The 142815-nt window shown below is 48.0% G+C and overlaps 2 protein-coding genes across 8 annotated transcripts; one reads left to right on the forward strand and one right to left on the reverse strand.

Moving 5' to 3' along the window:
* Positions 1 to 5571: 5571 nt before the first annotated feature.
* On the forward strand, positions 5572 to 56532 carry SMOX (spermine oxidase). 7 transcript variants are annotated; one of them, XR_007515461.1, is made up of 8 exons: positions 5572 to 5748; positions 36146 to 36379; positions 40585 to 40811; positions 45383 to 45556; positions 45721 to 46480; positions 47587 to 47747; positions 50515 to 51293; positions 52113 to 56530. XR_007515461.1 is itself a non-coding variant. In XM_049869910.1 (8 exons), the coding sequence occupies exons 2-8, from the start codon at positions 36172 to 36174 to the stop codon at positions 50650 to 50652; spliced, it is 1758 nt and encodes a 585-aa protein (XP_049725867.1). In that variant the 5' UTR covers positions 5572 to 5748; positions 36146 to 36171; the 3' UTR covers positions 50653 to 56532. The 7 variants fall into 7 exon arrangements, 6 of the variants coding, with proteins under 6 accessions (XP_049725867.1, XP_049725862.1, XP_049725864.1 ...); XM_049869910.1 differs by adding an exon at positions 49988 to 50077 and having other exon boundaries at positions 50515 to 56532; XM_049869907.1 differs by lacking the exon at positions 5572 to 5748 and adding exons at positions 6467 to 6885; positions 7334 to 7411 and having other exon boundaries at positions 50515 to 56531.
* A 23925-nt stretch (positions 56533 to 80457) lies between these two features.
* On the reverse strand, positions 80458 to 115927 carry ADRA1D (adrenoceptor alpha 1D). Its single transcript, XM_049869904.1, has 2 exons — positions 114246 to 115927; positions 80458 to 82937 (listed from the first exon to the last, which is right to left on the reverse strand). The coding sequence occupies exons 1-2, from the start codon at positions 115348 to 115350 to the stop codon at positions 82336 to 82338; spliced, it is 1707 nt and encodes a 568-aa protein (XP_049725861.1). The 5' UTR covers positions 115351 to 115927; the 3' UTR covers positions 80458 to 82335.
* Between the last annotated feature and the right edge of the window lie 26888 nt (positions 115928 to 142815).

Raw genomic sequence — 142815 nt, forward strand, 5'->3', positions numbered from 1 at the left:
ATCATATGTGAGTAGAAGTAACAAATGTAATTTTTCAGTCTAAAGTTTTCCTCTGCTGCTGGCTTTGGGCAACTGACTGTAAGACCATAAGGTTTGGTGGGGGTACAAGATGGAATGAGCCCAGATCCCTGAATCACTGTGTGGAGGAAAGCCATCTACGAAAAGGGATTACTCCTTTATTATATGAGTGAGATATAAATTGTTACGTTGAAACCATTACATTCTTGGGTCTCTTTGTTACAGCAGCCAGCATTATTTTAACTAACATACTTCTTAAAACCCATCTTTGTTACTCTACCCTCATAGCATTATTCCCTGTGATGGTGGGTGTGGAAGTGGTTTGTAAACTGTGAAGTATTCCACAGACTTGAAATCTGACTGTGATCAATGCTTTACTTACGTTTCAACACAAAACAGGGTCTATGTCAGCTGCACTGATGTGGCAGAGACAGTTGCTAATAATAACTGACATTTTGGAGCGAACCTGATGGCTTAGACATCACTTCATATCTTTTGTCCTAGTTATCTCGTGCTGCTGTAATAGAAATACCACAAGTGGATAGTTTAACAAACAGAAATTTATTCTCTCACTGTTTAGGAGGCTAGAAGTCTGAATTCAGGGTGCCAGCTCTAGAGGGAAGCTTCTCTCTCTGTTGGCTCTGGCGGAAGGTCCTTGTCTCCTTTCAATACCTGTGGGCCAGGCATTCCTTAGAGATCTCCATGTGTCTTGGCATCAATCTTCCTCTGGGTCTAGGAGGTTCTCAGTGCAGGGACCCTGGGTCCAAAGGACGTGCTCTGCTCCAGGCTCTTCTTTCCTGGTGGTAGTAGGTCCCTTGCTTTCTGCTAGCTTCTCTCTCCTTTTATCTCTTGTAGGATAAAAGGTGATGCAAGCCACACCCCAGGGAAACTCCCCTTACATTGGCTCAAGGCAGTGACCTGAGTGAATATGTTGCATCCTACCCTAATCCTCATTAACGACTTCATCCTGTCTCATTGACATAATGAACAGCTCACTCCCAAATGGGACCACAACCACAGGCATAGAGGCTAGGATTTATAACACATTATAAAATGGAGGGAACCATGATACTGGGAATCATGGCCTAGCCAAGTTGACACATATTTTGGAGGGACACAATTCAGTCCATGATGCCTCTATTCTTTTAAACTCTCACCACAAACTCGAGAGATTTTTTTTTTTTCCATTACCCCCATTTTATAGATGAAAAATTGAATCCCCTGGCTATGGATTGAATTGTGTCCCCCTAAAATATGTGTTGAATTCTTGGCCCTTGTATTTGTAGATGTAATCATGTTTGGGTTTCTTTCCTATGTTAATTAGATCATATTCGAGTGGGGTGATTCTAAATCACTTATGAGTTATAAAAAGAACAGATCAGATACAGACACACACACACACAGAGGGGAAGACAGATGCCTTGTGAGGATTGTCCATAAGCCAAGAAAATGGGAATGCCTGGGACTAGCCACAAGGAAGGAATCAACACAGCTAACACCGTGATTTGAACTTCTAGCCTCTAGAAATGTAAGAAAATAAAATTTCTGTTGTTTAAAGCCTCCCACTTGAAGTGTTTCTGTTACAGCAGCACTAGGTAACTAAGACACTCTTGAACTTGCTTGAGGTCTCACAGTTGTTGGTCAAATGCCCAAGTTCCTTCTCCTTAATATTCTGGAAACTTCTTAGCCCCCATCTGCTTTGCACCAATCAAGCTCCAAAGGCCCCCTTGGTGGAATAGAAAAAGAGGTTATACACACGGCTGCTGCTGGTATTGGTAGTGTGACTTGTAAAGAACATTTCAAGTTCCCAGGCCCTAGCTGAACCTGCTTGCTGCATGAGTCTGTTCTTGAAGAAAAGAGGGAAGCAATCTTGGGTGTTTCTGCTTTGTGGCAGATTTTCCATAAAGATGGTTGCCAATGATTCCTTCCATTCTTATATGCTCATGTGACTCCCATCAAGAGGTGGGGTCAATTGAATCTGGGCTGTCCTTATGACTTGCTTTAGCCAAAAGAATGGGGCAGAAGCAATAAATTGGCAGTTCTGGGCCTAGATCTTAAGCTGTCTGGCATTTTCTGTTCTCACCCTCTGGGAAGACAAGCAACCAAGTTGTAAGGAATTTGACACTCTTGCTAGAGAGGTCAACATGAAGAAAGAAGCCATTTTAGATGTTCCACCCTCAGCCAAGCCTCCAGCTGGTGTCCATAGTCAATATCACATTCAGCAGAAGAATTGCCAGCTGAGCCCAGCCAACTCCAAGAAATCATTGTTGTAAGCCAATAAGTTTTGGGAGTGGCTTGTTGTGCAGCAATGGACTTCATTTTTTTCCAACAAGTATTTCAGCACCTCTACTACTGTTGCCCCTAAAGCCAGATGGCTCTAGTGCCATCCTTGCCAATCCTTCCTCTCTCCCCATGGATTTTGGGTGTTGCCTGCTTCCTCATGTTGCTCATTTTCACATAAAAATCTTCAAGGTATGTCTGGTTGGCAGGACCTGGGTAATGTCAGCACCTCGGCTACAAAGGAGACTGAGAAAGAGTGTTTCTGGCTTTCGGGTAGGGGTTGCAGGATTCCCCAAACATAGAAGAATGTTTAAAATGTACTAGGCACCTCTGAAACAGAATGGAGGGCCAATTTTTTTTTTTTTTTTTTTTTGGAGGGTGGGGTAGGGATCATTGTATGCCTGGCACATAGCTCTGGGTCCACTCATCTTCTGATAGTAAACAGTATCCTGATTTCCTTCTGGAAATCACCTTTCTCACTCTTCACCCACGTGGCTTGGGTGGGATTAACTCCAGGGATGAGCATGTGACTCAGGCCCAACCAATCAGAATATCATAACCTCAGCTATCGGTTTGGGGATGATATGTGATCCACTGAGAGCCAACACATATCATCCCCTAACCAATCACTGAGGTTATGATGTTCTGATTGGTTGGGCCTGAGTCACATGCTCATCCCTGGAGTCAATCGCACCCAAGCCACGTGGGTGAAGAGTGAGGAAGGTGGTTTCCAGAAGGAAATCAGGATACTGTTTACTATCAGAAGATGAGTGGACCCAGAGCTATGTGCCAGGCACACAATAAGTTCTAAAAAAAACCAAAACAAACAAACAAACAAAAAAAACTGGCCCTCCATCTTGTTCCAGAGGTGCCTAGTACATTTTGAACTTCTTCTATGTTTGGGGAATCCTGCAACCCCCCACCCCAAAGCCAGAAATACTCTTTCTCAGTCTCCTTTGCAGCCGAGGTGCTGACATTATCCAAGTCCTGCCAACCAGATGCACCTTGAAGATTTTTAAGTAGAAATGAGCAACACAAGGAGGCAGGCAACAACCAAAATTCCTCGGGAGAGAGGAAGGATTGGCAAGGTTGGCGCTAGAGGCATCTGGCTTTAGGGGCAACAGTAGTGGAGGTGCTGGAATACTTGTCAAAAAAAAAAAAAAAAAAAGAAACTGTCTAGTGCTGCATAATAAACCACTCCCAAAACTTAGCAGCTTAAAACAACGATTTCTTTTTTCTCACAGTTCTTTGAGTTGGCTGGGCTCAGCCTGCAATTCTACTGTTGAATGTGATGTTGACTAGGGACATCAGCTGGAAGCTTGGCTGAGGCTGGAACACCCAGTATGAGACAACAGAGCCCTGGTGGTGCAGCGACTAAGAGCTATGGCTGCTAACCAAAGGTTGGTAGTTCAAATTCCATTAGCTGCTCCTTGAAAATCCTATGGTGCAGTTCTACTCTGTCCTATAGGGTTGCTATGAGTTGGAATCAACTTGATGGCAACCAGTTTTTTTTTTTTTTTTTAAGAGCCAGTTAGGTGTGACCTTGGGTTTTTGCTGGGATAGCTGAAAGAAAAGAGGGCTTGGGCTATGAGGATAGAGCTGCTGGCAGCCATCTTGCCACTGCAAATAACAGAGATGAGAGAGATGGGGAGAGGATGACCCAGCCTTGGTATTTTCTGAGCCTCTCCATACTTGAATCAGTCATACCAATGGAGCTTTCTGTTATGTGAGCATGTACATTTCGTGTTTGCTTTCGTGAATAGAGTTTCCCATTATTTGTAACCTGTCAAGTCCATATTATTTTCTTAATATTCACAAGAACTCTTTGGAGTAGGTACTGCCTATTAAGCCCATTTTACAGATGAAGAAAATGAAGCACTGAAGCACAGAGAGATTAAGTAACTTCCCCAAGGCTACATGGAGGCAGAATTCAAACCTAGGAAGTCTGCCCCTGAGAGCCAACTCAAAAACATTCTTTTCTTCTTGGTGGCAGGGAGGAATTCACAGAGGAGGGTGTAACATTTAACCTGACACTTAACTCCAGGGGGGCACAGGCATAAGGGGAGAGAGGAGGCTTCCAGAGAGAAAAGCTTGGGCAATGAGAAGAAACCTCGCCCGAAATTCACCGTGTCCCTGCCCTACAGCCCATACCCAAGTGCTGTACTCCTGCGAGGGAGCATCAGACTCCATTTCTGCAGGGACACCGCTGTCCTCCTGACCTCCGAACCCACGTAGACCTATGCTCTGCATTGGGGGCCTGTCCCAGGGTAGACCCTGTGGGGTCTAGGTTAAATCAGGCACCTTCTCCAGCCTGAGAGACAGTTCAGACGGGGCCGGCTCCCACTGAGATCCACACTCTTCGAACTGGGTCCCAGGAGAACCCGAAAATGCTCACAGAGTTACAGAGAATGAAGCTGTCAGAGACACCCCCCCTCCCCGTCCCATTAAAAAAAAACTAGAACAAATCTACACAGGGGAGCAGTGCTTGGAGAATCCCAAATGAAAAGATGAACAAACAAATAATTTCCAAATAATTCTGATTAATAAAAAGAAGTAACGCCTCGCTTGCATTTGCTTGGGTTTTCATTAAATCGAGGATGTAGCCCTGGTTACCAATAAACGACACTTTATTGAAAAAGCGCCGCGTTGAGGCGCAGAAGTGGGCCGTGAAAGGACAGGCTGGGTGCCCCTTGAGTGCCCCTCCAGGCTGTCCAGGGTTGGAGATGGATGCACTGAGGTCTCCCAGGCTTGGAGGTGGTGGTGGCGGGGTGCAGGATGGGTGTTGGGGAGAAAATGAGATTGGAGGATGCCCCTAGGGACGAGCCCCTTGCCCCGAACTGAGATACGGGGAAGGGCTTGGGGAAGTGAAGACGGCTCAGGGAGAGAGGGGGTGTCCCCTTCCCTTCTAAAAGACACTTCCGAGCCCCTTGGGTAAGCCGAGGCCCCGGTCCTGCTTCTTACCGCCGCCTTGCAGACAGCCTCGGCTGTACCTTACGCCCAGCACAGGGCACGCAGGACTGGGCTAGCTACTATTCTTTTGGGGAATAGGTGGGGAAGTTTGGGGCCCAGCGGGAGTGGCTAGCTTAAGGATGGTGAGCGGGGCCCAGGTGGGGAGTACATGGCCGGGTGTCAGCAGAGGGGACACCGCAGTCCCGGGCTTCTGCGGCTTCCAGCTTCCCCGCCCACAGCGGGGCGGGCCGGGGCGGAGCTTGGCGCGGCTCCGCCCAGAGGCGGAACAGGGGCGGGGCCCGAGCGGACCAGGCGGGGGTGGGCCGGGGACGCGAGGCGGAGCGGGGCCCCACACAGGCCGCGGCGGCTGGCTCGGGCCCCTACGGTCCCAGCGGCGGCTGGAGGAGGAAGCCAGGCGGCTGGAGGAGGAGGGGAGGCGGAGGAGACCGAGGCTGGAGCACCGCTCGCCGTAGACTCACTTCCCCGGCTCAGCAGGGAAAGGTACCGCGCGCCCCTCTCTTGTTCGCGGCCCACCAGCCGTCGCGCCGGCGCTGGCAGGGGCTGCGGCCCCCGCCGGAGTGGTGAGGGGCCCGGAGCGGCCCCTGAGGGCTCTGCTGGCCCCGGGCTCTGGCCGCCAGCGCGGCGCTCGGGCCGGACACTGGGGTGCGCGGCTTTCCCGGAGACTCGCCGAGAGCGGTGGCGCCAAGCCCCCCTCGCTCCCTTGGGGGAAAGCGATGGTCTGGCCCGGGGCAGCGGTGGTCCCGGGCTGGCCGGCGTGAGCGCCCCAGGGTGGAAGGCAGACCGGTCCCCGAGCGGTGCGTGCCGGAGGGGAGCGCCCGGTGCGCCCGGCGTGCGCGCTCCGTGGGCGCAGACAAAGCCGGGCGCGGGTGCCCAGCGACGACTCGGGCAGCCCGGAGGGTGCGCGCTGGGGGAAGAAGAGGAGACTCCGGGGCGAAAGCCGGGACGCGAGCAGAAGCTGCGTCGCCTGCGCTCGGGGCTCCAGGCGTCCGAGTGGTCTCCTTGGAGGCCCCGGCAGGGTGGGGAGCAGCTATCTTGGAAAGACCAGCCAGGGGCTCACGGGCTGCCCCGGGCTTGGCGGGAGTCAGACTGGGAAAAGGGTAGGGTGTGTTTGAGTACTGTTTTTGGGGGAGGGGCTGAGGAAAGCCACAGTTCTGGGGTGGGGGATGGGTCTCGCTTAGAGTGGGTGAGGGGCCCACGGACCCCCTTGGTGTTTGCAGCAGGAGGGGCACTGCCTGATGGGATGAGCGCGTGGCTGGCGTGTATGGTGAGACGTGGTTGTTTGCAGAACTTGCCATTGGTGTCACATCCCATGACAGTCCTTGGGGAGGGCAACTTGTCAGTGGTTGGAGCAAGCAGCAAGGCAGCAGGTGCCCCGGGGGTCATTGGGAGTGAGCATGAATGGAGGGGGCAATTGGGTGTGCATCTGAAAGGTATGCAGTGAAGGCCTCCACCTCTGCCCCCTTCTTATTTTGGGGGAAAGAAGCGCCCAGTTCCTGCCACAGGCGCGTACCTGCACTTGGACTCCAATGTGGGATTCACCGTTCCCCATTCCTCAGTTACCTCTCATCTCTCCAGTGTTACCAGTGGCTTCTTTTCCCCTGGATCATTCCAAACAGTGTAAGAACATCTGCTACCCCACACCTCTATTTTATAGCTCTACTTTTTGACCACTCAGCCCCCTCCAGCCATGGCCTCACTTCTCCACTTCTTTTCATAGCCAGACCGCTCCAGATCCCTCCAGCTCTTCAGCCCACTTGTCCTGGCTTTGGTCCCACACTTCCCTGAAACCAGAACCAATAGCCTCTTTTGGCTTCTCCTGGTTTCCTTCCTCCCTCCCTGGCTGCCCCTTCTTAATCTGCTTTGCCAACAAAGGCTTCACCCAACTAAATGTTGGAGGGCCCCAGGGCTCTGCCCTTGGTCCCCCCAACCCCCCACTTCCTTTCCCTCTACTTAGATAGCCCCCTCCAGCTCTCATTCATTTTTGTGATTTTCAAAATCAAGGATTAATTTACAAACACATTGATTTTAAATGTACATCATTTTCATTCTCATGATTTTTGAACAGGAAATTTTATCTCCAGCTCCAGCCTTTTTATTCCAACCACCCATCTGATGATTTGTGGTGTCCTTGGATGTCTCATAGGTATGAAAAATGTAATATGGAGGAAATAACTGTCTTAGTTTTATCTAGTGCTGCTATAACAGAAATATCACAGGTGGATGGCTTTAACAAATAGAAACTTATGTTCTTAGAGTTTAGGAGGTGAGAAGTCTGAATTCAGGGTGCCGGCTCTAGAGGAAGGTTTCTCTCTCTGTCCCTCTGGAGGAAGGTCCTTGTCTCTTTGAGCTTCTGCCCCTGGGTGATTTTCTATGGCTTGGCATCTCTCTTCCCTCGTCTCTGCTTCTGCCTTGCTTGTTTAATCTTTTTTTTTTTTTTTTAATATCTCAAAAGAGATTAACTCAAGATATACCCTACACTAATCCTGACAGGGAAGCTGGGGTGGCGTAGTTGTTAAGTGCTACAGCTAACTTAAAGGTTGGCAGTTCAAATCCGCCAGGTGCTCCTTGGAAACTCTATGGGGCAGTTCTCCTCTGCCCTATAGGGTTGCTATGAGTCGGAATCCACTGGATGGCAACAAGGTTTTAGTCCTGTCACATTAACATAACAAAGACAACCCATTCCCAAATGGGATTATAACCACAGATATAGAGGTTAGGATTTGCAACACCTATTTTGGGGGATACAGTTCAACCCTTGATGGCATTCTCCAACAAGATCCTTCCCAGGTGTTCCCCTCTCAGTAAATGACCCATAAACCCTCTACCTTTAATAATAGGACATCAGGTGACATCAGTTCCCTCCTTTCCTTCTCTCCCCATGTTCAGTCCAACAGCAAATCCTTTTGGTTCTTTCTGCAAAGTTCTTTATCTCAGGCCTGTTCTCTTATGCCTCTGACTCCAGGGCTGTCACCCCAGGCTAAACCACTTTTGTGTCTTGTCTGAACTGCTGCAGTAGCTGCTAACTCCTCTCCCCATGTCTGCACTTGCCCTCCTCTGATCCAAGTTAAAAGAGCAGCAAGAATGATTTAGAAAAATATACGTTAGATCATCTCACTCCTCTAAAAGCTGATGCCTTGGAATAAAATGAACTTGGAATAAAATCTCATCCCCTGGGTCATGAGACCGTCCATGATCTGTCTGCCGTAGACTTCCCCAGCCTCAGCCTGACCACTGTCCGCTTTGTGTTCTCCCTGACAGCCACACCAAATCACTTCTGCCTCTTAAACATGCTAAGGGTTTTCCTGTCCCAGGGCATATGCTACTGCTGTTCCCTCTGCCTGGGATACTCTTCCGGGCTCCTCATCTGGGTTGAGGCAGTGTCTTATCTTTATAGTTCTCAGCTTAAATATGTTGTTGTTAGATGCCCTGGAATTAGTTCCGACTCATAGCCACGCTATGAACAGAAACACTGCCCCATCTGCCACTGTGTCAATCTAATGCCTTGAGGGTCTTCCTCTTTTTCGATGACTCTTTACAAGCGTGTTGCCCTTCTCCAGGGACTGGTCCCTACTGATAACATGTCCAAAGTATGTGAGACAAAGTCTTGCCATCCTCACTTGTAAGAGAATTTCTCGCTATACTTCTTCCAGGACAGATTTGTTGTTCTTCTGGCAGTTCATGGTATATTCAGTATTCTTCACCAACACCATAATTCAAAGGCATCAATACTTCTTTGGTCTTCCTTATTCATTGTCTAGCTTTTGCATGCATATGAAAGAAAAAAAAATTTTTTTTTTATGCATATGAGGCGATTGAAAATACCATGGCTTGGGTCAGGCACACCTTAGTCCTCAAAGTGACATCTTTGCTTTTTAACAGTTGAAAGAAGTATTTTGCAGCAGATTTGCCCAGTGCAATATGTTGTTTGATTTCTTGACTGCTGCTTCCGTGGGCATCGATTGTGGATCCAAATAAAATGATATCCTTGACAACTTCAATCTTTTCTCTGTTTATGATGTTACTGCTTATTGGTCCAGTTGTGAGGATTTTCATTTTCTCTATGCTGATGTATAATCCATACTGAAGGCTGTAGTCTTTGATCGTTATCAGTAAATGGTTCAAGGTTGTTTCAGCAAGCAAGCTTGTGTTATGAGCATATCACAGGTTGTTAATGAATCTTCCTCCAATCCTGACACTGTTTTTAATATAGTCCAGCTTCTTGGATTATTTGCTCAGCATACAGATTGAGTAAGTATGGTGAAAGGATACAACTCTGATGCACACTTTTCCTGACTTTAAACCACACGGTATCCCCTTGCACTGTTCAAATGACTGCCTCTTGGTCTATGTACAGGTTCAGCATGAGCACAATGAAATGTTCTGGAATTCCCATTCTTCGCAATGTTATTCATAATTTGTTATGATCCATACAGTCAAATGCCTTTGCATAGTCAATGAAACACAGGTAAACATCTTTCTGGTATTCTCTGCTTTCAGCCAAGGTCCATCTGACATCAGCAATTATATCCCTCATTCCACTTCCTCTTTTGAATCTGGCCTGAGTTTCTGGCAGTTCCCTGTGGATGTACTGCTGCAACCGTTCCTGAATTACCTTCAGCATAAGTTTACTTGCATGTGATGGTAATGATATTATTTGATAATATCTGCATTCCACTGGACAACGTTTCTTTGGAATAAGCACGAATATGGATCTCTTCCGGTCAATGGCCAGGTAGCTATCTTCCAAATCTCTTGGCATGGACAAGTGAGTGCCTCCAGCGTTGCGTCCGTTTGGTGAAACATCTTAATTGGTATTCTGTCAGTTCCTGGGGGCTTGTTTTTCACCAATGCCTTCAGTGCAGCTTGGACTTCTTCCTTCAGTACCACTGGTTATCGATCATGTGCTACCTCCTGAAATGATTGAATGTTGACCAATTCTATTTGGTACAGTGACTCTATCTATTTATTCCTTCCATCTTCTTTTGATGCTTCCAGCATCTTTCAATTTTTTGCTTATAGAATCCTTTGATATTGCAGCTTGAGGCTTGAATTTTTTCTTCAATTCTTTTAGCTTGAGAAATGCTGAGTGTGTTCTACCCTTTTGTTTTCTAACTCCAAGTCTTTGCACATTTCATTGTATGTAATGCTTTATTTTGTCTTCTCGAAATGCCCTTTGAAATCTTCTGCTCACCTCTTTTACTTCATCATTTCTTCCTTTTGCTTTAGCTACTCTGCGTTCAAGAGGAAGTTTCAGAGCCTTTTCTGATGTCTACTTTGGTTTTTGTTTTTCTTTTCTGTCTCTTTAATGACCTTTTTGCTTTCTTCATGTGTGGTGTCCTTGATGTCATCCCACAACTTGTTTGGTCTTTGGTCATTAGTGTTCAGTGTGTCAAATACATTATTGAAATTGTCTCTAAGTGCAGGTGGGATATACTCAAGGTCAGACTTTGGATCTCGTGGACCTGTTTTAATTTTCTTCAGTTTCAACTTGAACTTGCATACGAGCAGTTGATGGTCTGTTCCGCAGTCAGTCCCTGGCCTTGTTCTGACTGATGATACTGAGCTTCTCCATCATCCATTTCCAGAGATGTAGTCAATTTGATTCCTGTGTATCTCATCTGGTGAGGTCCATGTGTATAGTCGCCGTTCACGTTGTTGAACAAAGGTATTTCCAATGAATAAGTCATTTGTCTTGCCAAATTCTATCAAATTGTATCTCCTGTGTCGTTTCTTTCACCAAGGCCGTATTTTCCAACTATCGATCTTCATTGTTTCCAACTTTCACATTCCAATCACCAGTAATTATCAATGCATCTTGATTGCATGTTTGATCAATTTCAGACTGCGAAAGTTGGTAGAAGTCTTCAATTTCTTCATCTTTGGCATTAGTGGTTGGTGTATAAATTTGAATAATAGTCATATTAACTGGTCTTGCTTGTAGCATGTGGATATTATCCTATCACTCACAGCATTGTACTTCAGGATAGACCTTGAAGTGTTCTTTTTGACAATGAATGTGATGCCACTGAAATGTCAGTAGCATAGTTTCTAGTGTCACGGCAACACACAAATAGTATGATGAACTGATAGACGAGTGGTGGAGCTTAAATATACCTTCCTCAAGTTCCTTCCCCAGCCATCCAGTCTTGGCAGAGGTCTCCACCTCGCCTTAATTTATCATAGCACCTGGCTTACTTTCTTCGTTAGATTATGCCAGTCCGTAACTCTTTCGTTTGTCTGTTTACTTGACTTTGTCCTGCCTCTTAAGGATGGAAACCTCTGCCCACTGCTCTATCTGGAGCGTCTAGCACAGTGCCTGGCTCAGGAACTCTTGAGCCAGGTGAGAAGGTTGGGGCTGGCTGGGCAGAAAGAGGTGGGTGTTGCAGTCAGCACAGGAGCCCTGAAAACCTGAATTGACCCTGAGGATTTTTATTTTCTTTCCACAAAAGCAGTTGTGCAAGCTGCCGCAAGAATCTGACGGGGCCAGTGGGATGTGAAAGAGGAAAGTGGAGAAGTTGTGGGTGGCTTGACGGCAGGGGAAGCTTGGGGGGCTTGGGGAATGTGGAGTCAGTGTGGGTCACAGTGGGTTGGGGGTAAATAATTCCCTTTGTTCTCTTTGGGGGAAATCTAGGCTGGGTGAATAGAAGGGTGTATATGTGTGTGTGTTGAGGGGTGGAGGATTCCCTAACTCAGGAGGTGGTGGTGGCCTGGGCAAGCCAGCCTGGCGAGGATTTATTTTAGCCCACTCCCTTGGGTGACTGCTGGGTGCCCAACCCTGGGGTTTGGGAGTTGAAGAGGAGGAGGAAACTGGAGCTGAGGGGTCTCATGGTAGACCCTTGCCCTTTCCACCACGGCTTTCCCTGTTTCCACAGAGGAGGCAGCCAAGAGAGGGAAGGGAGCCGGGCCCTCGGAAGGGGGACCAGCGATGGGCTGAGGTAACGCTATGAGGTGAGAGCTGGAAGGAAGGGCTGTGTGTCCAGACCTGGGGCTGACATGCCTAGGAAATGCTTTGGGCAGGGATGGGTGGGAGCCAGAAGGCCATTCCAGGTTGGGGAAATCAGGGGTTGGGGAAATAAGGCAGAGGGCTAGGGACAGACCCCCTAACCCGCTGCTGTTGAGTCAATTCCGACTCACAGTGACCTTAAAGGACAGAGTAGGACAGAAACCCATAAGGTTTCCAAGGAGCGGCTGGTGGATTCAAACTGCCGACCTTTTGGTTAGCAACCAAACTCTTAACCACTGCACCACCAGGGCCCTAGAGGCAGACCAGGGCCCTGGTATACTCACTCACTTTGTACCAAGTGTTGTTCTAAGGACTTAGCAAATATTTATTCCTTTAATCCTCTTAACAGCTCTATAAAGTAGGTCTGATTCCCATTTTACAGATGGTAAGACTGAGGCACCCAGAGGGTAAGAAATTGCTCAACGTCACACAGCTAAGTAGTGACTGAGCCAGGACTTGAGACCAGGCAGCCTGGCTCCAGAATCTATGCTCTAACCCACTGAATTCTACCGCTTCTCAGGCCTCTCAGATACACACCAGCTGAAGGCTTCTTAACAAACAGATGGCTTTTCCTGCCCCCCAGAGATGCCTGGCCTTGGGACTGGGGAGGTAGGAAAGAAGTCTGTCCTCCACAGGCTTGAAGGGGGAGCCTGGGTTTCTCTGCTTCATGCCCCATTTTTTTTTTTTTTTCTCTTTCAGGAGGGGTTCCAGGCCCCAGGCCAAGTAGTTGGGCGTTCTGCACACATGGGAAGTCTCCTGCTTCTAGTGTGAAAACAACTCCCTGTTTGCAATGTCATCAACCCATGTGAGATGGGTTTAGCCTTGCCCTCTTCACCTACTTCTTAAGACCCCAGCCTCCCTGGGAGAGGAGAGAGAGATCAGAGAGGGGCCGAGGCTTGTTTGGGATTCCATCTAGAATGTTGCCAGGTGGTGCTTCAGGCTTGGCCTGGGGAAACCTGGCTTCCCCGAGGGTCTGGGACCTAGATAGGGGTCAGAGTAGGGCTGGGGCCAACGTGGGAGCAGAGCCAGGGAGGGTGGTAAACAGAGAACTGGGATTTAAGAGCAGTGTAGTGCCCTTTGCTGTTGGCCCTGTCCTCACCTCTTTTTGTCTGTCCGTAAAATGTGATGGAGGTGGGGCTGGGACCTTTTCCTTTGCTCCCTAGAGGCTGTGGAGACCAGGGAACTCCTGAGGCTACAAGCTTGAGTGCTTTCTCCTTGCTGAGCCAGGGAAAAGGAGTGAGGATTCCCTGGGGGTGTTAGCCTGAGGAGGTGGGCCAGGAAGGGAGGAGGATGTGGCAGGCTGCCTAGGGAGGGGTTCCTGTTGGGGCCTGAGGATACCTCTGGGCAGCGGACATGGCCTCCCAGGGGCCTGGCCAGCTGGCCCAGGAAGGGTTTGCTGACCACACAGGGCTGGGTCTGTTTCTTCTAAATTCTGAGCCCCAGGTTTTAGGGGAATCTGCCCATCTATCCCAGCAGATCCTTCAGCCCCCAGGAGGAGAGTGAGGCAGGGTGGGTGAGCATTCTCTTCTGCATTTCAGGAAACTGAGGCACAGGAAAAGCACATTGCTGCTGGAAACTCACCAGACCCCATGGCGCTCCCTTCTCTGGCAGGGAAGCATAAAGCCTTAAGTCCTTATCTGCTGAATTGAGGTAGAAGGCTGTGGCAAAGCCGGAGGGCGGCAGCCTAGAGCTAAGGGTGGACTTCTTGACAAGTAGACGCTGGGCCTGGTTAGCTGCAGGTGGCACTTGGCATCTCCTTCCTACCCTGATACTAGGAGCCACTGAGAATATAGGGCCCAGTCCCCTTTTCCAGGAAATGAGAATTAGCCACACCAGGTATGCTATAACGAGGTGCAGTTCAGACCAGCTTCCTGGAGGAAGTGGTTCTTGGAGACAGTCCTGAAGTCCTGTGCCTTTGGCTGACAGAGGAGAGGATGGCATTTCTCAAGGTGGAAGGGGAGCCCCAGCCTGCATAAGTGAGTTGAAGCCAGGTTGGAGAGGGTCATAACTGCCAAGCTGCTGAGCCTGGACCTCAGAACTTCTGGACTTCATGAGGCCCCAGGGAGACATCCCAGGTTATAGGTCATGGGTGCAGTGACTTGATTAGAACAGTGCTTTGTAAAAGCACTTCTCAAACTCTTATGTACACACGAATCACCTGTGTAGCTTGTTGAAATGCGGGTTCTGATTCACAGCAGGTCTGGGGTGGGGCCTCCGTGTCTGCATTTCTAACAAGCTCCTGGGTTATGTGATGTTCCTGGTCCAGGGGCCACACTGTGTAGTGAAGATTTAGATCTGCCGTTGCGGGAGCCAGGCAGGTGCAGGAACAGGTGCAGTTCAGGTTGGACCCGGAACAGGTAAAGGGGGCCATCTCGGCTCCTGTGGACTACATTGGGGAAGGTGGTTGGGGGATACCTGTGTGAGGGCTGGGGTGGGGCACAGGTGAGGCTGGGGGCCAGGGCAGAGAGGCATAGAGGCAGATGGGTGTGTGAAGAGGACCAGAGATGCAGGGCTGCTCTGCTGGGAGGTGGCACTGGGTGAGGGGCCTCTGGATCTCAGGCCTCAGCCTCAGAACACGGGCCTGATTTCAAGAGCTTGTGACTGTGAGGCGCTTTCGAGACCATGGGGAGCTGATTTGGGCAACCGTGCCCCAGGGCAGGCTGACATGCAGACAGCATGCAGGGCACGTTATCTCTGCCCACAGCTGAGCTGGACGCTGTGGGGAGCCAATCTGGGGTCAGCACCCTTCCTGCAGCCAGGGCAGGGCCAAGAAGGGTGGGGAAGCAGCTGATTCCAGCCCCACCCATGGCGTCCTCTCTTAAAAGCCCTCAAAGTCTCCTGAGCTGCGGAGCTGTTGCCCCCAGTGTGTGTGGTGGTCCTCACCCCAGCTGGGTGAGCCCTCGTGGCTGCCGTGAATGGTTACTTGCGCCACCGTCAGGGGCTTACCCCACTCAGATCACCTTCTCACCTTCCTGGGAGAGGGGAGTCCTGGATGCCTCACTGTGCTGTGCCCCTGGCTGGGCCTCTACAGGCAAGTGTCTGCTTCCCTCTGAGGCATGAGTTTCCTCATCTGTAAAGTGAAGGGGTCAATCTCCTTTCTGGGGGGCTGGGTGTGGGTTACAGTGTTTGTTGGGTATGACACTACTATAGCTTCCCGAGTGGCATCTTAGACATTGTAGTTCTGGTTTAATGTGAAAGCTCGCATGCCGGGGATGGAGTAGAATGAACAGTCTGCATAGACAAAGGAAATGTCCAGCTTGCTTTGGGGGTCTCCTGAGGTTCCTGATGCAAGAGCCATTGCTCTCTGAACTGTGCATGGGCTCAGAGGAGATCTGAGGGTACCAGTCAGATGGAGGGGGTAGCAGTCGGCTCACCCAAAGGAGGATGGGAAGGGCATACACTGCCCCAGACAGCGCTAAGAGGGGCTGGCATGCTCTCAGACTGAGCTCCCCAAGTGCCTCACCAAAAACCAAACCCCTTGCCTTTGAGTCAATTCTGACTCATAGTGACCCTATAGGACAGAGTAGAGCAGCCCATAGGGTTTCCAAGGCTGTAATCTTTGGGGAAGCAGACTGCCACATCTTTCTACCATGGAGGGGCTGGCGAGTTCGAACTGTCAGCCTTTCAGATAGCAGGCAAGCGCCTAACCACTGGGCCACTAAGGCTTCTAAATACCTCACAGACTTCCTAAAAGACACGGCCAGGCTGAGCCAGTCACATCCTGCTTTGATCTTTGCCATTGGGCCAGGTTGTACTGAGGGGGACAGGAGGGGGTGGCATTTCTCAACGATGATGCTGAGAAACCTGATTCCCACCAGCAACTGTGGGTGGTTGAAGATTTCAGAGGACAAATAAGGGTAGAAACTGGAAATTCACTCCATCACCCTGTGGGAGATTCAGAGCGCATGTGAGAGAATTAAAGGCTCTGACAAGTCCTGTAGAAAAGGAACCGTTCAATGTTTCCCAAACAGTTTTGACCATGGAGATCTTTTTCGGAAGACTTCCTAATAATATCCCACTGACCAGGAAAACACACTTTGGGAAGGGCTGATGTGGAAGGGTGCAACTTAACAGGAGACCATAAACATGGGGGATGTGTGGGGCCAGAAGTGCAGGGAGGGATGGCAGGATGGATGGCTTCCTGGGGGAGGTGGATTGGTGGGACGGGCTGTATTCGAATAATCAGTGGAAGAAAAGGGCACTGTAGAGGGAGGAACGGTCTGGAGGGGATCTGGGCCCAGAGGCAGCCCTGGGTTTTTGAGTTCACTGGGTGGGCGAGAAAGGGACCTGAAGGGCTTGTCTGATGTTCAGGACCCAACAGTTGCTGGGCCTGGGTCTTTGGGATCCTGGGAGGGCCTCTGACCCTACACCTCCCTGCAATCGTCTTGCTCTAAAAGTTCTCACTCAGCCTTTCATCAAAGAGGCAGGGTTGTGATCTCTGGGCAAGAAGCTAAACCTCACTGTGCCTCAGTGTTCTCATGTATACAATGGGCAGAATATTACCTCCCTCTTAGGACCGCTGTGATGCTTGAATACCTGTTGGCTGCTCTTACTAGTGTGACAACATGGCTGGAGGTGGTGTCTCCAGGAGAAGCCTGGGTGAGGGAACAGTTATCCTGGGTGAGGGAAGCACAAAAGCCAGCAGAGAACAGCATGAGGCTTGGGGTGGGATCCTAATTAGACCAGAGCCATGCACAGAGGAGGAGCACTGAGGGCCAGGGTAACCAGGCTGGCTTCCTGGGGGAAGTTTGGACAGAAGGAAGAAATTACGGACGACTCTGGCCCTGTGGTCCTAGCCTGGGTGTGGGAGTCAGAGGATATGGTTGGCTGGGCATAGGTAGTGAGAAGGGGACAGGTAGCCTGAAGGTGGGGAGGAGGAGGCAGTCACCTGCCTTCATTCATTAGGCCATGGGGAGCCATGGAAGGCTTTTGAGTAAGGCAGTGATGTGATCAGAGCAGTGCTTTAGTGGAAAACGTGGCAGGGGTGTGCAGCAGCGGCAGACTGGGGGGGTCAGGACCCTCCCCCCATCATGCATTGGGCTTCCTCACAGAACAGCTGTGGCCCTTCATGGCTCACGACGTGGGGAGGGATCAGGTTGCTTACATGACCCTTATCCCCCAATTCTCAGATCTGAGTCATTTCCCCCAAACATGAAGAATCTCACCCATGTAGCCTTCCTGGAAGCAGTGCTGGTGTCGCAAGCAAGTGCAGGGGGTAGGAGGGGGCGAGCATCAGGGCCCCTGCTCCCTTTCCCTCCCCTTCCCTTCCTGTGGCTGGCAGGACAGTCACTGAGGCTACCCTGCCGTGCCCCTTTCCGCACCTCATTTCCTCTGAAGTGTGAGGACTCTTTGTTCTGACCAGGACCTTGGCTGGGGGCAGGGGGCGTGGCATTTCAAAGAGTGACCCAGGAGATGGGGCTGATGTGGGTGACACAGGCCTTCAGGGAGGCCCTGACAGATGAAGCTCAGTGAGTTTTCTTACCCAGCCCTAGCTAAACTCTTGTGTCCTCCTTTGCCTGTTTCTTCTTCAAACAGGAGGGAGCCCAGGCCTTTCCTTGCACTCTCTAAATCAGGGGCTGGGAAGATGGGGATAAAGAAAAGCATTTGGGTTCAGCCAGAGCAGGGCGGCCTGGCTGGGGGGGGGGGGCGGTGCAGCTATACAGCCTCCCCTCAGTCCAGATTCCTTTATCCTCTGACTCCTTGCAGGGAGGATGGTAAGGTGTGATGTAAGACCAGGGGAAAAAAACATTTGGAAATGCCTTGTAATTTATTATAAGACAGAACAAAGAACCTAAATGCCCTCTGCCAACTTCGTGCCAGGCTCTGGCAGACACATAGTTCCTTTCCTCCCCCCATGACCCCATGAAGCAGGAGCTGTGACCCCATTTCACAGATGGAGACACTGGCAAAGCCAGCAAATGGCATGACTGGGTCTCAGACCAGGAGCACCACGTCCAAAGCCCTTTCCTCTCCTCACGTTACCCCATTCCCCTCAGAGTTTGTCCCCAAACCTTCAGCCATGCTTGCCCACCTACAACCAGACCTCCCAAACCAGCTCAGCTCAGCTCCCCACACTCCCGATCCCAGGCAGGCTGACAAGAGGTGGACCCCAACTCAGCTCAACATTAGGATGACATGCAAGGAGGAGATACCCAGGACCCCAAATGAGCAAACCTTCTTAGAAATTCTGCAACGATGCCTTTAGATGTTAAACACACACATCTCTTTTATTCTCCTTTATTTTGAGATATTAATTTGAAAAGTCATACGCAATTAATGCGCAAGTTTTAAGTTACTCTGAAAAGGTTTGGGATTTAAAAAGTAACTCAAGGGAAGACAAGGAACTTGGCTCCTTTGTTGGATTTAAAAAAAGGTAAGCCACTAAGTCTTAGTATCTTACTAAGGGAATTTTTATAGCACGTGTGTGTCAGATGGCAGGTTATGGACCTTCTCTGAACCTCAGTTTCCTTCTCTGTATGATGGGAGTACTGGGATGAAGTGAAATACTGCACACAAAGCACTTGGCACTGCACTCTGCACCTAAAAAAAAAAACAGCTCAGCAAAAAAAAAAAAAAAAAAAAGCGATGGCAATGATAGAATTACAAGAAGGAACCTTTCTTGATTTCAAAAGCTGGTGAGTTATTAAGTCTCTTTTTGAACTCAACAATAAGGCTTGAAGAATATGTTTATTGTCCAAACTCAGTTTCTTAACTCCGTAGGTGTTTTATGGATTAAATCACTGGTTTCGAGCTCAGGGCCCACGTGCGTGTTTTGAAATGAACAAAGCTGGCTTTTCAGACCTAGTTCCAGTTCTTGCCTGGGGGGCGGGGGTCCTACCTCAAGGTTGAGCTTGATGGAGAGCTCTTGATTGGGTGACCCTGCGCATTTGTTAGGAGACCGTGGTTAAACCACCCTCAGTCCCAGGGGGAGAAAACCTCAGCCCAGTCAGTGACTGGAGGGAATTATGAGTTAGCTGCTCCTTGAATTCCCTTTTGTGCTGGCAGAAGCAATTAGACCACTGTCTCTGCCTCCATAAATAGTGGAGGAAACCAAGGGTGAAGGGCTGTGGCCTGGCATAGTGTAGTGCCCAGCAAGCCCACAGCTCACCCCACGAAGCACCTGGCCAGGAGGCAGGTGGCCTCCTGGGTGGCAGCCCCAGGTTTTGGCCGTGCAGCTGGGGTGAGCCACCAGGCTTTGGGACGACTCCTGCCAGCTCCAAGTGCCCGGCACAATGTGTGCAGTGTCCGTAAGTAGGGAGGGGCAAGACAGGAGCAGTGCCAGCAAGGGCAGTCTTCGGGCCTGCCGACCCGGGAGGCGGAGTGGGGCCTGAGAATTGGGGAAGAGGTAGACAAAGAGAGATGAGCTTAGTGTTGCTTGGTCCTGCTCAGCCCTTCACTCTGTCCGTGTGGCCTCCAAATATCTGTGAACCTCCTGAGCCTGTTTCCCAACCTGTAAATGGGCACCAGGTGTTTGTGAGAATTCAGTGATGCAATGATGCAAAGTAACCAGTGCAGGACCTGGCACAGGAAGGGCTCAATACATTTAGGTTTGTTATGGAGTTTATCTGATGGTTGTGGCGCAGTTTGCACCCAGCTACTGCCCTAAAGATTGGTGGTTTGAACCCACACAGTGGTGCCACAGAAGAAACGCCTGGCTATCTGCTTCTGTAAAGATCACAGCCAATAAAACCCTATACAGCAGTTCTACTCTGTCACACACGGGGCTGCCGTGAGTTGGAACTGACTCCAAGGCAATGGGTCTTAACTGGTGGCTTTTTTTTTTTGATGTTTTCCTTTTGTCATTTTGTGATCATGCAGGCCACCTTCACTCTGTAATAAACTGTGTTGTGTGGGGGCCATAGGACCGACAACTTTGCTGGGAAAGAGTTTAAAGTGGTGGAGACGCTGCTCCCACCCCAAAAGACGCTGCAGCCTGGACCCCTGCAAGCCCTGGATGGCTCTGGAGACTTCCCTGAGGGCCGTGGTGTCCCTTTGTGGGCAGGGAGCACAGGTTCCAGGCTGGGCTGAGTGGTGACCCAGAGGCTCAGGAGGCAGGATAAGGTGAGGGCTCCCAGGAGACCCCCTCCTCCCTGGGGCTGGAAGCACAGTCGGCTTTGTGCAGAGACACGAGGGGCCACCAAGGGGGAACTGTGCCCAGTGGAGCTTCTCACAAGCCTCAGTTCTTGAAAGTACTTTTGGAAGAGTCAGTGGAAAGTGCCGAGTGGGCCGTTCTCCTTCACCCCAGAACTGTGAGGCTGCGGCTCATAGCAGGGAGAAGGAGAAGCCCCTGGTGGTGGGGGGCACCCCCTCATCTGCCAGCTCACACCTTCCAGGCCTCTGCTGAATGGTGGGTCTCTGTGCATGGTGGTCAGGCCAGGCCATGCTAGCAGGTGGTGCCTGATGAGGTGAGGCAGGGTGGGGGCTGTGTGTGTGTGTGTATGTGTGTGTGTGTGTGTGTGTGTATAGCACCTTGCTGGGTCCCCCAGCAATGGCAGGTGGCCTAGGAAGGCTTTCCCAACTCTGGTGATAGCCCTGAGGAAAGAACTGGCCTCTGGAATCAGACCCTGCAGGGGCAGCTCCCACTGCTGGCCCTGGATCAAAATATTGGGCTTCTGTTTCTCCTCTTTCCTACCTCACAAGCTTGCGATGGAGGGCAGAGGGGCCAGCCAGTTGACACAGTTAGAACTTGTCAGGGTTTGTCCCAGCGATGTCATGATGGCCACCCAAGGCATCCTGACCCTGCCCTTGCCCTCACCCCCACATCAAGTCATTCAGCAAGTCCCAGGAGGTCACTACAGTTCTTCTCTGGTCCCTCCTGCCTCTGTCACTTCCTCTGTTCCAATGCCACCTCCCCAGAGAGCCCTTTAGGACCTCCCTATGTGGAAAGCCCCCTCACCCTGCTTTTCTTTGTGGCTCTTATCACCCCTGGGTGTTACGTCCTTGAGAGCAAGGCTTTTGGGGTAGTGTCAGTAAACATTTTTGAATGAACGAATGAAACACCCGTCCCTCCCTCCTCCCCCCCCAGGGTGACCTCTTGGCTCCACTTAGGCCTCATTTTCTCTGTTATATCTCCTCTGTGTTTATCTTCGGTTTCCTCACTACCTGCCGAACCCTAGGCTGGAATGCGCCCCCACTCCATGTTCTCTGCTTTACCATGCAGTTCGGATACCTCCTCCCACCCCCAAGATGCCCTGTGCCCCCGGCCTTCTCACGGCTCTGCATCTGGCAGGACATGCTGGGTCTGCAATGCCTGCACTGTTTGCAGAGTGACTGTGACTGTCCTGCCACCCCTCTGCCATTCTGCAGAGGGATGGGATGCCGACCGTGGGGTCTGTCTCTCTAGAGAGCCAGGTCATGCTGCCAGCTCTTCTGGGCGTCCCGCTGTGGGCGCTTAACGTGTGGGGCTGACTTGCCAGCTCTGGTGAAGCTTGGGCGCATCCTCCACGCCTGGAGGGTGTGCTCAGGTGGGGCTGGGGAAGGCCCTGTGTGGGCGCGGGAGGACGTGGCAGTGACTCCCAGGCTCGTCTGCTCCGTGGTGGCAGCCACAGCTGTAGAGGGAGGGCAGGTGAGCGAGGCCATGTGGGGCTGGGCTTCCTGGCCTTTCCAGGGGCTCGAATAGTGGGTTCAGAGAGAGCCAGCAAAGTGCTAGCATTTTTCCACGAGTCGAGGGTTAATCTTGTAAAAGGAGCCTCTGAGCCTTTGCACGTGCTGTTTCCTCTGCCAGGAGTTTTTTTTCCTGTCTCTAGTGGAAATCTTTGCCAGCTCTTCTCCCCACCCGCATTAGGTGTCCCTCCACTCTCCTCCCACCCCATGCACGATCACAACCCTTATCACTGCCTGTTTTACCCGTAGTTAACTGGCCATGAGTTTAATCCATTGCTGTGTCTCATGGGTCTAGTGCATTGCCAAGCAGGCCTGCATCTTAGGGAAGACAAATACAGGCTCCCAAGGATGTCTGACTAGGAGTTAGGGCCCATTAGGGAAGGAGCAGTGCCATGGGAATTCCCATTGTATAGATAAGGAAATAGGCTTGCCCAGGGGCACCCAGAGCTAGACCCCACCCCAAGCCCTGGGTCCTTTCTTCTAAGGGCTCAGTCTGGTGGCAGAGATTGGGCCCTGAGCAGGCCTTGGGGATGCAGATAGAAAGGGAGGGGACGTGGATGTGAGCACCGTGGTGCACCACTGAAGGCTGGCAAGGGGCATGTCAGTCTTAAGGGGTATGATAGGCATACAGGAATGTGGAGGGCTTTGGGTAGTGGGCAGTGGTGAGGGAAGGGGCATAGAGGGAGAACCCCTCCCTTCTAGCCTAAGCCCAGGGTGGGGGAACCTTGGGCACTGCCTGGCCTCAGTGCTCTCTCTGCCTCCTTCTTCCTGGCACAGACAGGTCTGGGTATCTCTGGGCTCTTCTGGAGCCTGCTTTAGAGCACTGGTTCTCAGCCTTGGCTATGCGTTAGCATCATGTTTTTAGCTGCCGTTGAGTCGGCCCCTGACTCATGGTGACCCCAGCACAATGGACCAAAATGCTGCCCATCCCCATGAGCAGTGGTGGATCAGACCGTTATAATCTATGGGGTTTTCACTGGCTGATTTCTCTAAAGCAGATTGCCCAGTCTTCTGAGGAACCTCTAGGTGGTCTTGAGCCACCAACCTTTTGGTTGACAGCCAAACGTGTAGACCGTTTGTACAACAGGGATTCTAAAACAACAATAAACATGTATTATCCTCACAGCTTCTGTGGATCAGGAATTTGGGAGCAGTTTGGATAATTCTGGGAAACCCTGGTGGTATAGTGGTTAAGAGCTATAGCTGCTAACCAAACAGGTTGGTGCTTCGAATCCATTAGGCGCTCCTCGGAAACTCTGGGCAGTTCTACTCTGTCCTGTAGGGTTACTATGAGTTGGAATTAACTCAATGGCAATGGGTTTTTTTTTTTTTGGATAATTCTGGCTTGGGGGTCTCTCATGAGATTGTAGTCAAGATGTTGCCTGGGGCTGCAGTCATCTGAAGGCTTGGTTGGGGCTGATGGATCCACTTCCAGGGTGGTACTCACATGCCGGGCAAGATGGTTTGGCTGTTAGTGGGGAGGCCTTAGTTCCTTGCCACGTGGGCCTCTCCACTGGGTTGCTTGAGTGTCTTCATGACATGGCGACTGGCTCTACCCAGAGTAAGCATTCCTAGAGAGCAGGACGGAAGCAACAGTGCCTATTATGACTTAGTCTTGGAAGTCACACTCTATTATTGCTACAATATCCTGTTGGTTGTATGGGCCAGCCCTATTCAGCTTGGGAGAGAACTATCCTAGGACATGAATGATAGAGGCAAGGATCATTGAGGGCCATCTTGGAGGCTGGTAACCACACAGACGGGCCTCTTCCTGCTCTTGTAGCATCACAGCCCTTGTCTGGTAGGTCTTCTGTTCTTCCCTTGTCACTAGACCCTAACAGTGTCACCACTGTGGGTTGGGATGGTTTTCCCTGAAGTCTGGGGGTCCTGCTCTGGGGTTGTCCTTCAGGAGGGTCTGTGACTTCTCTGTTGGCTGGGCTTTTCCCTTCCCCACTCATATCTGGTCTCCTGACCCACCCTCCCTGTGCTGGTCTCAACTAGTGTGCAGATTTGGGCCTGCAGGAAAATATAAGAACCACTTTCGCTACCTGGAGCCCTGGTGGCGCAGTAGTTAAGAGCTTGACTGCTAACCAAAAGGTCAGCAGTTTGAATCCATTAGCCGCTCCTTGGAAACCCTGTGGGGCAGATCTACTCTGTCTTATAGGGTCACTAGGAGTTGTTTGTTTTTTTAGTTTATTGTTGCTACATGCCTGGCTCTGGGCTAAGCATTCCACGTGTATTATCATACCCAACCCTGTGAGGCAGTACTCTTTTTATCTGCATTTTACTGATAAGGAAACTGATGCTTAGCTCGTTCATCTAGTAAGTGGTAAGGATTAAAACCACTGGTATTCAAAAACAAGTATCTGACCCCAGGGCTTGTGTGAAAACATGGTGCTATACACTGTCTCCAAAGGAGGGAACTGTTTATCAAGCTGGGTAATCAAGAGAAATGTAAGTGCATTTTTGTGATTGCGCATGCGTGTGTGTGTGTGTGTGTGTGTGTGAGTGTGAGAGAGAGAGAGAGAGAGAGGTCTCTCTGGGATTACCTGAGGGCCACGATGATTTGGGCACCTCAGAACAGGTTTGATACCTTGGTTTTAAGGCTGGTCTTCTCTCTATGGATCCATCTCAGTTAGGAGACTTTCCTCCCAGGGGTGTGGGTGGATGTGAACACCATCTCTTATTGGCCCTCTCCTGCCAGTGGCTTGGTCTGCTGTCACCAAGGGGAGTCTTGCAACAAGGTGGTCACCAGAGCAGTGACCAGCTCTGTGATTTATCTTACACCTCTCTTTTTTTTTTCTCTCTGGTTGATGATTTCCTAGAGGGGGATTCACAGTTGGGGTGTCAGGTCTTGCTCAGAGGGAGGGAATGCAGGCCATGGGGTATCACCTTGAGAGCTGCTAGAGGGAGCCACGGTGAAACTTGTGCCTTTAGGACTCTGCCTGGGTCTCTGGAGGCTGGCAAACAAGGTTGGGGGTCAGGTTCTATCACTGAAGCTAAGGGCTACTGTCCCCATTTTACAGATGAGGAGACTGAGGCTCAAGTGCTAATGGACTTTCCCAAGACTACACTGCTTAGGGACAGAGGATATTGTCTTGGCAATTTTGTCTTCTCCAGGAACACCCAGGAGTGGCATAGTCATCAGACCCCTGGACCTTTCTTTGGGCGGAGAGGGCATGGGGCACGCCTACCTCTGGAAGATCTTGGGGTCTGCCCAGCTTACAGAGAGGTGATGGCCTGTTTGACCAGAAAGGACGTCTGTGCGCACACACACACCAAGATGGGAAACCGTGGAGGAGCCTGGGGCTAGAGATAGAAGCTGATCTGGTGGGTCTGGCTCCAGTTTTGAAGGGTTTGTTAGAGATGTTCAGAAGCAGTCGTGGCCATCACCTGACCCACTGTTGGAGCGTGATCCACAAGCTCGTATTTCCTGAAGTTGGGATTTATAGGGTAGGGTTTGGATAAGGGTGTTGGGATGGGGTTGCAGTCAAGTCCCAAGCTCTGCCCTGTTTCTCCACCTGAATTTCTCTCTCTCTCTGCTCCTATCCCCATCTCAGCCCCTCCTGCTCAGCTATTGTGAAGGAGGCCCTTAGGGGAGGTGACATCAGGGGACACAGTCATCCAGGACCCCAGCAGAGCTTATGCTTATCAGAAAGACCCTACCCTTTCTCTGGCTTCTTTTCATGCTTTCTGCCCCTCCTCTACCTCCAGTTTGGCGTCTAGCCCGGGTCTGGGGCAGGTTGTCCCCTAGGTCTGTCCCTGCTATAATGGCTTTTCACATCCATGAGGGCTGGGGTCCTCAAGCAATCTGGGTGGTCTGTACATCTGTCCTGCCTTTTAGGACATCAGGGGAGGTAAGGGGCCCAGAGTGCTCACCTCTTCAGATATGCCTCCCTGTCCTGCCCACCAGTGCCTCTGGGGGCTGTGTCTGTGGCTCACCCCTCTTCCCCTCAATCTGCTGGGTCAAGGGCTGCCTCTTTCTTTGCAGTGCTGGCCCACCAAGGGCCTGGCTCTCCCCCTTTTTTTCTGAAATAGGCTTACGAAGCCTTTTAAAATTGTACTTTTAGGGACTTTACGTGTTGTGGGGAAGAGAGAGGGTAACGAAGACATTGTTGAAGTCTCCTAGGTACCAGGAAGGAAGGTGGGGCCCCTCAGAGCCTCTTCCGCACCTTGGCCCGTGAAGGCCAGAGAGTGTTTCTGGAGGGGAGGGTCTGCGAATGAGGCACCACACCTTTTCTCTTTCATGAGCTGAGGGTTAGCCGAGAGTCACCGCTCTGACACCCCCTAGGATGGACAGCTGAGTCAGGGTTGGGGGGCTCAGGCTGAGTCAGTATTGGGGGTCAGGCTGAGACAGGGTTGAGGGTCAGTCAAGCACAGGCTGTGGGGCAGTCTGATGTCCAGGTCAAGGTCCAGTGTGATAATAGGGTTGGGGTCAAGGCTGAGCTGTGGTCTGATTTTGGATCAAGACTGAGTCCTTCTCCAAGAGAAACCCAGCTCTGGGCCCAAGAGAAGCAGCTCTGAGTGCTGCACTGATCTCTGGGGATCTTCCTCCCTCCTCCTCCTCTCCTTCCCCTCCCAGGTGGCCCTTGCTGGTGGGCATACCTTTTACCTGTGCTGTCTCATTTAATCCTGCTAGCAATCCTGCCAAGTAGCTGTGCCTATCTCCATTTTGGAGATGAGAAAGCTTGAAGACCAAAGGGGGCATTTAAGTATCAGATGGGGCTTAGATGAGTGCACCCAGGAAGCTGGGTTCAGATGCTGTGTCCTTGGGGTGAGTTCAGATGGTGCGGGGCCAAGTCAGGCCAGAGGTGGGAAGACACGAGTCTAGGGTCACCTGGCAAGGGAGAGGCTGAGCTGGGTCCTGAACCCTTGTCTGGGCTCCTGGGCCGGTGTTCTCCCCTTCTCCTGTCTCCTGGGGCTCATTAGCTCCCCTGCCCTGTCCTGCACATTCACACCTCCTTGTACCCCCTCTGTGGCTGGCCTGGCCAGGCTCAGCAACCCTGCCTCCTTCGCTTCCTGGCTGGCCTGGGCGAGGAGGGCTGGGAGGGTCAGGCTGGGTGGAGTTTGGGCCCAGCCCCTCCCTGGGGTTGAAGGGTGGGAGGAGCCTCGCCTGCAGATACAGAGCCCCTTTGTCTGGTCGGCTGTGTGAAGCAGCTGGTCTGGGATTTCTGGGCATTTTTTACATTTGAAGAATAATTGCATTGTCTGGGGGTCTGCAAGAATCCAAATCCCTCTCCAGACCTGCCAGGCAGTCCAAAGAGGTTCCCCTGGACCAGCCCCAGCTTCCCTCCTCCTTGCTCCCCTCCATGGTAGAAGCCTGAGCCAGAGAGGGGCCCTTCCAGGGACACTGAGGGGTGGGGGGCACTAGGAGTATCCATCAAGAGGAGAGGTTTATAAATCCTCAAGGTTGCTTGAGGAGGGTACAGGGGTGAGCTGTCCCCTGGTAGCTGAGGGCACCCAGAGCCTGGGACAGGGCTCCTCCTTGTCCAGGAGGGGAGCAGCCTGGTGGTTGGAAGGATTGGGCCTATTTAGAGTGCTTCACCTGGTGGAGTCCCGGGCCCCAAGGGGTGGGGTGAGGTGAGCCAGGTTGGCTAATAGTCTTGGGGCCTTCTCTTCCCCTCTGGGAAATGGGGTCATTTATCTAGGGGTGACCTTGGGAAAACGATAGGGAGGCAGACACATTTGGGAGTAGCGAGTATTCAGAGAGGAGCCAGAGATGGGGGATTTTTGTCTTCTGTGAGGGCAGTCTTTAGTCTAGAAGAGTATGGGGTTCTGTGGAGCCTGGCTCGTTGCGGCATTGTTTGCATGTTTGGCTGCTAATCAGAAGGTTAGAGGTTCAAGTCCACGCAGAGGCATCTCAGAAGAAAGACCCAGTGGTCTACTTCTGAAAAGCCATCTACTGAAAACCCTCTGGAGCCCAGTTCTACTGTGACACACATGGCATCGCCATGAGTTGGAATTGACTTGAAGGCGAATGGAGCCACTATTGGGAAGGGAAAAAGCCTACTGATTGCTGGGTGAGGTTTACATGGACTCCTCTGCTGGGAGAAGGACTCCCACACTGAGCTGGGCTGTTGACCCTCCTTGTGGTTCACTCACTAGCCTTGGGGAGGCCCACTTTGTGGGGGTCACCAGTCTATCACTAGTCTAGCCTGGGACCTCGGCCCTGTGATAATAGGCAACAGGATTTCCTGGGTGAGATGCCCATGCTTGAGGGCAGGCTGGGGGGAGGGGAGAGAAGAGCAGTGCAAGGACTCACACTGCAAGGGTGTCTTGCTGCAGGAAACAATGGAGCAGGCCTTGCTGGTGGTCTGAGCTGTAGTCAGACAGCACAGGGCCAGGGTATACAGAACCCAGAACTAGGTGCACTCTGACGGGAGGAGAGACATTTCCTACAGGCCCTCAGACCCAAGAGTTGGGTGAAGTTGGGCTCTGTGTATGCTTGGGGAAGAGAGTAGTTATAAGAATTAAAGCCGGAGAAGTCAGCAGGGTCCAGAGGACTATCGTGCTGGGGACTTTCCCATGCCTGGCATATAGGCGCTCAATGTGTTGTTGGCTTTTATTCCCTGGTCCATGAGAGAACTGGTCATGCTTGTCTTTGAGAGGGTGGGAGCAGGGGATTGAGACTGGGGCAAGCCGAGCAGTACTCCAGGGTGAGTTCAGGTGGAGGGACAGGTGGGCTCCTGAGGAAGTAGGGGGTTGGAGGTGACAGTGATTCAGACTGTGGGGTTGACATGGCTTGATTGCATGCATAAAGAGAGGTCTTCCACGGAGGATACCTTTGAGCCTTGAGACTGCTTGGTGCTCAGTGGTTTTACTCACGATGAGGAAAGCACAGGAGCTATGTGGTGTCCCTGGTTCAGTTCTGGGCATGTCCAGGAGGGGGCCGGCAGGGTCAGATCTTGGAACACCAGGACTCAAACATGTCTCCAGTATTTGTTGTTTAGGAAGGTACTTGTTGGACGAGAAATTTCTGAGGACAAAGAAATGAAATTGGTGGTGGTGGGGCCGAGTGCTGAGGAGATGGCAGTCAACACCAAGCTTGGCTGTTAGTGCCCACCCCCAGCCCGCATCCACCCACCTTGGGTAGTGCCCTGTGGGACAAGGCCTGTCTTCCCTCTTCCTCTCTTCTTCCCCTGCTGTGCTTCTCTGCCCAGTTTGGGTTCTTGGGCAGGTTCAGTCAGGGGAACTTTGGCTCTAGGCAGCAGGGGGAGGTGGCGGCCTGCAGGCCAGAGAAGTGGGGGGCAGTGGCCAGTGGGGCATCTTGAATCTGGGGGTGGGGGGCACTCATGCTGCTGGCCTAATTTCTTGAAGCTATCAGGCGTGGCCTGCTTGGGGACATGGAGGGCGTGAACAAGTGGGCACTGGCACAGGCCCTGGGCAAGAGGCCCCAGACCCCCCCACTCCCATTTGCCGTGAAAGCAGGAGCAAGAAGGCAAGTGTGTCCACTGCCCTGCGCCGCCCTCCTGCCCTCCTCCTCCTCCTCCCTTGCCTGGCTGAGCCAGCACTTTTTTTCTCTCCTTTATCTGCTCGAAAAGTACAGGGTGTTCTGTCTCTCCCGTGCATACAGATCAAGGAGCGGATGTTATTTATTTATTTCTCTGCCGAATGCGTGAGAAGGACAGGCAGGCACTGAGGAGAGTCGAGCCATTTTTCTTCCTCGATAGGCATTTTCTCATAAAAAAATTTAAATAATCCAGAAGGTAAAGGAAAAGGTGACACAAACCAACAGAAAACAAGTTGCTGTCCCTGCCTCCACCCCACCCCGACTCCTTTCTGCCCAGGCTGGAGATAACAGCGTCAGCCAGCCCAGGTCAGCATTGAGGTGACTAACCTGCACACAGTAGGTGTTCCTGGAGGTGGTCCTTTCTCCCTTCTTTCAGTTTGGACCCAGCCCCGTGTTGGCTCCATGGGCTGATATGGGGGCCGCGGGGCAGATTCCTCAGCTCCCTGCCTTCTGTGGGCTGTGGGGGTTTCTCTAGCTTCTTGAGGACACCAGAGGTTGACAGGGCCCATCTGGGACGCAGCCAGTGCAGGGACAGACTGGGATTACTGCAGCCCCTCTGAGGGTCAGGGGGCAGGTGTGCGATGCAACCGCCACTTACCTGCTTCTACCCTGGCACCCCATGTGTGCATGTCTGTTTGTGTTCAAGGTCTTTGAGAGGGTCATGTTGGGAGCTGGGGGTCCTTTCTGTGTTTGTCTTAAAGGCAGACTGCCTGCCTGCGTTTCCCACAGTCCATTCCTGAACCCTGTTCCAAAGACAAGTTACTCATAATTTAGCTACAGAACTTTACAAATTATTTTCACTCATGAGATTTCTGAAAACAGTCTTGTGACATCCACATAGGCCCCTATTTGACTGTCACCTTAGTGTAGTGAGGACAAGCTGGAAGAAACAGGGCCCAGGAAGCCAGGAGGTTCACGTCTTGGGCTGGGAACACTCACTGCTGGCGTTCAAGCATTGTTTCCCCTAAACCAGCCTCCCAGGCAGCCCCTGGTTTTCAGAGGTAGGGCCCCAGGGAGCCTGGGTGGTGAGGTTCTGTGGGAAAAATGTGTCTCCCAGTTTAATACCAATTATATCCTGGGCCCTGGGGAGCTTTTAGAGAAGGGGTTCCACCAGTGAGGTTTGAGGACCACTGCAGTGGTCCTGCTCCTTTATCATATAAAAGAGGTTGTATATTTTTTTTATTTATTGTGCTTTAAGTGAAAGTTTACAAATCAAGTCAGTCTCTCATACAAAAACTTATACACACCTTGCTATGTACCCCTAGCTGCTCTCTCTTTAATGAGACAGCACACTCCTCCTCTCCACCCTGTGTTCCTCAAGTCCATTCAGCCAGCTCCTGTCCCCCTCTGCCTTCTCATCTTGCCTCCAGACAGGAGCTACCCACATAGTTTCATGTGTCTAGTTGAGCCAAGAAGCTCATTCCTCACCAGTATCATTTTCTGTCTTACAGTCCAGTCCAATCCCTGCTGAAGAATTGGCTTCAGGAATGTTTCCAATCTTGGGGTATCAGAAGGTTCAGGGACCATGACCTCCGGGGTCCCTCTAGTCTCAGTCAGACCACTAAGTCTGGTTTTTTAATGAGAATTTGAGGTCTGCGTCCCACTGTTCTGCTCCATCAGGGATTCTGTTGTGTTCCCTGTCAGGGCAGTCCTCGGTGGTAGCCCAGGCACCATCAAGTTCTTCTGGTCTCAGGTTGATGTAGTCTCTGATTTATGTGGCCTTTTCTGTCTCTTGGGTTCATATTTACCTTATGTCTTTGGTGTTCTTCATTCTCCTTTGCTCTAGGTGGGTTGAGACCAACTGATGCATCTTAGATGGCTGCTTGCTTGCACTGAAGAGCCCAGACACCACTCACCAAAGTGGGATGCAGAGCGTTTTCTTAATACATTTTGTTATGCCAATTGATCTAGATGTCCCCTGAAACCATGGTCCCCAGACCCCGTCCCTGCTACTCTGGCCTTCGAAGTGTTCAGTTGTATTCAGGAAACTTCTTTGCTTTCGGTTTTAGTCCAGTTGTGCTGACCTCTCCTGTATTATGTGTTGTCTTTCCCTTCACCTAAAATAGTTCCGGTCTACTATCTAATTACTGACTACTCCTCTCCCTCCCTCTCTACCCTTGTAACCATCAAAGAATATTTTTTTCTGTGTTTAAACTTTCTTGAGTTTTTATAATAGTGGTCTCATATAATATTTGTCCTTTTGCAACTAATTTCACTCAGCATAATGTCTTCCAGCTCCCCCATGTTATGAGATGTTTCATGGATTCATCGTTGTTCTTGATCATTACGTAGTATTCCACTATGTGAATATAGCATAATTTATCCATTCATCTGTTGGTGGACACTTTGTTTGCTTCCGTTATTGCTATTGTAAACAGTGCTGCAGTGAACGTTGGTGTGCATATATCTGTTCGTGTGAAGGCTCTTACTTCTCTAGGATATATTCCAAGGAGTGGGATTGCTGGATCCTATGGTAGTTTAAAAGAGGTTGTTTTGGGGTGTCCTCTGGCTGAGGCTCAAATCCATGGAAGCAGCCTGCAGGCATAGGAACCTGGGAAACTGGGGCGTAGGGGCGGGGCAAGCAGCAGTGCCACTTTGCGGGGTGTCAGGGAGTGGTGGCGTCAGCACAGCTGGCGAGGGGCCGCCAGAGCACTCAGTGTGTTTACAAACCTGACGCAGCACCCGCTCGTCCGCGTCTTGTCCTGGTCTCCAGCTGGCAGACATCTGGAGGCATCAGCGTCGGCATCACTGACCCTTCCTCCTTTGTGCGCCTTTGCAGGCAGCCACATCCTCACCTCTAAATTTAGTCCACAGGAAGAAGAACCTGGGGGAGGGATGCAGGAGGCAGCAGGAGGAAAGGGCTTGAGCCAGCTTGGACCACCCCCTCCCCTGGTCTTCCAGGAGGCAGGATGGAGCATCTGTTGGAGGAAAAGGAGAAGGGAAGAGGGACAGAAGGAGGAGGGAGGAGGAAAAGGCCTGAGCCCTCTCCCAGCACAGCCTCATTCTCTGAGAAGGCCAGGACAGCCTCACTTTGAAGGGGGGCAGGGAGTCAGTCTGAGGGGGCAGACCCTGCCTCTTGAAGGGGAGAACTTACCTCTGAAAGGGGGGAGACCCTGCCTTTGAAGGGGCTCCAGCCCTCAGTCACCACCTTCTTGCCTTGTAGGGAACTGGTTCAGCTCTGAGTCAGGTGGCCTGGTCTCCATGGGTTTGGAGGTGTCTAGGGGCTTTTTTTAGGGGCCCTAGGGGCACACATTCCTGTCCACATCAGAGCCACAGGCTAGCCCAGGTGTTGCAGGGGCAATGGGTGGGGAGGTACAGCGGTTTTTCAGCCAAGTAATTTTCAATTAAGACCCCTTTGGTAAACATATGATGAAAACATGTTAGAGTGCGCTCTTCAAGCTAGGATGGAAGCCTCCATGGACAGATCCTGAGATGTGTGGAGACGAAAGTAGGAAGTCAGAATGTGGCAGCCCTTTTTTTAAAAAAAGAAAGGCAGGAATGAATATCTTAGTTTTCACTGAAGCATAACATACATACAGTGAATTGCACAAACCTTAAATATAAAAGCAAATCTTTATCTGTATGTTGTTTTAGGTGCTGTTGAGTCGATTCTGACTCCTTGCGGCCCTGTGTACAACAGGACAATACACTGCCCAGTCCTGCACTCTCCTCACAATGATTGCTGTGTTTGAGCTCATTGTTGCAGCTACTGTGTCAGTCCCTCTTGTTGAAGGTTTTCCCCTTTTTCGCTGACCCTCTACCTTACCAAGCATGATGTCTTTCTCCAGGGACTGGTCCCTCCTGATAACATGTCCAAAGTTTGTGAGATGAAGTCTCACCATCCTCACTTCCAAGGAGCACTCAGGCAGTGCTTCTTCCAAGACAGATTCATTTATTCTTCTGGCAGCCCACGGTATATTCAATATTCTTCAACACCGTATTTCAAATGGATCAATTCTTCTTAGGTGTTCCTTATTCATTGTCCAGCTTTCGCATGCATATGAGGTGACTGAAAAGACCATGACTTGGGTCAGGCGCAACTTCAGTTTTCAAAGTGACATCTCTGCTTTTTAACACTTCAAAGAAGTCTTCTGTAGCAGATTTGCCCAGTACAATATGTCGTTTGATTTCTTGACTGCTGCTTCTGTGGGCTTTGATTGTGGATCCGAGTAAAATGAAATCCTTGACAACTTCAGTATTTTCTCCATTTATCGTGCTGTTGCTTATTGGTCCAGTTGTAAGAATTTTTGTTTCTTTATGTTGAGGTGCAATCCATGCTGAAGGCTGTGGTCTTTGATCGCCATCAATAAGTGCTTCAAGTCCTCTTCACTTTCAGCAAGTGAGGTCATGCCATCTACATATCACAGGTTGTTAATGAGTCTTCCTTTAATCCTGATGCCCCATTCTTCATATAGCCCAGCTTCTTGGATTATTTGCTTAGCGTACAGATTGAGTAAGTATGGTGAAAGGATACAACCCTTATACACACCTTTCTTGACTTTAAACCATGCAGTATCCTCTTGTTCTGTTTGAACAACTGTCTCCTAGTCTACGTTCAGGTTCCTCATGAGCACAATGAAATGTTCTGAAATTCCCATTCTTCACAATGTTATCCATAATTTGTTATGCTCCACACTGTCAAATGCCTTTGCGTAGTCAATAAAACACAGGTAAACATCTTTCTGGTATTCTCTGCTTTCAACCAGGATCCATCTGACATCAGCAATGATATCCCTTGTTCCACATTCTCTTCTGAATCTGTCTTGAATTTCTGGCAGTTTCCTGTTAATGTACTGCTGATACCATTTTTGAATGATCTTCAGCACAATTTTACCCGTGTAACCATCCCTCAGATCAAGACCTAGAACATCCCCCGCACCCCAGAAAGTTCCCTCCTGACCATTTTCAGTCTCCTTTTCCCCCTCCAGAGATAACCTCTCTTCTGACTTCTATCATCACAGAATTGTTTTGCCTGTTCTTGAATTTCATATAAATGGAGTCATACAGAATGGGCTCTTGTCTCTGGCTTCTTTTGCTCAATGTAATATCTTTAAGATACATCTACATTGTTGAGAGTATTAATAGTTCAGTTCTTTTTTTTTTTTTTTGCTGAAGAGTATTGTATAAATATGCTACATATAGCCCTCCTTATTTATCGATTCTTGTGTTGCTGGACATTTGGGTTTCTGGGTTTGGGGCTATTATGAGTAAAGCTGCTATGAATATTCTTTAAGATGTCTATGTGGTGGAATATACCCTACCTCCTTCCCTTGAGTATATTCATAGGAGTGGGTTTGCCATGTCATGGGCAGGGCTATGGGTGACAGCTTTTTACATGCCGCCTGTCCACTGCCCTGCAGCCACCCTCCACCCATATTGGCTCCCCTCTTGTTAGATACTAGACGCTAGGAGATTTTGCAACTTCTGCCACTGAAACCTCAGCAAAGGCCACTGGAATCCAAGCTGCGCGAGTCTGGAAAGGAACAGGGACAGGATCAGAGCTGAGTGACCCCTGTCCCCCCAGATGATCCCCAGACACCTCCAAACCCTCATGGTCACTCTGGGAAGAAAAGGATAGGCTTTGGCCTCCCGGCCATCAGCTCCCTAGCCTGGCGTCTCTAAGCAAGCTGGCTTAATGTAACTGTTAATTTGATGTCTGGCCTCTGGTGCCATGGGTCCTCACAGTCCACTGTTTCCTTGGCTCTTTGCTGCTTTGTGGTGACTGAGGGGCTAGGTGGTCAGAGAAAGCAACCAGAGACCTACCCGGAATAGCAGAGGCCTGTCTGGCACCAGCCTCGTGGCACTTTTTGAGGGGAGGGCGGAACTGTGTCCTGCCCACCAAATTGCCACCTCATTGAGGTTGTGAAAGTCCAACAGAAAGCCAGAGGAGAAGAGAAGGGTCAAGAGAGAGAGAGCACCAGGGAAGAACCAGGCAGGGGAGGGAGTGGCAGAGGGTCCAGTGCTATGTGTGTGAGAATTCTGGGGTTGATGTGGGTGCCTTGGGGTTGGTGTGGGCACCCTGGGATCGATGTGAGCATCCTGGGATCGGCGTGGGTACCTTGGGGTCGGTGTGGGCACCCTGGGGTTGACGTGGGCATCCCAGGGTTGGTGTGTACTCCCTGAGGTTGACATGGGCATCCTGTGGTCAGCATGGGCACCCCAGGGTCATTGTGGGCATCTTGGGGTTGATGCAGGCATCCCAGGGTCAGCGTGGGCACCCTGGGGTCGGTATGGACATCCTGCGGTCATCATGGGTATCCCAGGGTTGTTTGTGAGCATCTTGGGGTTGGTGTGAGCCAGACCACAGCTGCTGTGCCATCCGAGCTGGTCCAGGGTCAGCAGCACCAGGGTCATTTTCTCCTGACTTTGGTCTTTTCAGCTGTCCCCTCACTGGTCAGCTCTTTCCTTCATCATGGGGCCTATAGTCAGGGAAGAGACAGTGCCTAGCAGGTCTCAGGTGGGATTGATTGATTTCAGGGGCTCAGGATAGGCTGCCAGCTCTCTTGCTTGCTGGTGGGTGCCCAAAATACATCCCTCCTACCTTTCTTTTTTCCTTCTCCCTCTTCCTTTTATTTTCATCTCTCCTTCCTCCCTACATCCTTTGGAGATGGCTCTTGTCCAGGTTCTTAAGGGGAGTGGGAGCGAGGTCCCTTATTGAGGGCTGAGTGTGAAGGGAGCCCGTGGGCATCCTTAGGGGCAGGTGGGAGGTGAAAGTGGGGTAGGTGAGCTGGCCCTCAGCATGCAGTGCCCTCCCCCTCCAGGTTCCTAGGAGGCGAGTACGGACGGTATGCAAAGTTGTGAATCCAGTGGCGACAGTGCGGATGACCCTCTCAGTCGTGGCCTGCGGAGCAGGGGACAGCCTCGTGTGGTGGTGATCGGTGCCGGCTTGGCTGGCCTGGCTGCAACCAAAGCGCTTCTGGAGCAGGGCTTCACGGATGTCACAGTGCTTGAGGCGTCCAGCCGTGTTGGAGGCCGTGTGCAGAGCGTGAAACTCGGTAAGTGCCACCTACCCCACCCCAGTCACATCCTGTCTCCAGCCCCCTGGCCCTTGGTGAACTTGAAATCTCATTCTTCTAGTCCCTTCCCTGGGGTAAATGCTTCATCATGTACTCTGCTTGGGCATTTTGAAGACACTTCTTTTGCCCCTCAGAGCATCCGTGTGAGGTGAGCAGAGTGGGGTCTTGGCCTCTCTTTTTGGAGAATGCTGGCTTGGTGCATGCCCTGGGGTTCCCAGTGTTTAGGAGGGAGGGGGCATTCAGAACCAAGCTCTCTTGGCACCAGGTGGGCCTGTTTCTATTTCACGAGAACGGGAAACCTGCAAATTCCTATTAGTCATTAACTTTTGAGTGAGAATTAGTATATCACAACTGAGTGCTAGCCATTGGGCATAGGAGCTCAGCTCAGTGGAGGTGGAAGGGGACTTGGGCCTCCTTGTATGTGATGTGTAGGCCTTGGGAATGCCTGGGGAGATGATGCACAATAATGAAGACTGTTCAGAAAGCGCCCAGGTAGGGACTGAGGGTGGGCAGATTTTGCCTGGGGCCCTAGGGGATGAGGTAGTTACCTGAAATGCCAGTGGAGGTCAGGGCTTCCCAGGTAGGGGACATCTGACTGTTGAGAGGCCAAGCAGTTAGGGGACCATGTCATGATACAGTGGACAGTGTACTGACCTGCTGTGTGTGGGCTGCATTGATCCTCCAGAGGACGTTATGACAGTGTCTGTTCCCACAGCAGGCAGTAGGGCTGACCAGATAACTGTGTGCCCACTTAATGGGTGAGGAAGCTGTCTCAGGAAGGTAGGTGTCAGGCTTAGGACAAGCAGAGCTTGCAGACATGTGGGGACCCGTTCTCTTCTTGCAGAAACTCTGATCATACTCAGGTGTGTGGGATGTTGCATTCATCTTCCCCTAGCACAGACAGGAGCGTGGCTGGCATTGAGGGTGAAAGCACCATCCAAGGCATGCGGAAACTTTTGGTGGCCTGTGGGGAAGCCCCAGAACTCTCTGCTCGACCCCTGAGGGGCTGGCTGGGAGCCTCAGGGAAGGAGGCCTCCGTGCGCAGTTATGATGACACTGTCAGGGCCTGACATAGAACCAGAGGACAGCTAGCCTAGCTCAGTGGTGACTGGCAGCTGAGACGTCCCGTGCAGTAGGATGATGATACAGGCAGTGAGGCAGAGGAGGTGGGGCTGCAGGAGGTGGAGGGCTCTGCAGGGCGGCTTCCTGGGAGGGGGCCTTGGGTGGGCCTCTGGTGAGGGTGGGAGTTGGCGGGTAGTGAGAAGGAGAAGAGGTCATATGCCTGAGAGGAGGTATGTGGGGAAGACGAGGCAGCACACTGCCAGGAGAGGTGAGAACACATCAGGGCAGGGGTGTGGGCACCTGTATTGGGGGTGTGGACGCACAGAGCTGAAACCCAGGCTGCAAGTGGGACCTGGTGTGGTGTGAAATGGCAACTCTGAAGCTGCCAGAGGTGAGACCGGGGGTGGGGGTGGGGGGCGGGGAAGGAGTAGGGGGGCAAGGGTGAGAGGCTTCAAGCGGCTGGTGTGGAGATGGTGTCCAGGTCCCTCAGGATGCAGGAGTGTGGCAAGGATGACAGAGCTGGAGAGGCTTGTGGGAGAGGCAGGAGACATCCTCAGACGGGGGCTGGCTCTGGGCCTCCTACCTCCTTGCAGAGCCTGGCGGCTAGGGGTGGGGGTACTGACTGTCTTCTGACCTCAAGTGCTCACCTCAGCCCTGTTTTTGCTGAGGGACTGGAGCCAGGAACGGTGCTCCATACCTGGACATCAGCCGCAGCTCTGTCCAGTGGTGGTGTGACTTAGAACTCCCTGTCATGCCCTGGGGAGGGGCCGGTCTCTCCCTGGGGGGCTGGTCCCCTTCTCCTGTTGGGAGCTCAAACCAGGTGTATGGGTCAGGGTTCTCCAGAGAAACGGAACGACTAGGGTACATATGTGTGTGTACCTTATATATATATATATATATATATATATATATATATATATATATATATATATATATATATATATATATAAAAGAGAGAGGGAGAAGGGGATAGATATTGCTTAATTAATTTTAAGGAATTGTCTCCCATGATTGTATATTGTGGGGCTGTAAGCGTGGGCAGGGTGGAAACTCAGGATTTCTATGTTACATTTTGAGGCAGAATTCCTTCTTCCTCGGGAAACCTGTTTTTGCTCTTACAGTGTTGAGTTGATAGGATGAGGCCCACCTACGTTATGGAGGATAATCTCCTTTACTTAAAGTCAGCTGTAAATGTTAACCACATTTACAAAATACCTTCACAGCAACACCTAGACTAGTGTTTGATGAAACAATTGGGCACCTAGCCCAGGTGACACCTAATATTAGCCATCACACCAGGGGAACCTCAGGCCTCAGGCTTTAAAGGAAGGTTGGCAATTAAAAAAAAAAAAAAAAATTAAACACCCTCAATACCCACCAGGAACCCACTGGAGGCAGGACACTGGGTTTTCAGCTTTTGGTGCCCTTGAGCCTACCCCCTTTTGCTGGACAAGGGGACTTACACATTCCCATCTCTTCGTTTAGAGGCACCTGGAAATTCTATTTCGCTGGCTGTGGCTGGGGGTTGATTGTGTTTTCTTTTGCTCTGTGTGTGGCACATACATGCAATCAGGGCTGTTTTTAGCAACTGGCAGTTTGATTAGAAGCAGCCCAGGAAAGGGGAGCCACAAAAAGAGAAATGCCTACTTCCTGGGGTAGGTGGTATTGCTGTGTGTATTGTGTATCAGATAGCTATTGCTACATGACAAACCATCTCTGAAACATAGTAGATTAAAACAACACTAATTTATTTGCTTGCAATTCTGTGCATCAGAAATTGGGGCAAGGCTTAGCTAGGCAGGTCTTTTGCCACTTTTACTTAGGCTCACCCATGCAGCTGGTATCATCTGGTGACTTGACTGGGGCTGGTTTGTCTAGGATGGCCTTACCCACATGTCTAGTGCTTGGCACTGGCTGTTGGATGGGCACATCTCTCCAGCAGGGTAAACCTGAATTTCTTTTCCATGGTGGCCACATTCTAAGAGTGTGAGAGTGGAAACCATAGGCCACTTGAGGCCTAGACTCTAAAGTCATACGATGTCACTTTTGCTGATTTCTGTTAATCAAAGCAAGTCACAAGGCCAGCCCGAGTTCATGGCATGGGGTAATAGACTCCACCTCTTGCAAAGTCATGTTGCAAAGGGCTATGTCTATAGCCATACGAGGGATTATTGTGACTATCTTGGCAAAAATGTAACACACATGATATCTTGAATCAGGCCTCCAAAAAACCCCCAAAATACCAAAAAAAAACAAAGAAAAAAGATTCCTATCTATTCTCCTTTCATTGTTTCAGCTTCCCTGTGAGCTAGGCACAGTCCCTGTATCAGACTGTGGCCCAGGCACAAAGGCAGCTTGCCCTCAGAGTATCTGGTACCTTGGCTGAGGTTGGGGTACTAGAACCAGCCCCCAGGCCCGTCCCAACTCAGTCCCGTGAATTACCCCCTGCCCTAGTCAGACTCTCAGGGTACCACCACCTGTGCCAAAGGGTTAGGCAGTTTAATTTGCCTCTGAGTTTTAGACAGCCTTAGGGAAGAATCTTCTAAACTGAATGTTTCTCCTCTTTCCTCTGCCCTGGACTGAGCTGGAAGGGGGCTACTTTTGGTCTGGGAAAGCGTTAGAACCTGGGGCCATTTGGGGATGCTGAGGAATTGAAGTAAGGCCAGATGAGGACCTTGGGTCCAGAAGGCAGGGCCTCCTGGGTATTCCAGGTAGCTTCAGTTCCCTCACTGGGACCACTGCACCCTCAGGTCCCCCCAGTGCTTCCCCTGAGGGGAGAGGCACCAATAACGAAGGAGGGCCTAGTGTCTGGGTGTTATTTAGAAAAAAGAGGGAGTGGAAAAGAAATGCTTTCATATTCCTATGAGGTGACTCTGGGGCAAATCACAGATAATTCAGAGTGGCAGTTATCTCAGGTCTAAGTAGAATCCATTGTGTTTCACATGTGGCTTCCACCGGGGACTTTTCACTGAAGACTTTGGTTGGCTTCCAGAGGGGGACCATAACCCCCTTTCTGCCCTGTAGGGGACGGAAAGATCCTCCTGGAGGAAGGAGGGTAAGGCAGTATTCAGGCCTGCTCTGAAGTCCCTGTCCCTCTAAGGGCCTGTTGTTGTCACTGTCAGGACACGCCACCTTTGAGCTGGGAGCCACCTGGATCCATGGCTCCCATGGGAATCCCATCTATCATCTAGCAGAAGCCAATGGTCTCCTGGAAGAGACTACTGATGGGGAGCGAAGCGTGGGCCGCATCAGCCTCTATTCCAAGAATGGCGTGGCCTGCTACCTCACCAACCGCGGCCGCAGGATCCCCAAGGACGTGGTTGAGGAATTCAGCGATTTATACAACGAGGTGAAGTGTGAGCTGGGCAGCTGGGCACGAGGGTGTTGGGTACCAGGGGTGCCCCGGCAGTACTGGGGGAGTTGGGTGATCCTACTGGAGTCTTCTGTGATCCTGGTTATGTCTTGCTGTCTAGGCCCTGCATTTTGAAAAGCAGGTCAATTTGAGGAAAAAATGAAGATGATGGATAGTGAAGTACTAGGCAAGAGATTATTGATACATGTGATTAAATATTTCTCCAAAAAGGCCTTAAACTTCTTTTGTGTGTATATGTGTGTGTGTTTGGATACCTTTATAAATAACAATTTTTCAAACTTTATTTTCTAATTATTTATTCCTGGTATATAGAAATATAAGTGGCATTTTAGCTACCTTGCTAAATTATTTTAATTTTAGTAATGTATGAATGAATTTATATTCTAATAATATTTTAGAAATTTATGTATATAATCCTATACAAAAAATGAGAATTTTGTCTTTTTCCTTTCTAACCCTCAGACCAGCATTGTCCAGCAGAACTTTCTGCAGTGATGGAGATGTTCTAGACCTGTACTATCCAATATGGTAGTATCAGCCACATGTATCTTTTAAGCCCTTGGGATGTAGCTAGTGAGACTGAGGAGCTGAATATTTAATTTTAATTAATTTAAATTTAAATTGCTATAGGTTTCTGGTGGCTACTGTGTTAGACAGTGCAGCCTTAGACCATTTATTTTTCTTGCCTTATTGCATTGGCTAGTATCTACAGTACAGTGTTGGATAGAACTGGTAAGGGCACACATCCTCGTCTTATTCAGGTTTTTAAAATTCTTAAAAATACTTTAATGTCTTTCAGTGGTGCTGTGAACTTCACTGAACAAGCAAGGTAACATGCGTAGGCCCTGCCTTCTGATAGCTTTTCATTTATAGTGTAATGACCCTTTACTCTAGGTCAGTAAATTGGCCAACAGACACTTATTGTGCATTTTCTACATGTCTTGGGGCTGAGAAAGGAGAAATGACACTTGCTTTGGGGTAGCCCCTACGCTACAGAGGACAAGCTCTGAACTCAGGGCATCTGTCACATATACCGACACTTCCATAGTGTCTCTTGTGTGTGCATCCATAAGATACATTGTACACACAGTCCTAAGGTGCTATGTGTTCTCACTCACACAGGGTCATGCATATGCAAGGAGACTGAATTATTTTATTTATTTATTTAAATAATTTTTATTGAGCTTTAAGTGAACGTTTACAAATCAAGTCAGTCTGTCACGTATAAGCTTATATACACCTTACTCCATTATTTTTTTTTAAATAATTTTTATTGTGCTTTAAGTGAAAGTTTACAAATAAAATCAGAGACTGAATTATTAATGAGCAGACATGAACTAGTATTTGTCAAAGTTGGCCTTCTTGTGGGATGCCACACCCTGACTCCCAGGTTATTTCAAGCATGTTTGCCTCTTGAGAACAACTGTTAATGTCCGTGACTTATTCTAGTAAATGTCCTTAAAAATAAATCATCATCAACTCTTGCTGGTGGTTTTGATTTTGGAAAGTCAAGAATGTGAGTCATGGCCAAGTGAGGTGAATAGGGTTGGTCATCAAACTGGGTGGTGATGCATTGGGTCAGAAGGAGGAGGCGTAACCATGAGGTCAAGTGACAGATTTCTTTGTTTGGCTCTTAAACAGTGCAGGAGGCCATACTAAAGTTCCTTGCCTGAGGGGGGCTTCATACCAAATATGGAGGCTCCAAAGCTGATGACTTTGAAGGACAGCACTCATTTGATTGTGTTATATTTGTTAACAAAGAAATGAGTTTGTTCAGTAGTGTCTTACGAGTTCGGTCTCTAGAGCAAGTCTGTCGTTAGTTGCTACTGAGTCAGCTCCAACTCCTGGTGACCTTATGTGTCTAACAGAATAAATGGTTGCCCAGTCTTGTGTCATCGTGATGATCGCTGGTATGTTTGAGTTAACTGTTGTGGTGATTGTGTCAGTCCCTCTCATTAAGGGTTTTTCTCATTTTTGCTGACCTTTTGCTTTACCAAACATGATGTCCTTTTCTAGCAATTGGTCTTTCCTGGTGATATGTCCAAAGTAAGCAAGCCAGAGTCTCGCTATCCTCACTTCTAAGGAGTATTTTTTTCTAAGGCTGCCTTGATTCAAATCCCAGTTCTGCCATTTATTAGCTGTGTAAGTGAGCAAGTTATTGTGCCCCTCTGAGCCTCACCTTTCTCATCCTTAAAACGGACGCAGTTATACCTACTTCCTAGGGTTGCGACGATGTAAATGAGATCCTGATGGAAGGTGCTGGATGAGAGTTGGGGTGATTACTGTGAGCTGTTACAGACCTATCCCATTTCCCTTTGGTCACATTGGGAAGATGTCAGTTAACACAGGACAGAAGACTGTACGTATATGACAAACTCATGTTCAGTTAAGGCTTAATAGTGGTTGACACAAAGACAGAATCACATTGATGGACTGAATTTGTTACTCCTCAGCTGGGCATTTTGGCCTGCAGTCAACATAAGCCAAGGACTGGCTACCATGTTGCTTATCACCCAAGTGAAAAAAACCAGGGAGGAGGAGGCAAGTTGAAGGTCCAGTTCTTTGGCAGTGGTTCTGGATGAGGAATTTGCTGAGAACTCCAGTTAAGGCCAAACGCCTAGCATCTTGTGACTGTAGGGAGGGAAAATGAACAATTTAACTCATTTTCTCCTTTCTACATCAGAGACATGTTTAATTCATGTTTCTGCCTCACGTGGAGGCATTTCCCTTGAGTGGAATTGAGTGGGGTAGGGGTGGATATGAAAATTAGTGGGCTGTACCGCCTTCCTCCACTCTATGGCCCATGGCCTGTGCCAGGGCCGAGTTACAGAACAGACATTGTTCTGTGTATGTGTGCTGACCGAATTCAAACTTCCTTTAGGAAGGGAAAAACCAAACAAACCTGTTGCCATAGAGTCGATTGCGACTCATAGTGATCCTATAGGACAGAGTAAAACTGCCCCATAGAGTTTCCAAGGAGCACCTGGTGGATTAATACTGCCGACCTTTTGGTTAGCAGCCATAGCTCTTAACCACTACGCCACTAGGGTTTCCTTAGGAAGGGCAACACACCATTATTTTGCAGTAGCCACGTACGTTTGGCCAAGGAGCGACGTTTGCCCTGTCCCAGGGGGAATAGCAGTGGGAGTGGGATCAGGCTGCCTTCTTGCTGACAACCTTTCAAAAATGACACCCAGGGCCTTGGATAAATCCCAGAGTCCTTGACACAACTCTCTGGTCCTCTGTGCCCCGGCCCCTGCCTGCCCTCCCAAAGTCCTCTCTTGCAGTTTTCTCTCTCCTTGCTGCCTGCTGCAGCAAGACTAAACCACTTCCAGGTCCCTGGATGTGTCTTACATTCGCCCTCTGTCTCTCTCTCTTCTAGGTCTTTGAGTATGCCGTTCCCTCTGCCTGAAACCCTCTTCCTGTCACTCCCACTGCCACCCTCCCCATCTCCTGACTGTCCAGGGTTGTCTGGGTTGGACCACAGCCCTGGTTCTTTCCTTTGACAGCACACTGTGTACAAACAGCCCAGTTATGGAATGTCTCCCCAACTCGAGTGAGGACAGGGGCTGGGGCCTGTCGGTCTTGCTCACCATCAGAGCTGTGCCTGGCACAGAGCAGGTGTCTAGTAGGTGATTGTTGGATCAAAGATGGGCCCCAGACCTTGCCTTTGGGGATCCCACACCTGCCCCAGTTCTAGATTACTCTCGCCAGGGATTATGCATTGGGCTGGGAGAGGACATGATAAGACCCTGTTACAGGGACCGCTAGTCGTTTTTTGTTGATGAAGTGGGAGTTGGAGTTGCTGCTGAAATACGCCTGTGAATTGATTTTCCGTCTCTCAGCACCCCAGGGCCTCCTGAGCTCATTCCTTCCGTGTTTCTCGGTGTCTGCCCTTACATCCTCCTGAGGCCCACAGTAATGCAGTGCTTTCCATAGACCAGCAGGTCGGAGGCATCTCTGGGAGATCAGATATTGGGACCCCTTCTGCTTGCACTGGTCTGGCCACAACTCTGGGGAGAGAGCAAGTGGACGTGCCAGACAGGAGGGGCAGGGGACGGGTTTGCACGTTTGAGTCTTGGAAAAGGGAAGCTTGTGTGGACCTGTGTGTCCTCCAGCGGGATGTGCACTTGGCCATGGGAGCCGCGGGGCAGGGAGGGATTTCCTTTCCCACGCACTGGATGGGCATCCAGCCTTTCACTCTGTTCTGAGCCACAGGGCCCAGCCCACCTCCCTCAAAGGCCCAGGTGGCCTTTGAGGGTGGTGTCTGGAAGCGTGGAGCAGCCGACTTTCAGAGACTTCCAGTCCAGCAAGAGTTTCGGGGCACAGCCCACCTGGGAGGGAGTGACATTTTTTTTTAATTGTGGTAAATATATACGTAACAAAACATTTGGCATTCCAATATTTTTCCATGTGTACAACTCAGTGACACTGTTTTTATTAAGCTGTTCAACCAAGGTGGTTACTGTTGGGGCCCTTCAGTGGGACATGGAGCCTGGATGGGGGCAGAGCAGGTGGGTTTTCAGCGTCCTGGGTCTCTCTGGCAGGTCTATAACTTGACCCAGGAGTTCTTCCGGCATGGTAAACCAGTCAATGCTGAGAGTCAGAACAGTGTGGGGGTGTTCACCCGGGAGGAGGTGTGCAACCGTATCAGGGATGACCCTGATGACCCGGAGGCCACCAAGCGCCTGAAGCTCGCCATGATCCAGCAGTACCTGAAGGTATCTTTGCTGTCTAGGCGCTTGGTGGAGCGCAGCTGCCAGAATAAGGAAAATTGATTGTGCGGGAGTCTGGGTCTGAGGTGGGGGTTGCGCTGCTCTGAGGTTCTGCCCCCCCCCTGCCTGGCCCTGGCGCACATCTGGCCTCTCTCTGGGTCTCCCCACAGGTGGAAAGCTGTGAGAGCAGCTCGCACAGCATGGATGAGGTGTCCCTGAGCGCCTTTGGGGAGTGGACGGAGATCCCCGGTGCCCACCACATCATCCCCTCGGGCTTCATGCGGGTTGTGGAGCTGCTGGCCGAGGGCATCCCGGCCCACGTCATCCAGCTGGGGAAACCTGTCCGTTGTGTTCACTGGGACCAGGCCTCGGCCCGCCCCCGGGGCCCTGAGATTGAGCCCCGGAGGGAAGGTGACCACAATCGCTACCCTGGGGAGGGTGACCAGGGGGGAGAGGAGCCCCGGGAGGACAGGCGGGGTGAGGACGAGCAGTGGCCAGTGCTGGTGGAGTGTGAAGACTGTGAGGTGGTCCCGGCAGACCACGTGATTGTGACCGTGTCGCTGGGTGTGCTCAAGAGGCAGTATGCCAGCTTCTTCCGGCCAGGTCTGCCTGCAGAGAAGGTGGCTGCCATTCATCGCCTGGGCATCAGCACCACCGACAAGATCTTTCTTGAATTTGAGGAGCCCTTCTGGGGCCCCGAGTGCAATAGCCTACAGTTTGTGTGGGAGGATGAGGCAGAGAGCCGCACCCTCACCTACCCGCCCGAGCTCTGGTACCGCAAGATCTGCGGCTTCGATGTCCTTTACCCGCCTGAGCGCTACGGCCACGTGCTGAGCGGCTGGATCTGTGGGGAGGAGGCCCTCGTCATGGAGAAGTGTGATGACGAGGCGGTGGCTGAGATCTGCACGGAGATGCTCCGTCAGTTCACAGGTGCGTGCCCGCGCCTCCATGTCTTGCTTCCTGCTTCCACTAGCCTCTTCCTCAACTGCGTCCTCTGATAAAAACCAGTTGTCACCAAGGTGATTCCAACTCATGGTGACCCCATTGTGTCAGGGTAGAACTATACTCTGTAGGGATTTCAGTGGCTAATTTTTAGGAAGTAGATCACCAGGCTTTTCTTCCAAGGTGCCTCTAGGTGGACTCAAACTCCCAAACTTTTGGTTAAAAGCTGAGTGTGTTAACCATTCGTACCACCCAGGGACCCCCGTCCTCTGCTAAAAACTATCTGCTGCTGAGTCCGTTCCCGCTCATGGCAGCCTCATGTGTGTCAGAGTAGAACTGTGTTCCATGGAGTTTTCAGGGGCTGGTTTTTCAGAAGTAGATTTCCAGGCCTTTCTTCTGAGGTACCTCTGGGTGGGTTCGAACCACCAACTTTTCTGTTAGTAGCTGAGTGCTTAACCATTTGTGCTGCTTAGGGACTCTGAATTTCCAGATAGCTCTCCCCACTCTCCAGACTGTCTGCAGACTGGGAGGGCGTGGTGGTCACTGAAGAACAACCACCTGGGGCCCCGAAATTACTGGCTCTGCTTTCTGTTTGGAGCTTGATGCACTCAAAAAGACAGGTGCTGTGTTTATTCTCTTTCTAAGGCCTGGTGGTAAAAAACTCAGACATCATTGCCAATTGCGCATTTCCTACCCAAACTTTTGTCTTGCTGAGGGTTGGATTTACGTTTTTCTGTCTAATCCTTTTAGTTGAACATTTCCCATCCACTGTTCCACCAGGGCCTCACAGGAACCTCTGAAGCCAGAAAGGGGAACATTATTACCTGTAATGGTTTTAAAATGGGGGAAAATGAAGTCCCAGAGAGATGTGGTGTCTGCTGGAGGGCACAAGGAGGCGTGGGGGGGGGAGGGGTGTGTGTGCAGCTTGAACCCCTGCCTCTCTGTGCACTCTCCTCCATCCTCCGTGTCCCCCCATAGCAGCCTGGCCCCCCTGGAGCCCTGGGGCTGGGGTGGGAGTTGTTCATTCAGTGATATCTTCTGTGTGCAGCCATCTCTTACTGTCCCTTCCCTTGGCTCTTCTCACTTCCCAACAGGGAACCCCAACATTCCTAAACCTCGGCGAATCCTGCGCTCAGCTTGGGGGAGCAACCCCCACTTCCGAGGCTCCTATTCATATACGCAGGTGGGCTCAAGTGGGGCAGACGTGGAGAAGCTGGCCAAACCCCTGCCGTACACGGAGAGCTCCAAGGCGGCGGTGAGTGTGAGTGTGTGTGTGGGGGTGTGCAAGGTGAGTACGAGTGTGTAAGGGGGTGGGCGTGGGTATCTCACAGGGGTGTCTGGTGCAGGGTGAGGAAGGGAAGAGTTCATGGAGGAGTGGTAAAGGCAGACGAGGGTGGAAGGGCTCCTCTAGTGGAAGAGAAGACCAGAAGATGGCACTGACATCTGGAAGAAAAGATGGAGTCAAATTGAGACTTTACGGAACCATTCGATGCTGTGTTGTCCAGTGTGGTAGTCATTAATTTTAAATTAATTGAATTAACAAAAATTTAACTGGTAAGTTAAAAACTTAGTTCTTCTATAGCACTAGCCACATTTCAAGTTCAATAGCCACGTGTGGCTAGTGGCTACCATATTAGAGTGTAGAGCTATAGAACATTTTCATCATCGTAGAAAGTTCTCTTGGATGGCACTGACTCAATGGAAGTAAGTTTCTCAATAGGTTTTAGAAAATAAAATTGAGAATACTGACCCTCCCCCAAATTATTATTATTTTTTTGGTGTTATACTCCCTGAAGGAGCCCTGGTGGCACAGTGGTTGAAGCTTGGCTGCTAACCAAAAGGTCAGCAGTTCGAATCTATCAGCCGCTCCTTGGAAACCCTATGGGGCAGTTCTACTCTGTCCTATAAGGTCATGATGAGTCCGAATTGACAATGGGTTTTGGTTTTTTATATACTCTGAGAGAGAAAATAGTAAATCTAAGAGAAATAGTTGCATATATTTTTCCCTTCATAAAATGGGTTTCTTGTTTCTCCTCGAAGCATACAGTAGAAATTAATAATAATAATAAAATAACCAGTTGCTGTTGAGTTGATTCTGACTCAGGGAGACCCCATGTGTCCGAGTAGAACTGTGCTCCACAGGGTTTTCAATAACTGACTTTTTCAGAGATAGATCGCCAGTCTTTCCTACAAGTCACCTCTGGATGGACTTGAACGTTCAGCCTTTTGCTTAGCAGCTGAGCATGTTAGCAGCTTGCACCACCCTGAAACCTCTATGTACAATAAATTTTTGGAATGGTATTTAAAACAATTCTTTGGTGTAATTGGTGAAGAAGATTTCAGTCAACCAGCACATGTTGTGCCAGCCCGGCTATGTGCTCAGGGGGAAAAAGGAGAGGGCCAGCATTTAAAGAGAAAGAGGTCCCCAGAAAGGATCCTCCCTGCTGCCGCAGCATCCTCCCCAAAGAACAAATCTTACCTTGTTACCTGTACCAGATAGGACTAGTGCATGTAACCGAAAAATAAAACAAGCACAAAATAGCTGTGACTTAAACAAGATGGAAATTTACTTTGCTCATGCAGAAGGAAACCTGGAGACAGGGATCAGGACCCAGTATTGTTAGCATGTAGCTCCCATCTTCAAGGGTACCTTTGGTCCAACACGGCTGCTGAGGCTACAGCCTTTATGTCTGCATTTTAGGCTACAAGGAGGAGGAGAAGCAGACAAGCAAAAAGGAGAAATCTTGGAACTGAGTTCGGTATCTTTAGCAACAAGTGTACTTACAGCTCATTGGCCAGAACTTAGTCACATGACTATACCTAGTTGCTAGAGAGGCTGGGATAGGTCATTTATTCTGGATGGCAATGGACCCAGTTAAAGATCAAGGCTTCCTTACTGAGGAGGAAGAGGCAAATGGATGGAGGTTGGAGTCAATTTAACAACCTTGGTGGGCTCCTTGTTTGTGAGATGAAGCCTCACTACTCAAAGTGGGTGGCCCATGGACCAGCAGCACCAGCATCACCCGGGAGCTTGTTAGAAATGCAAAATCTCAGGCCCACCTCATACCTGCTGAATTAAAAACTGCTTTGTATCAGGATCCCCAGGTGATGGGTTTGCACATCCAGTTTTAGATGGCCTGGGATACAGCCCAGGCTTGGAATGCAAGAACGTGCACTTCGTCCAAACCCCACCAAGACAGCCTACTCCCTTTAAGTTGGGCTCTAACTGTACCAAAATGCTCTCAACCCCCTAAACCAGGCCTGCTCTGGTGCATTGTTGCCCCTACTTTTCCCTCTGCCTGAAATGACCTTTGCCTGTTCATTCACTTGGCATCCTCCAAGAACCACTCCAAATGTCCTGTCCTCTGGGAAGCTTTGTGCAACCCCCCTCGCAGTAGGCCTCTTTTCTGGGCTCTCAGCACCTCACCCCAGCACCCACCCCAGCACGCATGACACTGTTTAGTAATTGGGTTTCGTGTCTGGCTTCCCCACCAGCATGGCAGCTCCTCAAAGCAGCAGCCCGGTCACCTTTTATCTTCCAAGTGCCCAGAACAGTCCCGGGACCCTAATAGGGGCTCCATAAAGGTTTGTTAAATTACCACCTCACTTTATCGAGTGTGTTTCTTGTTCCAGGTTCTAAGTGCTTTAGGCTCATTATGTCACTTAATCCTTACAGCTGCCCTCAGAAGTAGGTGGTATAAACCCATTTTGCAGATGAGAAAATCGAGGCTTAGGGAGGTTAAAGCACTTGTCTGGGTTCTCTAGTAAGAGGCACAATGAGCCTTCGAGAGTACAGAGTCAGCACTCAGAACAACCTCATGGCGGAAAGATCAGAGGCCTGGATGTTTGGGAAGAAGCAGGGGAAGGGGGCCAGATGGCATGGGCAGCGCCTTATCCTCTGGAAGCAGCGGCACCTGCATCTCAGGTGCCTGCTCTCTGCTCTTGGACTTGTAGTATGGATTGGGGCTCTGGGAAGACAGTAGCTGCTTCTGTTCTGCCCTCATTCCTCTTTCCCTCACCAGCCCATGCAGGTGCTGTTCTCAGGGGAGGCCACCCATCGCAAGTACTACTCCACCACCCATGGTGCTCTACTCTCTGGCCAGCGGGAGGCTGCCCGCCTCATCGAGATGTACCGAGACCTCTTCCAGCAGGGGACCTGAGGGCCTTCCTCATTGCCGAGCGTGTTCCTTCAAGAACCACTAACTCGTGACTGCCAGCCCTTGCCCCCTGCTGCCATGTGCTCCTAATCTTCTAACCCTCTGTAGAATGGAGTTTTCTCTTTTGTAGAGATAGATGCCCTGACTGGCTTCAGACCTGGCCCTGTAGCTTTCCTTCTGGTCCTGACCAGGGTGGGGCTCATTGACTTACCTCTTCCTCTGACCCCTGACCTCCCTGTGCAGCCCTGTCTCTCCTGACTCATTATTGTAAGTGCCTTCAATACTTCGCATTTTGAGATAATAAAAAGAGGCCTACCTTTCCTGTGCTCCTCAGCTTCTCTCTTCTGTTGTCCTCAGCCCCTGTGTTTTCTTCTTTTTTTAATCATACCCCTGTCTTAGTTATCTAGTGCTGCTGCTGTAACAGAAATGCCACAAGTGGATGGCTTTAACAAACAGAAGCTTATTCTCTCAGAGTCTAGTAGGCTAGAAGTCCAAATTCAAGACATCAGCTCCAAGGGAAGGCTTTGTCTGTTGGCTCTGGAGGAAGGTCCTTGTCATCAGTCTTCCCCCGGACTAGGAGCCCCTCTACGCAGGAACCCCAGGTCCAAAGGACGTGCTGTGCACCCGGCACTGCATTCTTGGTGGTATGAGGTATCCCTGTCTCTCTGTTCACTTCTCTCTTTTATATCTCAAAAGAGACTGTCTCAAGACACGATCCAATCTTGTAGATCGAGTCTTGCCTCATTAACTAACTGCTGCCTATCCCACCTTATGGAGGTAGGATTTATAACACATAGGAAAATCACATCAGATGACAAAATGGTGGACAGTCACATAATACTGGGAATCATGGCCTAGCTAAGATGACACACATTTTTGGGGGACATAATTCAATCCGCCCTTTGGCCCCCCAAAATTCATGTCTTTGCCACATGTAAAACACATTCACCCCATCATATCATAGCAAAAGTCCAAAATCCAAAAACCCTCTTCATCTGTGAAATCTAGAATACAAGTTATCTGCTTCCAAAGTCCAATGGTGAAACAGGCACAAGCTAGACATTTCCATTAGAAGTGGGAGAAATTGGAAAAAAAGTATAACAGGCACCAAGCAATTGGCAGAACACAATTATATTAGCCCCCAAGGCTTTGAAAACAATCCTCTGTTCTCTGAGACAATTTACACAATGGCCCTGCCCTCCAGACTCTAGGTATTGGGCACACTGTCCAGATTATGAGTGGCGGTCCCTGGCCCTGGGGTTCAGCTTGGCTTTCCAGGCCCACTGGAACACCAGCCTTCGCTCCCTCAGCTTTAGGCACACCATTCTCCTAGTCCATCTGAGTGGTGACTGCACCCTTAGAAACACCAGAGGCTATGGATCTACCCTTTGAAGCCCCGTAGGTCTTGGCCATACCATTTGAGACTGAGGCAGCTTGACTTCTTGTGTTCCTTTTCTCTTCAGCTTCTGCTTCCTGGTTCCTTGGCTTCTCGGCCTCTCGGGCCTCTGCTGGGGCAAGTATTCCAAAGATCTGTAGCTCCACTGATAAGTGCCGGGAGGCACCCCACTCTACCAGTAAACTTTGGCCAGAAGGTACTCAGCTGTCTTGCTTCGTGGGTTGGCAAGCCTAGCTCCATCGATAAGTGCCTGGAGGCACCCCACTCTGCCAGGAAGCCTCCTGCACAAAGGCACTCAGCTCTCTCACTCTGGGGGTCAGCTCCAGCACTCTTTGGTGCTGGTCTCTTGGTTCTGCTGCTGCTGGTTCTCTGCTGCTGCTGGTTCTCTGCTGCTGCTTCTTGCCATCTGTGCCATCTCTGGTGTTAACGGTTCTCCTCACTGCCCTCCAAGTCCTCTATCCATTCACAGCTTTAAAACCGTTTACACATTTTAAGTATCTGTTAGAGCAGCATACTACTCTCTCAGTACAAAATACTGTCTTAGTTACCTGGTGCTGCTATAACAGAAATCCCACAAGTGGATGGCTTTAACAAACAGAGGTTTATTCTCTCACTGTCTAGTAGGCTAGAAGTCCAAATTCAGGGTGTCAGCTCCAGGGGAAGGCTTTTTCTGTCGGCTCTGGAGGAAGCCTCTTGTCAGCAATCTTCCCATGGACTAGGAGCCTCTCCACGCAGGAACCAAAGGATGCACTCTGCTCCCAGCACTGCATTCTTGGTGGTATGAGGTCCCTGTCTCTCTGCACCCTTCTCTCTTTTGTATCTCAAAAGAGATTTTCTCAAGACAATCCAGTCTTGTAGGTTGAGTCCTGCCTCATTAAAATAACTGCTGCCTATCCCACCTCATTAACATCATAGAGGTAGGATTTATAACACATATGAAAATCACATCAGATGACAAAATGGTGAACAATCACACAATACTGGGAATCATGGCCTAGCCAGTTTGATACACATATTTTTGGGGGATACAATTCAATCAATGACACCTCCTTTGAGTGAGAAGATGGTTGGGGAGCCATGGCCTGTCTGGGCCCCCAGAAGGAAAGTGCCTGCATTTCCTGGAAGGGGTGTCCCTGTACCTCAATGTGGTTGGGGCTATTTGCCTGTCTGCGTGGAGGCCCCTCAAGGATAAGGGTCCCTCTTCCTGCCAGACCCCAGCTCCTTCAGGCAGACCTGGTTCATCCGCTGGTCTTTGCCTGACTTCTCAGAGCCTGACTGGAAGATGAGGCCACTTGGAGTGGAGTGGAGTGAGTTCCATGGGAGGGGAGACCCTGCTTAGATGTGTTAATTATTATATCAGCATCACCTGCCCACAGGGCTTTGTGCCTGGCCCATGCTGCCATCATTTGGAAAGGTAGATAGTCTGGCCATTGTTTTGGCAGAGAGATATTCCCAACTGTCTCCCACTTGCTATATTCCAAGGACCTGCCAGTTATTGGGGGCTAGTCTGTTCTCTTTTTTGCTCAGTAAAAAAAAACATATCTATACACACACCTCCATACGCTCACCTTCATACACATACACCTACATACACTTACATATACTTACCCACATACAAATATACACACACAGACCTGCACACACACCCCCTACCTCTACACACATACTTACATATATTCACACTTACATACACCCACTCCCACATAGATACACATACATACATGCATATACATACCTATACACAGGTATATACACACATACACACCTGTACACATACAATTACATGTACAGAACCTTAAAGAACATGTAGTCATTTCCTTACTCCAGGTTTCTTGTGGTAGAGTTCCAAATCTATAGAAGTGAGGGGATGGGGTGGTGGAGAGAGGTGGGCTTACTGGTCTAACGATATATGATGGTTAAGGTTGTGTATCGACTTGGCTGGGCCATGATTCTCAGTGGTTTGGTAATTATGGTATAGTTTGGCAGCTATGTAATGATGTAATCACTTCCATAATGAGATCTGATATAATGTAAACACCTCCATGATGAGATCTGCTATGAGCAGCCAATCACTTGAAAGGGAGTTTCCTTGGGGGTATGACCTGCATCCAATATACGTAGACTTTCTGGCAAAGCTCCCTGGCTTTTGCTTTGCTCTGGATCCTGCATTTGGTTCGTCATCATCTGGCCTCCGGTTCTTGGGATTTGAGCCAGCAACATGTCATCTTACCTGCCAATCTTGGATTCATGAGCCTCTGCAGCCCGTGAGCCAGCTGCCTGTCGTCTGACCTGCCAATCTTGGGTTCATCAGCCCCTGTGACTATGTGAGTCAGGAGAAGCCTCCAGCCTGATGCCTGACCCAGGGACTTGGGACTTGCCAGCCTCTACAACTGCGTGAGCCATTTCCTTGAGATAAATCTTTCTCTTTATATATATGTGCTTCACAGGTTTTGCATCTCTAGAGAATCCAGACACCACATATGAGTTCAGGTCAGGCCCTCTTCTCATTTAGGGCATTGCCCTTGATGTGACCTTATGCCACCCCCAGGTTGTTGTGGAGTATGTCCAACTCACAGATACGCCTACACACGCCACCCTACCTGTACCCCTCTATGTTCTGGCCTATATTCACACCTAACAAGCATCTTGCTTTGCCAGGGTTGATGCACAGAAATCTTCATGGAGTTTATACTGGATTCGTAGTCACTTGCTGGCATAACTTTAAATGTAAACATATAAAATTTTATGTAAACATAATAAAATTTTTTTTGAATAGAGGATCTATCCCTGTGGTTCAAGCCCCAAAGCTACAAAAGGACACACTGTGACTTGTCTCCTCCCGCACCTGCCCCAGTTGCCACTGCTCTCCCCGCAACCCCACGTTGTTACTGTCTCGAGTGTCCTCTCAGAGATCTAAGCGAGCATAAACCTGTATCCTTCTCCCTCCTTTTTATGCAGAAGGTGACAAAGCATACAGCCTGTGCTTGTTTCCGGTAACAATGTACCTTGGCGATCTCCGCACAACAGCATTTAAACAGACCATGTAAATTGGGTGACACTCTTACTTTGGTTAGAGTGTGTCTCCTTCTTGACCGAATTACTCCACAGGGAGCCCCTTCTAGAGTTCGGCCTAGCATGCACTGAGCCAGCATGGACCCTCCCCAGTTCCTGGGTTTTCCCATCACCTGCAGTGGGCAGGACAGAAGCAGCCCATCGTGTAAAGATGGGGGTAGAAAACAATAATAAATAGATTCTCAGAATCACAGGTGTAGGACTTTTAGGACTCCATGCGGTGAAAGGGTAGGGGAATGTTTATTTGGTGACTGCATGTTGGGAACTCAGGTGTGAGTAAGAGGAGGCGGAGAATGTTTGCCTAGTGCTCACGGCCCGCAGGGCAGGACATCAGTCATAAACGATGGCACAGTGTCTCCTCATTTGACGTGCATGCCCATGCAGGCTGACAGGGGCCATGTGTCCCTGGGAGAAATGAAACCTCAGGGAAGTTCAGTAACTTGCCTGAAGGCCCTCAGTACGTGGTGATGCTGAGACTTGAACTGAAGTCTGCCTGTGTGAGCTCATTTTATGGGTGAGGAGAGGCTGGTGCCATCAAAACAGAGCCCATTGCTCAGGGAGAAACTGGAACAGCCACCCTGGAAGACTGTGGCTCTTGTTAGCTGCCGTCAAGTCAGCCCAGACTCATGGTGGCCCCGTGCACAACAGAACAACTGTTGTGCTCCGTAGGCTTTTCACTGGCTGCTTTTTCGAAGTAGATCACCAGGCCCTTCTCCCTAGTCCTTCTTAGTCTGGCAGCTCTGCTGAAATCTGTTCAGCGTCATAGCAACACACAAGCCTCGGCCGAGGATGAGTGGTGGTTGCGCATGAAGTGTATTGTCTGGGAATCGAACCTGGGTCTCCTGCATAGAAGAAAAGAAATCTACTACACAATACTGTGGCAGAGCCTACTTAAGCTGCCCATGTGCCTGCCAGCATTTCCACTCCTGGGCGTGTACCTGAGAGAAATGAGTCCATGTGCCCACCAAAAATACGTATAGGACTGTTCACAGCAACATAGCTCGTAATAGCTAGAAGTTGGGAACAGCCCGGATGCCCAGCAGCAGTAGAATGGATAAGTTGCAGTTATGTTCATCAGTGGAATACTAGATAGCAGTAAAATAAAGTGAACTGATATTTGCAACAACATGGGTGAATCTCAAAAACACTATGTTGAGTGAAAGAAGCCGGGCACTAAAGCCAGAGACCACATACTATATGATTCCCTTTGTAGAAAGTTCAAGAACCTGTAAAATTACCATCTGGTGTTAGAAGTGAGGGAGTGGGGTAGTGACTGGGAGGGGGCATGAGGTAACTTTCTGGGGTCATGGAAATGTTCCATATCTTGACCTGGGTGGTGGTTGAATGGGTGTATACATTGTTAAAAATGCATCCGATTGTACTGTGCACTTTACTGTATATATAACTCAATAAAAAAAGTTCAAAAAAGTTTGAAGACTCCCTTTCCCTCCCCTCCAGCCCAAAACACAGAGTAGATCTGGTTGTATAAAAACCAAACCATCTGCCAGCGAGTTGACTCTGACTCATGGTGACTCTGTGTATGTCAGAGTATAATTGTACTCCATAGGATTTTCAATGGCTGATTTTTTTGAAATAGATCACCAAGTCCTTTCTTCCGAGGCACCTTTGGATGGGCTCGAACCCCCAACTTTGAGTTAGCAGCTGAGTGCATTAACTGTTGCTACCACCCAGGGGCTCCTGGTTGTGTTTGCCCAGTGGGTTTTCTCCTAGCAGCAGAGATGATGCCTTCCTGAGAGGAGGAAAAGGAGGAACGCCCTACCCTCGCCCAGCTGCCTGGTGATAAGGGTTGGCCTCACGTTTACACAGGAAGTTACCGTTTACCAGTCCTCTTGTCTGTGTCCTGTCATCCTCTCTGTATCTGCAGCCACGGGAGGGAGGCAGGGATTGTCTACAGCAGAGGAAACTGAGGTTCCCAGAAGGGCTTGTGTGAAGACGCGCAAGGCCGCACAGCTTGGAGAGGATGTGATCTCGTGGGGGAGAGAGTGGCCTTGGGAGGATGTTAAGGGGAACCACAGGGACACACTCACAGGCGGGGACAGGTGTGGGGGAGTTTGCCAAAGCAGTCAGTCCTTGAGCCTCCTGCTTCCATGCCAAGTATTTGGGTGATTTACAGCTTCAAGAACAGATTCGAGGCAGATGAACAAGGACGAGCAGGAGCCCTTCAGAAGTGAGGAGAAACTAGTACAGGCATGAACACAGGGTGACTGCCTTGCTGTGACTGTTTCTTTCCCTTTTCTTAAATTCTATAAATGGTTTTATACGAAGCCTGAGACAACCTTGTACACTAACAAAACTCAATATGGTAAACACTTATCTTTGGTAATGCTCTATTATCCCGAAAAAACAAAAGCTACTGGTAAAAAACAGGCAAAGGAGAGGATGGCTTTCTCCGGAACGAAAAATTCCTGCCTTAATGCAGAATTGTTTAAAAACTGAAGAATGAATATTGAACTGAAATGTTAAAATAAATAGAGGGACTTTATTCCTGGGGGGATAGAGATCCTTGGAGGGGGACACCAGGACACACCATGTGTTCACCTGGACCTTAACACTCAATCTATGGCTTGGCTCTGCTGTGCCTGTTTCTGAAGCAGCCTTGGCATTGACCAAAACCCAGAAGGCTCTACCAGGGCTGGCAGATGTGGCGTGCTTGGGCCAACACCCATGCCGACGGCTGGAGAGGAAGGCGCTTTCCTGGCACCGGCTTCTACGTAGAACGAGTTGTGTGATTTCTGGTGCTGCAGGCATCAGGGACTCCCTCCCTGGTCATGGTGTTCAGTTGTGACTTTGTGGAAGCCTCACAATGTTTCCTTCAGAGGCCTGGGGACTTGGCAGAAACTGGCTTTCCACCTTTGCTGCCATGTGACAGGTGAGCACGGTGTTATCTCCCAGAACATGAGAGCTGCCCGGAGAACCAGGCTCTCCCACAAACAAATGTACGAGTGAGGCGCCTCTGGTCTGAGTCACCCTGGTCCTGTTGGAATGAGCTCAAGGGAAACCCCAAGGTGCAGAGGTGGGCTGCTGACTGAGTTCTTCAGAACCTCCTGTCTTAATTGATGGCTGGCCAGACATAATGGTAAAGTCACATGAGGCTGGTTCCTTATAATGACTGGGCTGGGCTTGTTTTTGAGGCCACTCTTGATTGGTGAAGGGCAATCAAACCAGCAACAAACAGGAAGAGTTGTCCCCCTACAGACAGCCAGAACATTTAATCTCATTTATAAGACAGGAAGGGGGGTCACAGCCCCATTTCATCCTATTTAACTGGACATTGATGGATACAAAGCCCTTCTCACTTCCCACAATTCTAGTATGTTTGTTTAACATGGATTTTGCAAGAGTGTTCAAAATCTGGAACTTTATCAAGAGATGCTAAGTATCAGGCATATTTTATTTATGTGAAAAGTGTGCATATGATTTTGATCTGTTGGATTTCACTGCAGACCCCATCACTCTTTTTTGTCCTAGATCTGCCACCTTGTCCCCTCCCACATGTGGGGCACATGGGGTCACACCATCATCTGTCCATCCCTAGTTCAAGGCCATGGGGCCACCTAATGCTTTATAGCTCTTCTTATTTGTGAGCTACTTCAGTGCCCTTTCCAGCTACATGAGACAATGGTTCTGCTTCTTGGCTTAAATTGGTTTGGATTTCTGTTACTTGCAATCAGTCGCGACTACTTAAAGTTGATACCAGGAGTGGGGTTGTACAATCAATCAATCATTTCGCTGAGTCTCTTTCTGATACTTTCAACGCTCTTGCCTCCTGTTCTGTTGAATCCAATAATAATCTCAATCATGGATCAATCCAGTTGTCTGATGTCTCCACAGCTATGTCTGGGCCACCAACAGTACTGCTAGAGAAAAACAGGGAGCCATGCCCTGCTGGCCAAAACAAAGCAAAAGAAAACAAAGCAACACTGCCTACAAGATCTTTCCATGGACTTAACATTTCTAAGCAGAACTCTTGATCCACCCCGTCTCAAATATCACCAACCCCTGTTGTCAGTTGCTGTTAAGTTGCCTTCAACTCATTGTGACCCCATGTAATTGCACAAATTGTTGCCAGGTCCCACACCATCTTCATGATCATTGGTGTGTTTTAAGCCCATGGTTGCAGTCATTGAGTCAGTCCATCTCATTGAAGGTTTCCCTCACTGTCACTGACCCTCCACTTTTACAAACATGAAGATCTTTTCCAATGATTGGTCCCTTCTGATGGCATGTCCAAAATAAGTTGAATTCTCAGACAGTGACTCTGGATAATTTTCAGAAGCAGATAACTAGCCTTTTCTTCCTAGTCTGTCTTAGTCTGGAAACTCCGCTGAAACCTGTCCACCATGGGTGACCCTGCTGGTATTATGAAATAGCGGTGCCACAGTTTCCAGCATCATAGCAACATGCAAGCCACCACAGCATGACAAATCGATGGGTGGTGGCACTAACCCTAGTCTTCTCCAGTTGAGTAAGTGTTGCCACTGTCTGTCTCAGGGCAAACACCCGAGTCATCACTGACTCCTCTTTTTCTTTCACGCTTCACATATCATCAGATTTGCCATCATCAAGTCTTGTGGATTCTACCTACAAAACACATCCCAAATCTAACTGGTGTGAGCAACATCAAACCATCAACAAACAGGAAGAGCTGTCCTCCTACTAAGGTGCTTCCCACCTCCTCCACTGCCCCTCTCACCTCTGCCCTGGGTGACTACATTAGCTTCCTAAGTGAGTCGCTTCTTCCACACTTGCCCCTTGCAGTCTGTTCTCCACACAGCAGCAAGTGTGATCTTTTGAAAATAGGAATCTAGTCGCATCCCTCCCCTAGTCTCCCATGACCCATCACACTAAGGATGAAAGGTGATTTCCAATATCCTACGTGATGTGGCCCTGGTTCCTGTCTCCTACAACTCTCCCTTTCTTTTGGCCTGGGCTGTCCCCTTTCTCTGGGATGCTTTCCTCACAGGTATTTCCAAGTCTCTTTCCCTCCTACTTTCAGAGCTCTGCTCAGATGCCATTTCTCCAGGAAGACTTCCCTGAGCACAGAGCACCAGTTTCCACAGCACTCTCGTGGCTCGCCCTGTTTCTTCACAGCACTTCCCCTGATGATATGTCCCCCCTCCTCCAAGAGCAGCTGGAACCAGCTTACCCCGTTTTCGAAAACATTAAGAAGGACAACAAAATTAAGCAATCCTTAATAAAGTTCCTATAGAAAACTCAGTCACAGGATAATACTCAGTTCTCTTTCCCATGTCATTGGCGATCCCGAGCTCCCATATTCTCTGGAGAGTAAGCAGTAGTTTTGCTGAACATTGTCAGTACTCAGAGCGCCTGTGTACACGTGCAAACCAGTAGATCCTACTGCACGTACTAACATTCTTTGCTATCTAGCACCCTAAATGTAACTGACGTTATTTCCATGTTTATTTGTTTACTATCTATCCAACCCCTCCACACCCAAATGTGAGCTCTATGTTCATTGCTGTGTGTCCAGTGCCCACACAGGGCTGGCACAGTAAAAATCCTAAAAAACCAAACCTGTTGCTGTTGAGTAGATTCCGACTCATAGTAACCCTATAGGACAGAGTAGAACCGCCCCATAGGATTTCCAAGGAGCAGCTGGTGGATTCAAACTGCTGACATTTTGGTTAGCAGCTGAACTCTTAACCACTGTGCCACCAGGGCTCCGCTATCAATAAAGATTTTTAGAATGAATGAACAAGCGAAAGGATAAGCCAAGCTGAGTGGTGCCAACCCAGAGACCCAAACTGACCGCCAGCCACCCAGCAGTCCTCCTGGGTTTCCCTGATCAGTTTCTATCCTCCCGTCCTGTTAAACTTCTCACCCCCCTGCCTCTTCATTGTCAACGGGCAACAACGTGGTCTCCTGCTTCACAGAGAAAATAGAAGCCACTCAGTAGCGGCTTCCAGACCAATCCACAAACTCACCTGCACTAGCGCCCATCCTTTTAGACCTCTCTCGGATCATGAAGACGAGGGCCCTGCCTCTCCCGGGGTGACCCTCCACATGGGCTCCAGGCCCAAACTCAGGGACCTCGCTGTGTCCATTCCACTCCCCCCATCTTGGATCTCTCTAGTCTGTCCTTCTCATCCATATTGAAATACGCTCATGTCTTTCCGTGACTCCAGCGTCCGCTTACTATCACCCTCCCTTGCCCCTTGCCTCCTCTTCACAGCCAAGCTTCACAGTAGCGTTGTCTACATTTGCTGGTTCCACAACCTCACTCTCCCTGCCCTAGCAGTTGTTGTTGTTGTGAGTCTCAGGCTGCGGAGCAAGGTTCAGGCAGACTGAGTTGGCTTCCCTCTCCCGGTAACTAAGAGAGGCGAGGTGCAGCCCGCGGCCTCCTCGCCCGCAAAGATCCTTCTACTCTACAAGCATGAGCAACCTCGTGGGCTGAGCCACGTCCTCTGCCGCCATCTGCTGGCTTTATGGGAACACAGCACCCTTGCTGCACGGTGAACCTCTCTCCTGGATTTTGAGGTTTTTTGTTTTTAATTAAACCACAAGAAGTGCTTTTAATTAATATCTAATAAACGAAGGGGAACCCTGGTGGCGTAGTGGTTAAATGCTACGGCTGATAACCAAAGGGTCGGCAGTTGGAATCCACCAGGCGCTCCTTGGAAACTCTGTGGGGCAGCTCTACTCTCTCCTATAAGGTCGATATGAGTTGGAATCGACTCGATGGCACTGGGTTTGGTTTTAGTGGTAATAAATGAAGAAAGCAATATTATAAAATTCTAAAGCATCATTGAATTTTTGTAACACTAAAAAAGAGGTCCTGTAACCCTGAAGATCAAATATTTTACTTCTTTTGTTCATACATCACGTTTTTATTGATTTCCTTTTGTGTGCCAGGTTCTCTGCTAAGAAAACCAATCGATACCTCATTTAAAAAAGTCGGCTGTTTGCTAAGTAAGGAAGGAAGGAAATAAATTAAAAAAAATTACAATGGTTACATGTGTGGATGTAAAATGTGCATGGGAGGAGCAAGTCTTAGGTGTGAATACATCTACTGTGTCCCATTACATCTGGCTTCCTTGTGAGAACAAAAGATCACATTTATTTTAAAAAATTTAATAAGCTTATATATTGGAAGTATAATTGTACACAAAGATACACACACCCTGAGTGCAGAGCTTCATGAATTCTGAACATACCCACGTGGGTTGGTTTTTAGTGCAAACCTTGGTGGCCTAGGGGTTAAGTGCTAGGGCTGCTAACCAAAGGGTCGGCAGTTCAAATCTACCAGGCGCTCCTTGGAAACTCTATGGGGCAGTTCTACTCTGTCCTATAGGGTTGTTATGAGTTTGAATCCACTTCGGGGCACTGGGTTTGGTTTTTTTTTGGTTTTGCTAGTGTAACTGAAATATCACAAGTGGGTGGTTTTAAACACAGAACTTTATCTTCTCACAGTTTAGGAGGCTAGATGTCAGGACACCTGCTCTAGAGGAAGGCTCTTTCCTGTCCTCTCTCAGGGAAAAGTATCTCCTCAGCTTCTCTAGCCCTGGTGTTATTTGGTTCCTTGGCAGTCTCCATGTGTCCTCTATTTTCTCCAATTTGTGCTTGCTTGTCTCTGTTCCTACGCTGCTTTTTTTTACGTAACTCAAAGTGATGTTTCAGAAACACCCTGTGCTGATAAGGCCTTGTTACTATAACAAAGAAAACCCTATTCCCAGTGGGATTACATCCACAGGTATAGCGGTTAGGATTCTAACACATATTTCGGGAACATAATTCAATCCATAACACCATGTAACTAGCACCCAGAACAAGAACCAAAAGTGTCCCTCGTACCTGTTCCAGTCCTTACCTCCCCCGACCAAGGGTCACTGCTTTCTTGACTTCTAATGCCTTAGATTAGTTCATGCCTGTTTTTGTATTTTAGGTAAACATACCCTGTTATATTAGATTTCTTTAGCTCACAGTTACATCTGTGAGATTCATCCATGTTATTTTGTGTAGCAGCCATTTGTTTATTCTCATTGCTGGATAATATTCCATTGCGTGGTATGTCATGACTTGTGTATCTGTTCTCCTGGTGATGGACACTGGAATTGTTTCAAGTTTTGGTCGTTTAAGACAGTGCTGCTATGAACATCCGAGGGCATGTCTTCTGGTGAGCGTTTGTATGCATTTCTATTGGGTGTATACCTAGGAGCGGAACTGACAAGCCGTCAGGGCATGAGTAGGTTTCGCTTTAGTAGTTTTCCAACTACAACCATTTTACATTCTCACTAGCAGCGTTTGAGAGTTCCAGTTGCTCCACATTCTTGCCAACACTTGGTATCGTCAGTCTTATTTTATTTTAGCCATTCTGGTGTTTAGGTAACTGTATTAGTTTCCTGTTGCTGATCTAACAAATTACCACAAACTTAGTAACTTAAAACAACACACATTTATTTTCAGTTATGCAGGTCAAAAGTCTGAAATGGGTTTCACTGGGGTTTATAAAATCAAGTCTTGGCAGGGCTGCATTCCTTTTCCAGCTTCTAGAGGCTGCCTGCACTTCTGGACTCCTGGCGCCTTCCTCTAAATTCAAGCCTGCGGCATAACATCTTCCAGTCTCTCTCTGACTCTGACCCTTCTGCCTCCTCTTTCACTTATAAGGAACCTTGTGATTACATCGGGCTCACCTTGATAATCCAGGATAATCTCCCTGTTTTAAGGCCCTTAATTGCGTCTGCAAAATCCCTCTTGCCATGTAAGGTAACATGTTCACAGGTTCTGAGGATTAAGATGTGGACATTTTTGTGCCATTATTATTCTGCCTACCAGTCACGTTTCTTTTCAAGTTCAAGGTATAATGGCTCCCAGCTCCCACATTCCATGCGGTAGAAGTGTCGTAATTCTTCTTGGTCCCCCTTCAGGAGTGTTGACACTGTGTCATTAACCATCTTCCTTTGTCTCTTGTACATGCAGATCTCAGAAAAGGTAAATGAACCAACCTCCTTCTAGTTAACATCACAATGGCTGATTGGCTGGAAGGCTCTGTGGCCCTCATTACCACTAACACATGTTTGGAGCCACCATGGATACCAGGGCACCAAGCACCAGGCCTTGGTAGCCAAGGCTCAGTGAGCTGAGGCCCCTGGACATCCCCAGAGCTGGCTGCCAGGCCCTGTCCATTCCCTACCATGTTAAATTGACTTCTCATCTCCACTCATTCTCCATCGCCATCCTTTGTTAGTGCTGGTCAAATAGGTGAGTCAAAAGCAATGTGACTGAAATCAAGACCTCTCTAAATTCTTTTTCTTCAGTGTACACCTTGTTTCCTTTTTTGTTTCAATTTTGGACAGGATTACTTGTATCAAAGCTTTTAAATCTCGGTGAAACACCTTTGCTTTTTGTCCACAGCCTCCTTATCCCAGGTGTGGTCCCCAGAGCAACAGCACCAGTATCTGCTGGGAACTCACTAGAAATACAGAGTATCAGGCTCTACCTCAGACCTGCATCAGAATCTGCATTTTAACAAGACCCGGGGGTGATTTGTGTGTGTGCTAACCTGCACTAATGGCCTCACTAATGGGCTCAGCTGTGCTCCTCGGCCCTTAAGCCCAAGCCCACTGCCATTGAGCTGATTCTGACTCATAGAGACCCTATCAGATGGAGTAGAACTGCCCCATAGAGTTTCCAAGGAGCACCTGGTGGATTCAAATTTTTGGTTAGCAGCCAAACTCTTAACCACTACGCCACCAGGGTTTAAGACCAAAAAAAGAAAAAAAAAAAACAACCAAAAGCACACCCATTGCCACTAAGTAGACTCCGACTCATAGTGACACCACAGGTCACTATAGTGACACCATAAGAGAGAGTAGAACTCCCCCATAGAGTTTCCAAGGAGCACCTGGTGGGTATGAACTGCTGACCTCCTTAGCACCTAACCACGACCAAGGTTTCCAAGGCAGCAGGGGTTCATTACCTCCCCAGCCTTCACTGTCATTCATTCCTAGAGTTCATGGCTCCCTCTGGGGAGAGTTTACCTGCTGTGTCTAAGTTATGGAGCCCTGATGGTGCAATGGTTAAGAGCTCTCTTGCTTAACCAAAATGTCAGTGGTTGAACTTATCAACCTCCCTGCAGGAGAAAAGACCTGGTGGTTTGCTCCCATAAAGATTGCTATTAGAATGAAACATTGCCCTGTCCTGTGCGATCCTCACAATACTAGGTACTGATAGCCTAGGAAACCCCATAGGGCAGTTCTCTGTCATGTGAGTCGGCAAGGACCTGCTGGCACACAACAACCAGTTATTGCGTAGGCAGGTGTTTGATCTTACCTTGTGAGTATTCCAGGGCTGGGATGGCCCTCTATGTTTTTTGCATGTCTAGAGCCTTGCTTTTCAAATTGTGGTCTGTGGACCTGTAGCAGAGATCTCACCTGGGAGCTAGTTAGAAATGCAGAATCGTAGGCCCCATGCCAGACCTGCTGAATCAGAACCTGCATTTTTAACAAGTTCCCCAGTGATTTGATTGTACAGAAAAGTCTGAAAAGTACTGTTGACACCACTGGTTTGTAGCCCTGGCCAGACATTAGAATCATCTGGGGGAGACTGACAATACAGCCTAGCATGCGGATCTTACCCTAGCGTTGTGGTTCCCAGCCTTGGCTGCACACTGGAATTACCTGGCAAGCTTTAAAGGCCCCGGATGCCCGGCCCAGCCCAGAGCTGCTTTTTTAAGTAGTCTCGCCCCTGTGTGCTTGAATGTTGGCAGCAGTCCCTGCTTCTGAATTCCATCAGGAGTTTCCTCATGGCTTCTCCTACCATAATGGCTTTTACTCTGGGAGTCAGGGAGCCAACGAGGAGAACTTGAGTGTTGTCAAGGATATCTGCTCCGGCTCTTCACCCAGGAGCTGGGGAAATGGCCCAGGAGGGGTCCGGGTCTCTCAGGCTACCACCAGGCAGACTTGGGTCATCGTTCCATTAACTTTCTACCTGCGTAGCCCCCTCTCTGATCAGTATCTAGTCGTCCCTGGAAGTTTTTTTTTTTTTTCTTTCCCCAGTGAGCAACCACATAGATAAATGGTCTCAGGTCTCTTTTGTGGGGTTGTGTTGTCGTTAGCTGCTGCCAAGGTGACTCCGACTCATCACAGCCTCATGCACAACAGAATGAAGCATTGCCCAGTCCTGGGCCATCTTCAAATCCATTGTTGCGGCTGCTGTGTACTTTGAGTGCTTTCTAACCTAGGGGGCTCATTTTTCAGCATTATATTGGGCAATATTCTATTGTGATCCATAGGGTTTTCATTGGCTAATTTTCAGAAGTAGATTGCCAGGCCTTTCTTCCCAGCCTGTCTTAGTCTGGAAGCTCCGTTTTAACTTGCCCACCATGGATGACCCTGCTCGGGTTTGAAATCCCGATAGCACAGCCTCAGAGCTAGCCACCGCAGTATGACAAGATGACCGACAGGTGGCAGTGTGGTGTTAGAGCAAAGCCCTTCTTCAAGTGTGCCCAGCCTCCCCTTCATCCGAGGAGCCCTGGGACACCGCGCTCACTTGGATAAATGCATTCTGCGGGTTATACCATTCTCCAGGAGTAACGTTTTAGGCAATCTTTCATCATTTCTATTTCCTTAAACTTGCCATTTTATGTCCTCGGACAGTTATTTTATTACAGTCAACTCTCCACACCACCACAATTCAATAAAGCATCTTAGCCTGTGCAGCAAGGGAATTATCTTCTGAACTGGCAGAGAGAGATTCGATTAGGTCCCCTTGCTATGTCTTCTAAGTCTCTTTTAGTCTATAACAGTCCTCCCTCCTTTTTCCTTCAAATTTTTATACTAAAGTATAGCCCGCTGGCCAGGGAAAGGAGCCCTGGTGGTATAGTGGTTAAATGCTTAGCTGCTAATCAAAAGGTTGGCACTTTGAACCCACCAGCTGCTCTGCAGGAGAAAGATGTGGCAGTCTGCTTCTGTAAAGATTACGGCCTTGGAAACCCCATGGAGCAGTTCTACTCTGTCCTATAGGGCCACTGTGAGTTGGAATCAACTCGACAGCGATGGTTTTTTTTGGTTTATAACATACAGAGAATTACTCAGAATATAAATGTATGATCCATAAAATATCGGCTTGAACAGTTTTATGCTGCAGACCAGGTAAAGAATTAAAACATTGCCAGCATTCCCAAAGCGCTTTCTGGGACCCCTCCTAAACACCAATTCTTCCCGTTTCCCCAAAAAACTTCTAACATTGTCATTTTGATTTGTTTGCCTGACCCGAATCTTACATAGTTGGAATCACACAGAAAAATGTATTCTTTTGAGCTTGGCTTCTTTCATTAAGCATCATATGCATGAGCTTCATTCATGTTGTATGTGGCTATAGTTCATTTTCACGCAGACCACACTTCCTGACCTAATCTTTTCTTGATGGACATTGTGGATGAAGGGGAGGGTGGGTTCTAGAACCAAAACCCCAGAGCAGTGGATAGATTGAGAAGAGCTCCAGGGAATCAGAAATCTGATCCTCAGACCACTGGCCAGTAGCATATCCACTCTCTGGATGTGACCCGGCTTCCCACAGTTACACCTTTCTGTATACCTGGAGTAGTTATCCCAGACATTGTTCCATAGCTCTCCCAGCCTCTGGTCCCACCTCCATTTAGGAACTTCTGCTTGCTGAAAGCAGGCTGGCCCTCATCAGTCCTAGAGTCCAGACCCCTCAGGATGCCCCTGGGTTGGTCATTAGTTGCATTCTAGGGGCTCCTGGAGGGAGGTTAGAGTAGGTAGGGTATACCAAAAACCAAAACAAACCCATTGCTGTCAAATCAATTCTGACTCATGGCAATCCCACAAGCAGAACTGCCCCATAGGGTTTTCTTGGCTGTAATAATTATGGAAGAAGATTTCCAGGCCTTTCTTCCATGGCATCACTGGATGGGTTAAAATTGCCAACCTTCAGGTTAGCAGTTGAGTGTAAACCGGTTGCCATGAGAAGGAATGAACTCGGTGGTGACCGATAGAGCAGGGTAAAGGGGACTAATTCTGCCGGAAGAGCCAGCTCTCCTTCGATAGATAGAATGACCCAGCAAATATTCAATGACTTTCCTCTCCTCGGAGTAGAGTATGTTCTCCTGCCCCATTGACTTTGGGCGTGGCTATGTGACTTCCTTTGGCTGATGCATGTGAACTGAAGGGGTGTGACGTGAGCAGAAGCTTCAAACATGCTTGCACAGTTGGGGTGGGCCTCTTGTGTGCTTGCCGTTTGTCATGAGAAGAAGTTGTCCCAGACAGCTGATAATTCAAGAAGGCTATGAAGGAGAGGGGGAATAGAGCTGAGCCCATAACAGCCTGGAACCAAATCTAGGACCTGCAGACAGAAGCATAAGCAAGAAAAAGAAATGCTTGTTGTTGTAACCAGTGAAGTTAGGGGTGATTTGTTTTGCAGCATTATTGTGACAATAGCTGACTGACATGCCTTTTTTTGGATGAGACATCCAGCCCAAGGGTACCCACCATGGATATTTCTGGGCACTGAAGATAGAACGAGCAATGGGTCTGGAGACTGAGAAGCCACCCAGGTACAAGAGTGGCTCAGTTCAAGCAAAGGGACTTGGTAGGAGTGGGCCAGGGGGTTTGGGCCCCTGAAGATGTATTTCATGTCTTGGCCCTGGCCCAACGAACTGGAGGAGATCCAGTGGGCGTTCTTTTAATTCTGTTCTGTTCAACAAAGGGAAAGTCTTCTTCTACCACTGCTGCCCAGTTCTCAGCCAAAGAGCAAGAACTTCATTCTGAACTTTGTTTAGAGCTGCTCGCCACTCCTTTTCCATCAACCTAGCATCTGACAAATGACAATGTTCTACCCTGCTCTTTTGGGAAAACCCTGGTGACGTAGTGGTTAAGAGCTACGGCTGCTAACCAAAAGGTTGGCAGTTGGAATCCGCCAGGTGCTCCTTGGAAACCCTGTTGGGCAGCTCTACTCTGTCCTATAGGTTCACAATGAGTCAGAATTGACTCAACAGCAACAGGTTTTGTTTTTTTACTCTGCTTTTGAAGTTCCTGGGTGGTGCTATCAGTTAGCGCTCAGCTACTAACCAAAAGGTTGGTGGTTCAAGTCTACCCAGAGGCACCTTGGAAGAAAGACCTGGTGATCTACTTCCAAAAGGTCACAGACATTGACAACTGTATGAAGTGCAGTTCTGTTCTGAAACACATGGGGTCCCCATGAGTCAGAATCAACTCAATGGCAACTGGTTTGGTGTTTTTTTTTTTTCTTTTTCACTTTGCTCTCAAAATCTCTTCTGAATCCAGCACTTCCTACCCCCTTTACCTGATATATGTCTTTTGCTTATCACAATCTAACACACTGTATATTTTGTTTATATTATTTATTACCTATTACTCTTGTCTCTCCTAGAATGAGAACTCCAGTGGTGGGGGGAGGGACAGATAATTTTTTCTCTTTTGTGTACTGATGTATCCCTCGCTACTAGGCACATAGTAGGAGCTCAGTAAATATTATCAAACGGATGCATTATTCGATGTCCATCACCTGCCATTTCTTGATGGCAGAGCATACTGGCTGGTTGAAGGGTTTCATAGGGCACCTAGGCCTTACCTGGACAGGTGTAGTTCACAGCTTGGGTTGGGGGACGCCAACTGCCTAATATGCAGGGGGCCCAGGCCTTTGGCACTTGTAGGCTTGTCCATGGGGGTGACTCTAACTGCTTGGGAATAAAAGTTCAGTACGAAATGGATTCATGATGGATAAAGTCAGAGACAAACGAAGTCAACTTAAAGGCTCAGAGCAGGACAAAAGGCTGGGACCGAAGCATGAGTCAAATGGGAGGATGGAGAGGGATGCATCATAGAAACAGGTAGGATGCACTGGGAAGTAGAGCCCTGGCCCAGGGACCATGCCCCATGCCTGGTGACACTAAGTAAATGATTCTTCCCATTAAACACCCAGCTCAGCCTCCAAGCTCACTAAGTGGCTTTCAGACCACAGTTGTCTTCCCACCAAGCCCAATTATTATCATGAGAATATTGACTTGAGTAATAGTTAAGCTATATTTCTCATTGTAAATGAGCACTTTGGCCTTGGGTTCATGAACTTCATTCCCTAGTGAGCAGGTAGTCCATGTCAGCTTATATGGGACTGGTAACTGTGCAACACTGATCAGACCCATTTTCTAGCCCTGTAATACTGAGGACCAGCACCTTGGTGGGGGCAAGTTCATCAAGTGAAAAATATCCTACTAAGGCTCTTGGGGGGGGCACTGGTAGTGCAGTGGTTAAGCACTCAGTTGCTCAATGAAAGTTTGGTGGTTCGAATCCACTAGCCGCTCTGCAGGAGAAAGATGTGACAGCCTGCTTCTGTAAAGATTTACAGCCTTGGAAACCCTTTGGGGCAGTTCTACTCTGACCTATAGAGTTGCTATAAGTCGGATTCGACTAGATGGCAGTGGGTGCGTTTGAAAGCCTTTTGGGCCACAGCCAGCCAGTCAGATATTTCCTGGCGTTTCCCTTTCCTTTCCCTAAGTGTCTTTCAAAATCTTCCATGCTTCCTTGGTCAATCTGGGAAGATGTCGTAGAGGCAGAGGGTTTCCAGAATAACCCTTTTGTGTTAGGTTACTAGCAAGAGGGAAACTCTTAGCTTAAGCTGCTTGTAGCTTAGATAATTGGGTATAGGCTTGGAATGTGTTGAATAGCATATGCAGCAGATGTTGAGAGCTGCCTGCCCGATATCTGATCTCTGCTTCTTCCGGCTGCTGGCTCCTCATTTGGCAATGTGCCCAACTAGGGCAATGACCTCCCTGAGGTGCGATGGATCACTTATATGGCCTTTCTTGCCATGGTCTTGTAACTCCTGCCCAAGTGAATGGGTGAGACTATGCACATATGGTAATTGTGGCCCACCAAGGGCATTGGTCCGTTTTGCCATTCGGCTTAGCTTAAAATGAACAATCTCAGAGGTGGAAAGGGAAGATCTTGTCACCATCAAGGAAGAAGAACCAGGAGTGGAGCATGTCCTTTGGACCTGAAACCCCTGTGCTGAGACCCTTCTAGACCCAGGAGACACAGAGAGAGCTATAACACTGAAGATGGCAAGACAGCAAGAAGTAGTGGCAGAGAAATGGCAGAAGAGAAATGGCAGCAGCAGAGGCAGCAGAACCAGGAGACTGGCAGGAGACAGCGTGGTGGGCTTTCCAGCCCACAGAGGGAGAAAACGGAGTGCCTTCGGGCAAGAAGCTTGCTGGAGGAGAAGGGTGCTTCCAGGCACTAGGTGGAGTGAGGCTTACTGACCCACAGAGCTAGAGCTGAGCGTCTTGTGGTCAAGGCTTATTGGCAGAGGGGGGTTCCTTGGGGTACTTATTGGAGAGCTAAAAGAGCTTTGTAACACTTGCCCGAGCAGGCCAGAGAGAGACTTGCCTGTGGGCATAGCTGAGAACAGGCTGTCCTGACAGAAGAACTGTATCCTGAGTGTTCCTGAGCCTGAATTGTAACTTGTTATTTCCCTAACAAACCCCATAATCGTGAGTATTGTCTGTGAGTTCTGTGTGGTCACTGCAATGAATTACCAAACTCAGCAGACAAGTAGAGAGTGCCGTGGGAAGCAAAGTTGGTGTCAGAATCAGTAAAGATGGCAGAGAGTATGGCACTATCGCTAGGTCCGAGAAAGTTTGTGGCTTGCATTAAAGTAGAGACAATCATAACTGGGATAAAAAGTGTTTTAGTAATTATTCAGAAATTTTATTCAACCCCGTTGCAGGTGATTGGTTGAATGAGATGTAATAAAGGAAAACATAGAAATGGAAAAAACAAAACAAAATAAAATGAAAGAATTGGTAAAGATGGCAGAGAGAGGAGGCATATCTGAGTTCCACCTCATAGGAATCAGCCTTGGCCTTTTGATCTTGATTCTCCTCCCCTCTCATGAAGTTAGAGGAAGTCAGATGCCACTCCCATGCCATTCCTATGCCCCTGTTGCTCTAAAATAAGGGTTTCTCTGTAAAGGGAAAGAGAGTAAATATTTTGGGCATTGTGGGCCAAGAGGATATTATTTATTAGATTTTATATAATTTTCATGTGTCATGAAATATTATGGCCAACAAAAAATGCCCAGGTGATGGTCATTGAATAATGTATACACTTGATGATATTTACTGAGCACCTAATATATGCCTAATAGGTGGGTGCCATGGATTGAATTGCTTTCCCCCCAATATTGTCAACCTGGCTAGGTCATGATTCCCAGTACTTGTGTGGTTGTCCTCCATTTTGTGAGCTGACATAATTCTCCTCCTTTTTGTGATGTTCAATGGTTTGGCAGCTATGTAATGATGTAGTTTGGCAGTTATGTAATCATGTAGCCAAACCCCCCAAAAAAAAAAAATACAAACCTGTTGCCATCAAGTCAATACCAACTCATAGCAACCAAATCATGTAGCCATTCTCCATTTTGTGTGTTGTAAATCCTAAAACCTCTATGAGGTGGGATTAGGGTGATGTATACCTTGAGTTTCATTCTTACTAGAGTCTTGCATTCTTACTAAAGTCACCACACTCCTTCAAGTCACTGCCTTACTCAAGTCACTCCCTTGCACAAGCGATAAAGGAGAGAGAAGTAAGCAGCGCAGGAGGGATCTCACTACCACCAAGAAAGAAGAGCTGGGAGCAGAGCACGTTCTTTGGACCTGGAGTCCCTCCGCTGAGAACCTCCTGGACCCAGGGGAAGACTGACGCCAAGACACATAGAGATCTCCAGGGAACACTGGGCCCACAGATGTTGAAAGGAGACATGGACCTACCCTCAGAGCTGACAGAAAGGGAATACCTTTCCCTAGAGCTGACACCCTAAATTTGGACTTTCAGCCTCCCAAACTGTAAGACAATAAATTTCTGTTTGTTAAAGCCATCCACTTGTGGTATTTCTGGTAGAGCAGCACTAGATAACTAAGAATTTGGTACTGGAAGAGTGGGGTACTACTCTAACAGATATGTAAAATGTGAAGTGGTTTTGGAATTGGGTAATGGGCAGAGGCTGGAAGAGTTTTAAGGTGTCTCATAGTAAAAAAGCCTAGATTGCCTTGAAGAGACTGTTGGTAGAATTACCGATGTCAAAGGTGATTCTAATGAGGTCTCAGAAGAAAGTGAGGAGAGTTATAGAGAAAGTCTCTATCATCTTAGAGAATACATAGGACACCAGTAACAGAGTGTTGCTAGAAATGTAGACTTTTTAATTGTGCTTCTGGTGAGGCTTTAAAAGAAGCAGATGAACGTGTGATTGGACAATGGAGGAAGGACAATGCTTTTATGCAGTGGCAAATAGCTTGTCTGAATCATGTTCAAATGTTTGGTAGAAGGTAGAACTTGTAAGTGATGAACTTGAATATTTGCCTGATGAGATTTCCAAGCAAGATCTTAAAGGGGCCATGTGGTTTCTCTTTGCTGCTTATAATAAAATGCGAGAGAAAAGAGATGAGCTTAAAATGAACTGAGCAAAATGAAAAAAAAAAAAAAACAACTTACAGATTTGGAAAAGTCTGTTGTACAAACTAAGGACATGTGTCCTAGAATGTTCACCAAGGATGTGGCTGCACAAACTTTTGTAAAAGAGACTAAGTCTATGACTGATAGATCTAACCAACTAACCACAGAAGAAAACCCATCAGTTAGACTGAAGGGGTCAGAGAAGGAATGTAAGGAGAGAATGTGTTTGCCTCTTGGAATTCTACAAGCAGAAAACAGGCCAAAGGAGCTACATCTGTTGTCCTCCAAGAAAATAAAGAGTCATCCCTGGAGCCCCTCAAGTGTCTGCCAGTTTGTGGTACTGTGGGGGCTTGTGTGTCACTGCGATGCTGGAAGCTGTACCACTGGTATGCAAACACCAGCAGGGTCACCCATGGGCAGGTTTCAGCTGAGCTTCCCGACTAAGATGGACTAGGAAGAAAGACCCAGTGGTCTTCTTCTGAAAAAATTAGCCAGTGAAAACCTTATGAATCGCAGCAGAACACTGTCTGATATAGTGCTGGAAAATGAGCCCCTCAAATTGGAAGGCACTCAAAAGATGACTAGGAAAGAGCTGTCTTCTCAGAGTAGACTTGACCTTAATGACGTGGATAGAGTCAAGCTTTCGGGACCTCATCTGCTGATGTGGCACTACTCAAAATGAGAAGAAACAGCTGCAAACATCCATTAATATTCAGAACCTTGAATGTACAAAGTATGAATCTAGGAAAATTCGAATTGGTCAAAAATGAAATGGAATGCATAAAGATCGATATCCTAGGCATTGGTGAGCTGAAATGGACTGGTGTTGGTCATTTTGAATTGGACAGTCATATGGTTTACCATGCCAGGAATGACATGTTGAAGAGAAATGGCGTTGCATTCATTACCAAAAAGAACATTTCAAGATCTATCCTGAAGTACGATGCTGTCAGTGATAGGATACTAGGAAGATCAGTTAATTAGACTTATTCAAATTTACGCACCAACCACTAAGGCCAAAGATGAAGAAATTGAAGATTTTTACCAACTTTCACAGTCTGAAATTGAACGAACATACAATCAGGATGCATTGATAATTACCGGTGATTGGAATGTGAAAGTTGGAAACAAAGAAGAAGGATCAGTAGCTGGAAAACATGGCCTTGGTGATAGAAACGAAGCCACGCATGGTTGAATTTTGCAAGACCAACGACTTCTTCATGGCAAGTACTTTTTTTCACCAACATAAACAGTGACTGTACACATGGACCTTGCCAGATGAAATATGCAGGAATCGAATAGGCTACATCTGTGGGAAGAGACCATGGAAAAGCTCAATATCTTCAGTCAGAACAAGGCCAGGAGCTGACTGTGGATCAGACCATCAATTACTCATATGCAAGTTCAAGTCGAACTGAAGAAAATTAGGACAAGTCCATGATAGCCAAGTATGAACTTGACTATAACCCACCTGAATTTAGAGACCATCTCGAGAACAGATTTGAGGTGTTGAACACTAATGACCGAAGATCAGACAATCTGTGGAATGACATCAAGGACATCATATGTGAAGAAAGCAAGAGGTCATTGAAAAGACAGGAGAGAAAGAAAAGACCTAAATGGATATCAGAAGAGACTCTGAAACCAGTCTTCAGTATGGATTGCACCTCAACATAAAAAAAATAAAAATCCTCACAACTGGGCCAATGAGCAACATCATGATAAATGGAGAAAAGATTGAAGTTGTCAAGGATTTCATTTTACTTGGATCCACAATCAACAGCCATGGAAACAGCAGTCAAGAAATCAAAAGACACATTGCATTGGGTAAATCTGCTGCAAAGGGCCTCTTTAAAGTGTTGAAGAGCAAAGATGTCACCTTGAAGACTAAGGTGAGCCTGACCCAAGCCATGGTATTTTCAATAGCGTCATATGCGTGTGAAAGCTGGACAGTGAATAAGGAAGACCGAAGAAGAACTGACACCTTCGAATTGTGGTGTTGGCGAAGACTATTGAATATACCATGGCCTGCCAAAAGAACGAACAAATCTGTCTTAGAAGTACAACCAGAATGCTCCTTAGAAGTAAGGGTGGCGAGACTGAGTCTTACATACTTTGGACATGTTGTCAGGAGGGATCAGTCCCTGGAGAAGGATATCATGCTTGGCAGAGTACAGGGTCAGTGGAAAAGAGGAAGACCCTCAACGAGGTGGATTGACTCAGTGGCTGCAACAATGAGCTCAAGTATAACAACGATTGTGAGGGTGGCACAGGACTGGGCAGTGTTTCACTCTGTTGTGCATAGGGTCGCTACGAGTCAGAATTGACTCGTCGGCAGCTAACAACAAACAACAAAGGGTGGAATGTCATGTATTGAATTATGTCCCCCCAAAATATGTATAAATTTGGCCAGGCCATGATTCCCAGTATTATGTAGTTGTCCACTGTATTGTCATCTGATATAATTATCCTCCATTTTGCGATGCTCAATGGTTTGGCAATTATGTAATGATGTAGTTTGGCAGTTGTGTAATGATGTATTTTAATAGTTATTTTATGCGTTGTAAATCCTAAAACCCCTAAGAGGCAGGATTAGGGGAGTATATCTTGAGTGCCACCCTTACTAGAGGGTGGGACTCAAGCCACACCCTTACTTAAGTCACCACACTTACTCAAGTTACTGCCTCATTCAAGTCATGCCCTTGCTTGAGTCACACCTTTATCTTATGAGAGATAAAAGGAGAGAGAAACGAGCAGAGGAGAAGGGACCTCACTACCACCAAGAAGGAAGAGCTGGGAGCAAAGTGTGTCCTTTGGACCTGGGGTCCCTGTGCCGAGAATCTCCTAGACCCAGGGGAAGATTGATACCAAGATACATGGAGAGCTCCAAGGAACACTGGACCCACAGATGTTGAAAGGAGACAAGGACCTACCTGCAGAGTCACCAGAGATGGAAAGCCTTTCCCTAGAGCTGGTGCCCTGAGTTTGGTCTTTTAGCCTCCTAAACTGTGAGAGAATAAATTTCTGTTTGTTAAAGCCATCCACTTGGGGTTTTTCTGTTACAACAGCACTAGATGACTAAGACAGTGGGAATACATCAGTGCTCAAAAGAGGAAAACAATCTATCATAATATTCTTCCCTAATTACATAAAAATCTAAGGAGCCCTGGTGGTGCAGTGGTTAATTGCTTGGCTGCTAACTGAAGGGTCAATGTTTGAACCCACCAGCTGCTCCATGGGAGAAAAGACTTGGTGATCTGTCCCATAAAGATTTCAGCCTAGGAAATCCTGTGGGGGCAGTTCTACTCTGTCCTACAGGGTCACTATGAATCGGCATTGACTGAATGGCACACAAAAACTATAAAAATGTAGTTCGTGGCTGTGCAAAGTCAGGTAGTGGGCTGAATTTGGCCCACAGGATTTGTGGGCCCTTGCTCTAAACCAGATAGCCCGGGTGGCACAGTGGTTAAGAGCTCGGCTGCTAACAAAAAGGTCAGGAGTTAGAATTTACCAGCCATTCCCTGGAAACCCTATGGGGCAGTTTTACTCTGTCCTATATAAAAAAAAAAAAATCGTAGGGTCCTATAAAAAAAAATTAAAAAATTTTTTTATTTATTTTATTTTTTTTATAGGGTCACTGTGAGTTGGAATCCACTCGACGGCAACGGGTTGGTTTGTTCAAAACCCATCATACTATCCTTTTTCCTACTTTATTTCCTTTGCAGTTTGAGGTGGTCATGGGACCCAGTTCCGGCCAATACGACCTGAGAGGACATGTCCTGAGGGACAGGTGGTTCTGGGCAAGCTTTTGCTATCTCGATAAACGGAGATGGATGCTACAGCCCAGCCCAGTCTCCTACCTTCTGCCTTGACCAAGAACGTGAATTATGGAGCCATCTTGTGATGATGAGGCCACAAAGAAGGCAACATGCTGCAGTTTGTGAAGCAAAGACAGAAAGAGCTTGGGTCCCTGACTGGCAATGCCAGCGATCACCTATCCTGTAACTAGTCAAGTGAGACAAATAATGCCCCATGTGCAAGCAGCTGTTGACCAGTTCCCTTATTGCAGCTGTGTTCTTAACTGAGCGCGTTAGAGCTGTGAATCGTTCTCTGCCCTGCCCACCCCCCATCTAAGAGAACTGCTCCACCCATCAATGATGCTGGTGCTCAGACAGTTGTGTGTTGTTCCACATGACTCTGTTCCCTCCCACCTGCTTGCCCCAGCTGCTGGAACCTGACCCAAAGCTAGCCAGTCCATAGGCTGGCCAGTAACCCCCATGGCATCTGTCATCTGGCTCAAAAAGATGAGCTGACCCAACTGGAGTTCCTCTCTCAGGAACGGCATAAGAGGCTCCATTGGTTGCTGGCAGGACAGAAAGAGGTGGATGCAAACAGCGTGGTGGAGTTACATGAATGGTGAACCCCTGGGGGGAGAGTGAACAAAAGTCGCACTGAGTGACAAAAGTCAGCCTGTTGTGGCCCCAGTTCTTGGATTTCTTCTTGATTCCAAGTGCATCCTGCAATTTCCCCTGAGTTCCTCCCAGACCAGAGCAATTTTAGAATGTAGGCCAGTGTCATGGTCAGCATTCCCTGAAGGGTGGGGTGGAAGAGAAGAACGGCCAGCCCATACTAGCAGGGGAGTGGTGAGAAGCCCCCTCCCCAGAGACCCACCCTGTCGCCACCTGCTCCAGTGAGGGCTGGCCCACAGGCTCCCCAGAGAGCTTTCTCCAGTCAGAGGCTGCGGGACTGGCTTAGCCTTTACAAGCATCTGGTTTTGTGCTTCCTTGGAGCCACAAGAAGAAAAAAAAAGGAAATTCTTTCCCAGTGCACAGTGAACATGTAACCCCCTGGGGGCGTAACAGGATGGGAATAGAAACAGGGTCAGGAGGGCTCCGAGGAGTCAGGCTCTGACAGGTCACTGAGGAGAGAATGGAGGGTGTAAGGCAGGACCTGTCAGCGCCTGCAGTGGCAGGAGGAATAGAGGGACTGGCTTGTGTGTGTGTGTGTGTGGGGGGGGGGGACTGTGGGGTGGTGGGGTGCCAGATGAGAGCACAGGGCAGTACTGGTGCAGGAATCCAGGGATGCAATTGTTCCCTTATTGTCAGAGGACACAACCTCTAGGCCCTTGAGGACTGGTGCTACCAGCTGGGGTGAGTGTCTCACAGAGACGGTGGTGTCGGACCAGCCACCGGTGAGTTTGTGCTGGTCTGACACCTGGGGCAGGCCAGCCCCACAGATCCAGTATTTGATGAGCATTGGTGCCTTGTCCTGAGCAGCCCTGGGGACAGAGTGCCCTGTGTCCCTGTGGTGACACAGATGTGCCCAGTGGACTGTACATAGGATCATCTGTGTGCTAGCTACAGGAAGGCCTGGAGGAAACTCGGAGGTTGGGTTCTGAGCTGGGGAGCCTGTGAGGGAGGTCTTGGAAGGGTGGTGAATTCTCTGGAAGGTGGAGCATGGGGCATGACCCAGAAATAGGCTCAGAGGTCTCGAGGAGTCTGAAGCCCCAGCACCAGTGGCCTCATCATGCTGGTATGGAGTGGAGGAGACAGCTCTGGGAGAGGCCAGTTGGGCCCTGGGCTTGTATTTGAGGTCATTAGGGGAGGGTGGACACACACTCCAGAGCTAGAGACGGCCCCGTGGGAGCCATTCATGTACAAGTGGTCACTGAGATGATCTGGAGTGGATGAGACTCTGTGGAAAGTTGAGGAGGAGGAATAAAACACTGGGGGACATTTAAGGGCAGAGAGAGGAGCCTGAGGGGAGGCAGGGGAGACAGTATGGTCAGCAAATCAGATGAGACCCGAGGGGTAGGCTCAAGCAGGGAGAGAAACATTTTAGGAGGCAGGGGATGTCCACCTGCAGGGTGGCCTGCAGCAGAGACAGAGGGGAGGAGACCAGGGAAATGGAAGGTCCCAGGTGACTTGCAAAAGTGGCTTTGGGGGCTGCTAGGGACAGAGGTCCTGGAAAGAGTGTGGGAAGCAAGACAGGGTTGGTGGCAAGAGCCCAGCTTGGGAGAGCAGGCAGACTGGAGCCAGGGTCCTGGTGGGAAGCATGAATGAGGTTTTTTTAAGGATGGTGGGGCGGGGGTGGACTCGGGCAAATGCCAACGTCCTTGAAGGCTTGCCTCTGCCCCGTCCCATTTCATAGGACAGTCCTCTTCCCAATCCCGACTCCCTCAGGCCTTGCCCATCCCCTTGAATTCCAACCCCCATTTTCATGGGCACTGAGTTCCCCACTCCCCCAATCACCGTGACATTTCAGAGCAGCCTGCTGGGGACAGTGGCCACATTTTTGATGAGATAATGTACCACAGGGAAGGTCTCTTTAACCAGTTGTGTGGGCTGGGCTGGGTGCCTGGGTTTTGAGGCACCTGAGGACTCAGGAAATGGTGCAGTGAATATACTTCTTCCAGGTGTTCCCAGAATCACTCCCAAGAGTGTCCCTCCTCCAGGGGGGCCGTTGCTGTTTTCTCCTTTCCTCTCGGCCATTCTATGACCCCTGCCATATCCTGAGACCAAAGTCAGCAGCATAGTGCTTTACTGATGGTTAGAACAAGGTCGCCGGACATCCCTGCTGTAGGCATGGCCTCTCTGGGGATGCTGCAGGCCTCCCTCACCTCCTGAAGGCTCAGTATCTGGTGTGGTGGATACAGAAGGTGGCAACTATGTGCCCAGGACCCCTGAGCCCAGGAGACATGGGGCTGAAGCTTGGACATCAGACACCTTTTGCTGATTGGCCATCTGGCCTAGAGAAAGTACCAAGCTTGGAGACCCTCCCCCAAATCCTCCTGATGAGGGCTCCCTCCCCACCCTGATTTCTTGCCCCACCGTTGACTTCCTATGGGCTCAACTGCCCTGGCCACCACCCACCCTGCTCAGAGAGCTTCCCAAATCCCAAGCCAGGTCTGGCTCACCCCTGCCTGGGGTGGTGGGCAACGCTCAATCCTGACCCTCTATTTGACCTGTGGCCCCCACCTCTGTGAGAAGATAGCAAGAACTGTTCCCCAGTGTCCCCAGCCGTAGGGCAGCCCATGTGCTTCAAAATGGGGCCCTCTTTGGTGGTATGTGGCATGTTCCCAGCACCTGCTTTAAACTGCCCTTCCTGTGACTGGCGGGGGGATCAAGGGGGAGAAAGGTGTGCGTCAGGCCTGAAAGTTCAGAACCTGCTCTAGACCTGAGCTGTCAAATATCTGCTCCGAAGCCCTGATATTGGCTGCCTTTTTAACCACGTACAACTGGGGCGAGAGGCCTGAAATTGTAATGCCCTTTCAAACAGACTACCTACCCCTACCCCCAGTACAGGATGGGTACTGCTGGCTCAAAATACTGCTCCACCTTAGCCCCAGTAGCTGGCTCTTCCAGTTTCAGAACACCCCACACCAGACACTCCAGGGTCTTGTCCAACTAGCTTTCTTTCCAAAGGTCCACCTGGCCACAGTCACCACTCCCACATTGGCTGGATGTGGTTGATATTATTCAGCTGCAGACAGAACTGCCTGCGATCCCCTGGGAATATGCCAAGTGTTGGACAGTTTACTCAAAGCTAACACACATGGTTCCTAAGTTGGGGTTCTGTCACTCACCATGTACACCTGCCTACTTGGGCTGGGTATCTCTTTATGTAAAGTCATGTTTCACCCATTTAACTGACAGCCACTTTTCTCACTGAGGCCCTCAGAGCATCACAGATGCATCTGGGAAGACTGACAAAGTGAACATTTGTTCATATGAAATTACTATTTGTTTCCCATGGCTAATCATGCAAACTTTAAAAGTCAACAAAATCCACAAGTCCTTTGGTGATGCTAAAAGTCCCAAAGGGCAGCAGCCATCAGTTAAAGGGACCATTAAATTGAAACTAAAAGGCTAACATAGGCCCAATCTACCCCACTCCTGGCCTTTAGTACTTGAAGGATTTTAGGGAAAAGATGGAGTTCTTTATGGGTTATAGGCTAAAGAGGGACAGTTTGCACAGTTTGGACAAAACAGAAGTACTCTTAGCAATAAATATGTCTCAAAATGACAATAAAGCTCTCCCAACTTGGTGGCTCCAGATCCCAGTGAGAAGTGATGGCCACAGGCACAATGAACTATGTACAGAGTGTAAACAGTAAGGCCCTTGAGAGGATGTAATGAGGGCCAAGCCAGGCGATGGGATGTATGTGGAGAGGCCTGGGTAATGGGGAGTGGGCTAGGGTTAATATGTCAGGCTTGTATGATGGCAATCTAATTTGCCACCAAAGCTTGTAGGTGGTTGTGGCAGGTCCACTGGGTTCCTCCAGTTGGCAGTAGGAGGGAGCAGATGTATCCAGCCAAGAGGTCCGGTCCCACCTGTTCCCTCCCCCTAGGGGAGACACTGGGGACAGCCAGGCCAGGCCTCTCTGTCCTTTCCTTCCCAAGAGGAGAGACAGGCCTGCCTGGGCCATACTTGAGACTGTCTACCCAGGGTCCAGGGCATAGCGGATGGGGCTGTGTTTCTCAAACAGGGATTGAAGTAAATGGCCCCATGTTGCCCACAGACCCTCCATGCCCAGTCCAGGAGTGGGGCCCATGACTCTCCACCCTAAAAAGGCCCCAGCCCAAGCTCCAACCCAGTTCCTCCGGGATGGCACAAACTAGCCACCCTATCCAGTTTCTGGGTCCCTGCCCCACATGGGCCTCTTGAACAAAGTCATGCCTCCCTACCCCCGCCCAAGCACATTCCTCCGCCTTTCTAAAAAAAAAAAAAAACAAAAAAACTCAGGGGTCCTTAAATATCAGTCTCCCGGAGGTTGCTGTAGTCGGCCAAATCGTAGGCCTGGCAGGTGGCACCCTCGGCCACGTCGTGCCGGACGCCAAGAGACACGGCCTCCACCTCGGCGCGCAGGGCGCAAGCCGCCTCTGCGCGCTGCGTGGCCCCGGCGCGGATCTTGTGCGACAGGCTGGAGACCTTGGCACGCAGCTGGGTAGTAGGTCTCCGGAACGGCCCGAGCAGCCTCCACTCGCGGAAGGCACAGGGAGGCTTCCAACGGCCGGCGGTTGGAACCTGAGCCTCGGGCGTGCCCGCGGAGCCAGAGGCCGGGGATGCGATGAGGGCCAGCGGGGCACCGGGGAGTGCGGCGCCCGGGCCGGGTGCGCAGTCCGGGCGCGGGCCGCCGGTCGAGGCCCGCCAGTGGTGGCCGTAGACGCGCCAGAGGGGACGCCGGCGCCGGCGACGACGGCATTGGCAGCGCAGGAGGCGGAGGAAGGCGCGCTTGAACTCGCGGCTGGAGCAGGGGTAGATGAGCGGGTTCACGCAGCTGTTGAAGTAGCCAAGCCAGAAGATAACCTTGAAGACGCCTTCCGATGGCTTCAGCTGCGGGAACAGGGAGCCTGGGGAGGGGAGGGGGGCAGAGAGATGCTAGTTAGGTGCTCCGGGAGGGGGAAGGCCCAGGCAGGCCCTGGACGCAAGGGGGCGCCCCTGTCCACCCGCCAAGGGCCAAGGCTGAGTGATCAACCAGAGTTCCATGGATCGGGTCCCAAGGGTCCCTTATATAATTCAGGGAGTCTGAACTTGGATGGGAGCCCTGGTGGCGCAGTGGTTAAGAGGTTGGTTGCTAACCAAAAGGTCGGCAGTTGGAAACCACCAGCTGCTCCTTGGAAACCCTATGGGGCAGTTCTACCCTGCCCTACAGAGTCTCTATGAGTCAGAATCACTCGTCGGCAATGGGTTTGGTTTGGTTTTGTGAACTTGGATGGGCAAAAAGAATCATCATTTTTACTCACCTTCACCTGAAATCGAGCATTTCCTTTACTGATGAGTGTAGGCAACAGAATTAGGCAAAACATATGAAATGGCCATTTTTGTAGGTCAAAACCTGTGCAATACTGGCAGTTTCATATGGCTCGGCCTAATGTTAGCAGTTCCTCATATTTTCCTGTCACAATTGTTGCATAGTTTGAAATATTGTCTCTTCTCCTCACTGTTTGAAATGTCAGTCACTAGACCCCACTGTTGGGGAGGAAGCACATTTATTACTGAACTCACAATTTTCACTTTAAAATATTTTGAGATTTCTATTTGGGATGAGGAAAACGTTTCGGAAATGGATAGTGGTGGTGGTATTACACACTATGAATGTAATTAATGTCACTGAACTGTACACTTAAAAGGGGTTAAAATGGCGAACTTTTTGTTACATATATTTTACCGCAATAAAATTAAAAGAAATATTTTGACATTTTCAGGAAAATTGGTCTCGTCTGCAGTCCTCTGTATTTTATTTTATGCATTTGAACGCATGACTCTGAGAAGGGATTTATAGGGTTCCCCAGATGCCTGAGTAGTCACAGCACAAAAAAGGGGAAAGCCCAAAACCAGACCCGTTGCCGTGGAGCCAACTGCGACTCATAGCCACCCTGCAGGACAGAGTAGAACTGCCCCATAGCATTTCCATGGAGGGGCTGGTGGATTCGAACCGCAAACCTTTTGGTCAGCAGCCAAGCTCTTAACCACTGCACCACCAGAGCTCAAAAAAAAAGAACCCTTGAATTAAATGTAGACCAAGGCTTGCCCCGGGCCAGGCACTGGGCTGGACTCACATATATGAGGCACTAAACATGGCCCTTGCCCCTAAGAAGCAAAGTGAATAAAGTATCATGGAAACAGAGGTGGGAGTGATGGCGGTGCTCCATACGTGCCTGTGGGGTGGGGGCTCAGGCTCAGCAAATCTTCCGGGGTCTCAGAATGGGCAGGAGTCAGCCAGGATGGGGAGTCGTCCAGGTGGAATAGGTAGGCAAGAGGATAACAAGTTTGGGGCCTGGGAGTACTCTGTAGGATAAACCCAGACAACTTCATTTGGGACAAATGATGAAGGGCCCTAAGTGCTGGGAAATCCAGCTTTTATTTTGTTAGGGTCCATGGATATTTTTTAAGCAGGTGAGAGATAGGGTCTAAAATTGTTCCCATGGGCTGTTGGAATGCAGGACAATGGGGCTGTCCCAGGGGACGTGGTTGGGGAAGGTTTCTGGGATGGCTCTGCGGGGGCAGAGTTCCAGGTGGGTGGGGGAGGAGGTGCTGGGATCTGAGATGTGCTAGGAAGACCCTCCTGCCCACAAGTCTCTCCCCCTGGCACCCACACCATGGACCGGAAAGAGGCCATATCTCCAAAAGGCAGCCAACAATGTGCAAAGGCATGGCCTGGGAACCACAGGCCACTCTTTTGTCACTCATTCGAAGCAGCAGCAGGGCCAGGAGCATCCCATCCCAGGCAGAGGGATCCTCTAGGCCAAGCAGGCCCAAGGTGCGGCGGGAGGGGTCCTTGACAAATCACAGGGCCTGCTCTCTCTTCCCCTTGCCCCCAAAGAAATAAGGGCAGAGTCCCCTGCTGAGGGGGCAGAAGCACCACACCCTCCCTCCAACCTGGGGCCCTAGCACATCACTCATGTGTCCCAACCCCACCCTATAGGGAGAGTTCTGAATATAATGGACACCTCAGAGGAAGAGGAGGGTCACAACGGCACCACAAAATCCATGCGAGTTACACGACTATCTCAGTCTCCCCTCTTCTGTGAAACAGGGACAACAATATGTCTCTGGAAAGGATTTTGTAAAGATTCATACATTTTAAAGCCCAGCTCTTAAGCAGGCTCTTAATACATACTGGTTTCTCCTCACTCCTCCCTCCCTAATGTGGCCTTTGAGAGAGGAGACTTCAGTCCTGGGAAGGGATCCAGTTCCCAGCGCTGGAGAGTGGCTGGAACCAGAAGCTGAAACCTGGTGGGCTTGGGGGAGGCTGGGACATCAGTCAGGGTGTGCTCAGGAGACGAGCCTCCTGGGAGACAGGCTGGGCAGTTGTTCCTGAAATATGGGGGCTACCAGGGTTGACTTCAGCCTCTAGGAAGGCCGCCCTCAAGAACAGAGTCCCTCAATGGCTGCAAAGTGAGACAGGGTGCTGAAAATAACTTTCTGACTCAGGCTACAATTCTTTTATATTTAGCCCAGGATGACAAATCAGCAGACTATGCTTTCTGTGGTGAGGCAAAGCTGGCCAAAGGGCATTGTCATTAGCACAATTTTAAGTGCAATTGGTGGGCAACACGGCATATGTAGTGTGCCTGTATCTTGTTGTAAACATCATATTCTAATTTATGCTCAACAAACCTGTATGGAAGCCTGCTGGGAATTCCTTACACACAAAGGAGTTGGTATGCAAACTCAGTTTTTCAACCCCAGGATTTTTCTACTGTATCCTGCTGAGGTTTTGTCTTACTTTAGGCTTTTCCAGAAGCAGGTCCTGAGACAAGGATTCAAATCAAGTTGTTAATTTGGGAGCTGTGATAGTTAAGGGGAAACCCTGGCGGCTGTAGTGGTTAAGCGCTACACCTGCTAACCAAGAGGTTGGTAGTTCGAATCCGCCAGGTGCTCCTTGGAAACTCTATCGGAGTTCTACTCTGTCCCGTAGAGTTGCTATGAGTCAGAATTGACTCTATGGCAGTGGGTTTGGTGTGGTTTTGGTTTGATAGTTAAGTTTGTGTGTCAACTTGTCTGGGCCATGATTCTCAGTGATTTGGCAGTTATGTAATGATGTAGTTTGGCAGTTAGATAATAATGTATTCTGGCAGTTATGTAATGATGTAGTTATCCTCCATTTTGTGATATAATGTAATCACCGCCACAATGTAATCTGATGTGATCAGCCAGTAAGTTGTAAGGGAAGTTTCCTTGGGGGTATGGCCTACATCCAATATATATGGACGTTCTGGCAAAGCTTGCTGGCTTTTGCTCACTCTGGATCCTACATCTAGCTCATCATCATCTGACACTGGGTTCTTCAGCCAGTGGCCTGCTGTATTGCCTGCCTATCTTGGGGTTTGTTGGCCTCCACAGCCCGTAAGCCAGCAGGCTGCTGTATTACCTGCTGATCTTGGGTTCCTCAGCCCCTCCAGCTATGTGAGTCAGGAGAAGCTTAAGGATGAGTCTTCTAAATTGGTTCTCAAGTCTGATTATTAGTCTTAAAGATATTGATGACTCTGCTTCCATAGTAAAGAGGGCACTGCTAGTCCATGGCATAAAGTGGCAATAGAAATACACAAAATATCACCACCAATGGATCAAGTATTGGTGAGAGGCCACGCTGTAGGTGATCTCATGTTTGATACTTTTCTACAATTTTGTCATAATGAAAAGTATAAGGAAGTTGGTTGGTTGGTCCTACTTTCACTAGATAGAGTGGTGGAAGAAAGAGATGAGTTCAGGGCTTCAGAGTCACAGCTCAAGTGCCACATAAACAACCTCAAAGTTGCCACTTGTGCCTTGAAGGAAAGCCATATTTCTTGTAGTAACAGAGCTGATATTGCCAAAAACCAAACCCAGAGTCTTACCATAAGAGTGGCTGAATTATAATGCCAATTGAATTTTCAACCTTGAATGGCATCTGAAGTTAAAATGAGGGCATTGACTGAGAAGAAGTAGGATCCTGAAACTTGATATGGGGATATATGGGCAGATAATCAAGAAGTTGGGGGACACTAGCCCTTAAATTCCATTGAATCACTCCTGCAAACAGAATCAGCCCCTGACTCCCATCTGAAGAGACATTCCATCTTTGTCTGCTAAGCCACCCTCTCCAGTAAAACCATTAGTCCCTCCACCCCCATCTAATGAGATTAACCCAGCTGTGTCTGAAGACCCTTTGTCTAAGATATTGCCTAAGGTGGCATCTGAGTCATTGCTTGGAAAGGTGTCTGGGGCCTAGGGCCTTACATGACATTGCTGAATGTCCTCAGAACACATCCCCACCACCTATTTTTGGTTCTAGACCTATAACTAGATTTAAGCCCCAGTTTTTTTTTTTTTTAAGCCCCAAAAGGTGAAGTACAAAATGTGACCCAGGAAGAGGTACAATACACTCTAAAAGAACTATTTGACTTTTCTAATATGTACAAACAAGAACCTGGGGAATATGTGTGGGAATGGCTATTAAGGGTGTGGGATAATGATGCAAGGAACACAAAGTTGAATCAGTCAGAGTTTATTGATATGGGCCCATTAAACAGAGATTCTTCATTCAGTGTTTCAACTCAAGAGGTTAGGAAAGGATCTAACGAGTTTATCTGGTTGGTTTGCTGAAGCATGGACTACATAGTGGCCTACACTAAATCAAGTTGAAGTACCAGACCTGCCTTGGTATACTGTAGAAGAAGGTATCCAAAGGCTTAGGGAAACTGGCATGTTAGAGCAGATTTATCAGGTTGGACCAACAGATACACATGTGGAATGCCCACGGGATACCACTCATTTGCATCTTGTTTGTGAAGGGAGCTCCAGCATCCTTGAAGACTGCTGTGATTGCTATTTTTTGTAAGTCAGATTTGACAGTGGGAATTGCCTAACTGAATTAAGACAACTCCATGGTGGGAGGGGCCAGGTGGTGGCACTCAATTGACAGAGACAAGGTGTAATGGACAGAGGAGTAAAAGCAGTAATCAGAATAGTCTGACTTGTATGGACTTATGGGATTGGCCTTAGTCACAGTGTCCCTGGGAATGAAATAGATGGGAAATCTACTATTTACTTGATCTGTAAAAATGGACTCATACAGGGTTGCTAGGAGTTGGAATTGACTCGATGGCAATGGGTTTGGTTTGATTTGGGTACAAGTGGAAGAATTTTAGGTCAAGTGAAAATGGCAGTATAACTTGAATGGCCAGAATTGAGTGTCACAGCCCCTCAATCAATTCCCAGGCTTGAGCCAGTTTACAGACCCACAACCCCTTGAAGGAAGGAGAGACCAGTTCCCCTTGAGGAAGGATCCTACTATACCGCCAAAAATTTATGCTGCTAATCTTTCTCCCAAGGGGACTGTTCACTGGGGAAAAAGGAAATAATCATACTTTTTGGGGATTACCAAGTGATAATGGCTGTGAACTGACACTAATCCCAGAAGATCCAAATGTCACTGTGGCCCACCAATAAAGAGTGGGGCAAGTGGAGGTCTGGTTATTAACGGAGTGAGTTCCTGAACCCATCCTGTAGTGATTCCCCCAGTTCCAGAATGCATAATTGGAATAGATACACTCAGCAACTGGCAGAACTGCCACACTGGATCCCTGACAAGTGCAGTAAGGGTTATTATGGTAGGAAAAACCAAGTGGAAGCCATTAGAACTGCCTCTACCTAGAAAAATTGTAAACCAAAAACAGTACTACGTTCCTGGAGGGATTGCAGAGATTACTGCCACCACCAAGGACTTGAAGGAGAGAGGGGTGGTGATTCCCACCACATCCCCATTCAACTCACCTATTTGGCCGGTGCAAAAAACAGATAGATCTTGGAGAACGATAGTGGATTATTGTAACTTAACCAAGTGGCGGCTCCAGTTGCAGCTGCTGTTCCAGATGTGGTTTCATTGCTTGAGCAAATTAATACAGCTCCTGGTACCTGGTGTGTGGCTATTGATCTGGCCAATGCTTTTTTCTCAGCTCTGGTTTCAAAGAAACACCAGAAGCAGTTTGCCTTCAGCTGGCAAGGTCAGTAAAACACCTTCACTAGCCTACCTCAAGGGTATATCAACTCTCTAGCCCTGTGTCATAATTTAGTCCACAGGCTTGGGGCAATGTTCTTCAGGAGGCTGTATATGCTCTAAACCAGTGTTTAATACATGGTGCTGTTTCTCTCATAGCCAGGATTCATGGGTCCAGGAATGAAAGGATGGATGGGAGTGGCACCACTCACTATTACCCTTAGTGAACCACTCGAAAAACTTTTGCTTCCTGTCCCTTTGACCCTATGCTCTGCACATCTAGAGGTCTTATTTCCAAAGGGCAGAATGCTCCCACAAGGAGACATGACATTTCATTGAACAGGAAGTTAAGAATGCCACCCGGCCACTTTGGGCTCCTCATTCCCTGGATTAACAGGCAAAGAAGGGAGTTACAGTATTTCTGGTGTGATTGATCCTGATTACCAAGGATAACTCAGATTGATATTACATAATAGAGGTAAAGAAGAATATGTCTGTAATACTGGAGATACCTTAAGATGTCTCTTAGTACTAGCATGCCCTGTGATTAAAGTCAATGGAAAACTACAGCAACCCAATTTTGACATGATTACTAATTGCCCAGGTCCTTCAGGAAGGAAGGTTTGGGTCACCCCACCAGGCAAGGAACCATGAGCAGCTGAGGTGCTGCTGAGGGCAAAGGGAATATGCAATGGGTGGTAGAAGGAGGTAGTTCTAAATACCAGCTATGACCACGTGATCAGTTGCAGAAACGAGGACTGTAATTGTTATGAGTATTCCTTCCTTGTATGTGTGTGTCAAATATTTTTGTTTTCTTCACTTATAAAACATAACATGGACGAATCTGGAAGGCATTATGTTGAGTGGAATTAGTCAGTTGCAAAAGGACAAATATTGTATAAGGCCACTATTATAAGAACTCGAGATATAGTTTAAACAGAGAAGAATATATTCTTTGAAGGTTACGGGACGGGGGAGGGAGGAAGGGTGGGAGAGGAGTATTCACTAATTAGATAGTAGATAAGGACTACCTTAGGTGACTGGAAAGAGAACACACAATACAGGCAAGTTCAGCACAACTGGACTAAACCAAAAAGCAAAGAAGTTTCCTGAATAAACTGAATGCTTCAAAGGCCAGCGTAGCAGGGGCGGGAGTTTGGGGACCAGGGTTTCAGGGGACATCTAAGTCAACTGGCATAATAAAATCTATTAAGAAAATATTCTGCACCCCACTTTGGAGAGTGGTGTCTGGGGTCTTAAATGCTAGCAAGTGGCCATCTAAGATGCATCAATTGGTCTCAACTCACCGGGATCAAAGGAGAATGAGGAACACCAAGGACACAAGGTAATTATGAGCCCAAGAGACAGAAAGGGCTACATGAACTAGAGACTACATCATCCTGAGACCAGAAGCCCTAGATGGTGCCCAGCTACAACCAATGACTGCCCTGACAGGGTACACAAGAGAGAGCCCCTGAGGGAGCAGGACAGCAGTGGGATGCAGACCCCAAATTCTTGTAAAAAGACCAGACTTAATGGTCTGACTGAGACTAGAAGTGGTCATGGCCCCCAGGCCTTCTGTTAGCCTAGGACAGGAACCATTCCCAAAGCCAACTCTTCAGACAGGGTTTGGACTGGACAATGGGTTGGAGAGGAATGCTGGTGAGGAGTGAGCTTCTTGGATCAGGCGGACACTTGAAACTATGTTGGCATCTCCTGCCTGGAGGGCAGATGAGAGGGTGGAGGAGGTTAGAAGCTGGTGAAATGGACACGAAAAGAGAGAGTGGAGGGAGGGAGCGGGCTGTCTCATTAGGGGGAGAGCAACTGGGAGTATGTAGCAAGGTGTATATAAGTTTTTGTACGATAGACTGACTTGATTTGTAAACTTTCACTTAAACCACAATAAAAATCAGAAAAAAAAAAGATGTAAACAGGGCTAGTGCATTTTTAGTTGTACACGTTAGTTACATCATGTTAGGTGCAAGTATGAATTTGTAATTGTCTTTATTTAGTGATTATGTATTGTTTAAGGAGATGTGTACAAGTGCCAAATCGACAAGGGTTGGCTGTGATGGTTAAAAGGAGCCCTGGTAGTGCAGTGGTTAAAGCACTTGGCTGCTAAACTAAAAGTCAGCAGTTCCAACCCACCAGCTGCTCTGCTGGAGAAAAATGAGGCCGTCTGCTTCCGTAAAGATTTACAGCCTTGGAAACCTTATGGGGCAGTTCTACTCTGTCCTTTAGGATCCCTATGAGTCAGAACAGACTTGACAACAATGGGTACAGGTGATGGTTAAAGTTGTGTGTCAACTGGACTGGGCCATGATTCTCAGTGTTTGGCAGGTATATAATGATGTAATCTGGTAGTTATGTAATGATGTAGTTATCCTCCATTTTGTGATATAATGTAATCACCTCCATGATGTGATCTGATGTGATCAGCCAATCAGTTGTAAGGCAAGTTTCCACAGAGGCGTGGCCTGCATCCGATATATATGGATGTTCTGGCAAAGTTTGCTGGCTTTTGCTCACTCTGGATCCTGCATCTAGCTTGTCATCATCTGACCTCTGGTTCTTGGAACCTGAGCCAGCAGCCTGCTTTACTGCCTACTGATCTTGGGATTTGTTGGTCTCCACAGCCTGTGAGCCAGCAGCCTGCCATATAACCTACTGGTCTTGCATTCATCAGCCTCTTCAGCCTGTGAGCCGGTAGCCTGCCACCTGACCTGCTGATCTTGGGTTCGTCAGCCCCTGCTGCTACATAGGTCAGGAGAAGCCTCCAGCCAGATGCCTAACCCATGAACTTGGGACCTGCCAGCCTTTACAACTGTATGAGCTATTTTCTTGAGATAAATGTCTCTCTGTACATATATGCTTGACTGGTTTTGCTTCTCTAGAGAACCCAGCTGAAGACAGGAGGAAAATGAAATACCAGTAGTGGAGTGGTAAAAAGAGACAGGGAAGAGAAGGAAGCCAACGAGAGATGTGTTATCAAGGAGCCCTAATGGTGTAGTGGTTAAGTACTTGGTTGCTAACTGAAAGGTTAGAGGTCCCAATAGTTGCTCTGTGGGAGAAAGATGTGGAAATCTGTTTCCATAAAGATTATGGCCTAGGAAACCCCATGGAGCAATTCTACTCTGTCCTATAGGGTTACTATGGTCGGAATCGACTCAATGACTATTTTTTTTTAATCAAGTTAGTTGTTACTGTGGGTAACGGGGGCTTAAACCCACTAGGGAACTCTGAGTGACTGTGAAGAATGTGTACCTGAGTGTTACTCCACCAGTGGGGTGAGGGAGGTAGGATATTTATACACCCATTCTAGCAGTCATTGGGCTGCTCCCTTGGGTGTTAATTTTCAGTACTTTCTGCCTGCTGCATGGGTTGGCAATGAGGATTCTGGTGGGCAGAAAAAGTCCTCGGGCAAAGAGCTGCAGGTAGGTGTTTGAGTGGAAGTTGGTGCAAGGACACTGGAGGCCTAGGAGAGATGGGTGGGGTACCACAGCATCTGCCACAACTTTGTCACATTTGTCCTTTGCTCACTGTGAGAAGATGTCTTACATGGAAAATGCAGACTTCTGTGGTCTGGGCTCGAGCCTCTACAGGCAGCAGCTCCAGAGAGACTTTTCCTTTGTTCCCCCGACAGATGGCAAATCTGAGCCTCACACCCACCTCTTCCCAGAGTGCTCCAGTTTACCACCTACACCTCCGTGTGCCCTGCCTCACACTCCCTCATTGCCCCACAGCCTCTTCTGAGGTTCTCTGGGGGGTCTGAGAGGGTTGTGGGCATTTCATTGTATGGCATGAGTGCAGGATAGGGAGCTGCCTCAGGTCCCTGAGGATGGGCACCTGGCTCATGGGCATTGTGCCTGCATTGCTGCCAAGTGGCTACACTGACTTCCCCCTGCCCTCTGACCCCAGCAGGCTCCTCAGTCTTGCCTCTGGGATTTGGCAAATGATCTCACTGCTTCCTGGAATGCCCTTCCTCCTTTGTCCACCTGGTAGTGCCAGTTCCAGTGGCACCTCCTCCTGGAAGCCTTCCTTCCGCTGTTCACTCCTGAACTAGAAGAGTTAGTTGTTAGTTGTTAGTTGTACTCTCTTCCCATAGCACACTGTATTCACTTCTAAGTGCCAAGGACATTGTGGGTAACTAGTGGTTTCCTATCTCTTCCTTAAACACTAAGCTCCGTATACCCTGTTCGGCACACAGTAAGTGCTCAATAAATTCTTGATCCATCTCTTTCTGTTACACCCTGCGTTTCATCCATCATCAACTCATATTGGCTCCAGAATCTGCCCCCCATCCACCTTCTCATTATCACCCTGGTCCAGGCGACCATAACTGTCTATCTGCAATGTCCTTCTAAGTGGTCTCCCTGTTCCTGTTCTGTGTCCTGTAGCCTGGTCTCTAGACAGCAGCTGAGGGAAGGGGATCCTTTAAAACATACATCCGAGTATTTAATTTTTTTGCCAAAACCCATCACCCACTGCTGACTGCAACTTCCTGTCCACCTGGGCCTCTCTCTGTCCTTTCTCTTCCTCACCTGCCCCTTGGCCTTCCACCAGCCCTTGGATTTCTCCAGTCACCTCCCTTCTACGTGTGCCTCTTTCTTTGGGGCCCAGCTGAGATTCCTGCTCACACCTCAACCATTCTCCTTTCAAATTCCCACATGCACAGCCTTCTGTATTTAGGCTGTGCTCTTCTGGCCAGGTCCTGACTCTGGCATGATTTAACCAGCCTCTGAACATACTTGGGGTCTCTGACCTCAGCTCTCTGTTCCGTGTTTCTAAAGGTCTCCCTGCCTATCCTCAGCCAGCTCTCGCCCGTTTCCTGCACCAGCTCCTTAAAGCCTTTCCCTTTCCCTTTCTCTCTGAGCCTTGCAGCTGCCCCTTCTCCTCTCCAGAGCAGATCTCATCTCCTATCTCACAGAGAAGACAGAGACCAAAGAAGTCGGGCATTCTCTGAACCAGCTCCCCCCACTTCTGAGCGTGACTGCAACCTTCCTTCCCTCTCATCCTTTTTGGGAAGAAGGGAGTGTCTCCTCTTGTCCAAGGTTAATGTCTCCATGTGCCCCAGGCAAGTGGCCACACTGACTTCTCATTACCCTCTGGCCCCAGCAGACTCCCTGGTCTTGCCTCTGGGATTTTGCACATGCTCTTTCTGTTTCCTGGAATGCCTTCCCTCTTTCTTGCATCCTGTAGTGCCACCTGCAGTGGCACCTCCTCCTGGAAGCCTTCCTTACACTACCCCTTCCCTAGCTCTGAGGTCCTGCTGTCACAGCTGCTTCCTTCTCTCCCTGCTCTTTCGTGCGCACTACTGTCTCCTCAGCCTCCCACCTCTCCATTCAGGCACCCAGTGCTACCCTCTCTCTCCTTTCCTGTGGCTCCAGTTTACCCCAAAAAACCAAACCCACTGCCGTCGAGTCGATTCTGACTCATAGCGACCCTATAGGACAGAGTAGAACTGCCCCATAAAGTTTCCAAGGAGCGCCTGACGGATTCGAACTGCTGACCTTTTGGTTAACAGCTGTAGCACTTAACCACTATGCCACCAGGGCTCCAGTTTAGGTTGTTAAATCATGCCAGAGTTAGGACCTGGCCAGAGGAGCACAACCTAAATCCAGACGGCTGTGCATATGGGAAGCTGAGAGGAGAATGGTTGAGGTGTGAGTAGGAATCTCAGCTGGCTTGCCCTCTTAGTTCAACGGGAGTCCAGCCCTGCCCCTGCGCCCAACCTACGCAGGCCCCAGTCCACGAGCACTGCTCTTGTCCACCCTGGATGCTTCCAGGATGCCACGCTCCTGGTTCTCCCGACTCCTCAGTTTTCTTTGCTGCTTCTTCCTCTTGTTCCATGGCTAAAGGTAGGAATGCCCAGTTTAGTCTTTAATTCCTTTTTTTTCTCACATTTTCTGTAATTTCACCCAGTCTCATGGTTTCTTTAATTTTCAACAATCACCATTATTTATTCCCAAAACTTTTTCATCACCCTCAAGAGAAACTCATACCCATTAAGCATAACTCCCCATTCCCGCTTTCCTGCAACCCCTGGTAACCATTAATCTACTTTGTCTCTACGCATTTGCTTATTTTAGGTATTTCATATAAGTCAGGTCATACAATATTTGTCCTTTTGTGTCTGACTTTTTTCACTCAGCAGGTTTTCAAGGTTCTCCCATGTCATAGCATGTGTCAGGATTTCATTCCACTTCAGGGCTGACTGATATTCCATTGTATGGGTATACCACACTTCGTTTATCCATTTTTCTGCTGATGGACACTCGGGTTGTTTCCATCTTTTGGACATTGTGAACAATGCTGCAATGAACATTGGTGTACAAGTCTCTGTTTGAGTTCCTGCTTTCTAGTCTTTTGGGTATAACCTAGGAGTGGAATTGCTGGGTCATACGGTAGCTCTATGTTTAACTTTGTGAGGAACCCCCAAACTGTTTTTCGCAGTGGCTGCACCATTTTACATTCCCACCAGCAATGGACGAGGGCAGCGGCATCGTTTTAAATACTAACTTTAGGCTGACTATGCCACATTTCTATCTTCAGCTCAGACCATTCTCCTGAATTCCAGACTCACAGATCCAGCTGCCTCTAGACATCTCCACTGTGGTGTCTACTGACATCTCACGCTCATTCTGCCCTTACAGGTCATTAGGGAAGACAGTTGATAAATAAGATAAACAAGGAAAATGTAAATGTGTTGGATAGCAAAACATGCAAAGGGGAAAAATAATGGGCAGGGGAGGAAGATAGGAGGTGTGTGTAGGGGTGTGTGTGTGTGAGCGAGAGGGAAGAGGAGAGACAGAGTGGAGGGCGGGAGACAGAGAGACTGAGATGTGGCTGGGTGGTGGTATAAATTTTGGATTAGGTGGTCAAGAAAAGCCTGCTGAGAACGTGCCATTTGAGTCAGGAGCTGAATGGAGAAAATGGGGCATGTGGACGTGTGGGGAATGGGCATGCCAGGCAGCGGCAACAACAAGTGCAAAGGCCCTGAGGTGGCCCTGGTATGTCTGAGGACCAGTGACGAGGCGAGTATGGATAGAACAGAGTGACTGAAGGGAGAGAGGAAGGAGATGAGGTTAGAACTCAAGCACTCCCACCCCGTCTCTGTCCCCTGCCCCATCTGAGACGTCATCATCTCTTGCCTGGATTAATTGAACAGCTCCTCACTGGTGTCTCTCTTACCCCTGCAGTGTATTCTCAACCTGGCAACCAGAATAATTCTTTAGAAATGCAAACTGATCTTGTCTTTCCCCTGCTCAAAAGCCTCCAACAGCTTCCCGTCCCCCGACTCTGACCTCCTTTCCTTCCACTGCCCTCTCACTCTCTTCCAGCCACACTGCCCTCCTTGCACTTCTTTCATATGCTAGGCACACTCCCACCTCAGGGCCTTTGCACTTGCTTATCTCTGTCTGGAATGTTCTTCCCCCAGATGACACCCTCCTCACCTTCACAGTGAAGTCACCCTGACTTCCTACTTAACACTGCAATGTCCCCCCACCCTGCACTCCCTGGCTGTAGTTTCTGCCTGGGTGGTACAAATGGTTAAGGGCTGAATTACTAACCAAAAAGTTGGCAGTTCAAACCTACTCAGAGGCACCTTGGAAGTAAGGCCTGGAGACCTACTTCTGAAAGGTCCCAGCCATGAAAACTCAATGCAGCAGTTCTACTCTACACACATGGGATAGCCATGAGTTGGCATCAACTCGAAGGCAACTAACAACAATTGTGGTATTTGAGTTATTGTTCATTTTGTCCACCATCTTTCTCTCTGTGGTGGAATCCCACGGGCAGGACTTGTGTCTGTTTTGCTTGGTGTTGCATTCCCATCGCCCAGGAGACCTCAACACTTGCTGAATGAGTCCCTCTTCTTTATTCCACACATCCAACTTGTCACCATGGCCAGTGCGCTCGACTGTCTCCCCAGCCAAGCCGCTCCCTTCACCTCGTTCCTGAAGCCTCTGCTTAGCCTGTCCTCTCACCCTGTTTAGGCTGCAGTAGCCCCCAACAGCCTTGTGGCCTCATCCCCTGTCTTCTCCACTCCTCCCAAAGTTACTGGGAGGCTTTTTCTCTAAAACTGTTTCCTGCCCTTTCCTTTCTGAAAACCATCAGTGGCTTCCAGCAGCTCTGAGGAATAAGCCCAAGCTCCTTCACGCAGTCTTCCAGGGCCCAGTGCTGTCTTCCTCTTGCCTCCCTCCAAACTTCAGCCACATCAACTACAAGCAGCTCTTTCCACCTGGGCTGGGCTCCCTCTGCCTTTCTGCTCAGCCCCTCCTGCTCCCAAGGAACCTCTGCTTCCTCCCACCTACTCCTTTGGGTTGGCTCAGGTGGCTCCCCCACCAAGTCTGAGCCAGGTGTCCCTTTTTACACGTGTCTGCACTTTAATACATTATTTTACTGCTTTAATAGTTCTCTTGAAGCCAAAAACCAAACTAGTTGCCATTGACTCGATTCTGATTCATGGCGAACCCAAGTGTTTCACAGTAGAACTGTGCTCCACAGGGTTTTTGTGGCCGTGACCTTTCAGAACCAGATCACCAGGCCTTTCTTCTGAGGCGCCTCCAGATGGGTTTGAACCACCAACCTTTCGGCTAGTAGCTAAGTACTTAACTGGGCCACCCAGGGACTTCCTGTACGTCTCTTGAAGGTGGGGGTTAATTTTTCTTTTATTCTAGCCTCTAACACAAGTTCCTAGCCCAGATCAGGGCCTCCAAAATATTTGCTGAATGAACGAATAAATGGCATTTGGATAGGTGGTCTCTATTGTGAGGAGCAAGGAAAGGAGAGCTAGTGCCATCCGAGTGGTCAGTACCTACTAGGTAGGCTTCAAGCTGGGCCCTTTATGTTGGCTGTCTAGTGTAATCCTCATGGCATCTCCACTGCACACAGATTCAGAGATGTGAAATCACTTGCCTTGGGTCCCCCAGAGGGTGTGACAGGGTCAGAATCTGAACCTCAGTTGGTTGGCCTAATGCTCTTGGTCTTCTCATGATATCATGAAAGGATAGTGTCTTAGGCTGGGTTCTCCCGAAGAGCAAGACCAGTGAAGCATATATGCATAGAGAGAGATTTCTTTCAAGGAAATGGCTCACGCAATTGTGTAGGCTGTCAAGTCCCAAATTCGTGGGTCAGGCATCAGGCTGCAGGCTTTTCCTGACTCATGTAGTTGCAGGGGCTGACGAACCCAAAATTGGCAGGTCAGGCAGAAAGCTGCTGGCTCATGGGATTGTGGTAGCTGGCGAATCCCAAGAACTGGAGGTCAGAGGATGACATGTTGGATGCAGGATCCAGGGTGCGTGAGCTTTGCCAGAACATCCATATATATTGAATGCAGGCCACACCCCTAGGAAACTCCCCTTACATCAGATCACAAAATGGAGGATAATTACATAATAATGAGAGTCATGGCCAAGCCAAGTTGACACACAGTATTAACCATGACAGGCAGAAGCAGAACTTGCCCTGGTCTTCCAGGTGCCCTGAGGTCAGGAGCTACAATCACTTGGTTTATTCCTTCCTGTTCTGCCCCATGAGCAGCATACCCAACCCCACCTCTGGGCCTTCACAGGAGAATGATAGCCTCAGCTGTCCTCCAGCTGGCCTGTCTACCTCTCTCCACAGTGCGTCTCTCCCTTTCTTCATACTTGGGCCTAACACCAGCTTCTCCAAGAGCATTTCTATGAGTAGCTCCACTCCACTGGGGGTCTGGTAAGGTGGTGGTTCCTGAAGTTGTCTTGAGCACCTCTTAATTCTGCCCCCACCAGGTCACATGGCCTCTGTTGGCCTTCTGTATGGTCACAAGGGTGCCCTGCAGGGCCTGTGCAATGGGGTTTGGCTTCTGTGTATCCATGCTCATGGAGACCACTCAGAAGGGCTGGGCTGGCCTGCTCGCTGGAGGTGTGTCTCAGGAGACAGTGTCAAACAGATCCCAAACACCTGGGAGAGGCTCAGAGAGCTGCTGGGTCACTTCCTTCACCTCCTTCAAGTCTTTGTTCAGGTGTCACCTTTAAGGTTTGAAGTAGACACTTCTGGTACTCTACCAAGGTCTCCTTGACCTGGTGGTGCCTCCACCCCCTAGCGCCTGTTGCATGTGGGTTGCTAATGGCCCATCACTGCTCATGGTCAAAGGAAAACTGCTTCAAGTGGGGAGATGACACCCCCTCCAAGGGGGCAGAGCGTAGCCAATGACAGACTAGTGTGAAGATAAGAAAGATGGCACAATTCTGGGGTGCCATTCTACTTGATGGCAACGGGTTTAGTTTTTGGTTTGGTGGTCTTGATTTACAGCACAGGGTCAGGCTGAGCCCAGACTTTGTCTGAGATCACACCCTTGGTTGAGCTCCTTCCCCTTCCCTATCTTGCTTCCCTCACTCCCTCATAGGTTTCTTGAGAGAGCCTCCCACAATAAATCACTTGTATAAGAACCTCAACTTAGGCTCTGCTTCCAGAAAACCTGACCCAAGACACTGTCAAGTGCTTGGCTGTTCAAGCTCTTTTGCTTGGTCCTTAACCTTTGATCCAGGGATTAGCCCTTGGTTGCTCTTATGGGTTGAACTGTGCTCTCCAAAAAGATAAGCTGGAATCTTAATCAGTGGTAACTGTGAATGTGACTGACTTAGGCTGGGTTCTCTAGAGATGCAAAATCAGTGAAGCATATATACTGGATGCAGGCCACATCCCCAAAGAAATTCCCTTTCAAGTGATTGGCTGCTCATAGCAGAGCTCATCATGGAGGTGATTACATTACATCAGATCTCATTATGGAAGTGATTACATCATTACATAGCTGCCAAATTACATCATAACTGCCAAACCACTGAGAATCATGGCCCAGCCAAATTGACACACAACCTAAACCATCACAGTGACCTTATCTGGAAAGAGGTTCTCTGCAGATGTCATTAGTTAACACGAGGTCATACTGGAGTAGGGTGCCTAATCCAACATGACTGATGTTTTTATTAGAAGAAGAGAAGAGACACAGAGGAGAATGTCATGTGAAGACACAGAAATGCAGAGGGGAGGGCCATCTGAAGATGGAGGCACAGACTTGGAATCATGCTGCCACCTGGGAAGACTTGAGGCTGCCAGAAACTAGAAAAGACTTGAAAGGTTTCCTCCCCTAGAGCCTTCAGAGGGATCGTGGTTCTGCCAACACCTCGACTTCAGACTTCTAGCCTCTGGGACGATGAAAGAATAAATTTCTGTTGTGTAAGCCACTCAGTTTGGGTATTTGTTATGGCAGACCCAGGAAACTAATATAGTTGCCATCAAACTCTTCTGTCCACTGCTGGGAACGGAGCAGCACAAGTGTGCACATTTGTGCCCATTTCCCTCCATTCAAGAGGGGGGTGGGTGGGGGGAAGGGGCAGCATTTACCTGCCTATGAGGAAAGGCAATGTCTTAGGCTGAGTGCTCTAGGGAAGCAAAACCAGTGGAGTGTCTACGTGTGTGTATATATATATATATATGTATGTATATATATATATATACACATCTCTCTCTCTTTCTTGAGATTTGTATCAAGCAAATGGCTCATGTGGTTGTAGAGGCTGGAAAGTCCCAAGTCTGTAGGTCAGACTGGAGGCTTCTCCTGACTCACATAGCTGCAAAACAAAAAACAAAAAACCCACATAGCTGCAGGGGATGGTGAACTCAAGATCAGCCGGTCGGATAACAGGCCTCTAGGTCACAGGCTGCAGAGGCTGATGAATCCCAAGGTCAGCAGATAAGCTATTAGCTCAAGTCCTAAGAACTGGAATTCTGATGAACAGGAGCCAGCTGCATGATCCAGAGCGAGCAAAAGCCCACATGCCTTGCCAGAAAGTCCACCTATATTGGATGCAGGCCACACCCCCAAGGAAACTCTCTTTCAGCAGATCCCATCATGGAGGTGATCACATTATATCAGACCTCATCATCAAAGTGATTACATCATTATATGACTGCTAAACTACATCACAACTGCCAAACCACTGAGAATCACGGCCCCAACTTGACACACAACATTAATCACTACAGGCAGTTAAGGATGCAGGTAGATGATCACAAACACAGCTCTGCCTGCTTCTCTCTCTGCTCTTTGTCCTTGTCCTCTTGTGTAGTGAGCCTCCATCAAGCCTGTTTGGCTGGTCCTACCTGGCTTCTCTCATTCCCTATACTGGCCCCCTTTGGCTGGAGTTTAGCATAATGGCCACAGGGGCAGGATATCCACTGGTCAGAGGAGGCAGGGCCTGTCCTGTGTTGTCAGGCATGTTCGCTGGGCCAGCCTGGCTTACATATTATTGAGGAAACCGTGGCAGCCTCTGAGGTGGGGAGAGGTTGTCTGGGGCCTGAGCTATCACAGACCAGTTCTCCTTCCTAAAGAGCGGCGATGATCAGGCCCAGGAGCAGCTTCTGGGATACTGGTAGAGCAGGGAACTGAACAGTATGGCTGGAGCTGAGTAAGCTGGCCAAGCCTTACTGAGGACAAACAGCTCTGAAGCCAAAGGGCAGATTGCGTGATTAACAGCACTCTTTTTGTATCATCAGGAGGAAACTTGTTTTTGGCAGAGCATCAGGATTCACAGCCAGACTTACTCATAACTTGCGACCAACCGTGAAACGTCAGGCTGTACCCCAGGCCCCCACTTCTTGTTCCCTCCATCACTACTGACTTTTCTATGCATGGTAAGCCACTCCTACTGGTCAGAAAGATAGAGAGAGGTTAAAGATACCATATCCTCCTTGAGATCCAGGTTTCCTCTGCCAGCAGGGCTAGGAGAAAAGGAACTTCCAGCCCCAGGCCCTCTCTCTCTCTCTCAGCAGTTCTGGCCCTGGAACCCAACAGCTCCTTTGCCATGAGAGGTTGAGACCTCTACCCCCTAGCAGACTTCTTTACTATATTTTAAAGGGTAGTCAGACAAGCTTCTCTAATAAGATGACAACTGAGTTGAGGCCTGAAGACCCTGTAGAGGGATGAGTCATGCATCTATCTGAGGAAAGAGAATTCCAAGCAAAGGGAAGAGCATACGCAAAGGCCCTGAGGCAGCAGAATGCTGGGCAAGTTGGAGGGACAACCAGGACGTCAGAAAGGCTGGAGCAGGGAAAGGGGAAGAGTGGCCACTTTGAAGTAGGAAAAATCACAGAGGGCTGTCAGGAAGAGGTGAGTTGGTCATTTGGGGCCCGGATAGGGACAGGTCTCAGATGGATTGTGAGGACGTGAATGGCTGAACTAAGCGCACTGTGGGGCTAGCTGTGCCAAGCCAAGTCTCGGATTCCTTTCACTGCCACTTTTCCATGGTGAGGTAACTAGTGAGGTCCTCTGGCTAGAGATAGACAAGGAATAGGTCAGAAGTCTTTCTGGACTCTCAGGACCCTCTGGCTGATAATTCTTGTCTGGCTCTGGACGTGCTTTTGCAGTATGGGGGGTTAAGGGGTGGCTCCTAGAGCCACAGAGGCTGCCTAGTGGGGCCCGAGGTGAGAGAGATGCATGGAGATGCCTCTTCTGTGTCCTCTTTCCTCTTCTAAGGCCTGCCTTGGGCCCCACCATTTCCCTCCAATTCTTCTTTTCTTCACCTTCTCCCTTCTCTTTCTGTCCACCTTCCCTCTTCCTGCCACTTCTTTCTCCTCTTTGTGGTAGCTTCTTAGCTCATTTATTTTCTGATCTGTGGCCTTGGAATGTCCACACCCCAGGCCCTGAGTGACCAAGGCTGCAGCCCTGTCAAATGGTCCACTTGCTCAGCCAATCTGTCCCTTGATCCAAGCACAAGTCTCTCAGCCCTGGGGCCACACTGACAAACGGTTCACTGGTCTGAGCAGAACAGCCCTGATGCCATAGGAGAGGAGGGCCCCACACAGGGGTCACCTGTCCTGGAGTCCCAGCACTGAGCTGTCTGGACATTGCCCACTGGGCCCTAACTCTGCTCTCAGGGCCTAGCACCCCATTCTCCTGGGTCACCACCCACAACGTGAGGGAAGGCAAGCCCTCCACCATGCATAGGATACCTTTTGGGTAGACATATAAATCAGGAAGCAGGGGTGGGTCAGGGTTTGGGAAGGGCTGGAGGTGACTCCAGGACTGCTCCTTGAAGGGTGGGGTCAGGAGCTCTTGAGGTCTGTCTGGGCCTGTGAGAGAATTAGGCTAGGCAGAAAGGGGTCATGTCCCATGGCAATACTTAGGACCCCCTCATGGCCTGGATTTAGGGCAGAGGGAGCATGGAACTGAGCCTGGGAGATGTGTGCAGAGGCTGAGGGGTTTGGGGTGAGATTAAAACATGGCTGATGACTGACTCTTAACCCTAGCCCCAGCCTGACTCTGACCCAGGCAAGAAGTAACAAGGATTCTGTGGCCACTTATGAGCTGGGAGACTTTGGGCAAGTTACTTAACATCTCTGTGCCTCAGTTTTCTCATCTGTAAAATGGGGTTTCTAATAGTATTGACACCACCCATCTGTCAGTTTGTCATACTGTGGTTATGGCAGACAGGTTTCAGCAGAGTTTTCAGATTAAGACAGACTAGCAAGAAAGGTCTGGTGATATACTTTTGAGAATTAGTCTACGGAAACACTATGTCCAAGGCACAAAAACTGGTCTCTGTTTGCCTGGGGCAACACAGGAAGAAGGAAAGTCAGTAATAGGAGGAGGATATAGGATGTGTGACTAAATGCCTCCATGAACAAATGCCTCCTTTGCCATGAAACCAGGCATGCTAGATGGTGCCCAGCTACCATTACTGAACATTTTTATTTTTATTTAGTTATTTCTATTGTGATTTAGGTAGAAGTTTACAGAGCAAAGTAGTTTCTCATTAAACACTTAAGACACAAATTATTTTGTGATATTGGTTGTCATTACTCAACATTTTGATAAAAAATTCTATAGAAGAATCCTGATCAAAAGGGGGGAAATGCAGAATAGAATTTCAAATTGTCATGGATTTGAGACATCCCTGGAGCCAAGGGGGCTGGGTGAACCTCTGAAACTATTGCCATAAGATGATCTTTTGACCTAAACCAAAAATATTTCCTGAAGTTTTCTTACAACCAAACAATAATTTGGCTTGACTAATAAAAATGTCTACCTTGAGCATTATGCTCTTTGAAGAACTATCTATATGGTATCAAATTGACAACAGCAACTCGAAAGGTCAGACAGGAACATTAGGGGGCAGTGAGTTTATGTTAATGGAGGAGGAACAACTCAGAAAAGAAGGGTAAGAATGGTTGCATAACTCAAAGAACGTAATCAATGTCACTGAATTAAATGTGTAGAAACTGTTGAATTGGTGTGTGTTTTGCTGTGTATATTCTCAATTACAACAAAATAAATAATAAAGAAAAAGAAAACCCTATGGATCAAAATGGTCTGATCTGCAACCGGTCATGTGGATGGTGCAGGCAGCAGGTCGTTCTATTGTGCATGGGGTCACCGTAAGTCAGGGGTCGACTCTACCACAGCTAATAGCAGATTGGGGTGGGTACATGGGCCATGGTGTGGTACCGGGAGGTGGGAGGAAAGTGGAGTCACTGTAGTCTCAAGGCCAGGGTGTCAGCATGGTGAGCATCAGGACAGTAGAATCAAACCGGGTGACCAGGGTAGGGATGAGATGGGGGAGAAAGCTTGTGACCCCAATATCCAGGTGTTTAATGAGATGGAGGGATCAAGAGGCCATCAGATGTTGAGAAAAACATATCAGCAAGAGTTGGGCAGAGAACAGGCCCTCAGGGGAGAAGGGATCTGTGCCCAAGGACAGAAGCTCACCTTGTCGATGGCTGTTGTAGTATCTAGTGCTCCTATAACAGAAATGAAGCCCTGGTGGTGCAGTGGTTAAGAGTTATAGCTGCTAACCCAAAGGCTGGCAGTTCACATCTACCAGCCGCTCCTTGGAAACCCTATGGGGCAGTTCTACTCTGTCCCATAGGGTCACTATGTGTCAGAATCAACTCGAAGGCAATGGGTATAACAGAAATACCATAAGTGGATGGTTTTAACAAAGAGAAATTTATTCTCTCACAGTCTAGTAAGCTAGAAGTCCAAATTCAGGGTGCCAGCTCCAGGAGAAGGCTCTCTCTCTGTCGGCTCTGGGGGACGGTCCTTGTCATCAATCTTCCCCCGGTTTAGGAGCTTCTCAGCACAGGGACCCCAGGGCCAAAGGACACGCTCTGCTCCTGGTGCTAGTTTCTTGGTGGTATGAGATTCTCCTGTCTCTCTGCTTGCTTCTCTCTTTTATATCTCAAAAGAGATTTACTGAAGATACAACCTAATCTTGTAGGTTGAGTCCTGCCTTATTAATATAACTGCCTCTAATCCTGCCTCATTAACACCATAGAGGTAGGATTTAAAACACATAGGAAAATCACATCAGATGACAAAATGGTAGACAAACACACAATACTGGGAATCATGGCCTAGCCAAGTTGACACACATTTTTAGGGGACCAATTCAATCCATAACAGTGGTGTATTGCTCTTTACAAAAAAAAAAAAAAGTATTTCCTAGCTGTACCCACTGAATCAGGGACCAAATCAGTATCAATGACTAGTTGAGGGCCCTGGGATTGTGGTCTCTAAGTTGTCGTTTTTCACTAAAAGAGATCAGAGCTTGTTGGAGAAATGGATGATTCTAGGTCTGGGGCCAGAAAAGTAGAAGCTGAGCCTGGAACATCTCATCAGATCAGGGCACACTCAACTCCTGGGGCTGTGCTAGATCTCAGGAGCCAACTTGAAAGGGCACCCACTGGTCTAAGCTGGGCCCCCTGAGCTCCAAAAGCAAGGATGTCTAAAAATCACAACGTTATCATGGTACTAAAAACACCTCACTGGTCACCTTTGGAAAGAAGGGTGATAAATTCACCCTTCACACTGGGTCACCAAAATGTGTGTTCCAATCTGGACACCAATTCCTCAGCGTGGCTCAAGCCTCTCTTCTGCCTCCTTCCACCTTCTATCTCTCTCTAATTAAGGCGTAACATATAGGCAGTAAACAGGGGAACACTAAGCATTTCTCCTGCCTTTCCTGTACAGGCTCTATCACAAATAACCAAATGGCTCTTTTTAGTGTTCCAGCAAATAAATGCAGAAGGAATGGTAGAATATCACCGCCTTAAGTCTGAATGAAATAATGGGTCCAGGCCATGGTCGATGGCTGCTAAAACCAGCAGGTGAAAGGCTGATGGGACACTTTCTTTACAAGGGTCACTTTATAATGTCACGCTGCCAGCACTTGACGCCCTGATCTATTCTAACACCACAAAAGAGAAGAATTTTTGCCCCAAACACCAAACCTGCATCTCATCAAGCCAGTTGACAGGAAGTACAGGGAACAAAGGAACATGTTAATGGCACTATGCGGATGCAAACTCCAGGCTGTGGAATACTCTTTGGGACAAATAATCTGGTTTCTTCAGCAAATAAACTGAAAGGGAAAAGCAGGGGAGGAGAAACTTATCAATTAAACCAAGGAGGCAAATCTATCAAATGCGATGTGTACATCCTTTTTGGATTCTGATTCAAATGAACTAGAAATTTATGAGGCAATTGGCAACAGATACTTGATGATATTAAACAATTATTTTTATGTGTTAAAATGGATTGTAGTAGTTATGTTTGAAAAGAGTTCTTATCTTCTAGAAATATGTATTGGAGAATTTAAAGATGAAATGGGATTTGCTCCAAAATCATCCTCATTGCTGGGAAAGTGTGTGGGGGTTGGGGTGATCCCAGACCAGCCTTGGGTTGATAATTGTTGAAGCTGGGTCACAGGTACATGGGGGTTCATCTTATGGTTCTGTCTACTTGTGTCTGTGTTCAAAACTTTTCATGATAAAAATATGAAAACAAACAAAAACAAAACCAAAACCACAAGCTAGCTCAATGCTTATTCATAGTAACCACTTAATAAATGTTAGTGGTTATGCTTAAAGTTAAAAAAAAAAATGAGGTCTCATAAATGGAGGGCCACCCCTAACCCATTACTACCAAGGATGGTCAGCTTTAATAGAGGGCTGTGCTGTGCCACCCAGACCCTTGGGATGGCAGGATGTAGAGAGGCCATAGAGTCAGCCACTTTCCCTCTCTGCACACATTCACCGCGCACTTACTATGTGCCAGGCACTGTGCCAGGTGCCACAAAGGCATAGATAGGAGGCGTAATCCCAGCCTGTTCTTCCGGGGCACAGTGGGCAGTGATGTCATTATTAAGGACTTGCCACAAGCACCCCATCCTCTCCCCCTGTATCTGCAGAGCCCATGGAGATGTGGCCATTACTTGGCCAATTGTCAGATGCACATCCCAAATCCACCCTTCACACCAGACTGCCAAAACGTGTGTTCCAATCTGGACACCAATTCCTCAGCATCTGCTCACAGCCTCTCTTCTGCCTTCTTTCACCTTGATCTTTCTATTTAAGGCATAGGATGCTGACAGTAAAGTTTATAAATCACGACCCAGATCAAGATGTAGAACATTTCCAGCTCTTCAGAGGCTTCCTTTCACTCTTTGCCATTCCTAACACACACACACACACACACACACACACACACACACACACCTGGGTCACCACTACTCTGATTTTTATCGCCATTAATTCGTTTTGCCTGTCTTTGAACTTCACATACATTGCATCACATGGTATGTAAGCTTTTAAGTTTGGATCTGGCTTTTTTTGCCCAATATAATATCTGGGAATTTCATCCATGTTGTTGTGTGTGACAGTAATTAGTCATTTTTCCTTGCTGTATAGTATTTCAGTCCATGAACTCACCACACTTTATCTACCACTCTCCTGTTGATGGCATCTTGCCTCATCTCTTGACCTTCTTCTCATACACTCCACATTCCAGGTCTCCCAAACCACAAGGTGCCCCCCAAATACAGCCAGTCTTCTGTGCCTACATATGTACTGTTTCCTCTGCCCTCACGCACCATACTGTGTAGAAGAACACTGATAATGACAATGCATTGTGACAAAAGTACGTATTTGGGAAACATGGGGTACACCTAACTAAATCTGGGTGTGGCCGGGGAGGCACAGACTTACAGTAGGAGAGAGAGGCCCAGGCATGGCCCACAGACGACTGAAGGTGGGACTGGGATGTTGGCTGGACTGTCCTGGGACTTCTGATCTCAGAGCCTCTGGACAGCTCCTGAGCTTGGAGGCATATTTGGGAGGCGCCCTTGGCTCTGAGCTTCTGAGGCTGCTTTGACGACCACATTCAGAGGCTGGTGAGGCTCAGTGCCCTGCCCAAGGACACAGAGCTGGGAGTGCAAGCTGGGGGTCTGCCTGGAGTGACAGGGTGGGGCTGTCGTGTGTGTGTGTGTGCACATGTGTGTGCATGCAGGTCTCAGTGGACATCTCATTCCTGGGCATGGCTTGGGAGCACTTGCCAGGTAGGCCAAGGCCAGACCCAGTGGGTGACATTAACACACCCAGGAGAGGCATGGCCTCTAGAGGCACCTGGGAAAGAAAGCTCTTCCACAAATGGGTGCTTGCCTGGGGCAGGTTCTCCCCAGTCACGGCTGTCCTCCTCTGGCCCGCAGGGAGAGTGACCTGCACTTCTGTACCAAACAATTGGCCCAGATCTCTGGAGGAGGGGGATGGGGCCCTAGCACTAAGCATACCTGGGCAGAAGGCTTTAATCAGGTGCATTAGCAGCCGGCCCATTCCTCCCACTGACGCAGCCCACCCTGTGCCAAGCCCCTTCTCAAGGGTTCCTCATGAAGGCCTGCAGGCACCAGGCTCTAACCACTGCCCCTCCCCAGACACTCTGTAAGTCTGGGCTCTTCGGGACATTCAGGCTGAAGAATCCTGTGAGGAGGGACCATGTACATAATTTCTCGTGAGTTTCCATGGCACCTGGTGCTGCGCCAGGGGGTATGTATCTGTCATGGGAAAAGCTGCCAAGAGCCCTCTCCACAGGCCCCAAAGGCCTAGTGGCCATATACTTGGCTGGAACTGGAACACCCTTGAGAGTGAACCAAACCAAATCAAACCAGTTGCCATGGAGTTGATTCTGACTCATGGCAACCCCATGTGTGTCAGAGTAGAACTGTGCTCCACAGAGTTTCAGTGTCTGAGTTTTCGGAAGTAAGTTACCAGACCTATCTTCCAAGGACCTTCTGGGTGGACTCAAACTGCCAACCTTTAGGTTAGCAGCCAAGTGTGTTAACTGCACCAACCAGCGACTCCTTGAGGGTGTAATGGGTGACTATTAGTAATCACAATGGGCCAAAAGGCAAAACCCAGGACTGTGGGAGCAAACCAGGCTATGAGGGCACTCTCCACACGGAGAAGATGGCTTCTCTGGGCACCAGATGGAATGTGAGGAGAGTGTACTCCCTCTTTTGCGGGGGGAGGGTGAGGGGTGCTTCCCGCCTCCATGTGCAGCTCTGGCACCAGCGGCTCTCCAGGTGCTGCCAGCTAGAGCTGCCCTTGGCCTTGCTGCCTGGAATCATGGGGTGGGCCGTGCGATGTCTCAGGTTTGCATGGAGCAAACCCTCTGTCTGCCCTGGGGTGGGGGCATCTGCTCTGCAGTTGCTCTTTCCGGGAGAGGGGGCCAGCCTGAGGTTTGGGGAATGATCTGCAGTCCCTCTCCTGGCTCCTCAGGATTTTAGGGGCTGTCTCTTCATCTTTCTCAGCTAGTGTCTTGAGCCTCCAGAGGCTCCCATGTATCAGGACACCCTGAGTATGGTGCTGTCTCTCTCTGCTCCTCTCTGGCCTGACCCACAACATTCCACGTGTGTATACAGCAATGGCCCTCAGGGACTCTGGACCCCTTTCCAGGGCTCTCTGTGTGCTCTGGGTGGCTGGGGCTGCTCACCAGCTGTGTCACTGCTGCAGTTGGGGACGTTGCCTTCCATCTGGCTCTGTGTGTGGTGGCATGGGTGAGGACCGCCCTCAGCGGTCAGCTCAGACAAACTCAGGTTGTGGCCCTGCTGGGTGCCTTCATTCCCATGGCCTTTGGCCCTCACTGGCACACAGTCCCTGTCTCTGGTGCTCTTGGTGGTAACCAGGGAGGTGCCACCTGAGTAGCTATCTTGCTCCTGGCTGCTTCCTCCTCTGCCTCCTTCTAGTTCCTTCAAAGTGGGTGCCCCCCTCCACCCAGGGCTCCATCTTCAGTCCCTCTCTTCTCCCTTCACTCTCTTTCTGCAAGACTGTACCCACGCCCCTGCTCCTACAACCACCCCAGCCTTGACCCCTCACTCAAGTTTCTAAGATCCCCACCACACACTTGGCATGTCCTGGATTTCAGGTCCCCCCCACCTCGTCCCAGAAGTTGCCACTCAGAACGCTCCCTGTTCTTTCAAGGGGACTTCCCTCCTCCCCGGCCTGGGCCCAGTGCTGGAGGTGTCAGGGCCCCGGGCTCCTGCTCCCTCCTGACAGCAGGCCCTGCCCTCCCATCTTCTCTGCTGCTCCTGCCCTCCAAGCCACCATAGGGCAGATCAGAATATTCTGTTTCCTTGCTTGGTCTCTGTCCTGCTTGCTCATAATTGTCAGATGATAATTCAGTTCAGCTCCATCCGCGTCCCTGCATTCTGCTCCGGGATCCATGAGATGCCCTGGGAGACCTGGCACAGCACAGCCCAGCAGGAAGGAGGAAACACGGAGACCACCCTCGGAGGCCCCGTGCCAGGTGTGAGCAGCATCAGAGATGGAGGGATCGAGAAAGCAGGGTGTGCCAGCAAGGGCCAAAGGGCCATGGGATTGAGGGATGAACTCCAGGAAGAGGAGGACATGATCTGGACCTCCAACACTGGGAGCATTATGCAGGTATAAAAAAAATAATAATAATAAAATAAAATAAATTTTTTTTTTTTATTTATTTGTAAGAGAAAAACTGGAAAAACCTACTCTCAGCCAGAGGCTGGATCCACACACTGTGAGACAGTCTTAAATGGAATACTATGCTGCTGCTACAATGAACCAGCAGGGAGCAATCTCAGTGACATAATGTTGGGGGGAGGAGGAAAGGCAAACTGCAGGTGACATGTAAAGTGTGGGGCCATTGATATAGTGCTAAGGGCACACAAAACAATAGTACACACTGTTTTGGAGACAGACATTTGTGGTAATGACAGTATGAACACAGGTATGTAGGTGATAAACACCAGACATACCTTTGGGGAGGGAGGGAGAGAAAGAGGAAGGGACAGAAGAGAGAATTTAGCTATGGCTGTGTGCTATTTCTTTGAAACCAGAGAGAGAAAGGGAACTGGGGCAAATATGGCAAAATGTGAACATCTGTTCAGTGCGGGTGATTACAGGGACATGGGTGCTTGGTACAGTAGCTTCTCCTTATCTGAGCATTAAGACGCCCTGGTGGCGCAGTGGTTAAGTGTTTGGCTGCTAACTGAGAGGCCAGCAGTTCAAACCCACCAGCCACTCCATGGGAGCAAGATGTGGCAGTCTGCTTCTGTAAAGATTTACAGCCTTGGAAACCCTATGGGGCAGTTCTACTCTGTCCTATAGGGTCACTATGAGTCAGAAACGACTCGATGGCACTGGGTTTGGTGTGGTTTATCAGTGCACTATTCTGTAGCTAGAATGTTGAGGAGAAGTTACAAAAAAAAAGGAAGGCGGCGTTCTATACATGAGTTGATTATTTCCCACAGGCGACCAGTGTGCCAAGGGGCAGGGGTGAGAAGGAGGGAGTCTGGACCCAGCCACAGCTGGGCGGGGCCAGTGCAGAGACTGGGGGGAGGAAGCTGTGCTAGGGCTGTGCTAAATCCTGGTTGGGGCGGGTTTCCAAAGAGGGGGAAAACGAACTTCCTCCTTCATGCCCAATTGCCCCCTCACGTGCATTGCTTAGCGGCTGTCCCTGCCGCCCCTCCTCCTGCCTGTGTCAGCTAGTATTTCCCAGTCGGTGATTATCATGCCTTACTCTGTATTGAGCATCTACAACGAAAGAAGCAGATCACGCTGCACTCGCCAGGTGCCACAGTTATATTCACACACAGTAACTCATTGAATGGGGGCATTGGTAGCTTAGTGGTAGAATTTTCCCCTTCCATGCAGGAAACACAAGTTTGATTCCTGACCAATGCAGCTACCACCCCTCTGTCAGTGGGGGCTTGCATGTTGCTATAAGTTAAGCAGAGCTTCCAGACTAAGACAGAACAGAAAGGCCTGGTGACCTACTACTGAACCTCAGCTAATGAAAACCCTATGGATCACAACAGTCCAATCCGTAACTGATCATGGGGACGGCGCAGGCACAGGACTGGGCAGTGTCTTCTTTTGTTGTGCATACGGTGGCCACGAGTTGGGGGCCTACTTGATGGCATCTAACAATATTAACGACTCACTGAATTCTTACAACAGCCCTATAGGTAGGTATCATTATCATCACCACCATCCCTATTTTAATGATGAGGAAACAGAGGCACAGAGAGGTTAAGAGACTTGCCCAAAGTCACACAGCTAGTAAGGGTCAGAGTTGGGATTTGAACCCAGGCTGTTTGGTGCCAGATCCTGTGGTCCTCGCTGCTAAGTGTAGTAAGCACCATGCTGGGAACTATGAATTCAGTGATTCTGTGATACCACAGCCCTGCCCTCACAGAACTTTGGGGTCTATGGGAGTAGTCAGACACCAAACCAATCAACACACACAGATGTAATTACAACTACTGATCCAATGAAGGAAAAAGTACATTCTACCTCAAAGAGAATATGGAGAAGGACACAGCTGAGACCGAAGGGTCTGGGAAGGCCTCTCTGAGGAGGGGACATTTAAGCCAAGACCTCACGGATGGGGACTTAGCCAGGAGAAAGCTGGGGAGGGCAGTCCAGACAGAGCGGAGAGCAAGTGCAAAGGCCTGGAGATAGGCACGAGCTGGCCACAGGCCAGGGACCTAATGAGAATTAGCGGGAATGGAGGGTGCAGTGAGCAAGAGGGAGGGCAGCGAAGCCATGAGGGCAGAGGGGGGCAGCCACACTTAGCGCCTTCCGACCACTTGTTTGGGTTTGCCTGCACAGTCCTGGTTCATGCCTGTGGTCCCGGCACAAAGATTCCTAGTGCCCTATTTTGGTTTGAACAATAAATTTAAAGGTCACCATCTCATAGGCCACAGTAGAGAGTTTGGATTTTGTTTCCAGGGCAGTGGGAAGGCATTGAGGGGTTTCAGTGAGGGAGTGACAGAATCTAATTTATAATGTATAAAGGCCACTCTGGCTGCTGTGTGGAGAGGGCCTGCAGGGGAGCAGAAGCAAGGCCACTCTCCCCTTCCTGACGCAGCTGCAGCCACGCAGTGTGGGGCCTGTGGGGCGCAGGGAGGCCCCGGCTTGAGCTGGCTGAGGTTGCAGCCATGGGTGAAGTGACCCTGGAGATGCAAACGTGTCTCCAGTGATGCTGTTTTCCCCTTCTCCTCACTGTGCTGGCCCAGATTTAAGACCCACATGAGGGGCCTCCAGGGGTGGTGGAAGCCCCTGCCTGACTCCCAGGACTGCAGGGCAGCTCCTGGAAGAAAGAGGAAAGTTCCTCAGTGGAGCTAAAGGACTCGACCAATAAAAGAAATGACAATTCGCAACATTAACTTCCCATGTGATAAACCGCCTCCATTCTTTTCCTTCTCATCCTCACCGGCCCCCATCTCCAAGAGATTTCAGAAGTGAGATCCAAGGGCATTCACAAACACCAGCTGGGGAGGGTGGAGGAACGAGGCCAGCTTCCAAACCGAATGTGTGCTGGGGGAAAGCAGGTGGCTTCTGGTGTCTGCGGATGTACATGATGGTTGGCAAGGGCTTGGTGAATAGAGAGTCTGCCCACTCTCTGCTCCTGTCTCGGGCTCTGCCATTTGTATCTGGGCAGGGTTTGCATGTATGCAGGTGAGCACACACACTGACCACATACTATGGGCAGAATCCACAGATTTCCACGCACCTTTGATTTTTTTTTTTTGATATTTAGAGGGGCCGGGAGGGTAAAACACGCCCAGGGCTTGTAACAGCAACGAGGCAGGGAAGGCCAGGAAAGTAAAAAGCCTGCGAAAGAAAACTCACAAGCGTGAAGAGCCTCTCACCCTCTGTCTACACAGTGGTGCACGCACCCCTGCTTCAGGGAAGCTACTGAATCAACCTTCTATGTTAAGGCGGAGAGTCGAGGGTCACCCAAGTCGGGGGAGGAGAGTGAGGAGGACAAAGCCACAGTCTCAAGGGAGGGAGAGGAGGGGCTGGTGGGTAAGGGGTCACTCACCAAGAGGAAGGACGAAGAAGAAGGGGAACCAGCAGAGCACGAAGACTCCCACAACGATGGCCAGGGTCTTGGCCGCCTTCTTCTCGCGGGAGAACTTGAGCAGGCGCACAGAGAAGGAGCTGCGGAAGTTGTGGCCCTTGGCGCTCCGCGTCCCGTGCGCCCGGTCGGTACCTGTGCCCGCACCGCGACAGTGGATACGCAGCACCACGTCCGAGGCCTTGCCCCGCTCGAGCTTGATGCCCGCCTCGAGGCTCCGCGTGGTGCTGCGCGCGACCACGTACACGCGGCAGTACATGACCACGATGACGGCCATGGGCAGGTAGAAGGAGCACACGGAGGAGAAGACGGCGTAGCCCGCCTCCTCCGTGATGCCGCAGAAGCGCTCATCTGTGGGCACGGGCTCCTTCCAGCCAAGCAGCGGCCCCACGGACACCACGAGGGCTACGACCCAAAGCAGCGCCAGGATGGCGGCCGCCTTGCGCTCCGTCATGATGGCCGGGTACTTGAGCGAGTGGCGCACGCCCACGTACCGGTCCACCGAGATGGTGCAGAGGCTGAGGATGGAAGCGGTGCAGCACAGTACGTCCACCGCGGCCCACACGTCGCAGAAGGCGCGGCCGAAGGCCCAGAAGCCCAGGACCTCCATGGTGGCAGAGAAAGGCAGCACCGTGGTGCTCAGCAGCAGGTCGGCCACGGCCAGGTTGACGATGAAGTAGTTAGTGACTGTCTGCAGGTGGCGGTTGCAGGCCACCGAGAGGATGACAAGCAGGTTGCCCGCCACAGCGGTGAGGATGAACGCGGCCAGAAAGACGCCCACGCCCAAGCCCTGCGCGCTCACCACGAGCCCCCCGACGGCCGCCGTGCTGTTCACCTCGCCGTTCGCACCCCCAGGCTCCCCGGCGGAGCTGCCATTGTCCTCGCTGCCGCCCGCGCCCACCACGCCGCCGCCGCCGCCCGCGACCCCCGGCACGCCCCCCACCGCCGGGCCCTCCGAGGCGGCCGAGCCGCCCGCGCTGCCCGAGCCGGCACCTGAGCCGGCAGCCCCGGAGCCGCTGTCCGGGCGAGGTCCCTCGAAACTGACGCTCAGGAGATCGCGGAAAGTCATCTCAACGCGCGGCCGTCGGAGGCCAGGCCCGGGGGCTGGGCGTGCTGCTGCCAGGGAGGGAGGCACCGAGCATAGCCGCAGGGCTCCGATCCAGCGGCACGCGCCGGCTCCGTCGGGGACCGGTCCAAGTTCCTGGGACGCCGGGCGCGGCTGCTCCGAGCGGAGCGGGGCCGGCCGGGACGGCGACCGGGCTCCCCAAGGCCAGCCGCAGAATCGGACCCAGAAGCCGGGCCGGCGACTCGCGCGGCTCTCCGAGCGCGCCCAGGCGAGTGGGCAGAGCAGCAGCTCCGGGCCGGGCGGTGCAGGCGGCAGCCACTGCGGCGCTTCCAACTGGGCGCGGGGGGCAGGACGGAGGAGGGGCAGCGCCTGCAGGGAGGAGGGGGCGGCCGGCGCCGAGGGAGGGGACGCTGCGCTCCCGAGAGAAGGGGCTCTGCGCGCCGGCCGAGCAGCCGTGCCGGGGTCCGGATGGGCCGCGGCGCTAGCGCGCGCTCGGGGCCGGTATAGCCGTCCCTGCCTCTCCGCGGGTGCGCCCGCCAGTCCTCTTCTCTCGCGCCCCCTCCTGTCTCCCTCTCTTGCCTCTCCGTGACCCCTCCCCCCTTCCCTCAGCTGCGTCCCGCTTCCTCCCGCCCTCTCTCCGGCCTCTCGGTCACTCGTTGGTGCCCTTGGGGGCGCGGAGCGGAGAAGGCACGACTCCCGGGTCCCCGGGCTCCCAGCTCCGGCCGCCAGAGAGCAGCAACCGCCCGGGATCTGCGGACTGCGGACAGGAGCGCGCAGTGCCTTGGCGGGTCGCCTCCTGGGGCTGCCTGGATGATCTGCGGCACCTCCTCCCCTCAGGCTGCCAGCCAGGGGAGGGTCCCAAACGTCTCTGCCCAGTGCGGTGGTGTGGAGAGAGCCTCGGAAGGAATCAGACGCCCGAGCTGGGCTGACCCTAGGTATGACGGACGCAGGAACCAGAGACTTTACGGTTATAGCCTTCGAAACTCTGCTTATGACACATCGGCCTGCAGCCGCCAATGTCTGCACTGTTGCTTCACTCCACGCCGGATGTCAGAATAAACCTTTCCGCTGCAGCACCCAGACAAGTGGTCTTCTTGGGGAGGGGGGCGGTTAGGTGCTGGCGGGTGGGGAAAGGCCACTTGGTGGGATGGTTAAGAGGGTGAGGAGAACCGGCTGGGTCCAAATCCAGGCCCGACCCCATATAGCTGCTTAATCTCCTTGTACCTCGGCTCCTCATCTGCAAAATGAAGATTAATAGTAGTGCCTACCTGGTGGGGGAAACCCTGGTGGTGTAGTGGTTAAGAGTGCCGGCTGCAAACTACACAGGCCGGCAGTTCGAATCCAGTGGGTGCTCCTTGGAAACTCTATGGGGCAGTTCTAGTTTGTCCTGTAGGGTTGCTATGAGTTGGAATCGACTTGACAGCAACGGGGTTTGGTTTGGTTTTACCTTGTGGATTTGTTGTGAGGGTTAGGTGAACTAATACTTGTTATGCCCCCAAAGCAGTGGCTGGGATTGTTAGATGAGCTCGGCTCAGCAGGGCAGGATTAGAAGAGGGAGAACAGAGGGCAGAGGGATGTGGAGCTGGTATAAGTGGGGACACCCACAGGGAGGAGGGGAGGAGGGTGTGAGGAGACTCTTGCTGACTAGCAGAACAGGTAGGGAGAGGTGAAAAGAGACCATTCACTTAAACAACAAGGAGCTGTCCTCAGGTGTCAGGCATCATGCTGGGCACCTGGGTGGGTGAGAGAGTGGTGGCGGGGAAGGACCTGCAGGGAGGATCACACCACCGTGTAGGCGTAGGTTGAGGCAGACTTGACCCATGCCTGGGAGATGAGGGCCTGTTTGGAGCTGTGTCTGGGAGGGGAGAAGTATTCACAGACTGGGCAGGATGTCTCAGAGTCCTGGAGAAGAAGGTGTTTGGAGAAGAATTAGAAGATGAGAGAAATGTTGAGAGATGGGTACCCTTCCCCTGCCCCCAAGGAAGCCAAACCTGTTAATAGCTTAGAAACACCTCTGCCAGGCCCTCCACTTCCCCATTAAATATTTCACTTGGGTCTTTGGGAACTTGCCGTGGCAAATTGAAATGAAAGTAAAGTAGATCTTAAGGGTCAGCTGGTAGCTGACTAAACACAAAACCTTGGGTTTGGGCTTCCTCGTGGAAGAGGAGGGGCAGAGGGCACTGAAAGGGGAGGTCAGGAGCTCCTCACAGGAGCCCGCTGGCTGGCAGGCTCTGTGCCCATGACTGCGTGCCATCTTGCAAGGATAAGCTTGGCAGGTCCATCCGACTCTGGGCTTGGTCAGACTTCAAGGAAGACTGGGAGAAGGACGTATTTTTAACCCTAAGGCCGAGGCTGGGGTGGTAGGGAGCTATTTGGCAGGTGTCACAGAGCTCTGTGCCTGATTCTGACCCAGAGGACCAGCAGAAGGCTGGCTGCAGATGTACTTGCCAGCAGGGTGAGGAGAGTTGTGGGATAGTGTGACTGAAAGAAGGTAGGACAGTCTCACTCTGTCTCGGGTCTTGGTGATTCTGAGATCTGCAAGAGGATTCCTGAGGCTCTAGAGCTCTAGGTGAAGGAACCTGGAGGTCTATGGAGGAGCAGGAGTTGTGAGATTGTCCTGGGGTTTCATGTACAGGCTTCTCAGATGCTCAAATCAGAGAAGGGATTGGGAGCATGTACTGCTGGCAGCAGGGAAGGATTACACCATAACCAAGTTAAGCGAGTGTTTAGGGCATCAACAAAACAGGGGCACCAGTTATTCAAAGCAAACAGCTATAGATGCCAAGCAGACAGGACACAAGGAAAAGTGAGTGACACAGTGGAAGGGAACTGACAGGGCATTAAATGAGACTGGCACCAGTTCCAGTGTGTGAGAATGCGCCGGGTGAAAATAAAGTTTATGAAGGGTGCCCACACGCAAGGTTGTTTAAGCTATGAGGCCCCTACCACTTCAACACCTTCATTGACATCTGTCTCCTACAGTCCCCTCTCATGTAATTGAAACTCCTTATCTTGGTGAGTCTCTTGGGAGTGTATTATTTTTTTCTAATAAACAAGAGGTAGGTTTTAACTCTTGCTACATTCACCCAGTATGCAACTGGATTCAGCATGAGCAGTTACTAGGCAAGGATGGATTATATTAATAGACAACAGGTTTCTGATCCATTTTTAGAGAACCGTCTCCTACAGCCATGCCCTCTGATCCAGCAACTGCAGTCAAGAGGGCCAGCACTGCTCTTCGCCATGATAAAAACACAAGGGTATGCTCTTACGCTCTTATGTACATCCTGGTAAACAACGCTATGGGAACTCCAGTCCCAGATGACGTGCAAAAGCGAGGAAACTCGAATAAGTCGACCGTTGCAATTAATTCAATCAAGTTACTTTTTAGCTGTGTAGCATTTATGTACAGAGTTACGTCCTAAGTTTTGTAAACAATAATATTTTTAACTTGAACTTTAAGAATATGTTTGGCATACATGTGGACTCAATCTAGCATAGATTTAATATAATACTAACATGGGTAATAATTTAATATCATACCAACATAGCAAACATCCAAAAATACTGAAAATATCAATATTTATCTAACACAAAAAGTTTTAATTTATGTATCAAGTGAGTTTCATTTTTTATTGTCCGTTGCACAAGACACTGCTTGATATTACTCTATGTGTGAAAAAACTCTATAAAAAAAAAATGAGGTGATAGGCACGTTAAGGGGATGAAAAATTGAATATTTATTTATCGGGCAAAATATGTTTCTTTTTTGCAACAATGAGTGTGTTTTTATATTCGTCTTCCAAAAAAGCAACAAAGGGCGTGTATCAGAACATTACATTTATATTTTATCAGCGTATTTATGTATCTCTGGGTAAGGGAATTGAACAATTTCTCAAGGAAATAAACTCAATGAATATTTGTTATTGTTAGGTGCCGTTAAGTCTGTTCCGACTCATAGTGACCCTATGCACAACAGAACGAAACACTGCCCAGTCCTGCACCATCCTCACCATCATTGTTCTGCTTGAGCCCATTGTTGCAGCCACCGTGTCAATTCGTCTCCTTGAGAGTCTTCCTCTTTTTTGCTGACCCTCTACTTTACCAAGCATGATGTCCTTCTCCAGGGACTGGTCCCTCCTGATAATATGTCCAAAGTATGTGAGAGGTAATCTCACCATCCTTGCTTCCAAGGAACATTCTGGTTGTACTTCTTCCAAGACAGATTTGTACATTCTTATGGCAGTCCCTGGTATATTTAAAATTCTTCGCCGACACCACAATTCAAAGGCATCAATTCTTCCTTATTCATCGACCAGCTTTCACATGCATAGGAGGCAATTGGAAACACCAGGGCTTCGGTCAGATGCACCTTAGTCTTCAAGGTGACATCTTTGCTTTTTAACACTTGAAGGAGATCTTTTGCAGCAGATTTGCCCAATGCAATGCATCTTGTGATTCCTTGACTGCTGCTTCCATGGGTGTTGATTGTGGATCCAAGTAAAGTGAAATCCTTGACAACTTCAATTTTTCTCCATTTATCGTGATATTGCTTATTGGTCCAGTTGTGAAGATTTTTGTTTTCTTTATGTTCAAGTGCAATCCATACTGAAGGCTGTGGTCTTTGATCTTCATCAGAAAGTGCTTCAAGTCCTCTTCAGTTTCAGCAAGCAAGGTTGTGTCATCTGTATAATACAGGTTGTTAATGAGTCTTCCTCCAATCCTGAAGCCCCGTTCTTCATATAGTGCAGCTTCTCGGATTGTTTACTTAGCACAGAGATTGAATAAGTATGTGAAAGGATACAGCCCTGATGCACACCTTTCCTGACTTTAAACCACACAGTATTCCCTTGTTCTGTTCAAATGACTACCTCTTGATCCATGTATGGGTTCCTCATGAGCACAATTAAGTGTTCCAGAATTCCCATTCTTCGCAACGTTATCCATAATTTGTTATGATCCACACAGTCAAATGCCTTTGCGTAGTCAATAAAACACAGGCAAACATCTTTCTGGCATTCTCTGCTTTCAGCCAAGATTCGTCTAACATTAGCAATGTTATCTCCACTTCCATGTCCTCTTCTGAATCCTGCTTGAATTTCTGGCAGTTCCCTTCCAATATATTGCTGCTGCCACTTTTGAATGGTCTCCAGCAAAATTTTACTTGTGTGTAATATTAATGATATTGTTTGATAATTTCCACATTTGATTGGATCACCTTTCTTTGGAATAGAAATAAATATGGATCTCTTCTAGTCAGTTGGCCAGGTAGCTGTCCTCCAAATTTCTTGGCAGAGATGAGTGAGCACCTCTAGCACCGCATCTGTTGGTTGAAACATCTCAGTTGGTATTCCATCAATTCCTGGAGCCTTGTTTTTCGCCAGTGACTTCAGTGCAGCTTGGACTTCTTCCTTCAATGCCATTGGTTCTTGATCATATGCTGCCTCCTGAAATGGATGGACATTGCCCAATTGTTTTTGGTATAGTGACTGTGTATTCCTTCCATCTTCTTTTGATGCTTCCTGCTTAGTTTGATAGCACAGCAACGCGCAAGCCCCCACAGTATGACAAACTGACAGACACATGGGGGAATGAGCATTTAGATACTAAAAATTAAATAAATGGATTTTATTTCCCACTTCCCTTCAGACTGACTTTCTTTTAAAAAATTGATTGATACTGTTATGACTCCCAAAACAAACTTGCTCATCGAGAAGTGGTGCTATTGTTACACCAGTTTTGCATGCATCTCTGAATATGAGAGTTGGACAATTCCACAAAGTAGTAAAATGTACATTTTATAAATTTCGTATACAATAACAATTACATTTTCCTTTTCATTTCAGACTGATCAGGTATAAGCTCACAGTCAGTTCTCACCCACCACATAAGAACGTCCCAGCAGCACTATACTCATGTGACTCACGAAGTATCTGGTCCTGTCCTGCAAAGTCCACCAAGACAGTGTCTGCAGATTGAGCATACCCTTGGATTTGTATCACGATCTTTGCGATCACTTTCGCCCCCATCGGGTGTCAGCAGTATTCCAATGAACTGTGAAGACGCGGCATCAAGGCGCTGAAAGTGAACGTGAAAGTTTTTAAGAATTATTTCAAAATGAAAAACACTAATGGAGATCTGCGAAGGGCCTGCCAACAAACATCGTATGACAAATGAATTAAATTATTTCCAACTGCCTTGTAAATATGATTTCTTTTGACTCGTTTTCAAATATAAATTTTTGTGTTAACATCAAATTTGAACGTAAATTTTATTTTATAAATTTTACTTGTTTTATGAATTTTATTTATTTTCAATTATTCAAATTCATTTGCTACAGTAGAATCAAATTGAAAAAGCGACATCGTTTTATATCTAGGTAAAATGAAATGGCAACAACTAAGTGGAGCACAAAAATGAAAGCTTGCAGAAGATAAAAAGAAAAGGATTTGTGAATCCCTAAGGGCAATAACAAAATTAACTTTCTTTTTCAAACATAACCCATCAGAAGAGACTTCTTCAGTTGAATGCTGAAGTTTAATGGTTACAAATTGTTGTACTAGCACCACTAGTGCTGAAATTACTAACAAACCCACACCAAACTAGTTGCCACCGAGTCAGTTCTAACTCATAGCAGCCCTGTAGGACAGAGTAGAACTGGCCCACAGGGTTTCCTACAGCGGCTGGTGGATTCAAACTGCCAACCTTTTGGTTAATAGCCTAGCTCTTAACCATCGTGCCACCCAGGCTCAAAAACTACCCATAGCAATATGAATATAAAAGGATTTGTAACAAATTCTGCATCCATTCCTTGCTGTAGTAAAAGAATTAATAATGGTGTAGAAGGTAAACTATTTTAAAATCTGAAATTGTCACATCTGCAGACCCACAAATAACAGAGTTACAGATCCTGTTCTGTGGAATAATTTGTCTTCTAATGATGTAAATTATTGGATCAAAAGAGGGCCAAGTGATTGTCAACATCACAGTGGACCATTTGAAAATTCATGTTGAAAATTCCTGGATGGTAAACAAGGTTCTGTAGCCAGAATATATTTCTAGGGTGCAAAGCTAATGGTGAAAATTACAAGAGAGAGTAGCTACTGTATTCTCCCTCAGTTGGCTCCATATATTGTTTTGTTTGTTGACTATTCAGTTAGTCAGTCCTAAAACATTTAATTCTTGATTTGCTATGGATGGGTTCAGCGATTGTTGCAACTCGAATGTGATTGGTAAGCTTGAAAACAATTCAATTCACAGAGATTGTACATTGTCATATTTACACCGAAGACATTGTTTGGGTTTAACTCATGAACTGGAAACAAATTGAAGAACCTCAGTATTGGAAAGCCGTTTTGCAGTGCGTCTTTGCTCTCGTAAGGGAAATTGCCGAATGTGGACTATCTTTTCAAGGAAGAAATGAAGTGTTTGGGCACTCACAAAATGGAAATTTTGGGGTTTACTCGAACTTGTCTCTCAGTTTGATCCATTTTTAACAGGTCACATCTAAAAATATGGTTACGCGGGAAAGGGCAACCCATTGTATATGTCTAAGACAACAAGTGAAGAATTAATAAACTCATTAAGTGATAAAGTTTGATCTACTGTTTTCAGTGAAATGAGCATAGCTCGATATTTCAGTTTGTCCGCAGATTCCACTCCTGAGCTTTGTCATCCCGATCAGCTGAGCGTTGTTTTGTTGTATGTATCTCCAATAGATGGAAAACCTGTCAAGCGATTTTTCACATTATTAGATTAAAACGTTATACTGGTGAAGGAATTATAAATCAAGTACTTCACTATGTGAAGTTTGCAAAATTGATTTTTCCAAATGCAGAAGCCAGTCCTAGGACAATGCTGGCAGTATGGCAGGGTGTTATAAAGGCATGCGACAGAAAAGTTTGCAACTTCATGCATATACCGTTTTTATATCATGTGCTACACAGTCACTTAGTCTATAGGAAGTAGTGCTGCAGATTGTTGTCCAGAAGCAGTTGATTTTTTTTCTACTTATTCAGTTACTCTACCCCTTTTTTTGCCCCCTCTACTTACCAGTGAGCAGTTCTCAAAACGTATTTAAGCAATGATTGAGTATTAAAATGTCTTTCTAATACTCATTGCTGTAGCAACGAATACAATCCTGGAATCATATACTCAGATCCTAGATGTCTTAGAGACCATCACTGGAGACCAGACACAAAAAGAAGGTACTAGAAGAGAAGCTAAAAACTTCGCCAACAAAATGCAAACACTTATATTTATATTGGTTATGTGGAAAAACATATTGCAGCATTTTCATTGGACGAGTCAAGCTCTCCAAGATTCAAAAGTAAATATAAACACATGCATAGATCTCTGCTGTCATTAACAGCATATTTACATAATTTAAGAGAAGATTTTGAAAAATTGGAAAACACAACAAAACAAATATTGCCAAGTATTGATTAGCAAGCAGTTCTCTACTGCTGAAGCATTAGGAAGAAACAAGTAAATGACGGAAATGCTCCAGAAGTATCATTGAGTGCCAGAAACTAATTTCCTGTAACCACATACTACACCGTCATTGACAGACTTGAATCTTGTATGAAAAGAAGGGCAAAAGTGAATGAAACTCTTTCAAAAAGGTTTTCCTTCTTAAGCAATCTGGATGTACCTGACGAGGAATGAATGAAGGCCTCTAAGAAATTAGCGCAGGCTTATCTGAATGACTTAAATATAAACCTTTATGGAGAAGTGTGACAATTTCATTCTTCCATAAGAACTAAGTTTACAGATTCAGAAAAGACAAATTTTACTCATGTAGGCATGTATGAGTCCATAAAAGAAGACAAAACACAATGCATATTTCCCGATGTTGAAGTTGCTTTATGCATATTCTTAAGTTTAATTATCACAGACTGCACAACAGAACACTCATTTTCGTCCCTAAAGAGACTCAACAATGATTTAAGAAAGACTCAACTCACTATCCTTATTGTGTATGGAAGTAGATATTGTTTGGCAGCTTAAGTGTGATAAAATCATCGAAGGTTCGTAGAAGCAAAGAATAGAAAGAAATGTTTTAAATTATAACATGTTAGAGATGAAAGATTTATCTAAAAATAGAATTTAGTAATTTGCTGTAATATTTGGTTTCTTATCATTAAGTTTCTTTTATAACATCTTTTCCTTTCTTCATTTGTAATTATAGCATTTATTATGAAACAAGCATCAAAATTGAAGTATGAGCCGTTGAAAGCAAAATTGGTAACAGTCAACTTTTTTGTTGTGGGAGATCGACAGAATTTTACATTGATTGTTGACACACCTAAGTTCATGACTCATTTTCGTTGTTGTGGAATATGTGGACTATTCTTTTGGTAGAAAATATGGTACATACTAAAAATCTTAGTACACAGCACCCACTAAAAATTTTATAATCTAGTTCGTCTCATTCAGCTACAATGGCATACGCCACTTTTGAGTTCAATCACTAATATTACAGTCACATTTAAAAAGAAGTACATCATGGATAGCTAATACGCACAAACACACACACATATACGTATATATGTATAACCCATTGCTGTCCAGTCAATTCTGACTCACAGTGACCCTATAGGACAGAGTAGGACTGCCCCATAGGGTTTCTAAGGAGCAGCTGGTGGTTTTGAACTGTGGACCATTTTGGTTAGCAGCTGAGCTCCTAACCACTGTGCCAACAGGGCTCTGTAAATATGTATATACATGTATACATACAACTCACATATCCTGTCTGAAGGCGTGAGTAAGCAGAGGACAGGGCACCACAGATTATCAGTGTTTAGGGCCCTCATGTGCCTTAATCCAGCCCTGACTGGCAGGGACAAAGAGAGAAGTAGCTGTCTTTCTCGGCAGTGAAGGGGCTGGAGTAAAGTTGGATACCATGCCAAGCATACCACATACACTCACATCTTTGCTTGGATGCCTCACGGGCATCTGAAATTAAACACGTTCTGAATTAAACTCAGTCTCTGACGCTCAAATCTTCAACTTGATTTATTTAATTTTTCTGGAAATGAAACCACCATCCAAATAGTTGCTGAAGCTAGAAACCTAAACTCCACCCTCTGCTTTACTCCCCACCCCAAATCTACCAGTTGCCAAGTTGTGTTGATTATTTTTGCCTACTTGACTTTGTGAATCCATCTTCTCCTCCCCATAGTCTCTACCTGACTCCAATACTTCCTCCTCCCAGTCTGTTGCCATGTGGACCTTCCTAGATGTGTGCATCTGATCATTTCGCTCTTTTAAAAGTATTTCTTTGCTGGCTCACAAATGCTTTAAGTTCATGACACATGTGGTCTTGTGGGGCTGGACTCTTTCTTATTTTTTTTTTTTGTGTGGAAGGGTTGGTGATCACAGTAATTTGCTTAGGAGGTGATCCCAGGATGCATGACGAGGTGGTGTTTCTTTAAAAGGGATGTTGCTTTGTGTCTGAGTGACATGGGACCCTGAGATTTATTTGGGCTATAAATTAATGAAAGTGAGTCAGAAGTCTTTTGTACCTGAATCTTAGACATGAATAGAGCCCTGTCCAGAGTGTCATCCTCTCCCCAAATGGTTAGAACTTTCCCTGGCTGAGTCTCAGGGTCTAGGAACTCAGACCCTCCGACACATTCCTACTGCATTTCAACATAAAGTCTGGCCCCCTCTAATCATACTTAAGGGATTCCTGGAGGAAATGGATTTCAGGGAGAGTTTAAATGCCTTTTGGATCAAGAAATACCTTCCATTCTTTTTCTTGACCTGGCCTGTGGAAGTGGGGCCATCCTTCCCTATAGAAATCTTAGCAGGCTTTCTGAAACTGCCATGTGTGTGACCCATCAATGCTTTCAGCTGAAAAATACTATTGGGTTTATCCCTTTAGTCAAAATATTTGTCACAGATAGTAGAAGTAGAATCGGTGGCGCCTGTGGCGGCCTCACTCATGATACGATGTGAACTTTTTCCTCCATTCCATCAACCATCCACGGAACTGTCCCCATTGGAGCCAAGCCCCTGAATGGCACAGTGTGACTTCTAAAGACAGAGCCTTTTCTAGGGCAGCAGGGACGTCATCAGCAATTGAAGAAGGAGCACCTTACCTTGAATCGAATGCCTGGGTTCAGGTTCTACACTTCCTCACTGTATGATTTTTGTCAAATCTCTGGACCTCAGTGTTCTCCTTTATAAAATGGGGTAAAGGAGATTGGGTTATATCAGAGAGTTTCAAATTTCTTCTTCTTCTTCTTCTTTTTAAGCAAAGGAACTCATTGTTCAAATGAAATCTTCCCCAGTAGCCCAATATATAAAAGCAAGTGTTAGTGGAGATGCTCTGGCTGGACCAGTATCAAAATCTTGAATCCAACCCTCTGGGCCTCCCTCTCTTGCTGGGTTCTGGTCCCTGAGGTACCCCGGTGGCATTGTGGGCTCCATAAGCCTGGTGGTCAAATTTCTAGACCAGTGAGACCTGGAGACTTCTGCTGGCCCTTGGGTTCTTTGTTATCCAGTGAGATGGCTTCCAGCTTCAGATGGAAGACAAAGCTCCTTCTCCTTCTAATGAGACCCCTTTAGAGTCGTGGCAAGGAAATAAGAAATGTGCACTCCACAACTTAGAAGTTAATTCCTAGGCTGACAAACCCTGGACTCTGGATCCTAAAGCTGAGCCTTGGAAGGACACTGGAGAAGGTCATGAGGGGATTGAGGAGGCCTGGACCCACACCTCTCTTGTGAGGATGGTGCTTTGTGGTTGGCATGGTCAGAGTCAGCGTGCTGGATAGGAGAGAGTGATGATGGAGAAGGCATTCCTGACAGTCACCCTATTTGTACGGACCAAGTGATCATCTCCTGGTCCTCTTCCACCCACCAAGCCTGGTAAACTTTTATCCATTCTTTCAACAGATGTTAACTGAGCACCAGCTAGCTCTATGCCTGGAACTGTTCTGGCCACTGGGGATATAATATTGAATAAAGCAAAGACCTGCCATTTTGGGATTCACATTCAAATGGCAGAAATTGGTACCAAGCGTTAGGAGGAGAACTTGGCTATTTCCTTGGATGAAAGTTTTGTCTGGATTTGATATGTGAAAGACCAGATGTTGTTAAGACCAGATGTTGCCTTTTAAGATGGCTATTTTCAGTGAAATCTTCAAAGAAAAACTAAATCCAAAGGAGCTCTTTTCCAATAACTTTCTGTCCTAGAGTAGCAGTGGAGAGTTGAGTATGGAAACTGAAAGGGTGAAAATTCAGGCTTACCATTGGAAGACTTGGCTAAAGCTGCCACTTCCTGGGATCAGTCCCTATGAAGGAACATGGAAATAAATTCTGTGCTTCAGCCTCAAACTGATCTCCAGCTCTGGTCACTGCCTGATCTTTAACTTTGCCATGGCCTGACCATAACCCTGGCTACAACCTAACCCGTAAGTCTGAATGACCCACAGCCTAAGCCTGCCTGACCCCCTAATTGTGCCATTGTTCCTCGGATACATACTGTGGTCAGCAAGGACACTGGATGAAGAGATGAGGACTCAGTACTACCCTCCCCCACCATCAGAACAGCAGAGCTTGATGCTCAAGGCTAGTCACCCCTCAGCAGCCAGGGGTTAGGGAATATTTGGGTGAAGGATGTTATCTCTGCAGGAAGGAGATACTGAGATACCCAGTCCCATCCCTATATCGCCGGAAGCTTCAGAGGACTTGAGGCCTGTTATGATTTATCTATGCTGATACTTACCTAAAATTAATGGAGTTGGAAAATAGCGGCTGTGTCTCCCATCATAGTGGAAGTGGTAGAATCCAAGGAGAGGCAGTGGAATGATGTTCCCATTCAGAGCCTGGCAAACAGCCCACTGCTCTAGGGACTCTTGGGAGTGGCTGTTTGCCTCATACCCTTGCAGCTGTATTTGCTTCTGGAATCTTTGAGACTTATTCTTTTGTTTCTTTTTTATTTATTTTTTGGAAGAGGAAATAAGCTGGGAAGCACAATATTGGACAAAGTTGGAAGACCAACTAGGGTGGAAAACTCTCAGAATGGTGCAGAGATTAGTCAGGGTGGCTAAAAGCTATAATGAACAACTCTCAAATTTCAGTGATTTAACACAATAAAATTTTATTTCTTATTTATTCAAAGTCCAATGTGAGTGCACCTAGTTGGGCAGCTCTCCTGGGTAGATCTCCCCCATGGGGCAACTCAGGGATCCAAGCTCCTTCCCATGTGTGGCTCCACTGTTCCCTAGAGCTTTGGAATCTTCCAGGGTCCCAGAAAGTCTTCTGGATTCTTGACATCTAGTTGCCCAAAGAACAAAGGGAGTGTGTGGAGAATTACATGAATATTTTAGAAGTCAAACGCACTACCTGTGTCCAAGCCCATTAGTCTCCTGGCCCCACTTAAATGCAAGGGGGTTGGGAAATATGGCCTAGCCAAGTGCCCAGGAAGAGAGAATGGGTTTGATGACCATACAGCTTCTCTCTGTTGCAAGATATCAAGAGTCCCAGGAAGACTTGATTTAGATATTAGCCAGGCAATGACTGATGGATGGTCAAAATAGCAAATAGATTGGCTGCTCTGAACTCCCAGCTAATGCTACCCAGGCCCAGTGGATGTTTTTGTGATCTTTCATCTGGCTATTCCTTTAAGATCTGGCCCAATATGTGTATTTCTAGCACAGCTTGCTAAGAAAAGATTAGGGTTGGGAATGATATTTGGGAGTGTGCTGGTGGCAGTGACAATTCCCACTCACTCAGCTCTGGAAATGCAAAGGGAGAATTAGAATGGGAAGCGGGGACTCAGTGTTGCTTTAGTCTTCATGGAGAATAAGCAATTCCTCTTTAGTAGAACTCATTTAGTGCCAATGGGAATCTCTTACCTTCCTTTATCAATGCCTCAAATTCTACCTTATAACCTGGATGTTATGGCTTGAATTGTGGCCCTCCAAAAGGTGTATCAACTAGACCAATAAACAACATCATGGAAAAAGGAGAAAAAATTGAAGTTGTCAAGGATTTCATTTTGCTTGTATCCACAATTGTAACCTGATGAAGTGGGTCCTGCCTGGTGAGACCCCTGAAGTCAACTGAGAGACACTAGGCCTTTGAGAAGGAGGAAGTAGACTTTATTACAAGCGAGCCAAGCAAGGAGTTTGGAGACTAAGTCTCAAATCAAGCTCCTCTAGGTTGAGGATTCTAGGGTAGTTATAAGATTTTAGATAGAGAAGTTATGCATAATTTATGAAGTTTCTGGAAATAGGCGGGCAACATGTATAGGGGTGCAGTGGCGGGTGTAATATGGCCACTAGGGGATGTGTTTTTTTTGGGGGGGGGTATGATGCATGAAGTTCATCTAAGGACAATTTTGTGACTTATTGCCCTTGCCCAAATCGAGGTGGGGTGGTTAGTGAAGCAGCCTTGAGCAGGGGAGCAATAATGTGGCGTTGGGCTGCTACACAGAATGCCTTATCAGGAACTTACAGACCCTGAGTGGATGGGAGATGGGGGCATAGTTTAACCCTATTGGTTACATTCCAGGAGGAGGAACAGTTTAACCCTGTTAGTTAAACAGTCAATGCCCATGGAATCAGCAGTCAAGAAATCAGACGATGGATTGTATGGGGCAAATCTGCTGCAAGAGATCCCTTTAAAGTGTTGAAAAGCAAAGATGTCATTTAAGGACTAAGGTGTGCCTGACTCAAGGCATGGTATTTTCAATCTCCTCATATGCATGTAAAAACTAGACAGTGAAAGAAGAATTGATGCCTTTGAATTATGGTGTTGGCAAAGAATAGTGAATGTACGTACCATGGACTGCCAGAAGAACAGACAATTCTGTCTTAGAAGAGGTATAGCCGGAGTATCCCTTAGAAGCAAGGATGGTGGGACTTCGTCTCACATATTTGGATAGTTATTAGGAGGGACCAGTCCCTGGAGGGCATCATGCTTGGCAAAATAGAGGGTCAGTGAAAAAGAGGAAGACCTTCTGAGATGGATTGACACACTGGCTACAATAAGGGCTCAAACAAAGCAATGATTGTGAGGATGGCACAGGGCCGGCAGTGGTTCGTTGTGCTGTACATAGCGTTGCTGTGAGTCAGAATAGACTCAACAGCACCTAACGATGACAACAACTTGTCTAGGCCAAGATTCCCAGTATTGTGTGATTGTCCACCATTTTGTCATCTGATGTGATTTTCCTATGTGTTGTAAATCCTGCCTGTATGATGCTAATGAGGCAGGATTAGAGGCAGTTATGTTAATGAGTCAGGACTCAATCCATGAGATTAGGTAGTGTCTTAAATCAATCTCTTTTGAGATATAAAAGAGGGAAATGAGCAGAGATACAGGGGAACCTCTTACTGCCAAGAAACAAAAGCCAGGAGAATAGCGAGTCCTTTGGATCTAGGATCCCTGCGCTGGGAAGCTCCTCGATCAGGGAAGATTGATGACAAGGACCTTTCCCTAGAGCTGACAGAGAGAGAAAGGCTTCCCCTGGAGCTAGCACCCTGAATTCAGATTTCTAGCCCCCTAGACTGTGAGCGAATAACTTTCTGTTTGTTAAAGCCATCCACTTGTGGTATTTCTGTTATAGCAGCCCTAGATAACTAAGACACTGGGTCTTCTAACTCTAAGAATCAGTGTGTTTTTCTTATATCACAGATTTCTCGCACCTCCTAGCAGAGGTGACAGACAAGGTTACTATCTCTTCCAGCCCCTGAGATCTGATGACCCATTGTGGGATGGGGAACTGGAAGAAGTAGAAACAATGTTCCATGGAGGATATTCTGTGATGATGAAAAGAAAGGTGGGAAGGTTCCAGGGATAAACTTTGTCAACTTGACAAATTTGCTGACCCCAAAATGGAGTGGCAAATGCTAATGAGGGAGGTTTCCTAACGCAGAACTAAAATCATCCAGTCCACTCAGAGGAAGTGGCCTATAGTCAACTTGAGAGGCGAGGCAGGGTTGTGTGATTCCAATCCCAATTACGGAGGCTGAGACAATTCTTGCGGAGATGTTCTTAACCTCCCAGTTCACAAATAAAATGGCCTAAAGCCATTTTCCATTTCCTTTTTCCTGGGCCAGTATTCAATCTCTAAAGTCAGTGAACAAAAGAGGACTGACTTCCTTTGGTAACGATTCCCTGGAGAAATGGAGGAATGGAGGAAGCAAAATTCCCAACTGGCTCAGGAAAAAAATTAGGAAGTGAAGTTGGCCTTCCCCACTTCGGTGTTCTCCTTGTCATATCACTTGGGCTCCTTTCAATTCTCCCTTCCTCTCTGCTATCTGCACGTCATTAGTCAGAGTCTCTCTGATCCCCCATTTCCCTGTTTGTAAAATGATGATCAAAACCCTGCCCAATGTGAAAATTAAGTATCTGCAAAAATCCTATTTACCTCCTCCTCTGTGTCCTCATTGTCTTTGATTTATTTCTCTGTAGTGTTTTGTAATTTGTTTACCTGTCATACCTGGACACAATGAACTTTTTGGGATTCAGTGATTGTGATAGATGTGTCTTTTTGTGCTCAGCAGCCAGTGCGGTGCTGGCCTCTTGAGGGTGCTCAGTGAATGCTTGTTAGCAGTGGATGAAAGTGTAAATCTACAAATGAATAAGTGAATGAATGAATGAAAGCATGAAGAACTGTGCACTTCTGAGTGTCACTCAGGGTGAGAGTACATGTCTCTGTCCCAGGAGCTAGCTCTTCTGTGAATGACTGGGGAGAATTTTCATACATTCCAGGGAGCCTGGCCTGTTCAGGGCAGGACTGAGCACCTTTCTCCTAAGAGGAGTACTTCTGAGAGACACTAATAAGGAGTTGCACCGCAGTGGTACATGCCCCTGCTTCCATTGAGGGAGCAGAAGGCCCCACAGTCAGGATGTACCCAACATGTCTTTGTAGCTCCTTGGCTTGGGCTGTTCCTCTGGGGCTTCAGGCTTTGCATAGAAAGTGGCCATTGGACCCTCGTGACTTGGTGAGTGCTCTGATCCTGAGCAGGAGACAGCTGTGGGTCTGCACATACACACAAGAGGAGAAATTGATGACTCATGAACTCCCTCCCTCCCCCTTGCTCTCTCTTCCTTCCTTCCTTCCTTTCCTTTCTTTTTAACCGTTAGAATTGGCATAGAGAGATTTACAAATATTTTTTTAACATGCAGAACGTGCACAGATCATACATGTACAGCTTAATGAATCATCGCCAACTGAACCCATCCATATAGCCACCACCTAGCTCAAGAAATAGAATTAGTACTTCAGAAGCCCTTCTTGTGCCCCCTCTCAATCATTACTCCATCATTCCTCCCAGAGGTAATTAAATCTTTACTTCTAATACTATAGTTTTGCCTGTTTCTGAACTTTATATTAAATAGAATCATCCAGCATGTATTCTTTCATTTCTTCCTTGTTTCATTCAACTTTATGTTTGTGAGATTCATAGATTCTGTGTGCCTCATGTAACAGTGGTTTATTATCATTGTTGTATAGTTTGTTTTTTCAAAGTGCCTGTTTTTTGTTTATTTTTTAAGAGTATTTTTACTGAGTATAGAATTTTAGGCTGACACTTTTTTCCGCCAGCTAGTTGAAGCTGTTATTTCATCTGGCTTCCATTGTATCTGGTGAGAAGTCCCTGCCAGTCTTACTGTTGTTCCTTTTAAGGTAATACGTCTTTTTTTTTCTTGTAGATTTTGAGGTTTTTCTGTCTTTTGTTTTCATCAGTTTGACTATGATGTGCCTAGGTATGGTTTTTCCTTTGCGTTCTTTTTCTTTGTATTTAGGGTTTGTAATGCTTCTTAAACATGCAGCTTGATGTTGCTTTTCAGTTTTGGAAATTTCTTGACTGTTTATCTCTCAGTATGCTGCTCTATATCATTCTATTCTTTTGGATTCATCTTCTCTGTGTTAGACCTTTTCATCATGTTTCATATGTTCTTTTAAGTGTTTCTCATCTTTTTATATCCCCTCTATGCTTCAGACTGGCTATTTTCTGATTCATCATGACCCCATGTGTGTCAGAGTAGGACTATGTTGTACAGGGTTTTCAATGGCTGATTTTTCAGAAGTAGATCACTAGGCCTTTCTTTTGAGGTGCCTCTGAATGGACTTGAACCACCTACCTTTTGGTTAGTAGACGTGTACTAACTGTTTGCCCTATCCATGTGTCTTCTTTGGTGAAATATCAGTTCAGCTCTTTTCTCATTTTTAAAAAATTGGGTTGTTGGTTTTGTTACTATTGAGTTTTGAGGTTCTTTATATATTCTGGATACAAGTCCTTTATCAAATACATAATTTACAAATATTTCTTCCAGTCTGTGGCTTGTCTCTTCATTCTCTTAACAAAGTCTTTTGAAGAGCAGAAGTTTTTAATTGTGGTGAAGTTCAAATGATCAGTTTTTCTTTCTTGAATCATACATTTGGATTGTACCTAATAAATCTTTGTCTAACCCAAGTTCACAAAGATTTCCTCCTATGTTTTTTTCATTTAACATCTGTGTCAGTTTTGGATCAATGTTGGTTGATTGATTTTTCTTCTCATCATAGGCCATATTTTCCTACTTCTTTAATTGGATGCCAGACACTGTGGATTTTACTTTTTGGGTAACAGAAATTTTTTTTGTGTAATTATACATGTTTCTGAGCTTTGTTTTGGGATACAGTTAAGTTAGTTGGGAACAGTTTAATCCCTTTAGGTCTTATGTTTATATTTTGTTAGTTGGGACCAGAACAACAAAGTACGTCTTTCCCTATTAAATTTGCAGAGGAGGTATCACAGAGCAGGAAGGGGTGAGCAGGCTCAAGGATTACAGTTACAGGTTGAGAGGGAGGGAAAATGTGTGGGCTATTTGAAAGATTTACCACCTGTGTGGTATGTTTATTCCAAAGAAGAGGTTGGGCCAAAGGTGGCAGGGTTTATTGTAGAAAGAGTAGTACCTGCATCTACCAGGAATTTGATGAGGTGGACCATCCATCTTTATAGTTAACTTACCGTGGGTGTTTGAGTGTAAGGCAGGATATTGGACACTTTTTTTCTTCCTTGGAGCACCCCAATTGATCTGAATTGAGGAACTTTTGTCTTGAGTTTTTCTTTTGAAAATGAACAACCTCTTCCCGGTGTGACTTTTGTTTACAATGTCTACAAATGTCCCTGTTATGAGATAGTCAGTTGGAAAATGTGCCTTCTAGCTGTTTAATCTGCAGGGCCATAAGTTAATTTTGTCCTAAAGCCCTTTAAAAATGTTCTGCTAGGTGTTAAATTTCAGGTAAAGGGGCTATTTCCCATCCTAATTCCTGTTTTGGAATATGTCTCCAGTTTCAGGTTCAACTCTATTGACAAAATGAGATGAAAGGGCCGCTGTTACATTGGCACCTTCTTTTAACACCTGAGTGTTGTTGGAAGGTATTTTCTAGTCTATCCGAAAAAATCTCTTGTTGTTAATGGGAGGTTGGAGTCAATAGATATGTGGCAGGAGAGAGATGGGAAGGATGAGAGAATTGTAGAGTATATAATTTGTTTGCAAGATTTAATTGTGGGCCAATAGATTTTTACTGAAAATGTTTCAGGTATGGCTTGTAGAAGATTTTGCCTTACTTATTGGGACTGCTTTTGACCTTTAGGTTTATTGTGGGAAGAAGGATTCGAATCAGTCCAATAGTCTTTGTCATGCAGAATTTAGCACCTGAGGTTCTGTTCTGACCAACATGTGTAAAATTGATGTAGGTCTGGTAACCCCGAGTCATATGCATCCAAAAGAATTCTAAATTCTTTTATGAATGGTTACTGGTCTTGTCTGAATTTAGAGAAATACTTAGTTATAGTTCTTTTTTTTTTTTAATTAACTTTTATTAAGCTTCAAGTGAACATTTACAATTCCAATCAGTCTGTCACATGTAAGTTTACATACATCTTACTCCCTTCTCCCACTTGCTCTCCCCCTATTGAGTCAGCCCTTTCAGTCTCTCGTTTCGTGCCAATTTTGCCAGCTTCCCTCTCTCTCTATCTTCCCATCCCCCCTCCAGACAAGAGTTGCCAACACACTCTCAAGTGTCCGCCTGATACAAGTAGCTCACTCTTCATCAGCATCTCTCTCCCCCCCGCTGACCAGTCCCTTTCATGTCTGATGAGTTGTCTTCGGGGATGGTTCCTGTCCTGTGCCAACAGAAGGTCTGGGGAGCATTGCTGCCGAGATTCCTCTAGTCTCAGTCAGACCATTAAGTATGGTCTTTTTATGAGAATTTGGGGTCTGCATCCCACTGATCTCCTGCTCCCTCAGGAGTTCTCTGTTGTGCTCCCTGACAGGGCAGTCATCGATTGTGGCCGGGCACCAACTAGTTCTTCTGGTCTCAGGATGATGTAGGTCTCTGGTTCATGTGGCCCTTTCTGTCTCTTGGGCTCTTAGTTGTCATGTGACCTTGGTGTTCTTCATTCTCCTTTGCTCCAGGTGGGTTGAGACCAATTGATGCATCTTAGATGGCCGCTTGTTAGCATTTAAGACCCCAGACGCCACATTTCAAAGTGGGATGCAGAATGTTTTCATAATAGAATTATTTTGCCAATTGACTTAGAAGTCCCCTCAAACCATGTTCCCCAGACTCCCGCCCCTGCTCCGCTGACCTTTGAAGCATTCATTTTATCCCGGAAACTTCTTTGCTTTTAGGCCAGTCCAATTGAGCTGACCTTCCATGTATTGAGTGTTGTCTTTCCCTTCACCCAAAGCAGTTCTTATCTACTGATTAATCAATAAAAAACCCTCTTCCTCCCTCCCTCCCTCCCCGCTTCATAACCGCAAAAGTATGTGTTCTTCTCAGTTTTTACTATTTCCCAAGATCTTATAATAGTGGTCTTATACAATATTTGTCGTTTTGCCTCTGACTCATTTCGCTCAGCATAATGCCTTCCAGGTTCCTCCATGTTATGAAATGTTTCACAGATTTGTCACTGTTCTTTATCGATGCGTAGTATTCCATTGTGTGAATATACCACAATTTATTTACCCATTCATCCGTTGACGGACACCTTGGTTGCTTCCAGCTTTTTGCTATTGTAAACAGAGCTGCAATAAACATGGGTGTATATATCTGTTTGTGTGAAGGCTCTTGTATCTCTACGGTATATTCCGAGGAGTGGGATTTCTGGGTTGTATGGTAGTTCTATTTCTAACTGTTTAAGATAACGCCAGATAGATTTCCAAAGTGGTTGTACCATTTTACATTCCCACCAGCAGTGTATAAGAGTTCCAATCTCTCCACAGCCTCTCCAACATTTATTATTTTGTGTTTTTTGGATTAATGCCAGTCTGGTTGGTGTGAGATGGAATCTCATCGTAGTTTTAATTTGCATTTCTCTAATGGCTAATGATCGGGAGCATTTTCTCATGTATCTGTTGGCTGCCTGAATATCTTCTTTAGTGAAATGTGTGTTCATATCCTTTGCCCACTTCTTGATTGGGTTGTTTGTCTTTTTGTGGTTGAGTTTTGACAGAATCATGTAAATTTTAGAGATCAGGCACTGGTCTGAGATGTCATAGCTGAAAATTCTTTCCCAGTCTGTAGGTGGTCTTTATACTCTTTTGGTGAAGTCTTTAGATGAGCATAGGTGTTTGATTTTTAGGAGCTCCCAGTTATCTGGTTTCTCTTCATCATTTTTGGTAATGTTTTGTATTCTGTTTATGCCTTGTATTAGGGCTCCTAATGTTGTCCCTATTTTTTCTTCCATGATCTTTATCGTTTTAGTCTTTATGTTTAGGTCTTTGATCCACTTGGAGTTAGTTTTTGTGCATGGTGTGAGGTATGGGTCTTGTTTCATTTTTTTGCAAATGGATATCCAGTTATGCCAGCACCATTTGTTAAAAAGACTATCTTTTCCCCAATTAACTGACACTGGTCCTTTGTCAAATATCAGCTGCTCATACATGGATGGATTTATATCTGGGTTCTCAATTCTATTCCATTGGTCAATGTGCCTGTTGTTGTACCAGTACCAGGCTCTTTTGACTACTGTGGCTGTATAATAGGTTCTGAAATCAGGTAGAGTGAGGCCTCCCACTTTCTTCTTCTCTTTCAGTAATGCTTTGCTTATCCGGGGCTTCTTTCCCTTCCATATGAAATTGGTGATTTGGTTCTCTATCCCCTTAAAATATGACATTGGAATTTGGATCGGAAGTGCGTTATATGTATAGATGGCTTTTGGTAGAATAGACATTTTTACTATGTTAAGTCTTCCTATCCATGAGCAGGGTATATTTTTCCACTTAAGTATGTCCTTTTGAATTTCTTGTAGTAGAGCTTTGTAGTTTTCTTTGTATAGGTCTTTTACATCCTTGGCAAGATTTATTCCTAAGTATTTTATCTTCTTGGGGGCTACTGTGAATGATATTGATTTGGTTATTTCCTCTTCGGTGTTCTTTTTGTTGATGTAGAGGAATCCAAGTGATTTTTGTATGTTTATTTTATAACCTGAGACTCTGCCAAACTCTTCTATTAGTTTCAGTAGTTTTCTGGAGGATTCCTTAGGGTTTTCTGTGTATAAGATCATGTCACCTGCAAATAGTGATAGCTTTACTTCCTCCTTGCCAATCCGGATACCCTTTATTTCTTTGTCTAGCCTAATTGCCCTGGCTAGGACTTCAAGTACGATGTTGAATAAGAGCGGTGATAAAGGGCATCCTTGTCTGGTTCCCGTTCTCAAGGGAAATGCTTTCAGGTTCTCTCCATTTAGAGTGATATTGGCTGTTGGCTTTGCATAGATGCCCTTTATTATGTTGAGGAATTTTCCTTCAATTCCTATTTTGGTAAGAGTTTTTATCATAAATGGGTGTTGAACTTTGTCAAATGCCTTTTCTGCATCAATTGATAAGATCATGTGGTTTTTATCTTTTGTTTTATTTATGTGATGGATTATATTAATGGTTTTTCTGATATTATACCAGCCTTGCATACCTGGTATAAATCCCACTTGATCAGGGTGAATTTTTTTTTTTGATGTGTTGTTAGATTCTATTGGCTAGAATTTTGTTGAGGATTTTTGCATCTATTTTCATGAGGGATATAGGTCTATAATTTTCTTTTTTTGTAATGTCTTTACCTGGTTTTGGTATCAGGGAGATGGTAGCTTCATAGAATGAGTTGGGTAGTATTCTGTCATTTTCTATGCTTTGAAATACCTTCAGTAGTAGTGGTGTTAAGTCTTCTCTGAAAGTTTGGTAGAACTCTGCAGTGAAGCCGTCCGGGCCAGGGCTTTTTTTGTTGGAAGTTTTTTGATTACCGTTTCAATCTCTTTTTTTGTTATGGGTCTATTTAGTTGTTCTACTTCTGAATATGTTAGTTTAGGTAGGTAGTGTTTTTCCAAGAATTCATCCATTTCTTCTAGGTTTTCAAATTTGTTAGAGTACAATTTTTCGTAGTAATCTGAAATGATTCTTTTAATTTCATTTGGTTCTGTTGTGATGTGGTCCTTCTCGTTTCTTATTCAGGTTATTTGTTTCCTTTCCTGTATTTCTTTAGTCAGTCTAGCCAATGGTTTATCAATTTTGTTAATTTTTTCAAAGAACCAGCTTTTGGCTTTGTTAATTCTTTCAATTGTTTTTCTGTTCTCTAATTCATTTAGTTCAGGTCTAATTTTTATTATTTGTTTTCTTCTGGTGCCTGATGGGTTCTTCTGTTGCTCACTTTCTATTTGTTCCAGTTGTGGGGACAGTTCTCTGATTTTGGCTCTTTCTTCTTTTTGTATGTGTGCATTTATCGATATAAATTGGCCTCTGAGCACTGCTTTTGCTGTGTCCCAGAGGTTTTGATAGGAAGTATTTTCATTCTCATTGCATTCTATGAATTTCCTTATTCCCTCTTTGATGTTTTCTATAACCCAGTCTTTTTTCAGCAGGGTATTGTTCATTTTCCAAGTATTTGATTTCTTTTCCCTAGTTTTTCTGTTATTGATTTCTAGTTTCATTGCCTTGTGGTCTGAGAAGATGGTTTGTAATATTTCGATGTTTTGGATTCTGCAAAGGTTTGTTTTATGACCTAATATGTGATCTATTCTAGAGAATGTTCCATGTGCACTAGAGAAAAAAGTATATTTTGCAGCAGTTGGGTGAAGAGTTCTGTATAAGTCGATGAGGTCAAGTTGGTTGATTGTTGTAAGTAGGCCTTCCGTGTCTCTATTGAGCTTCTTACTGGATGTCCTGTCCTTCTCCGAAAGTGGTGTGTTGAAGTCTCCTACTATAATTGTGGAGGTGTCTATCTCACTTTTCAATTCTGTTAAAATTTGATTTATGTATCTTGCAGCCCTGTCATTGGGTGCATAAATATTTAATATGGTTATGTCTTCCTGATCAATTGTCCCTTTTATCATTATATAGTGTCCTTCTTTATCCTTTGTGGTGGATTTAAATCTAAAGTCTATTTTGTCAGAAATTAATATTGCTACTCCTCTTCTTTTTTGCTTATTGTTTGCTTGATATATTTTTTTCCATCCTTTGAGTTTGAGTTTGTTTGTGTCTCTAAGTCTAAGGTGTGTCTCTTGTAGGCAGCATATAGATGGATTGTGTTTCTTTATCCAGTCTGTGACTCTCTGTCTCTTTATTGGTGCATTTAGTCCATTTACATTCAGGGTAATTATAGATAAATAAGTTTTTAGTGCTGTCATTTTGATGCCTTTTCATGTGTGTTGTTGGCCATTCCATTTTTCCACATACTTTTTTGTGCTGAGGCGTTTTTCTTAGTAAATTGTGAGATCCTCATTTTCATAGTGTTTGACTTTATGTTAGTTGAGTCGTTACGTTTTTCTTGGCTTTTATCTTGAGTTATGGAGTTGATATTCCTTTTTGTGGTTACATTATTATTTACCCCTATTTTTCTAAGTAAAAACCTAACTTGTATCGTTCTATATCGCCTTGTATCACTCTCCATCTGGCAGTTCAGTGCCTCCTGTATTTAGTCCCTCTTTTTGATTATTGTGATCTTTTACCTGTTGAGTTCCATGATTCCCTGTTATGTGTATTATTTTATTTATTTATTTAAATTAATCTTAATTTGTTTGTTTTTGTGATTTCCCTATTTGAGTTGATATCAGGACGTTCTGTTTTGTGACCTTGTATTGTGCTGGTACCTGATATTATTGGTTATCTGACCAAACAATCTCCTTTAGCATTTCTTGTAGCTTTGGTTTGGTTTTTGCAAATTCTCTAAACTTGTGTTTATCTGTAAATATCTTAATTTCGCCTTCATATTTCAGAGAGAGTTTTGCTGGATATATGATCCTTGGCTGGCAGTTTTTCTCCTTCAGTGTTCTGTATATGTCGTCCCATTCCCTTCTTGCCTGCATGGTTTCTGCTGAGTAGTCTGAACTTACTCTTATTGATTCTCCCTTGAAGGAGACCTTTCTTTTACCCCTGGCAGCTTTTAAAATTTTCTCTTTATCTTTGGTTTTGGCAAGTTTGATGATAATATGTCTTGGTGTTTTTCTTTTTGGATCAATCTTAAATGGGGTTCGATGAGCATCTTGGATAGATATCCTTTCGTCTTTCATGATGTCAGGGAAGTTTTGTGTCAGGAGTTCTTCAACTCTTTTCTCTGTGTTTTCTGTCCCCCCTCCCTGTTCTGGGACTCCAATCACTCACAAGTTATCCTTCTTGATAGAGTCGCACATGATTCTTAGGGTTTCTTCATTTTTTTTAATTCTTTTATCTGATTTTTTTTCAGCTATGTTGATGTTGATTCCCTGGTCCTCCAGATGTCCCAGTCTGCATTCTAATTGCTCGAGTCTGCTCCTCTGACTTCCTATTCCATTGTCTAATTCTGTAATTTTATTGTTAATCTTTTGGATTTCTGCATGCTGTCTCTCTATGGATTCTTGCAACTTATTAATTTTTCCACTATGTTCTTGAATAATCTTTTTGAGTTCTTCAACAGTTTTATCAGTGTGTTCCTTGGCTTTTTCTGCAGTTTGCCTTATTTCATTTGTGATGTCTTGAAGCATTCTGTGAATTAGTTTTTTATATTCTGTACCTGATAATTCCAGGATTGTATCTTCATTTGGGAAAGATTTTGATTCTTTTGTTTGGGGGTTTGGAGAAGCTGTCATGGTCTGCTTCTTAAGTGGTTTGATATGGACTGCTGTCTCCGAGCCATCACTGGGAAACTAGTTTTTCCAGAAAATCCACTAAAAAAAAAAAACTGCAGTCAGATCCCTATCAGAGTTCTCCCTCTGGCTTAGGCTATTCGGATGTTAATGGAGCCGCGTGGGGAGGGTGGGGGAGGGATCAGAGAGCTAGGAGAGTAGCACCTCAGAATATAGCCAGAGTTGCTTGTCTTACTTGGGATGACTATTATATCTGAGATTTCCACGGGGCGCATCGCCTATGTGTACTGGCTGTGTGGAGATTGCCCCCGGGGGGTCTGGCCCGCTGGCGTCACAGTCAGATCCTCCGCTGTCAGCCCCACCCCCAAGGTTAAGGCTCCCTTACTGGGATGGTGCACTCCCGATTCCAAAATCAGTCGCTGCCTCCCAGGGACTCCCCGTCCTGCCAGCCACGTCGCGCCCTGCCTCCCCAGTCCTGGGCCCCACCTCGGGTCAGCTCAGGAGAGCGAAGCAGCTCCCCGCGCCTGCCTCGCGACTGCGCGTCCTGGCTGGGACTCTGCTCTCCCCGCTCCAAGACCAGCCACTGCTTCCTGGGGACTTCTCCCACCGGCTGCGCTGCTACGCCGCCTGCGTGAACCAGCTGGGACCCCCCCCCGGGCTCAATTCAGGGGGGTGGAGCTTCTCCCCGCGCTCACGCCACGCCCGCCAAAATCCCGGCGGGACGACTCCCCAGCTGGTACGCTGCTCTTCCCCCTCCAAGACCAGTCACTGCCTCCCGGGGACTTCTCCCACCGGCTGCGCTGCCTCGCCGCCCGCGCGAACTGACTGGGCCCCCTCCCAGAATGAGATCGGGGGCTAGGGCTGGGCCTCTTGTCTGTGCCGTCTGCCCCCCTGGGCTCTGCCCCAAATCGGGCTCTGAAGGTCACCTGACTGGTACGCTGGCTCCAGGCTCTGAAAACAATCGCTGTCTCCCCGTATCTGTTCGTTCTCCATCTCTAAATCTGTGTTTGTTGTTCAGAGTTTGTAGATTGTTATGTATGTGATCGATTCACTTGTTTTTCCGAGTCTTTGTTGCAAGAGGGATCCGCGGTAGCGTCCACCTAGTCCGCCATCTTCGCCCCACCATCCTTAGTTATAGTTCTTAATTCAGCTCTGGTCCCAGGTGTAAATTCTACAGCTGCCAGCCTACCTGGCTGGTTGAAGACAGGTATCTGCTATGGATTGAATTGTGCCCCTCCAAAACGTGTGTCAAGTGGCTAGGCCATGATTCCCAGTAATGTGTGTTTGTCCTCCATTTTGTGATCTGATGTAATTATCCTATGTGCTGTAAATCCTAACCTCTATGATGTTAATGAGGCAGGATTAGAGGCAGTTATGTTAATGAGGCAGGACATAATCTACAGGATTA

The sequence above is a fragment of the Elephas maximus genome, chromosome 25 (genome assembly GCF_024166365.1).
Source record: "Elephas maximus indicus isolate mEleMax1 chromosome 25, mEleMax1 primary haplotype, whole genome shotgun sequence".
Taxonomy (NCBI): domain Eukaryota; kingdom Metazoa; phylum Chordata; class Mammalia; order Proboscidea; family Elephantidae; genus Elephas; species Elephas maximus.

What these genes read in the sequence shown, in the direction of transcription:
- SMOX (XM_049869910.1), top strand. Translation starts at nt 36,172, where the DNA reads ATGCAAAGTTGTGAATCCAGTGGCGACAGTGCGGATGACCCTCTCAGT. An exon ending in TGTGCAGAGCGTGAAACTCG is followed by an intron (nt 36,380 to 40,584) that starts GTAAGTGCCACC and finishes TGTCACTGTCAG; the next exon opens with GACACGCCACCTTTGAGCTG. An exon ending in TGATCCAGCAGTACCTGAAG is followed by an intron (nt 45,557 to 45,720) that starts GTATCTTTGCTG and finishes GTCTCCCCACAG; the next exon opens with GTGGAAAGCTGTGAGAGCAG.
- ADRA1D (XM_049869904.1), bottom strand. Translation starts at nt 115,350, where the DNA reads ATGACTTTCCGCGATCTCCTGAGCGTCAGTTTCGAGGGACCTCGCCCG. An exon ending in CTTCTTCGTCCTTCCTCTTG is followed by an intron (nt 82,938 to 114,245) that starts GTGAGTGACCCC and finishes TCCCCTCCCCAG; the next exon opens with GCTCCCTGTTCCCGCAGCTG.